Here is a 144,179-nt window from a genome sequence, read left to right on the forward strand (position 1 = left end):
ACAGACTCAGTATTCTTTATTACAGACTCAGTATTGTTTAGTCTTTACTACAGACTCAGTATTGTTTAGTCTTTACTACAGACTCAGTATTGTTTAGTTTTTACTACAGACTCAGTATTCTTTACTACAGACTCAGTATTCTTTATTACAGACTCAGTATTGTTTAGTCTTTACTACAGACTCAGTATTGTTTAGTCTTTACTACAGACTCAGTATTGTTTAGTCTTTACTACAGACTCAGTATTCTTTACTACAGACTCAGTATTGTTTAGTCTTTACTACAGACTCAGTATTGTTTAGTTTTTACAACAGACTCAGTATTCTTTACTACAGACTCAGTATTCTTTATTACAGACTCAGTATTGTTTAGTCTTTACTACAGACTCAGTATTGTTTAGTCTTTACTACAGACTCAGTATTGTTTAGTTTTTACTACAGACTCAGTATTCTTTACTACAGACTCAGTATTCTTTATTACAGACTCAGTATTGTTTAGTCTTTACTACAGACTCAGTATTGTTTAGTCTTTACTACAGACTCAGTATTGTTTAGTCTTTACTACAGACTCAGTATTGTTTAGCTTGAGATGAGCCAGTTCTGATCAGAGTCGATCGGCGGCGATCAACGCGCAATGCATGCTGGGTAGATTTGTGTCATGCACACGTGGTCAACGATAATCCCACGAGATCAAGGCGGCTGTCGATTTCAGAGTCAGGCGCCGCAGTAGCTCTCCACCGACTGCGTGGTCCAATGCATGATGGGAAACGCGAGTGAGAGCTGATTGGCTCTTAGATCTGACAGCAAACACCACGTGTTTTAAAATCCTTGTTTTATGTGTAGTTTAATACCAGTAGTCATGTATTTCACAGGCAGACATTAAAGAACAAATGATGCAGCTACACACATTCATATGAATATATATTTATATACTCATGAATAAATCAGAACGTGATCTGCAAACTACAAGTAGACAAAAGTTCGATACTAAGAGGAAGTCACTTTTTCTGTGACTTCCTGTGTTTACTTTGAAGTCAGCTGACACCTGACGATGATGATGATGATGACTCCAGGAGAGAAGCTCTATTGAACGAGCCTATTGTTTCATTAAAAAAGAAAGGAAAGAAAAGGAAAGGAAAGATGTATTTGTTACCGGAGGTCGTTTCCGGTCAGGCTGACGTCATCAGAGCGCGTCAGCTGATCCGCAGGCAGCATGACGCGGTGGATCCGGACCGGAGCGACCTTGTTGTTCGGAGCGGGAATCGGTGCTTCAGTGAGCCGCCTGCCGAGCGTCAGAGGCGGGGCAGAGGAGGAGGAGAGACCCGGTCCTCTGCTGGGTCTGCTGGGCTCAGTCCCGCTGGTCCCGGTCCCGAGGGTCCAGGCCTCCGAGCTGACGGTGCGTGCGTGTGAGCGGCTGTAATCTATTAAAGAGCAGCAGTGTGTTCAGTTCAGCTCTAATGAATACAACAAGGCAAAGTACTGCCTGTAAAGACTTCATATACATGAAGAGAATACTTTACTAGTTTAGCAGCTCTTACAGTAAAGACAACCATAGAAACATTCACATCACAAGTAGACGGATACATAAGTGGAGCATCATGAAGTGCACGTGCCATTGAATATTGTTCAGCAGCTAGTGCTAGTGTCCTCACTAGTGTCCTCAGCTTTGGGGTCTATACATTTGACAGCCTGTGGGTAAAAGCCGTTTTGTAGTCTGTGTGTGTTAATTGTCCTTTATCTCCTTCCACATGGAAGGGGAGCAAACAGTGCATGTCCAGGGTGGGTGGGTTCTTTCTTACAGAGCCGGCCAGCGTATAGGTCACTGAGGGGGTTGTGTGGTGCCATCCTCACCATCCGCTGCAGATCCCTCCTGTCCCACCGTGCAGCTAGCAGACCACACCGTGCAGCTAGCAGACCACACCGTGCAGCTAGCAGACCACACAGTGCAGCTAGCAGACCACACCCTGCAGCTAGCAGACCACACCCTGCAGCTAGCAGACACACAGTGCAGCTAGCAGACCACACCGTGCAGCTAGCAGACCACACCGTGCAGCTAGCAGACCACACCGTGCAGCTAGCAGACCACACCGTGCAGCTAGCAGACCACACAGTGCAGCTAGCAGACCACACCGTGCAGCTAGCAGACCACACCCTGCAGCTAGCAGACACACAGTGCAGCAACAGGTCAGGAGGCTCTCAATGGAAGTTTATCAGCAGGTGTTGAGGAAGGTGAGCCTGCTTCAGCTTCCTGAGGAAGTAGAGCCTCTGCTGGGCCTTCCCCACCTGATGGGAGATGTTTATTGTATATACAATATAATATATAATCGTCTGCTTGAATGAAACTTTATTCAGTGGGAACAAACTGAGCAGTGTCGCTTTGTCAAGTTTAATTCATTGAATGTGAATGATTAGATTGTCCGTTTTTAACAAAGAACTTTCTTTCTCCGTCTTCACCTGGTGTCCAGGTGAGTCCAGGTGGGTCAGGAACTCTGATGAAGTACGGCTTCCCCTCATTGGCCAACATCAAAACCAGAGAGTCCTATGTCACCTCGTACGACCCCCGCACACGCACTGCATCCTGGGTAATAGAGAGGCTGAACCCCGCCTCCCTGAATGGCCCATCAGACAGGAAATACTGCAACTTCAAGGAGGACGACAGGTGAGACAGGAAGTAGAGTCAGACAGGAAGTAGAGTCAGACAGGAGGCGGAGTCCTCTCGTCAGACAGGAAGTAGAGTCAGACAGGAGGCGGAGTCCTCTCGTCAGACAGGAAGTAGAGTCAGACAGGAGGCGGGGTCCTCTCGACAGACAGGAAGTAGAGTCAGACAGAAGGCAGGGGTCCTCTCGACAGACAGGAAGTAGAGTCAGACAGGAGGCGGAGTCCTCTCGTCAGACAGGAAGTAGAGTCAGGCAGGGGTCCTCTCGACAGACAGGAAGTAGAGTCAGACAGGAGGCGGAGTCCTCTCGTCAGACAGGAAGTAGAGTCAGGCAGGGGTCCTCTCGACAGACAGGAAGTAGAGTCAGACAGGAGGCGGAGTCCTCTCGTCAGACAGGAAGTAGAGTCAGACAGAAGGCAGGGGTCCGCTCGACAGACAGGAAGTAGAGTCAGACAGGAGGCGGAGTCCTCTCGTCAGACAGGAAGTAATGCCCCCTCTCCCCCCCCAGCGTGCATGTCTTCCACAGGTCAACCAATGCAGACTTCAGGGGGAGTGGCTTCGACAGAGGTCACCTGGCAGCTGCAGCCAATCACAAGTGGAGTCAGAAAGCTATGGAAGACACCTTCTACCTGAGCAACGTAGCCCCACAGGTGAACACACACACACACACACACACAGTATATGTAACGAGTGCAACACTGCCTGAGAGGCTCTGATGATGTCATTGCTGTCCAGAACCCTCACCTGAACCAGAAGACCTGGAACAATCTGGAGCAGCTTTGTCGCTCTCTCACCAAACATTACCTCAACGTCTACGTCTGCACCGGCCCGCTCTACCTGCCCAGGTAACCGCTTCTTCTTCTGTGGTGTGGGAGGAGCTACAGGATGACATCACCAGGTGTGTGTGTGTCTTTCAGGCAGGAAGCTGATGGGAAACTCTACGTTAGATATCAGGTTCTAGGACGGAACCACGTCGCCGTGCCGACACACTTCTTCAAGGTGAGTCCATCTTTCTGAGGAGGAGGAGGAGGAGGAGGAGGAGGAGGAGGATGATGATGATGATGATGATGATGATGAAGACCAGCTGATGGGTCCTCCTGTCCTGTCCCTCCTCAGGTGCTGATCCTGGAGCAGGCAGACGGCAGGGGGGTGGAGCTTCGGTCGTACGTTTTACCCAACGAGCCAATCGATGAGAAGGTGCCTCTGGATCGCTTCCTGGTTCCCATAGAAACCATCGAGAGAGCGTCAGGACTCCATTTTGTCCCAAACATCATGAAGAGGACCAGCAGCCTACAGGCCATCACTGCCAGATGAACTACCCACAATGCACTTATGTACTCTTCATATGGACTTCCTGCTGGACGACTCTGGAAACTCACCATGTGATCATGTGACATCTGTTGTTTGTATGGATCTGAATGTTTGTAGAGAAATATTTTATGATTATAGATTCTAAATATGTGTTAGTGTCGATGAAAACATATTAATTATTTAATATATCTAAACCTGATCCTCAATGTCTTTAAATAAATACATGAAAACACGATTTACTTATCTTTACATCCTAATTTAACAACTTTAATCTGGACTAAAGGTCTTGAGAGAGATTTAAGCCCACTTCTCCTGTCTTTACATGTGGGATTCCACAGGGTTCAGTGTTAGGCCCACTTCTCCTGTCTTTACATGTGGGACTCCACAGGCTTCAGTGTTAGGCCCACTTCTCTTGTCTTTACACGTTGGACTCCACAGGGTTCAGTTTTACCTGCTGCAGTACTCCTGCCTCAGACTGGCCTGGATAATCCTCTGGATAACTGGACTGTTGGACCACCGTAGAACAGCTACGGGAACAATTTAGGGTTAAGTGTCTTGCTCAAGGACACATTGACATGGGCTAGCGGAGCCGGGGATCGAACCGCCGGTGCTCTGATTGAAGGACGACCCTGCTCACCACTGAGCCACAGTCGCCCATGGACTGTGCAGCAGAGTATATATCCTGCAGTTGGAAGATGGATCAACAGCGTCTCGTTTCATAGAGCCCTTACTATGTTTAATAGGTTTGTTGAACTTGTTTTTTCATTATCATGGGTCACGTTCTGATTTTTCCTCATTGTAATACTTATAATATTATTGGGTGAATAAAATCCCTATTTCCTCCAGCTTTACCCGCCCTCCCAGTTCTATGGGACCCAGGCCCTTCACATGTGGTGGCATCAGCAGTAAGAGGTGCAGGGAAAGATGCTTGTTTCTCTCTCTTCCCTTTGTGAACATGGAAAGGGCCCAAGGGGGGAAAGCACTGACACTTGAGAGCAGGATGCGTTGAAGGAACAGTCTGCTGCTGAAGAGGAAGGAGCGGGAGGCGGAGCCAGGTCCTTGGAAAATGGAGGAGCCCCGGGAGTCCACCATTGTCTATCTAAAGCGTTGCAGCATCAGTTCAATCCGCTTCAGGAAGAGGTGTAGAGGATAAGCCCCTGTCCAGTAACCCAGATAATAAGGCCATGTCCCGTAACCCAGAGGATAAGGCCATGTCCCCTAACCCAGAGGATAAGGCCATGTCCCCTAACCCAGAGGATAAGGCTATGTCCTGTAACCCAGAGGATAAGGCCATGTCCCCTAACCCAGAGGATAAGGCCATGTCCCCTCACCCAGAGGATAAGGCCATGTCCCCTCACCCAGAGGATAAGGCCATGTCCTGTAACCCAGAGGATAAGGCCATGTCCTGTAACCCAGAGGATAAGGCCATGTCCTGTAACCCAGAGGATAAGGCCATGTCCTGTAACCCAGAGGATAAGGCCATGTCCTGTAACCCAGAGGATAAGGCCATGTCCCCTAACCCAGAGGATAAGGCCATGTCCTGTAACCCAGAGGATAAGGCCATGTCCCCTAACCCAGAGGATAAGGCCATGTCCCCTAACCCAGAGGATAAGGCAATGTCCTGTAACCCAGAGGATAAGGCCATGTCCCCTAACCCAGAGGATAAGGCCATGTCCTGTAACCCAGAGGATAAGGCCATGTCCCCTCACCCAGATGATAAGGCCATGTCCTGTAACCCAGAGGATAAGGCCATGTCCTGTAACCCAGAGGATAAGGCCATGTCCCCTAACCCAGAGGATAAGGCCATGTCCCCTAACCCAGAGGATAAGGCCATGTCCCCTAACCCAGAGGATAAGGCTATGTCCCCTCACCCAGAGGATAAGGCCATGTCCCCTCACCCAGAGGATAAGGCCATGTCCTGTAACCCAGAGGATAAGGCCATGTCCCCTAACCCAGAGGATAAGGCCATGTCCCCTAACCCAGAGGATAAGGCCATGTCCCCTAACCCAGAGGATAAGGCCATGTCCTGTAACCCAGAGGATAAGGCCATGTCCCCTCACCCAAAGGATAAGGCCATGTCCCCTCACCCAGAGGATAAGGCCATGTCCCCTCACCCAGAGGATAAGGCCATGTCCTGTAACCCAGAGGATAAGGCCATGTCCCCTCACCCAGAGGATAAGGCCATGTCCTGTAACCCAGAGGATAAGGCCATGTCCTGTAACCCAGAGGATAAGGCCATGTCCCCTAACCCAGAGGATAAGGTACTGTCCCCTAACCTACTGCTCAGACAAGTCTCCCATAATAGTTCCACAGCATTACATTGAACTACTCATATTGGGCTTTTAGACTCATGGAGTGGATAATGATGATGCTCTCGAATATGATGAATATAATATACATGATAATATCATGAAGTCAAAGGGTCTAGTTCTCAAAAATAGGACTTAAATCTACAAAGAGGTTTGGCAGCCTTGAGGTGAGACGAGAACCCAAAAGAAGTACATGTTGAGTGGGAAGTGGGTTGAGACCTCCCCTGAGCTGAGGTTTCTCTTTTATCTCTTTCCATGCTCATTTATCAATGTTTGTGTGTTGGATTATATTTGTTTTTTTAAGTTCTATATACATGAAATAAAGTTAAACCACAATATGTCAAAAAAATATTTCATTACAACATTAAAGACATAAAATATCAGAAACATCAGAAAATCAAACATTAGGATCTTCAAAATAAAATCCGCAGTATTTATCCACCGGAGGCAGCAATGCACTTTCTGTCTCCTGGAGATGAAAAGAAGAAATGAAAAGATGTCGTCCGTCCTGCTCAGCTTTAATGTGACGAGCTTCAATAACACACTGGGCTGCCAATCAATATTCTTTCTTTGAATATATATATTTGACAATAAAAATGTATATTTGATTGTGAGCCGGGCCGCCGTCAGGATTTAACCCGGCTTAGTCCCACTGACAGGAAGTCCGTCCACTGAGGGGACAGCCAATCACACTCCTTTGTTTGTCTCTATCTGCGTCCCATTGGCCGGCGGTCAGCTGACTGTTGTCCAGCTCCATGAAGTCGTCGTCTTCGTCGCGTGAGGAGACGACGTCCGACAGCAGGAAGCGTCTCTCCTCCTGCGCCTCCTCCCGGATCGTCTCCACCTTCAGCCTCCTCAGCTTCCTCTCCAGGACCGGAGCCAGGTTCAGCTGCAGGAAGTCGATGATCTCTGAGGAACAGGAAGTGACATCACAGTTTACGTCAGCGTGGGCACGTCAACAGGTGCAGTGTTTGTCTTCTGCGAATCAATAATACTGCATAAGTACTGCAGTACTGACTGGTGAAGTACTGCAGAACTAATGAAGTATTGCAGTACTAGTGAAGTAGTGAAGTACTGCAGTACTGACCTCCGTAGGGCAAGCTGGTCCAGTTAGGAACTCCGGAGACTTTCATTCTGTGGAAACTCTTCTGAACGCACACAGAAGTCACTTTCCTGAAAGAAGAACACACTTAGTATTAATGCCACGTACACACCAGTATTACTGCTACTACTGTCACACTGTAGTACTACTTCTCAGAGCTGTGTACAATACTCAATACTGAAATATATCAATAATACTTTCATCAGCCCCATCATTGGCTGGTGATGTTCACCCGTCCATGTCCTATAAACTATTACAGGTGAACATGTTGGATGGAATAATAATTTGTGTGCGATTTGTTATTATTGTGAAAATATAATTAATAATTGTTCCTGCATAACAATAACACCCATTTACTTCTATATTTTCTTTATTTTATCTATTGATTGGTGACAGTTTGACCTCACCCGATAGTCTGAGCAACCTCCTCCCAGTCGATTTCTGCCATGTCATCCACACGCATGTTGTACAGCCTGAAACACAGATACTGTTGTTGTTTTCATTGTTGTTGAAATTATAACATTTTCTGAGTCAAGGCAATTTCTGTTTTCGTTAGCTTAGCATGAAGGCCTGTATTGGCCTTTCAAAAGAAAGGTTGACTTTTATTTTGAAAGGACGTGTCATGTGATCTTACGTTTGGATGAGCCGGATTTTAGTGTCAAGTCCTTCAGGTCCTCTATTGAAGGTGGAGACACCTGCAGCCAGTTTAACCCCAACGATGGAGAACCTGAAACACACCAGAGACCTGAAGACCTGGAGACCTAAAGACCTGGAGACCTAAAGACCTAGACACCTGGAGACTTAAAGACCTGAAGACCTAGAGACCTAGAGACCTAAAGACCTGGAGACCTAAAGACCTAGACACCTGGAGACTTAAAGACCTGAAGACCTAGAGACCTAGAGACCTAGAGACCTGGAGACCTGGAGACCTGGAGACCTAAAGACCTGGAGACCTAAAGACCTGGAGACCTAGAGACCTGGAGACCTAGAGACCTGGAGACCTGGAGACCTGAAGACCTGGAGACCTGGAGACCTGTAGACCTGGAGACCTAAAGACCTGGAGACCTGTAGACCTGGAGACCTGGAGACATGAAGACATGAAGACCTGTAGACCTGTAGACCTGGAGACCTGGAGACATGGAGACCTAAAGACCTGGAGACCTAAAGACCTGGAGACCTGGAGACCTGAAGACCTAGAGACCTGAAGACCTAGAGACCTGAAGACCTAGAGACCTGAAGACCTGGAGACATGAAGACATGGAGACCTAGAGACCTGGAGACCTAGAGACCTGGAGACATAGAGACCTACAGAGCTAAAGACCTGGAGACCTGGAGACCTAGAGACCTAGAGACCTAAAGACCTGGAGACCTAGAGACCTAGAGACCTAGAGACCTAGAGACCTAAAGACCTGGAGACCTAAAGACCTGGAGACATAAAGACCTAAAGACCTAGAGACCTAAAGACCTGGAGACCTAAAGACCTGGAGACCTAAAGACCTGGAGACCTAGAGACCTGGAGACCTAGAGACCTGGAGACCTGAAGACCTGGAGACCTGGAGACCTGTAGACCTGGAGACCTAAAGACCTGGAGACCTGTAGACCTGGAGACCTGGAGACATGAAGACATGAAGACCTGTAGACCTGTAGACCTGTAGACCTGGAGACATGAAGACATGGAGACCTAAAGACCTGGAGACCTAAAGACCTGGAGACCTGGAGACCTGAAGACCTAGAGACCTGAAGACCTAGAGACCTGAAGACCTGGAGACATGAAGACATGGAGACCTAGAGACCTGGAGACCTAGAGACCTGGAGACATAGAGACCTACAGAGCTAAAGACCTGGAGACCTGGAGACCTAGAGACCTAGAGACCTAGAGACCTAAAGACCTGGAGACCTAGAGACCTAGAGACCTAGAGACCTAGAGACCTAGAGACCTAAAGACCTGGAGACCTAAAGACCTGGAGACCTAGAGACCTGGAGACCTACAGACCTGGAGACCTAGAGACCTAGAGACCTAGAGACCTGGAGACATGAAGACATGAAGACATGAAGACCTGAAGACCTGGAGATCTGAAGACCTGGAGACCTAAAGACCTGGAGACCTAAAGACCTGAAGACCTGGAGCAGACGCTGTGCAGACGCTTTTCTGCTTGCTCTCGCCCCTGTTTGCATTTTTCTGCTAATACCTTCCGATATTCTTGTTTTTTCTTCTGTGAGAATCTTTGAGCAGCAGCTCCCGGACACTTGAAAACCACTGGGACTCTACTTTTCTATAGATTTGGCTGGCTATTGCCCTAATTCTGCTGGTTTAAAGATAAATTGCTATAGGCTACTTAGCAGCTAAGCTAAAGGCTACTTAGCAGCTAAGCTAAAGCTATGGAGCAGCAAGATGCCATCCCTCTCCATGGACAACTACTACAAACTCCTGCAGAAGATTGCAGTTTTGGAAACAAAAATCCACCGAATAGAAGTGAACGTGGAGGTAAATGGACTGTGTCAGAATGATACCACTTTACCATGGACTCAAAATCCTGTACAAATGCAAGCTAAGACACAGCTAACTAGCACCACCAGGCCTAATAAGAAACAGGAGGGCTGTGTAGCTGTTAACGAAACCTCAAATGGTAGTCCTCCCTGGAACTCTGTCGGTGCAAAGCCGAAGAGGCATTCACACCCTCGGGATGTGGGAGGACGACTACCAGGACGACTAACAGGCAGAGCCCAGCACCCTGAGATCTCAGATGCGACTGGCTGGCCTGCACTACCACGCAGGCAAAATTCCTCCTCAACCCCGATACGCAGCTGGACACAGCAGAAAACAGCTGGGAAAAGTAAAACCAGCAAAGAAACTCCACAACAACCAAGCCTACAACTTAAAAACAGATTCGCTCCACTGTCGCAGGATCCTAAATCTGATGATCTGGATAAGCAGCTATCTTCACAAAGCAGGGTAAGAACCGAACATAAAAGGCCGAAGGAAAAGACTGGGCCTGAGACTCTGATCGTTGGAGACTATGCTGTAAAAGATGTCCGAACGATGTGCAGCAAGAATACCTAAATACTCTGCTTTCCGACAGATATGGTGTCTAACATGAGAGATAAAATCCTGGACATCATGGCTGACCATCCCACGGTGAAAAACCTCACTGTGCATACGGGAAGCTGTGATATTGTGAAACAAGAGTCTGAAGTTCTGAAGCGAGACTTTATTGACTTGTTAAACACAGTCAGCTCTGTCAATGCTGAGGTGTTTATCAGTGGCCCTCTTCCACCAGCCAGGAGAGGAGAGGAAAGATTCAGCAGGCTGTTGGAACTGAACAGATGGCTGTCAACTGCATGCACTGACCATACAGTACATTTTATCAACTGCATGTACTGACCATACAGTACATTTTATCAACGGCATGTACTGACCATACAGTACATTTTATCAACGGCATGCACTGACCATACAGTACATTTTATCAACGGCATGTACTGACCATACAGTACATTTTATCAACGGCATGTACTGACCATACAGTACATTTTATCAACGGCATGCACTGACCATACAGTACATTTTATCAACGGCATGCACTGACCATACAGTACATTTTATCAACGGCATGCACTGACCATACAGTACATTTTATCGACAATTTTTACATTTTCTGGGAGCGTATACATCTTTTTAAGGCAGATGGAGTTTGCCTGAACAAGTCAGGGGTAAAACTCTTCACCTCTAACTTATTTTTCTTCCTGCGTCACTCGTCTGTTCCCACTGCCAAGGACAGGAGACAAGAGGAATCTAAACAAGAGAAAACCACACAGCATCGCCGTGGAGACCTCATGGGAAGGAAGCCAAAGGAGAGCCAAGAGGAGGAGTCTCCACCCTCATCATCAAGGATTGATTTCCCTCTCGGAGAGGACGGGTCTTTACTTCCCTCACCAGCACCTACTTCCAGCCCACACTTCATCCAGGTCCCTCTCCTCTCTACTCTCTCCATCCTCCCCCCTCATGGAGTTCACTGACCGCATGAACGAGATGGTCATTGCTGGAACCAAATTCACTCCCCTCCGCATAACCACTTCCCGTATTAAAACCCCTCCAGCTAGACCTCCGTCACTGGTTCTAAATGCTTTGACGCAAACACCGAAGTCAAAGCGTCGTGCCCCTCCCCCGCCTCCACAACATCTCCACAACCATCCTCTATCTCCACGACCTGATATAGACATTGGTTGATATCTTTTGGGTCCGGACTACAAGGTTAATGACACCACTGATTATCTACAGGAACAGTCGGGTCCTGTATGAAGTTAACCTTCTTAATTCCTGTCCTGACTTATCGAAAAGGAAAGGTGAGGCTGCGAAGAAACATTAGTAAATCTGCAAATTTATCCAATTTAACATTCATTCCTCGTCAGCCTGTCCAAAGAAATAGGGCAAATATAGTTTTAAACAAATTAAACTTAGCTTTATTAAGGTCTCTGTCAGGAAAAACATTTTTAATCAATGATTTCATTATTAGGCACAAACTTGATTTTTTGTTTTTAACCGAAACTTGGTTAGACCAAGATAACAGTGCAGCTGTTCTTATTGAAGCAACACCTCCCAACTTCAGTTTCATGAGTGAAACAAGAGCGCATAAGAAAGGAGGTGGAGTTGCTATTTTAAATAATGAGTCTCTTCAATGCAAGCAGATGTCTTTTGGTCATTTTACTTCCTTTGAATATGTGGCTCTCAATTCCACGCAAGTTTTATTCCTCAACATTTACAGACCACCTAAATACTGTGCAACCTTCTCTGACGAGTTTACTGAACTGCTGTCTATAATCTGTATTGATTTTGATTGTGTTGTCATTGTTAGTGATTTTAATATGCATGTTGATAATCCCCAGGACAGAGGGTCTATAGAGCTCTGTGGTGTCCTTGATAACTATGACCTGACTCAGCATGTAACAGGTCCCACCCACAACCAGGGGAACACTCTAGACCTAATCATCACCAAAGGTCTGGACATTTCCCAGGTTGCTGTGACTGATGTTGCACTCTCTGATCATTCCTGTGTTTTCTTTGAGAGTGTAATCTCCCTGCACACAAATGTCCAAACCAAGGTTGTGACAAAGCGTTACATCACTGAAAACACCAGTGAACTATTTATTCAGAGGTTCTGCTCCACACCAGCCCTCTCTTGCATCTCAGTCAATGAGCTTGTGGATGGCTTCAATTCTAAAGTTAAAAATGTTATTGACGCCATTGCCCACTAAGGTGAAGGTTGTCTCGGGTAAGAAAAGATCCCCTTGGAGAAATGCCACGCTGGTCAGAATAGAGAAAAGAGAGGGTCGGAAAGCTGAACGCAGGTGGCGAAAAACTAATCTCCAGGTTCACTGTGGTATCTATAAAGAGAGACTTCACAATTATAATTTGGAACTTAGAAATGCAAGACAGGCCTTCTTCTCTGACATCATAACCAAAAACAAAAACAAAACACGCGCCTTATTTGCTACCGTGGACAGGCTAACAAACCCTCCGGTGTCGGTAACGGCTACGCTCCAATCCACCTGGGCATGCAATCAATTTGCCTCCTATTTTGCTGATAAAATTCAGAGAATTAGACAAGCAGTCGGTGGCTCCACATCAACCACAGGATATGTGTTGTCCCCATCTTTAAATAGCATCCATTCAAATATCATGACACAATTTCACTCAATTAACCAAAGAAGCCTGGAAGACATTATACAACATCTGAACACATCCTCCTGCTGCTTGGATATTCTACCAACACACTTTTTCAAAAATATTTCACACTGCATGACCACTGATCTTTTACAAACTGTAAACACATCCCTTCTCTCAGGTGTCTTCCCACAAGCCCTAAAAACTGCAGTTATTAAACCACTTCTAAAGAAGGCTAGTTTAGACCCCGAAATAATGAAAAACTATAGACCAATATCAAACCTCCCATTCTTAAGTAAAATAATGGAAAAAGCGGTTTTTCAACAGCTGAACAACTTCTTGGCTGAAAATAACTGTTTCGATGTCTTCCAGTCCGGCTTTCGTCAGCACCACAGTACTGAAACTGCTCTTGTTAAGGTTTTCAACCACATCACTTAAACACAGACAGTGGCAGAATCTCAGTCTTAGTATTACTGGATCTAAGTGCTGCATTCGACACGGTTGATCATGACATACTACTCGACAGACTGAAAGTCTGGGTAGGACTCTCTGGCGCAGCACTTAACTGGTTTGAATCCTACTTGAAGGACCGACAATACTTTGTGTCGGTAGTTAATTACACATCAGAGCTGACTAGGATGACATGTGGTGTTCCCCAAGGTTCAATACTGGGGCCTCTTCTGTTCAACATCTACATGCTTCACTGGCTCAGATTATGAAAAACAACAAAGTGTGTTATCATAATTATGCAGATGACACACAACTCTACATAACTATATCACCAGGGGACTATAGACCCATACAAGGGCTGGCTAAATGCATTGAAGAAATCAATAACTGGATGTGCCAGAATTTTCTTCAATTAAATCAAGATAAAACAGAAGTAATTGTTTTTGGTCCCAAGGACGAACGATTGAAAGTCAGCGCTCAGCTTCAATCACTGATGTTTAAAACCTCAAACCAAGCCAGAAATCTAGGTGTAGTTATGGATTCAGACCTCAACCTGAACAGCCATATCAAGACAATTACAAAATCAGCCTACTACCACCTGAAGAATATATCAAGGGTTAGAGGACTTATGTCTCAACAGGATCTGGAGAAACTTGTCCATGACTTTATCTTCAGTAGACTGGACTACTGTAACGGTGTGTTCACAAGTCATTTATCTTCAGGAGACTTGACTACTGTAACGGTGTGTTCACAGGTCATTTATCTCCAGTAGACTTGACTACTGTAACGGTGTGTTCACAGGTCATTTATCTTCAGTAGACTTGACTACTGTAACGGTGTGTTCACAGGTCATTTATCTTCAGTAGACTTGACTACTGTAACGGTGTGTTCACAGGTCATTTATCTTCAGTAGACTTGACTACTGTAACGGTGTGTTCACAGGCCATTTATCTTCAGTAGACTTGACTACTGTAACGGTGTGTTCACAGGTCATTTATCTTCAGTAGACTTGACTACTGTAACGGTGTGTTCACAGGCCGCTGTAAAAAGTCAATCAGAAAGCTGCAGCTGATTCAGAACGCTGCAGCTGGAGTCCTCACTAAGACCAGGAAAGTGGATCACATCACTCCAGTTCTGAGGTCTTTGCACTGGCTCCCGTCAAACAAAGAATTGACTTTAAAATCCTGCTGCTGGTTCATAAAGCACTGAATGGTTTAGGGCCTAAGTATGTTTGAGATCTGCTGCTACCTTATGAACCATCCTGACCCTCAGGTCGTCTGGGACGGGTCTACTTTCTGTTCCAAGAGTCAGAACTAAACATGGAGAAGCAGCGTTCAGCTTTTCTGCTCCACACATCTGGAACAAGATCCTGAAAGCTGCAGGTCTGCTGAGACCCTCAGCTCCTTTAAGTCCACATTGAAGACTTTTCTGTTTGCTGTTGTCTTTAATTGAACCAGATTCAATTACTGCATCTCACTACTGCATTTTATTTCTTAAACTGCACTGCAACTTTTATTCAACTTTTATTTTTTATGTTTCTTTTTCTACTTTTATTTTGCTTTTTGACTGTTTTAATGTTTTCTTAACTGTTTTTAAATCTGCATTATGTTTTGATGCTTTTAATGGTTTTATGTGAAGCACTTTGAATCGCCTTGTTGTTGAAATGTGCTATACAAATAAACTTGCCTTGCCTTGCCTTGCCTTGGAGACCTGGAGACATGAAGACCTGGAGACAAAAATACCTACAGACCTACAGACCTAAAGACCTAGAGGCATAAAGACCTGGAGACCTGGAGACATAAATACCTGGAGACATAAAGACCTAGAGACCTGGAGACCTAAAGACCTGGAGACCTAGAGACCTAGAGACCTAGAGACCTGGAGACCTGGAGACCTGGAGACCTGGAGACATACAGCCTGGAGAACTAAAGACCTGGAGACTTGGAAACCTAAAGACCTGGAGACCTGGAGACCCGGAGACATAAAGACCTGGAGAGCTAAAGACCTAGAGGCCTGGAGACCTGGAGACCTGGAGACCTAAAGACCTGGAGACCTACAGACCTAAAGGCCTGGAGACCTAAAGACCTGGAGACCTGGAGACCTACATACCTGGAGACTTGGAGACCTAAAGACCTGGAGACCTAAATACCTGGAGACCTAAAGACCTAAAGACCTGGAGACCTACAGACCTAAAGACCTGGAAACCTACAGACCTAAAGACCTGGAGACCTACATACCTGGAGACCTAGAGACCTAGAGACCTAAAGGCCTGGAGACCTAAAGACCTGGAAAACTGGAGACCTAAAGACCTACAGACCTAAAGACCTGGAGATCTAAAGACCTGGATACATAGAGACCTAAAGACCTGGAGACCTAAAGACCTAAAGACCTGGAGACCTACAGACCTAAAGACCTGGAGATCTAAAGACCTGGAGACATAAAGACCTAAAGACCTAGAGACCTAAAGACCTGGAGACCTAAAGACCTGGAGACCTAAAGACCTGGAGACCTGGAGACCTGGAGACCTAAAGACCTGGAGACCTAAAGACCTAAAGACCTGGAGACCTACATACCTGGAGACCTACAGACCTGGAGACCTAAATACCTGGAGACCTAAAGACCTGGAGACCTAAAGACCTGGAGACCTGGAGACATGGAGACCTAAAGACCTGGAGACCTAAAGACCTGGAGACCTAAAGACCTGGAGACCTAAAGACCTGGAGACCTGGAGACATGGAGACCTAAAGACCTGGAGACCTAAATACCTGGACACCTGGAGACTTAAAGACCTGGAGACTTAAAGACCTGGAGATCTAAAGCGATTCTGCTTTCCCAGCTCAGCGTCACGCAGAATTGCGGCGAATTTTCCGTGCGGCGTCATTCTGTGCGTTGGCTTTGCACGTAATCTAAAGAAATGTGCAACACTCTAGGTGTGAACGCAGCATTAGACTTGGACCTGGACCTGAAACTCAGCTGTCATATCAGCACGGCTGACAGCATCACATATATATATATTATTATTGTATCTGCATGTTTAGGTGTTGCACTTGAATCTCCTCATGGGTCTGTACCAGTCCAGAGCACCAGTCCAGTATCAGACCCAGCAGGTGTACTGACCACTTGAGCCGACACTGGGTCCAGGATCTGGTCTCGACCGCCTCACTGATCTTCTTCCAGGGCAGGTTGTTACACAGCTGGTCCCTGCTCAGACCAGGATCCGCAGAGTTCTGATGGACCAGAACCTTAAGGTGACCCTCTAGAGCCTGCTTCAATCTGGACACCTCATCTGAGCTCCATGCACCACGGCCTGTAGCTGGATGGACACACACACACACACACACACACACACATAATGAATGTGTCTGAAGGGTTCTAACAGAACCTCAGAACCAGGACCAGGTGTTTACCGGTGTGGGCGAAGCGCTTCTGTAAGGCCAACATGCTGCGGTTCATCTTCTCAGAAATCGCCTTCCAGTCGTTACCATGGAGGTTCTGTAACTTCTTCAGAGAACGCACCTCCTCCTTTGAGAACCTGAGAGAGGACACCCACACGTAGAACATGAACACACAGAACCCCCACGTGTAGATACAGAGGGTTCTAGTCTGAGAACAGAAACCGCTTCAGTTTGACCTCTGACCTTCCATTGTAGTTCCTGTCGTCAAACATCTTCACGGCTCTCATGTAGACCTGTTGACACGTACGAGGAAGTCCCTCAGCTGGAGAGACAGACAGGCAGAGAGACAGACAGGCAGAGAGACAGGCAGAGAGAGACAGATGGGTAACAGGAGTAAAGTTACAGAGTTTATATTAAAACCTGTGTGGTTTGTATCATAATGTTTTATATTAACTGAATGTCTTTACAGACTATAAAGACTACAATAACACACAGACTACAGTACTACACAGACTACAGTACCACACAGACTACAGTACCACACAGACTACAGACTACAGAACCACACAGACTACAGTACCACACAGACTACAGACTACAGTACCACACAGACTACAGTACCACAAACTCAGACTACAGTACCACAGACTCAGACTACAGTACCACACAGACTACAGTACCACACAGACTACAGTATCACACAGACTCAGACTACAGTACCACACAGACTACAGTATCACACAGACTCAGACTACAGTACCACACAGACTACAGTACCACTCAGACTATAGTACCACTCAGACTACAGCACCACACAGACTACAGTACCACACACAGACTACAGTACCACACAGACTACAGTATCACACAGACTACAGTACCACACAGATTACAGTACCACACAGACTCAGACTACAGTACCACACAGACTACAGTAGCACACAGACTCAGACTACAGCACCACACAGACTACAGTACCACACACAGACTACAGTACCACACAGACTACAGTACCACACAGACTACAGTATCACACAGACTACAATACCACACAGACTACAATACCACAGACTACAGTACTACAGTACCACACAGACTACAGTACTACACAGACTACAGTACCACACACAGACTACAGTACCACACAGACTACAGTACCACACAGACTACAGTATCACACAGACTACAGTACCACACAGACTACAGTATCACACAGACTACAATACCACACAGACTACAGTACCACAGACTACAGTACTACAGTACCACACAGACTACAGTACTACACAGACTACAGTACCACACACAGACTACAGTATCACACAGACTACAGTATCACACAGACTCAGACTACAGTACCACACAGACTACAGTACCACACACAGACTACAGTACCACACACAGACTACAGTACCACACAGGCTACAGTACCACACAGACTCAGACTACAGTACCACACAGACTACAGTACCACAGACTCAGACTACAGTACCACACAGACTACAGTACCACACACAGACTACAGTACCACACACAGACTACAGTACCACACAGACTACAGTATCACACAGACTCAGACTACAGTACCACACAGACTACAGTACCACACAGACTCAGACTACAGCACCACACAGACTACAGTACCACACACAGACTACAGTACCACACAGACTACAGTACCACACAGACTACAATACCACACAGACTACAATACCACAGACTACAGTACTACAGTACCACACAGACTACAGTACTACACAGACTACAGTACCACACACAGACTACAGTACCACACAGACTACAGTACCACACAGACTACAATACCACACAGACTACAGTACCACAGACTACAGTACTACAGTACCACACAGACTACAGTACTACACAGACTACAGTACCACACACAGACTACAGTATCACACAGACTACAGTATCACACAGACTCAGACTACAGTACCACACAGACTACAGTACACCACACAGACTACAGTACCACACAGACTACAGTACCACACAGACTACAGTACCACACAGGCTACAGTACCACACAGACTACAGTACTACACAGACTACAGTACCACACAGACTACAGTACTACACACAGACTACAGTACCACACAGACTACAGTACCACAGACTACAGTACCACACAGATTACATTACTACACAGACTACAGTATCACACAGACTCAGACTACAGTACCACACACAGACTACAGTACCACACACAGACTACAGTATCACACAGACTACAGTACCACACAGACTACAGTCCCACACAGACTACAGTACCACACAGACGACAGTACCACACAGACTACAGTATCACACAAACTACAGTACTACAGCACTACAATAGTGCATCATCAGGAGGACCATCCTGATGAAGATGTTTGTTTACGTACCAATCCTCTCCAGGAAGTGATGTTGTGCTTTAAGTCTCTTGATCTCCACCTCCTGCTCTTTGTACCTCATTGGGAACAGCAGCTGATTGGCCGAGCTGATGCCCGTCAGAGCCAGGAAGTCTGCCACATTCTGCCGAATCTGCTGATTCTCCTGCTTGGAGTAGCGGCCCCACCGCAGACGCACACCTGAGGGCGTGGAACAGGGGAACTTATTAAGTGAAGTATTAGTACCTTGATGCTGGAGGTTTTCGCCGTATTAGAAACTTGTTGCTTCTGTATTTGACCATTATTTTTTGGAGCATTAGTATCTTGTTATTTAAAGTATTTGAAGCGCTGCAGGTCATGTCTAAGCAGTTTAAAGTATTTGCTGTGATAGTATACCATTTGAAGTATGTGCAGTATATGCCTCTTGTTGTTTAGACTATCTGAAGCTCTGTAGATGGCATCTCCTTGATTTAAGGGCTTGCTGTATTAGTACCTTGTTGTTAACAGTATTTAGTATCTTGTTGTTACCAGTACCTCCACCATATTAGTACCTTGTTGTTACCAGTATTTAGTACCTTCTTGTTACCAGTACCTCCACCATATTAGTACCTTGTTGTTACCAGTATTTAGTACCTTCTTGTTACCAGTACCTCCACCATATTAGTACCTTGCTTTTTGAAGTTCTTTAAGCGATGCAGGTCGTATTTCAGCAGTTTGGTGATCTGAGCGACTGATTTCTTCTTGACGTCTGGAATAAACTCCTGCAGCTCAGTCAACAATGCACGGTACTCCCTAAAACACAGGAAGTACACGTTTATCCCTAAAACACAGGAAGTACACGTTTATCCAGACTCTGATTGGACCAGAACCACACTGCAGTCTTGTTTCTATTGTTAAACACATGACATCACACGTCTTGTTTCTATTGTTAAACACCACAAAGAGGAAGATAACTCACGGATCTTCTTCTGCAGGTGTTCTTCTTGTATTCTTCTCTCCTTCCTGTATCAGCTCTTCCACCACACTCCCATCCTTCTTCTTCTTCAGCTCAGTGTGGTTATGGTCCGTTGATACCGTGGATACGCCATTCTCAATCAGCCCGCTCTTCTCCTCCTTCTTCTCCTCCTTCTTCTTCTTCTTCTTCTCCTTCTTCTTCCTCTCCTTCTTCCTCTCCTCTGTCTCACTGGTTTCTACGGTGACCGGCGTCTCCTCGACCACTTCCTGCTTCCTCTCCTTCTTCCTTTTCTTCTTCTTCTTCTTCTTCTTCTCTCCTCTCTCAGGTGTATCCACGTCCACAGGTAGAGGACACTCCTCCACTTCTGACCTTCTCTTCTTCTTCTGGGAGGGAGGAGTCATGATGGAGGAGCAGAAAGAGAAAGTTTGAAGCTGTAAAACAAGAAACACAATGGTGAGTTGAAATTTTCCAACTCTGGTGAAAAATTGAGTTGCGCCAGCCAATCAGTGTCAGCCAATCAGCGTTGAGAAGCTCCGCCCCTCATCACCCGTCCTGAATCTAACTGCTGCTGGGGGAGTGCTTCATTCAGACGCTGTTGTGGGACTACGGATAATATATATATATATATATATATATATATATATATATATATATATATATATATATATATATATATATATATACACACACACATATATATATATATATATATATATACACACACATATATATATATATATATACACACATATATATATATATATACACACACATATATATATATATATACACACATATATATATATATATATATATATATATATATATATGTATTATGAACCCAGACAGCATGGAAATAACCACTAGTTCTGCTTTATACTTGTATGTGGAGTTTACACAACCAGCATAAAGTAGAACTAGTGGTCATTTCCATGCTGGATGAAGGCAACGGTAAAGTTTTTAGGGAGATAAGCCACGCCCCCTTTCAGGCGCGAGTAACATTCACGACGCGTTTGGTGCGAACGCAGCTTTAAAAATAATAATGTTATTTATAAAGCACATTTCACAGACAAAAGAGGTCACAAAGCGCTGTGCAGTTTAAAAAACACAGTAAAACAAATAGTGACAATAAATAAATAAAACAGACAAAAAGCTGGTCATTTCAGGTATTTAAAACAAACGCCAGCGTAAACAGGTGAGTCTTGAGTTGTTGTTTTTAATAGACAGCACTGAATCAGCAAACCGGATTGGAGCAGGCAGTGCGATCCAGAGCTGCTGCTCAAAGGATCGTCACCTTTAGACGAGCGAGTGGGACGGACAGGATGTTCAGCTGGTTGGACCTGAGGTTGGACCTGAGGTTGGACCTGAGGTTGGACCTGAGGTTGGACCTGAGGTTGGACCTGAGGTTGGACCTGAGGTTGGACCTGAGAATGGGGTGATGTGAGACTTTTATAGCTTTTTAGAGGTTTATAGCAGATTCACTGAGGAGGAAAGTGCGTTGCTGTAATCAATACATGAAGAGATGAAGGCATGAATGATCATCTCTAATTCAGCCGTAGATACAACAGATCTCAGTGGAATGTTTCGTAGAAGAAGAAACAGGATCTGGAAGCTGCTTCACATGGGGGTCAAAAGGATTTCTCAAATATTACCCTGAGATTACGCAGCTCTGGTGGACAGCAGAGGAGAGTGGACCAATGCTCTGCGTGATCATAGGACAGCTTCACCAGGGGCAACAGCTAGACCTCCGTCTTAGTTTCATGTTGTAAGCAGTTTACTGTCCAGTCTTCAATAGCATCTACACAGTCTATCAGGCTGGTAACCTGAAGGCCTCACTGGGTTTAAGAGACATGGAGTTGGATATCATCTGTATATAGATGATAAGCAACATTATAGGTTTTAATGATCTGTCCCAGAGGTAATAAATATAAAGAAAACAACAGAGGCCCCAGGATCGAGCCCTGCGGTGCCTCACAAGGCAGTGAGAGTCCCACTCACATTCTCCACCAGACGGTAAAGCTTCTGTTAGAGAGGTGAGAGGAGAACCACTCCATACACATATAGATATGTTATTATAGCTATAATATCATATAGATATGTTATTATAGCTATAATATAGCTATGTTATTATAGCTATAATAACATATCGATATGATATTATAGCTATAATAACATATCTATATGTTTGAGGTGAGGAGCTACAGTTGAGTGAGCACAACCAGACCTAACCCTCATCAATGAAGTAGGTCAGCTACGTGTTACACTCATCAGTAGAAGAGGTACTAGAGCGACTTAGACCGGGTCTCACATCGAGAACCGGGTCACACTTAGAACAGGTCCAGACTTAGACCGGGTCTCACGTACTCACCGTCTCAAACTCCTCTGCGGCTCCACGCGGAAAGCTTCTTGTTTACTTCCGGTTTATTATCAGCGCATGCGCAGGTCGTCTTTAAAGAGCAGCAGGGAGGAGGTCTCACTCTGACGGAGTTTCGGAGCCCTTTGTCAGTGGTGACAAAAGTACTGCACTTTGGTAGTTTTACTATTGTACTTTAAAGAGTATTTGTACATGAACATCTGGTTATATTGTACTTGAAAGAGTATTTGTACATGAACATCTGGTTCTATTGTACTTTAAAGAGTATTTGTACATGAACATGAACATCTGGTTTGTATGTTTGTCACTGAGTTTGTTCAGAGGAAGATATTAAAGAGACAGTATAGGTTCGTTGGAGATGAGCCAGATCAGCGTTCAAGGGGCCCTGTGAGGTCCTTCAGGTGGGTCCAACAGGGGCCCTGTGAGGTCCTTCAGATGGGTCCAACAGGGGCCCTGTGAGGTCCTTCAGGTGGGTCCAACAGGGGCCCTGTGAGGTCCTTCAGGTGGGTCCAACAGGGGCCCTGTGAGGTCCTTCAGGTGGGTCCAACAGGGGCCCTGTGAGGTCCTTCAGGTGGGTCCAACAGGGGCCCTGTGAGGTCCTTCAGGTGGGTCCAACAGGGGCCCTGTGAGGTCCTTTAGATGGGTCAACACCAGTCTCTCAAAGGATTTCATGACCGGACGTCATGGCGACGGGTCTGTAGTCATGTAGTCCTGTGATGAGGATTTCTTGGGGACCGGGATGATCATGCAGCGCTTGAAGCAGGAAGGACTTTACACAGCTCCAGTGACCGGTTGAAGATCTGCGTGAAGATAGACAGCACAGACTTTCAGGCAGGAGGGACACCGTCTGGGCCCGGAGCCTTCCTGTTCTTCTGTCTGTGAAAGTTTACCGGGACCGTAGTGTTACCTGGACCATAGTGTTATCTGGACCATAGTGTTACCTGGACCATAGTGTTACCTGGACCATAGTGTTATCTGGACCATAGTGTTATCTGGACCGTAGTGTTACCTGGACCATAGTGTTACCTGGACCGTAGTGTTACATGGACCATAGTGTTACCTGGACCGTAGTGTTATCTGGACCGTAGTGTTACATGGACCGTAGTGTTACCTGGACCGTAGTGTTACATGGACCGTAGTGTTACCTGGACCATAGTGTTACCTGGACCGTAGTGTTACATGGACCATAGTGTTACCTGGACCATAGTGTTACCTGGACCGTAGTGTTACCTGGACCGTAGTGTTACCTGGACCATAGTGTTACCTGGACCATAGTGTAACATGGACCATAGTGTTACCTGGACCGTAGGGTTATCTGGACCGTAGTGTTACCTGGACCGTAGTGTTACCTGGACCATAGTGTTATCTGGACCGTAGTGTTACCTGGACCATAGTGTTACCTGGACCATAGTGTTATCTGGACCGTAGTGTTACCTGGACCATAGTGTTACCTGGACCATAGTGTTATCTGGACCGTAGTGTTACCTGGACCATAGTGTTACCTGGACCGTAGTGTTACCTGGACCATAGTGTTACCTGGACCATAGTGTTATCTGGACCGTAGTGTTACCTGGACCATAGTGTTACCTGGACCATAGTGTTACCTGGACCGTAGTGTTACCTGGACCATAGTGTTACCTGGACCATAGTGTTATCTGGACCGTAGTGTTACCTGGACCATAGTGTTACCTGGACTGTAGTGTTACCTGGACCATAGTGTTATCTGGACCGTAGTGTTACCTGGACCATAGTGTTATCTGGACCGTAGTTTTACCTGGACCATAGTGTTACCTGGACAATAGTTTTACCTGAACCACGAATCCACGAACTTTCTCCTCCGCAGGTCAAAAAAGGTACATTTTCTTATGATGAGTACTTTTATGTAATTTAGCTGCGAGTACTTCTGTACTTTCATTCAAGTAAAGTTCCTCTTTCATTTTGGACCTGGTGTGTGTGTGTGTGTGTGTGTGTGTGTGTGTGTTCTTTAATCATACACAACAATGTTGTCACACAATGATCTTTATTCAAAGTCCAGTTTATTTTCACTACAAATTAATCTCCTAGGTATCTAAGTTGTTACAGCCGTGTTTACTCCTCATCTGGTCATCGGTTGGTCAAAATTAAATAAAAACGGAATCTGATGTGTGTTAAATAAATATATTTAGAAAGTCAGTAGCATGTTACAAGACGATGTAGATTGATTTACACTACATGACAGAAGGGTTAGGGTTAGAGAACAGGGAACCAGGACTGGTCTTGGTTCAGGTCCAGGTTAGGGTTAGAGAACAGGGAACCCAATAAGAGAAAATTGGTGAATGAAACTAATTCTTTAAACTTCTACGTGCCACGTAAGAAGGAATCTGTTCAAGTATTATTATCTCATCGTGTGTGTCATTGAACCAACAAGTTTAACATTAGTACAGATGATTAAAATATCTCAAATGATGAGCCTTGTTACGTACATGTTTGTCAGATAACAGTCTTCTTCTCCACTGCTGAGGATAACGTGAAATGATGTAAAGCGTCAGAAAAACATTCATCCATAGCGTTAACAACAAGCTCTAAATGCAACCAGTAACCAAAAAGAGTCCCATAGGAGACCAACGGCTGGTCTCAGGTCAGCCTTCAAGGTGCGTTGACTGCAATCAGTTTTGAGTCAGCATGGTTTTCACAGCAAGACGCTCTGGATTCTGATTTCATTCTGAAACCTGCAGCCAGACGGATTCCCAAAGACATCCAAAGCGTCCTGAAGACAAGACCCCTCTTCGGCCGCACAGTCTGACGGTCAGGAACAGGACGTGCAGTCTTCCCAGGCCACTAGGAGCTCAGTGGGGCTCCGATGAACTCTTTCAGACTCGGCTTCTTATCTCTGATGAGGATGAGGATGAGGATGGGGATGTTGATGTTGACGGGCGTCCTCAGGGTTTGTCGACAGCAGCGAGGCTCTCTGCTCGTCCATTCTCCTGGACTGAACCCTCTGAATCAAACTGAAGAACTCCTGCTGACCTTCAGGAACTGAAACCACCACGTCATCCAGATCAGGAAGGGGGTACCTCTGGTCCTCCATCCTGTGAGACTGGAGACAAACCCCGTGAGACGGGACGACGGGGAGGAAGACTGGAATTACCCCACTGCCCTCCAGACTCCTGCCTTATATACATATTCTTATATATATATATATATATATATATATATATATATATATATATATATATATATATATATATATATATATTTGGATATAATTATATTTATATATATATATGTATATGTATATATATATATATATATATATATATATATATATATATATATATATATATATACTCACCTAAAGGATTATTAGGAACACCATACTAATACTGTGTTTGACCCCCTTTCGCCTTCAGAACTGCCTTAATTCTACGTGGCATTGATTCAACAAGGTGCTGAAAGCATTCTTAAGAAATGTTGGCCCATATTGATAGGATAGCATCTTGCAGTTGCAGAGATTTGTGGGATGGACATCCAGGGCACGAAGCTCCCGTTCCACCACATCCCAAAGATGCTCTATTGGGTTGAGATCTGGTGACTGTGGGGGCCATTTTAGTACAGTGAACTCATTGTCATGTTCAAGAAACCAATTAGAAATGATTGGAGCTTTGTGACATGGTGCATTATCCTGCTGGAAGTAGCCATCAGAGGATGGGTACATGGTGGCCATAAAGGGATGTACATGGTCAGAAACAATGCTCAGGTAGGCCGTGGCATTTAAACCATGCCCAATTGGCACTAAGGGGCCTAAAGTGTGCCAAGAAAACATCCCCCACAACATTACACCACCACCAGCCTGCACAGTGGTAACAAGGCATGATGGATCCATGTTCTCATTCTGTTTACGCCAAATTCTGACTACCATCTGAATGTCTCAACAGAAATTGAGACTCATCAGACCAGGCAACATTTTTCCAGTCTTCAACTGTCCAATTTTGGTGAGCTCTTGCAAATTGTAGCCTCTTGTTCCTATTTGTAGGGAGATGAGTGGAACCCGGTGTGGTCTTCTGCTGTTGGAGCCCATCCACCTCAAGGTTGTGCGTGTTGTGGCTTCACAAATGCTTTGCTGCATACCTCGGTTGTAACGAGTGGTTATTTCAGTCAAAGTTGCTCTTCTATCAGCTTGAATCAGTCGGCCCATTCTCCTCTGACCTCTAGCATCAACAAGGCATTTTCGCCCACAGGACTGCTGCATACTGGATGTTTTTCCCTTTTCACACCATTCTTTGTAAACCCTAGAAATGGTTGTGCGTGAAAATCTCAGTAACTCAGCAGATTGTGAAATACTCAGACCGGCCCGTCTGACACCAACAACCATGCCACGCTCAAAATTGCTTAAATCACCTTTCTTTCCCATTCTGACATTCAGTTTGGAGTTCAGGAGATTGTCTTGACCAGGACCACACCCCTAAATGCATTGAAGCAACTGCCATGTGATTGGTTGATTAGATAATTGCATTAATGAGAAATTAAACAGGTGTTCCTAATAATCCTTTAGGTGAGTGTATATATATATATATATATATATATATATATATATATATATATATATATATATATATATGTATATATATATATATATATATATATATATATATATATATATATGTATATATATATATATGTGTGTATATATATATGTGTGTATATATGTATATATATTCTTATATATATATTTATATATATGTGTATATATACATATACATATATAGGGTTAGGGTTATATATAGGGATATATATATATATATATATATATATATATATATATATATATATATATATATATATATATATATTAGGGCTGGGCAACATTTTTCTGAGATTATCGCATTATGCGCCAAATTCAATAATGAAGTAAAAACTATAACTATACTATATAACAGAATATGAATCTAAAATATATGCTAGGAAAGAAAAAAAATATGTATTCTTTTTTTTATAATATTAAAATTCTATATGACTAGTCATTCAATTAAATATTGTATTTCTTTTCAGATGGTAGAGACTATTTTATTCTAATGCAAAACAGCTTAATATCATGCTGAAGAAGAAACATTTGTCTTTTATCAGGAACAACATAAACAGTCTGTTCAGTAGTAAGGGTCCCTGTGAGGGACAAGCCCCTCCTTCTTTTGTCATGTTCAGTAGTAAGGGTCCCTGTGGGGGACAAGCCCCTCCTTCTTTTGTCATGTTCAGTAGTAAGGGTCCCTGTGGGGGACAAGCCACTCCTTCTTTTGTCATGTTCAGTAGTAAGGGTCCCTGTGAGGGACAAGCCCCTCCTTCTTTTGTCATGTTCAGTAGTAAGGGTCCCTGTGGGGGACAAGCCACTCCTTCTTTTGTCATGTTCAGTAGTAAGGGTCCCTGTGAGGGACAAGCCCCTCCTTCTTTTGTCATGTTCAGTAGTAAGGGTCCCTGTGAGGGACAAGCCCCTCCTTCTTTTGTCATGTTCAGTAGTAAGGGTCCCTGTGGGGGACAAGCCCCTCCTTCTTTTGTCATGTTCAGTAGTAAGGGTCCCTGTGGGGGACAAGCCCCTCCTTCTTTTGTCATGTTCAGTAGTAAGGGTCCCTGTGGGGGACAAGCCACTCCTTCTTTTGTCATGTTCAGTAGTAAGGGTCCCTGTGGGGGACAAGCCCCTCCTTCTTTTGTCATGTTCAGTAGTAAGGGTCCCTGTGGGGGACAAGCCACTCCTTCTTTTGTCATGTTCAGTAGTAAGGGTCCCTGTGGGGGACAAGCCACTCCTTCTTTTGTCATGTTCAGTAGTAAGGGTCCCTGTGAGGGACAAGCCCCTCGTTCTTTTGTCATGTTCAGTAGTAAGGGTCCCTGTGAGGGACAAGCCCCTCCTTCTTTTGTCATGTTCAGTAGTAAGGGTCCCTGTGGGGGACAAGCCCCTCCTTCTTTTGTCATGTTCAGTAGTAAGGGTCCCTGTGGGGGACAAGCCACTCCTTCTTTTGTCATGTTCAGTAGTAAGGGTCCCTGTGAGGGACAAGCCCCTCGTTCTTTTGTCATGTTCAGTAGTAAGGGTCCCTGTGAGGGACAAGCCCCTCCTTCTTTTGTCATGTACAGTAGTAAGGGTCCCTGTGAGGGACAAGCCCCTCCTCCTTTTGTCATGTTCAGTAGTAAGGGTCCCTGTGGGGGACAAGCCCCTCCTTCTTTTGTCATGTTCAGTAGTAAGGGTCCCTGTGGGGGACAAGCCCCTCCTTCTTTTGTCATGTTCAGTAGTAAGGGTCCCTGTGGGGGACAAGCCACTCCTTCTTTTGTCATGTTCAGTAGTAAGGGTCCCTGTGGGGGACAAGCCCCTCCTTCTTTTGTCATGTTCAGTAGTAAGGGTCCCTGTGGGGGACAAGCCCCTCCTTCTTTTGTCATGTTCAGTAGTAAGGGACCTCACGCGGGCCGGACTGGAAGAGCCGTAAAATGTCCAGGTCTGACACACTCCTTTACCTGTTCCCTGTCTCACACACTCCTCTACCTGTTCCCTGTCTCACACACTCCTCTACCTGTTCCCTGTCTCACACACTCCTTTACCTGTTCCCTGTCTCACACACTCCTCTACCTGTTCCCTGTCTCACACACTCCTTTACCTGTACCCTGTCTCACACACTCCTCTACCTGTACCCTGTCTCACACACTCCTCTACCTGTTCCCTGTCTCACACACTCCTCTACCTGTTCCCTGTCTCACACACTCCTTTACCTTTACCCTGTCTCACACACTCCTCTACCTGTTCCCTGTCTCACACACTCCTCTACCTGTTCCCTGTCTCACACACTCTTCTACCTGTTCCCTGTCTCACACACTCCTTTACCTGTACCCTGTCTCACACACTCCTCTACCTGTTCCCTGTCTCACACACTCCTCTACCTGTTCCCTGTCTCACACACTCCTTTACCTGTACCCTGTCTCACACACTCCTCTACCTTTACCCTGTCTCACACACTCCTCTACCTGTTCCCTGTCTCACACACTCCTCTACCTGTTCCCTGTCTCACACACTCCTCTACCTGTTCCCTGTCTCACACACTCCTCTACCTGTTCCCTGTCTCACACACTCCTCTACCTGTTCCCTGTCTCACACACTCCTCTACCTGTTCCCTGTCTCACACACTCCTTTACCTGTTCCCTGTCTCACACACTCCTCTACAGACATGAGTGTTGTGTCATGACCCTTCCTTGCCAAACCATACTCGGCTCACAGAGTATTTCCTCACGCCATGCCGGTACCTGGTAGTGGATGAGCGTGTAGTAAAAGTCCAGACTGGGCCAGCTGGGCTGCTCGGGTCTGCAGGCTGCACAGAGAACAGCTGGTCCTGGGTCAGGCAGAAGGCTCAGGCTGGCTCTCTGGTCCTCCAGTCTCTGACCCTGACACTCCAGGATAAGGTCCAACAAGGCATCCGGCTCCTCCGGCCGGCTGCTCCTACGCTACACAACGACACAGGGACCAGCCTGAGTTATGAATCCATGCTCTCATAGACAATGAGAACATGAATCAACATGATCTCACATCCATTCTTTACATGTTTACAATATATTCATATTTGATCATAAGTGTCAAAACCGTAACTTTACAATGTTGGTCTATTTTGCAAATCTTTACGGCTCTTTCTGAGCTTTTTTCAAATTTCTTGCTAAAAACTCTGAGTCGAGGGTCTGAGATGTGAAAGCCCGTTGAAGGACGTTTGTGAGATAGCGCTATGTAAATAGGCTTCAGTGTAAACCAGAACACTTTGATTCCGGATCAATCTGGGAAGCGTTTGATGGGTTTATGGCAGCAGACCATTACCTTGCTTCTGGAAGTCATGGCTCTGGTCCTGGAGCCCAGGCTCTGACCTCGGGGCCTGGAGGAGCTGGGGCTGCCTTCAGGACCAGGACTTGGACCAGGAGTCATTAGACCCCGGAGGGTCCTGAGGGGTGAGGTGGAGGCTGAGGTTCTGCTGCTGAGCGCAGAAGGAAGCACAGGAACAGTGCTGGGGTGTCCTGGTCTGGTCTCCAGCCTGCCATTGTGGTGGGGGGCCGGAGAGCATCTAGGGGTCTTTCCCCTGATCCTCCCATTCTGATGAGACGGTGAAGACAGGAAAGGAGGAGGCAAAGCGGCCATGATGGTGTGGACGGGACTAAAACCACTGCTGTCATCAGTGGGAGGGGCTACATCTGGTCAGAAAGAGAGAAGAGCAGGAAGTGAGCCACAGATCAAACACCTGAGTCGTACCTTTCGTCACCACTTCTCCTGACGTCCATCGAGGGCGAAGAGAGATTTAGGCCACATGGAGAGATTGTCTATTAACCACAATGTCGGTGGTTCAAACCCTGTCATACGTGACCACGATAATCAGATCAATCACACGGTTCAATATCAGGTTTCAGAATGTGTATTCAACCGTTTACAGCCTGTGGAAAATAAAATTACCTTCAGGTCTTTAAATTTGTTGGTACAAAACGACGTGACTCGGTCGTCACTGTGCCCTGTGAGCCACGCCCACCCGGCTCAGACTTCCATTCCACGAAGAGATATTTGTTTATAATGCGTTGGAAAAAGCCAATCATGTTGACAAACCCAGCATTTTGTAGCGTAAACTCCTCCCAGTTTACGTCATTATCAAAAGCATGTTAGCTTGTTGTCATGTGGGATTGGGTTTCCTCTTTGTGAACTTTGACCTGTTTCAACGTGGTGATGAAACCCTGAGGTCCATTAAAGTAGGTCACCGCGTCTCATCACGACACAAAGGACTCACACATGAAGCGGCTCCGCTCCGGCCTGCCGCCCCTAGTGGCCGCCAGAGGAAGCACAGCCCTCTACACCACATACAAGAACCAGCTGTTCCTTTAAGTCTCAACGTTAACGAGTGGGAAAGTCTGAGTTACTGCACCTCATCATCAACACGTTTTCCTTTTCTTCTTCTTCTTCTTCTTCTTCTTCTTCTTCTTCTTCTTCTTCTTCTTCTTCTTCTTCTTCTTCTTCTTCGTCTTCTCCTTCTTCTTCGTCTTCTTCTTCTTTGTCTTCTTCTTTCTATTTGTTTCCTTTCAAACTCTTTTCTCTTTTCTGTTGTTTTACTTCTTCACTGTCGTCTCGTTTCTACACGACTGAAGTTTCATCGGCTGGGTGACGCTTTATCACACACACACACACACACACACACACACACACACAATGGAAGAGAAAGAGAGAGGACAAACACCCTCTCTGGGCTTACACCATGGTTGCCATCGCGACCAAAGAGAGGCTTCCAAATCTAGCCTCCCCCCACCCAAACACATACACACACACACACACACACACACACACACACACACACACACACACACACACACACACACCCACACACACACACACACACACACACACGCACACACACACACACTGTAAAATCCGATTAGTTACCCTTACTTAAAAAAAGTAAAGGAACTTGTTACAGGCAAGTAAAGTTGACTATGTATTGTATGTTGTAATAACACATGTTTAATTAGTGTAGTATACTTACACGTGAGTTTAAGTAACTAAAATAATGAGTAAGGAGTACTTAAAATGTTACTCAAGATGTACTTTTGACAAGTATAGCCTATTTCAAATTACTATTTCAAACAACTAAATTATTTCAAGTGAGATATACTGTGTGTGTATTCTTAGGGTTGTGCAATGTACCGGTTCAACCCCGTCACATACGGTGTGAATGTTTCATATATCGTCATACCGGTGATGCTGAGCCGTAACGACTGTTGACTTTAGCAGGTACCAAAATGTAATGTTCACAGCTGAGGGCGCAGCGGTCTGAGCTACTTACGTGTCATGGTTCTAACTTTAGTCATGATATAACTTTAATTCAATTCAATTCAGTTTATTTTATATAGCCCAACATCACAAATACAAGTTTGCCTCGGAGGGCTTTACAATCTGTACACATAACATCCTGTCCCAGGACCTCACATCTGATCAGGAACAACTCCCCCAATAAAGATAGTAAAAACCCTTTCACAGGGAAAAAAGGGGAAGAAACCTTCAGGAGAGCAACAGAGGAGGATCCCTCTCCCCGGATGGACAGAAGCAATAGATGTCATGTGACCAGAATGAACAACGTAACATGATTTGTAAGTTACAGCACATTCAATGATTATGACAAAAATTATTCATATAATGAGTAGTAGGCATGGTCCATGATCCAGATAACCACGATCCATGAAGCAGAAGGAGGTAGAGAGGAGGGGCATCAGCAGGGCCATGGCAGCAGGCAGGACCGGTTCCACTCAGCCACGATCCATGGAAAAAGAAAGTAGTGCTAGTAATGTGCATTGAAGAGACAATAATTTATCCAGAAGGAGAGAAAGAAGAGGAGAAGAGGAGAGGAGGAGTGAAAGAGGAAGAGAAGAAGAGAGGAGGTGCTCAGTGTATCCTAAGATGTCCCCCAGCAGTCTAGGCCTATAGCAGCATATCTAGGGGCTGACCAGGCAAACCTGAGCCAGCCCTAACTATAAGGCTGAAACAGCCCTAACTATAAGCGCTACCAAAGAGGAAAGTCTTAAGTCTACTCTTAAATGAGGTGACTGTCTGCCCTCCGGACTGAAAGTGGAAGCTGATGCCACAGAAGAGGAGCCCGATAACTGAAAGCTCTAGCCCCCAACCTACTTTTTAAGACTCTGGGAACCACAAGTAACCCTGCATTCAGTGAGCGTAATGCTCTCGTGGGGTAATATGGCACTATAAGGTCCTTAAGATATGATGGTGCATCACCAGTTAAGGCTTTGTAGGTAAGGAGAAAGATTTTAAATATGATTATTGATCTTACAGGAAGCCAGTGGAGAGCAGCTAGTACAGGAGTAATGTGATCTCTCTTCCGCGTCCTCGTTAGTACACGAGCTGCAGCATTCTGGATCAATTGGAGAGATCCAAGAGATTTACCGGAGCAGCCTGATAATACGGAGTTACAGTAATCCAGTCTTGAGGTAACAAATGCGTGGATCAACATTTCTGCATCGCTTTGAGACAGGATGTGCCGGATCTTTGAGATGTTCCGTAGGTGAAAAAAGGCGGTCCTTGAGATCCGGCGGTACTCCGAGATTCCTTACGGTGGTGGTTGATGCCAGAGCGATGCCATCCAGAGAAACCATATCATCAGATACTTGATTTCTGAGGTGCTCTGGGCCGAGTAAAATAACTTTAGTCTTGTCTGAGTTCAGAAGCAGGAAGTTGCAGGTCATCCAGGTTTTGATGTCTTTAAGACACGCTTGAAGTTTAGTGACCTGGTGGGTTTCATCTGGCTTAATCGACAGATATAGTTGAGTATCATCGGCATAACGGTGAAAGTTTATGGAGTGTTTTCTGATAATATTGCCTAAAGGAAGCATATATAAGGTGAATAAAATTGGTCCAAGCACAGAACTTTGTGGAACTCCATGACGAACGGCGGTGGTCATCGAGGCCTCATCGTTTACAAATACAAACTGAGATCATCTGATGAATACGACTTAAGCCAGCTTAGTGCTGTACCTTTAATAGCAATCGACTGGTCTAGTCTCTGTAATAAGATGTCATGGTCAATGGTGTCAAACGCTGCACTAAGGTCTAACAAGACAAGTACAGAGACAAGTCCTTTATCAGCACTAAGGTCTAACAAGACCAGAGACAAGTCCCCTATCGAATGCAACTAGAAGGTCATTAGTAATTGTCACTAGTGCAATAGTGGTGTTAACCTTTATGAGGTTATTTTCTATAACTCCTCTTTTGGTTACTTTTAATTTAATTAATTGAAGTAGCCGTGGGACAGACACAGTCTCTATAGAGTTAAAGGTGGGCAGCCGCCCTAAAGGAAATGCAGGGAATGCAGAGAAGGGTGTAAGACTACAACTCTGCTTCTGCTTCCTGGTCTGTCATGTACGAGGTCGACCAATAAACTTGGTCATATTTGCAGAAAGGAGATCCGCTCCATCCAAAGTGGGATGGATGCCGTCACCCCTAATCAGACCTGGGTTTCCCCGGAAAGACCTCCAGTTATCTACGAAGCCCACATTGTTTGCTGGACACCACGTGACAACCAGCGGTGGAAAGCTGACATGCGGCTATACATCTCATCAGTCACCGTGTTTGGGAGCGGGCCAGAGAAAACTACGGAGTCCGCCATTGTTTTGGCGTAAGCACACACCGACTCCACGTTGATTTTAGTGACCTCAAAGTGGCGAAGTCGGGAGTCATTACCGCCGACGTGTATTACAATCTTACTGTATTCACGTTTGTCTTTAGCCAACAGTTTTAAATAGGACTCAACGTCGCCCGCTCTGGCCCCAGAAATACATTTGACTGTGGTCCCTGGTTTCGCGATCTTCACGTTTCTAACAATTGAGCTCCAGACAACCAAAGTGTGTTTCTCAGTGCCGCTGAGTGGCGAGAGGTTAGAAACGGGAAGAGGCTGGCGGTGTCCAGAGGACTGCTTAAATCCTGGCTTCTGCTGCCCTCGCACAGTCACCCAGTTCCTCGACTGCTCGGGGGCTGCCGGGGAACAGTTAACGTTATCAGAAGCTAAAGCTAGTTGGTCCGCACCGACTACGGGAGTTGGGCTGGCTAACGAAGCTAACGTCTGAGCTTCAATGGTGCGGAGCCGTGCATCTAACCCACTGAGACCTGCCTCCAGCCTAGCAAATAAACTACACTTATTACATGTACCGTTATCATTAAAGAAGGCAGGGGAATAGCTAAACATGTGACACGCTGAGCAGGAGAGAGCAGGAGAGGAAGAGGAATAAGACATCGCTAGCTGCTAGGCTAAGTAAGGTAGCTAACGATTAGCAGAACAAACAAAGTGAAAACAGGACAGTTAGATTTAAGCGTTGAGACGCTAAAAGAAGAAGAGAGTCGAGTGTTTAGATGTGAAAGATGTACAGCAGGTGATCAGGCGCTTGTACTGGAGAATATCACACAATTAGCTCGGTTTAGCTGGAGCTGAGACAAGTACGTTATCGGCTAACACACTTTTTGATTTTGATTTATTTTCTTTTATTTATGTTTATTTTTCTTTGATTCACGGGACAAATGGCCACTACAAATGTGATTCAGTGTTGTAATATTTATATTATTCATTTTGTGATGAAGTGTTAAAATATTGATATTCATTAATATATTGATAGATGTTGTAATATTTAGAATGATCTTTATGTATTATATATATATATATACACCTTTATACCCATAATATATACTTGTGTTCTCTAAAATCTAAATATAATACTAGTATTTCTAAAAGAAACAGTTTGAGTTTAATCATATTTGTATTCGAAATTAAAGTAAAACCCTCTACAGGTTCTCTGTCATCACTGTTATTTAAAGACTGAAGGACACGCACAGCATTGTGGGTAATCCCCGTCCTTATCACAGCAGGGAATGTTAAGAGTTACAGTTAGTTTCCATATATGATGACACCACAGGAGAGAGACAGAGACAGAGAGAGACATAGAGAGACAGACAGACAGGCAGGCAGACAGGCAGCATGTTTGAGAGTTCTTAAACTCCTTATAATCACTAAAGAATATTGTCCCTGTTGGTTTGTGCAGTCTGACTCAGGACCTGGTTCAGCCTGGTTCAGGTCCTCATCTTCTGTCAGTTATCTTCTCTTTGAGTGGTCTGACTCCAGACCTGGTTCAGGTCCTTATCTTCTGTCTGTTATCTTCTCTTTGAGTGGTCTGACTCCAGACCTGGTTCAGGTCCTTATCTTCTGTCTGTTATCTTCTCTTTGAGCGTTTCTATTCCCATTTGCTTCCATCTTTGGCCGGCTGCTCTCTCTCCGGCCTCGATCGCCCCGTTATTTAAACCCCTGCAGCTCCGCCCATCTGCTCTGCAGAATGGCACCCAAGAAAGTGGAACCCAAGAAGCCGGAGGTGAAGAAGACGGAGGCGAAGAAGGAAGAGCCTCCTCCGCCAGCTAAGCCCGCAGAGCCGGAGTACAAACCCCCCGAGGTGGACCTGAAGAGCATCGTGGTGGAGTTCACCCCGGACCAGATGGAGGAGTTCAGAGACGCCTTCACGCTGTTCGATGAGACGCCCACGGGCGAGATGAAGATCACCTTCGCTCAGTGCGGAGACGTGATGCGAGCGCTCGGCCACAACCCAACCAACGACGAGGTGCTGAAGCTGCTGGGCCGGCCAAAGGCCGAGGAGCTGAGCCTCAAGCTGCTGGACTTCGACAGCTTCCTGCCCATGCTGCAGCACGTGGCCCGGTCCAAGGAGCAGGGCAGCTTGGAGGACTTCGTGGAAGGCCTGAGGGTGTTCGACAAGGAGGGCAATGGCACGGTGATGGGGGCAGAGCTCCGCCACGTCCTGTCCACACTGGGCGAGAAGATGACAGAGAACGAGGTGGACCGGCTGATGGTGGGCCAAGAGGACGCCAACGGACTCATCAACTACACGGAGTTCGTCAAACACATCCTGGCCGGGTAGAACCTACTGCCGGGTTCTTTTGATGGTCTGAGGTTCTGCTTGTCCCTTATGGACTGAGGTTCTGTCTCTCTCTAATGAGGTTCTGTCTCTCTCTGATGGACTGAGGCTCTGTCTCTCCCTGGTGGACCGGGGTTCTGTTGGTCCCTGATGGACTGGGGTCTGTTGGTCCCTGATGTCTCTGTACGTTTCCTCTCTGTCTCTAATAAAACATTGTCAGTCCCTCTCACTGTCTCAGTTATTGTTGTAAAGGTTGTAAAGTATGAACTCATCTCTTCTTCTTTATTTTGAAGTCTTTAGAACCAGGAGATGTTGTTATGTACTGAGGCGCATATGAAAAGAAACATGAATCAAATACAGGATTTTTATGACTGAAAATTGATTGAGGCAAAAGGTTTTTGTTGATGAAAGATGATGAAGCAGACGCTACAGAGCGGTGCCGGTTCCACCGCAAGACAGAACCAGTTAGTTGGACCAGAAAACTGTGTTTTTCTTTGTGTGTTCTTATTGGAGCTGGACTTTTAGAAATGTAACATTTTAAGTTCTTGTAGTAAATCTTTTTCATGTAATCTCTATATTTATCTAATGTCAGTCATTTGGTTTTTGCAGGTTAAAGTTTAGAAATATTGAAAGAAAGTGTGGCCTATAAGGTTGAAACTATGTGCTGATAATAAGATGTGTTTCTATATTTTGACATGTAAGAGGTAAAACAAGGAATCTTGCTCCACCTGCTGGCCATCACTGCAAATACAACTAAAGAAGTAAAAAGTCCAACTTCATCATTTATTGTCAAACCATTTTCATGAGACTCCATCAAAATTGTCTCTTTATGCAACAGGTGAGTACACAAACTGATTTTTCAATAAACTTCTGTTACAGTAACAACCATTGCACAAACGTGCCCAACTTCAGTTATGAGTTACTCTAAAAACTTAAAAAGAAAAAAGTTAGTCGAACAGACAAACAATAAACAAAGAAATTTAATTTAAAAGACATCAGATCTATAGGTCGTCTGTTGATTGTGTGTGAATGCTAACATGCTAGCATTAGAAACATCTCACGGAACAATAAACAGACTGAGAGGGAACTAGCTTAATGCTAACATGCTAACATTTGAAACATACAGACTGAGAGAATGCTAACTTAATGCTCACATGCTAACATTTGAAACGTAGTACAGACTGAGAGGCGGCTAGCTTAATGCTAACATGCTAACATTTGCTCATTAGCACTAGACTCTCTAAGACACTGAGAATGATGAGAATATCAGAATGTTAGTTGTGCAGCTATTTGCTTTAAAACAAAGGTTTGGACACATTGTTTCATGTTCTGATTCCTGTTCTTCAAGTTAAAATATGACTAAAATATGACAGTTTTGAAGAGATTAGAGAGTAAAACACAAGCAAACATCTGCTGGGATCAGCTAACATCCAAAACACTGGATCCTACATTACCCATAATGCAACTGAAGTTTCTTTACATTGGCCAGCTCTTGTCTGAATAAATCACTGGAGCTGATGACCAATCAGATGAAGGTCAGCCGTTGTGTCCTCCTGACTCATGATTGGCCAACAGATAGAGACCCAGCTCTGCTCTGATTTGCCGACTCTATGTGGTTCCATCTTCCCTGATTGGCCAGTTGGGCATAGAGCCGAGACCTGAGGAATCGTGGGTAACAGTCGGTCTCCATCAGGCCCAAGATCTGACCCTGAGCCAGCTGGAAGGACACAGAGTTAACGCCAACACGTAGGCCCTGATTGGTCGATTCTCTGACAGATGAGTCCACGTTGACCTGAAGACAGAGAGCAGAGGGATCACATGACCAATCACTAGACCAATCAGAGGACAAACAGACAGACAGGCAGACAGACAGACTGGTACCTGTCTCGATGCATTGGTAGAAATGAACTCATCGTAGATTTTCGCAGCTGTGGCGGCCATCTTGTTGAGGGGGCGTGTCCTCTTGAATCTCTCTACAGCCAACCAGAAGTCCAGGTTCTCCTCGCTGAACTCTGACTTCAGGAAGTAACGGAACACTGCTAGACCATCTGACCAATGGGAAGAGAGCAAGAAAACGGTTGATTGGTCACAACAAAGACCAGGGTGTATCTGGACCAAGACAGAGACTGAGACCTTCAGGAACAGGTCTACAACATTACTTCAACAGACCCAACATGGACGCCCAACAGGAAGTGATCTGTCTTACACTGATTGCTCAGCAGAGCATCCAGACTCGCCGCCCACCTGAGCACCTCCCCTGTAGACGGTCTGTAAAACACAACAAAGGTACCTCAGAGACACTGAAACCAGAATGACCCAAACATGACCTATAAGACCTAGCTGGAACCAGAATGACCCCAACATGACCTATAAGACCGAGCAGGAACCAGAATGACCCAAACATGACCTATAACACCTAGCTGGAACCAGAATGACCCAAACACGACCTATAAGACCTAGCTGGAACCAGAATGACCCAAACATGACCTATAAGACCCACTAGAACCAGTGGACCCAGCTGGACCCAGTTGAGCATACCAGGATCCTCATCAGCATAACAGAGTTCCTACCTGTGGTTTCTTAGAGCTTTCTCCAAACTGTTTCCATGAGTGCCGTTTTTCCGTCCTCGTCGAAACAGCAGGCGGCTCCGAACATCAGCGGCCCTGAGGAGGCGACAACGACGAGTCAGTGACAAGAAGTGAGAAGGCAACAACGACGAGTCAGTGACAAGAAGTGAGAAGGCAACAACGACGAGTCAGTGACAGGAAGTGAGAAGGCGACAACGACGAGTCAGTGACAGGAAGTGAGAAGGCGACAACGACGAGTCAGTGACAGGAAGTGAGAAGGCGACAATGACGAGTCAGTGACAGGAAGTGAGAAGGCGACAATGACGAGTCAGTGACAGGAAGTGAGAAGGCGACAACAACGAGTCAGTGACAGAAAGTCACACAAGTGAGTGAGGACATACAGACTCATGGTCTTCTTCCTCAGTTGAAGGTTTCTGAACTCGGTATCCTGAACAAAAAAACAACAACTGACTGTTAGATTCTACTACTGGTCTCTGCTGGTCTATACCAGTATTTACTGGTCTCTGCTGGTCTATACATTACTTCTTTTATATTACATTTCAAGATGTAGTCGAAGAAGATGTGTTTTTAGTTTCCGACGGAAGATGTAGAGACTTCCTGCTGTCCTGATGTCAATGGGGAGCTCATTCCACCATTGAGGAGCCAGGACAGCAAACAGTCGTGACTTTGTTAAGTGTTTAGCTCGCAGTGACGAAGCTACAAGCCGATTGACAGAAGCCAAGCGGAGCGAACAAGCTGGGGTGTACGGTTTTAACATGTCCTGGATGTAGATTGGACCCGATCTGTTCGTAGCACGGTACGCAAGTACCAATGTTTTGAAGTGGATGCGGGTGACCACCGGTAACCAGTGAAGGAAGCGGTGGAGTGGAGTAGTGTGGGTGAATTTTGGGAGGTTAAAGACCAGTCGAGCTGATGTATTCTGGATGAGCTGCAGAGGTCGTATGGCACTAGCAGGTAGACTTGCTAGGAGGGAGTTACAGTAGTCAAGGCGCAAGATGATCAGAGTCTGTACGAGAACCTGTGCCGCCTTCTGGGTGAGAAGGGGACGTGTTCTCCTGATGTTGTGCAGCATGGACCTACAGGATGTTGTGTAGCATGTACCCACAGGATGTTGTGTAGCATGGACCTACAGGATGTTGTGTAGGATGAACCTACAGGATGTTGTGTAGCATGAACCAACAGGATGTTGTGTAGCATGGACCTACAGGATGTTGTGTAGCATGAACCTACAGGATGTTGTGTAGCATGAACCTACAGGATGTTGTGTAGCATGGACCTACAGGATGTTGTGTAGCATGGACCTACAGGATGTTGTGTAGCATGGACCTACAGGAACGTGTTGTAGCGGTGATGTTGGCAGTCAGGGAGAGTTGACTGTCGAGTGTCACACCGAGGTTCCTGGCAGTCGGGGTCGGGGCCAACACTGAGTTGTTGAAGGTAATAGTGAGGTCGTGGGTGGGAGAGCATTTTCGTGGAAGGAAAAGTAGTTCAGTCATGTCAGGGTTTTTTTTTTTCAGGTGGTGTGTGGACATCCACTGAGAGATGTCAGTCAGACAGCAGAGATTTATGGTGCTACCTGTGTTTCTGATTGGCGAAACGAGAGGATCATTTGGGTGTCATCGGCATAGATATGGTAGGAAAAGCCATGCGAGTGAATGACAGAGCAGAGAGAGTTGGTGTACAGAGAGAAGAGGAGAGGACCCAGGATGGAGCTTTGAGGGACCCCAGTAGTGAGAGGACAAGGTTCAGACACAGGTCCTCTCCAAGTTACCCGGTAGGTGGTCGTTGAGGTAGGATGAGAAGAGGGAGAGAGCAGAGCCTGAGATACCAAGGTCCTGGAGGGAGGAGATGAGGATCTGGTGGTTCACTGTGTCAAAGGCAGCAGAAAGGTCCAGAAGGATAAGGACAGAGGAGAGAGAGGCTGCTCTAGCAGTGTGAAGCTGCTCAGAGACAGCAAGGAGGGCAGTCTCTGTTGAGGCCTTGAATCCAGACTGGTGAGTGTCCAGAAGGTTGTTCTGGTCTCTGTTGAGGCCTTGAATCCAGACTGGTGAGTGTCCAGAAGGTTGTTCTGGTCTCTGTTGAGGCCTTGAATCCAGACTGGTGAGGGTCCAGAAGGTTGTTCTGGTCTCTGTTGAGGCCTTGAGTCCAGACTGGTGAGGGTCCAGAAGGTTGTTTTGGTGGAGAAAGGAGGAGACTTGGTTAAAGATGGCTCGCTCCAGAGTTTTGTAAAGAAAGGGAAGGAGAGAGACGGGTCTGTAGTTGTTGAATTCAGACGGGTTGAGAGTGGGTTTATTCAGGGGAGGGTTGACTCTTCCTCCTTAGAGAGTCAGCAAAACAGCCAGTTGAGAGTGAGGTGTTGATGAGATGGGTGAGCAAGGGAAGAAGGTCAGGAGCAATAGACTGGAGAATGTGAGTTGGGGCCAAGGAGGTTGGAGAAGATAGAGAAAAGTTTTTGGGGTTAGAAAAATTGGATTCAACTCTGGATTGGTAGCACAGGCTTTTGGCTGCAGAGCTAGAGGCAGAGAAGGAGGAGAGAAGATAGTGATAGGCGAGCAGGTCATCGGCATGTTTGGATTTTCACCATTTCCTTTCCGATGATCGCATAGTGGCTCTCTCGGCACGCACCGAGTCATGTGTAAACGAGTCCGAGGCCTAAAGTATCTACGAGTAGATATGCACACAGGTATGGAAGGAAAACACATTTTTACAGGGCAATGTTTATACTCAGCCGGACACGAAAGACTCCTGTGTCTTTATCCTCCGAGTCTTCACTAACGATAAAGCTGACACTTCAAACCCCCACCTGGTTTTACACCAGAGTTGGTGATAATTAGCTACAGCTGTGTCCACTCCGCCCCCAGCTCATTAGTGGAATGGCCACCAATCAAAACTACTCTTGCTGAGGACATTAGCAGGGAATCCCTTTAACAAAGGTCTGTTTACCTCAAAGGTAGAAAGTAAAATAGAGCTTAGTCCCTAGTATAATTGGATTACAGAACAAATACTTTACCCCTAGCTGGTTTCGTTGCGTTTTCACTTGAGTGAAAGCAAGGTCCGACTCAAACAGTTCAGATAAGAAAGACAGTAAAGACTAACAATCTAGTAGACCAAATACAGCAGATACAATAATAATATTGCAGATAAAACTCTTTAAAGAATGTACTCAGGCAGGTCTATACTAGTGTGTACTGGTCTCTGCTGCTCTATACCAGTGTTTACTGGTCTCTGCTGGTCTGTACCAGTGCTTGCTGGTCTCTGCTGGTCTGTACTAGTGCTTGTTGGTCTATACTAGTGCTTGGTCTCTGCTGGTTTATACTAGTGCTTGCTGTTCTCTGCTGGTTTATACCAGTGTTTACTGGTTTCTGCTGGTCTATGCTAGTGCTTGCTGGTCTCTGCTGGTCTGTACCAGTGATTGCTGGTCTATACTATTGCTTGCTGGTCTCTGCTGGTCTATACCAGTGCTTGCTGGTCTCTGCTGGTCTATACCAGTGCTTGCTGGTCTCTCCTGATCTGTCCTGGTCTGTACCTTGGTGTCATTGAGCATCACCAGCATGTGGTGCAGGGACCCCCCTTCTTTGGTCAGTTGTTTCCTCAGAGCATGGACAGACGGGTGGCGGGGGCCTGTGCCGGGGTCCAGGTCCAGGCGGGTGAGGCGGTGGATGGTGCTGTCGGACAGGAAGCGGGGCGGTCGAGGTTCCTGCAGCAGAGAACCCTCAGAGAGCGAGCGGCGTAAAACTGAGCACAAGGAACAGGTGTTCAGCTGGACCCCGTTCAGGACCCCGTTCAGGGTCCTCAGACCTTCAGGAGCCAGACTCACCTGCAGGGCTAGGGGGGCAGGTCGAGTCCTCAGGATCCTCCTCCTCGTCATCACTCTCCTCCTCCTCTTCCTCCTTCATGTTGAAGTAATAGCCCCGACCCCTGACTCCTCCCACATTCTCCTGCCCCTCCCCCTGCTGCCGCACCTCCTCCTCCTCACGCCTCCTCTCCTCTTCTGCTCCTCCGCTCTCTTTCCAGACTGGACTCCTCTGGGAGGAAGAGGGGGAGGAGGAGGATAGAGAGGATACGGCTAGAGGAGGAGAGGAAGAGCAGGATAAGGGGAGAGGAGGAGAGGAAGAGGAGGAGGCAGAAATGGGAGAGTAAGGAGAGGGAGGTGGGAGGGAGGAGGAAGGGTGGAGGAGAGGAGGTAAAGAAGAAGGACAAGGGATGGAAGCCCGAGTGAGGAGGTCAGACTGACCGACAGAGAGGAGGCCAAACTCTAAAGGGAGGTCAGAGAGCTGAGGAGGAGGAGAAGGAGGAGGAGGAAGTTAGAGTAGGTGATGTACTTCCTGTCTGTCTTGACTTACAAGTGATGTACTTCCTGTCTGTCTTGACTTACAAGTGATGTACTTCCTGTCTGTCTTGACTTACAAGTGATGTACTTCCTGTCTGTCTTGACTTACAAGTGATGTACTTCCTGTCTGTCTTGACTTACAAGTGATGTACTTCCTGTCTGTCTTGACTTACAGGTGATGTACTTCCTGTCTGTCTTGACTTACAAGTGATGTACTTCCTGTCTGTCTTGACTTACAGGTGATGTACTTCCTGTCTGTCTTACCTGGTGGTTTTGTCCAAAGGTGTGAGCGACCAGCTGGAGTTGGGTATTGTCATGGAGACACAGACTGACTTTGAGTCTCTGCTCGACGCTGAACGCCTCGAGACTGAAGAGACGAGACGGAGACAGGAAGTAGAGGAGGAGCGGCTCGGAGGGCACTGAACACACACACACACACACACACACACACAATAAACTGTATTATTATTATTATTATTATTGATCGTGTGTGTGTGTGTGTGTGTGTGTGTGTGTGTACCCTCTCTGAGCTGCAGTGTGTTCAAGTACAGCGGACTCTGTAGGACGTTACAGCGTCCGGCTTTGTCCTCTCTTGTGAACAGCAGCAGGTCACTGTAGATCAACACTGTCACCTGAAACACACACACACACACACACACACACACACACACACACACACACACACAGACACAAACACACACACACAGACACAGAGACAGACAGAGACACAAACACACACACAGACAGACAGACAGACAGACACACACACACAGAAAGACAGAGACACAAACACACACACACACACACACACACACACAGACAGACAGAGACACAAACACACACACAGACACACACACACACACACACACACACACACACACACACACACACACACAGACAGAGACACAAACACACACACACATACACAGACAGACAGAGACACAAACACACACACACACACACACACACACACACACACACACACACAGACAGACAGAGACACAAACACACACACACACAGACAGACAGAGACACACACACAAACACACACAGACAGACAGAGACACACACACACACAGACACAGACACACACAAAAAGTATATTTGATGTTTAAACATTCACAGTTTCAGTGACCTTTGCTAATGAGCTGTGTGAGTGTACTTTACTTCTGGTCACATGACCTCTATTGTCCTTCTGGTTACATGACAAAATAAATGTAATAGTTTCAGCTCTGATTTGCAGTTTATTACATTTCATTTAGCTGATGCTTTTATCCAAAGCGACTTATAAGTGCATTCAACCATGAATACAAACTCAGAACAACAAGAATCAAGAAAGTACAATTTATTCAATAAAGTTAAACTACTAAGTGCTATCAGTAAGTGATATTTAAGTGCTACTTTCTTTGTTCAAGATATAGTCAGAAAAGATTTAGTTCACAGAGGAAGATTTAGAAACTTTCTGCTGTCCTGATGTTAATGGGGAGCTCATGCAGTACATGCGTACTTGTAGTTGTTTGGCAGTAGTACTGGTAGTACTGGAATACTTGCATTGCACCTACCTTTGCAGGCAGGAGGTCAGCCTGGTGTAGAACCATTTCCTCCGACATCAGCAGGGTTCTGTCTGGGCTGCAGAGGTCCAGAGGCTAAAAACAAAAAGAACATGTCAAGAACACAACAAAAACACAACATCACAACAAAAGAAAAGCTCAGAATCAGCAGTTTAACACAGAACCGTATATAAAAAGGGTCTCATGGAAACTTATCTCCTTACTCTATCTCTAAGATCCCTACAGAGGAAACTCATCTCCTTACTCTATCTCTAAGATCCCTACATAGGAAACTCATCTCCTTACCCTATCTCTAAGGCTGAGTCCTACAGAGGAAACTCATCTCCTTACTCTATCTCTAAGGCTGAGCCCTACGGAGGAAACACATTTCAGCTTGTAGACCCAGAGTTCGTGACCATAGGTGAGGGTTGGAACATAGACCACTCGGTAAATTAAGAGCTTCGCCTTCCGTCTCAGCTCCCTCTTCACTAAGACGTTCTGGTGCAGTAAAGAGCTGGCCCCTTGTTATATTAATGTGTTTAATATTATACAGTCAGGGTAATGGTTCAGTGTATACTCGGAACTTGGATTGGTCCTGAGTTCTGTTTAGGGTCTAGGTTTTAACTATGGAAGAAGATGGGGCTTTTGAGTCTGAACATGATGGAGTTTGTTCTTGGCACTAAGTTATGTTTCATGTTTTAGGTTCTGACCTGGACAAAGATGGGGAAGATGAGGGTTTTGGGTGCCAAGGTAATGTAGGTTCCATAGGCAGAGCAGGGCAGATGTGATTGGACGATGGTGCAGTTCTGGTAGTTTCCGTAGTCACCGGGCGGGGCTGAAGAGGAGGTCGAGAGGGGCGGGGGCAGGGTGGAGGTGTAGCCGCTGAGAAGTCGCCCTGATGACTCGGGTCGAGGGTCGTGGAGGAGGTTCTGACCTCTGCTGGGGTGAGTCTGGTACAGACGCCCTTGGGATCAACAACACAGGAATATCAGTATTAATACATGTATTGATCAATGCTCAGCATGAATAAGGAATTGTCAGGGTGGTGTTACCGATCGCTCCGTTATTGTCGTGATAAACTGGCTGCAGCAGCTGGAACACAGAGACAGAATACTATTATGATTACTGTAAAATAACTGTGTTGGACAGAACTAACAACATCGTGATCACGTTCTATCTGACTAACAGCGTCTGCTGAGAAAGTTCTACATAGGCTTCAGGGTTCCTGGAGGGGGAAGAAACCATCAGTAATGTTTTAGGGTTTGTTCTAGGTCAGCTGAAAGGTTCTGCATCATCTTTGAAGGTGAAAGATTGGATGTTGGGCTCGAGAGAAAAAACATCAGTAATGTTTTAGGGTTTGTTCTACGTCAGCTGAAAGGTTCTGCATCATCTTTGAAGGTGAAGATAGAGAAACATCATCAGTAATGTTATAGTTCTGGAGAAATATTCAAAGTGTTGTTTTGGGTCAGATGAAAGGTTCCGGTGAGATACCAAGTCAGGCTCAGATGGAGCCGAAGGTGGTTCCGTCTGTGATGAGGAGACACACTTTGACTCGCCTGTCCTCCTGGATTTACAGATGACAGGATGATGTAATTGTCTCCATGTGATGATGTCACGCGGGTGCCCTTAAGCGTGGTGGTGCGAGATGAGTACTCCGTCACCTCCTGGTCTTCCTCTCGCTCCTCCTGCTTCCTGTCCCTCCACAGAGAACCCAGAGCCCCCAAACTAGACCGGACCTCTGACCCCTGACCCCAACTGCGGCCATGCTTGCCCTGGGTGGGGTGAGGCAGCAACTTCCTGCCTGTTGTCTAGGAGACAATGGGGAGACAGTCACTTCCTGTTGTGACCAGCAGGTGTCGGACTGTTTGTTCAGAGACTCACCCTGTTGTGTGTTGGTGGGCGGAGCCAAGCTTCACATCCTGACCTGAGCTCTGGTAAACCTCTCCAGACCACCACCACGATCTGAGAGGAGCAGCTCCTGAGACAAACAAAGCATTAATGTTGATATGAAAAATAGCAAAGCAGCGCCGCTGTGCCTATTTTCGGACAAAAATGTTTTTATTTTGTTTGAACGTTTCCTTAATTATCTCCGGAACCACATCGTTCCACAACCCTTGTGAGAAGATACATATGGTGTAAAACATAATTAAAGTAACCGTTAAGTTTAAGTATTTATGTAAACTCTGCCGACTATACTGCTGCTCCGTCAGCTTGCCGCGGCGGCCGCAAGGTTTCACTAAATCCATGATAAATACCCTTTACAAAGTCAGATTTCCCTAACAAACACATCTCAGTAACCGTACAGGCTTGTGGGAGTCTAACAACGCAATCAAAATCCTTACAAACTCCATATTAGTACCTGTAAAATCACAAATCGGCCGGAGGTTTCTTTTTTTTCTTCTCTGTCTCACAAATCCCCTTCTTGTGACTTACGTGTACCCCCCACATTTCTAGAAACACATCGCACAGCAAGCGGGAAGGCTTTTGCAAATTGTAATACCCAGCAGCCTCTGGTGAGACGATGTATTGTCATAAAACAAGTAACCTTTCTATTTTTGAACCGAACGACACGTTTTATTGACAAACACCTTCCCAATATGTCAAAACTTGGTTTTGCAGTGATTTTTGTAGATTTTTGTAGATTCTGATTATTAAGGTCCAAACCTTTCCAAAAAGGTGTACTATTAGTATGTGGGATGTTGGTAAGGGCCTGAACCTGGTGACTTTTTGGGGGGAAATCTAGCTTAGATCATGCTGGACATTAATAGTTATGATCAAAATATGTTAAAAAAGTGTTTGTTTTTTTAAATCTATGTTTTTTTCACAAATAAATTCTGAAAAAAATGATATAAAATAATACAAGTAATATAACTCATTTGGGGTTCATGCGACACTGAGTTATATAAGTTTGAACACACTCAAGTATAAGGTTTTTATTTCCGCCTGAACATTCCTTTTCAAATAGATGCCAGCAGGTAGTACGTCAAGCTCTGATGGGGCGGCGTTACCTGATGGCGTTGGCGAGGTCCACACACTTCCAGGTCTCCACAGGAAGTCCGTTCAGCTGCAGGACCGAGTCTCCCTGACGGAGACCAGACCGGTGAGCCGGACCTCCTGCAAACAGAGACCTGTTGAACTGAAGGTCGGGTTTCTCCTCACACCGACATGGAAAATATATATCTACAGTTTGGAACAATGACAGCCCAGCAAGTGAGGCCTCGTCCAATCAGTTGACGGAAAAGTTCATGTCAGCATTCAAATACTTGTCTAGGACTCAAGGAGGGGAGCTGTCCGTAAGGATGTATTATTGTTTGACTGACTCATAATGTATAGAGTGTTCACATAGTGTTCATAGTGTTCATATAGTGTTCATATTGTTCACATAGTGTTCATAGTGTTCATATAGTGTTCATATTGTTCATATAGTGTTCATAGTGTTCACATAGTGTTCATAGTGTTCATATAGTGTTCATATTGTTCATATAGTGTTCATATGGTGTTCATAGTGTTCATATAGTGTTCATATTGTTCATATAGTGTTCATATGGTGTTCATAGTGTTCATATAGTGTTCATATTGTTCATAGTGTTCATATAGTGTTCATATTGTTCATATAGTGTTCATATAGTGTTCATATAGTGTTCATATGGTGTTCATATAGTGTTCATATAGTGTTCATATTGTTCATAGTGTTCATATAGTGTTCATATGGTGTTCATATAGTGTTCATATAGTGTTCATATTGTTCATAGTGTTCATATAGTGTTCATATTGTTCATACAGTGTTCATATAGTGTTCATATTGTGTTCATATGGTGTTCATATAGTGTTCATATAGTGTTCATATTGTTCATATAGTGTTCATATTGTACATATGGTGTTCATATAGTGTTCATATGGTGTTCATATAGTGTTCATATTGTGTTCATATGGTGTTCATGTAGTGTTCATAGTGTGTTCATAGTGTTCATATTGTGTTCATATGGTGTTCATATAGTGTTCATATTGTTCATGTAGTGTTCATATTGTGTTCATAGTGTTCATATGGTATTCATGGTGTTCATAGTGTTCATGTGGCGTTCATAGTGTTCATATGGTGTTCATAGTGTTGACATGGTATTCATAGTGTTCATATGGTGTTCATAGTGTTCATATGGTATTCATAGTGTTCATATGGTATTCATAGTGTTCATATGGTGTTCATAGTGTTCACATGGTATTCATAGTGTTCATATGGTGTTCATATGGTATTCATAGTGTCCATAGTGTTCATATGGTGTTCATAGTGTTCATCTGGTGTTCGTATGGTTTCTGATTCTGATTCTGATATGGTGCCCATAGTATTCATATGGTGTGCAGTGCTCATATAACGTTCATATATTGTTCTTAATGTGTATGTATAACATAGTGTTCATGGTGTTCATATGGCGTTCATAGTGTTCATATGGCGTTCATAGTGTTCATATGGTGTTCATATTGTTCATATGGTGTTCATATAGTGTTCATATTGTGTTCATATGTTGTTCATATAGTGTTCATATTGTTCACATAGTGTTCATATAGTGTTCATAGTGTTCATATTGTGTTCATATAGTGTTCATAGTGTTCATATTGTGTTCATATGGTGTTCATATAGTGTTCATATTGTTCACATAGTGTTCATATAGTGTTCATAGTGTTCATATAGTGTTCATACAGTGTTCAATTGGTGTTCATATAGTGTTCATATTGTTCATATAGTTTTCATATAGTGTTCATATAGTGTTCATATTGTGTTCATATGGTGTTCATATAGTGTTCATATTGTTCATATAGTTTTCATATAGTGTTCATATAGTGTTCATATAGTGTTCATATTGTGTTCATATGGTGTTCATATAGTGTTCATATAGTGTTCATATTGTGTTCATATGGTGTTCATAGTGTTCATATAGTGTTCATATAGTGTTCATAGTGTTCATAGAGTGTTCATACAGTGTTCAATTGGTGTTCATATAGTGTTCACATAGTGTTCATATTGTTCATATAGTTTTCATATAGTGTTCATATTGTGTTCATATTGTGTTCATATAGTGTTCATATAGTGTTCATATTGTTCACATAGTGTTCATATTGTGTTCATATTGTGTTCATATTGTGTTCATATAGTGTTCATAGTGTTCATATTGTGTTCATATGGTGTTCATATAGTGTTCATATTGTTCATATATTGTTCATATAGTGTTCATATAGTGTTCATATTGTTCATATGGTGTTCATATTGTTCATATAGTGTTTATATAGAGTTCATATGGTGTTCATATAGTGTTCAAATAGTGTTCATATTGTTCATATAGTGTTCATATAGTGTTCATACAGTGTTCATTTGGTGTTCATGTAGTGTTCACATGGTATTCATAGTGTTCATATGGTGTTCATATGGTATTCATAGTGTTCATAGTGTTCATATGGTGTTCATAGTGTTCATCTGGTGTTCGTATGGTTTCTGATTCTGATTCTGATATGGTGCCCATAGTGTTCATATGGTGTGCAGTGCTCATATAACGTTCATATATTGTTCTTAATGTGTATGTATAACATAGTGTTCATGGTGTTCATATGGCGTTCATAGTGTTCATATGGCGTTCATAGTGTTCATATGGTGTTCATATTGTTCATATGGTGTTCATATAGTGTTCATATTGTGTTCATATGGTGTTCATATTGTGTTCATATGTTGTTCATATAGTGTTCATATTGTGTTCATATAGTGTTCATATAGTGTTCATATTGTTCACATAGTGTTCATATTGTGTTCATATAGTGTTCATAGTGTTCATATTGTGTTCATATGGTGTTCATATAGTGTTCATATTGTTCACATAGTGTTCATATAGTGTTCATAGTGTTCATATAGTGTTCATACAGTGTTCAATTGGTGTTCATATAGTGTTCATATTGTTCATATAGTGTTCATAGTGTTCATACAGTGTTCATTTGGTGTTCATATAGTGTTCACATAGTGTTCATAGTGTTCATACAGTGTTCATACAGTGTTCATTTGGTGTTCATATGGTGTTCACATGGTATTCATAGTGTTCATATGGTGTTCATATGGTATTCATAGTGTTCATAGTGTTCATATGGTGTTCATAGTGTTCATCTGGTGTTCGTATGGTTTCTGATTCTGATATGGTGCCCATAGTGTTCATATGGTGTGCAGTGCTCATATAACGTTCATATATTGTTCTTAATGTGTATGTATAACATAGTGTTCATGGTGTTCATATGGCGTTCATAGTGTTCATATGGCGTCCATAGTGTTCATATAGTGTTCATATTGTGTTCATATGGTGTTCATATAGTGTTCATATTGTGTTCATATGTTGTTCATATAGTGTTCATATTGTGTTCATATAGTGTTCATATAGTGTTCATATTGTTCACATAGTGTTCATATTGTGTTCATATAGTGTTCATAGTGTTCATATTGTGTTCATATGTTGTTCATATAGTGTTCATATTGTGTTCATATAGTGTTCATATAGTGTTCATATTGTTCACATAGTGTTCATATTGTGTTCATATGGTGTTCATAGTGTTCATATGGCGTTCATAGTGTTCATATGGTGTTCATATTGTTCATATGGTGTTCATATAGTGTTCATATTGTGTTCATATGGTGTTCATATTGTGTTCATGTGTTGTTCATATAGTGTTCATATTGTGTTCATATAGTGTTCATATAGTGTTCATATTGTTCACATAGTGTTCATATTGTGTTCATATGGTGTTCATAGTGTTCATATTGTGTTCATATGGTGTTCATATTGTGTTCATATGTTGTTCATATAGTGTTCATATTGTGTTCATATAGTGTTCATATAGTGTTCATATTGTTCACATAGTGTTCATATTGTGTTCATATAGTGTTCATAGTGTTCATATTGTGTTCATATGGTGTTCATATAGTGTTCATATTGTTCACATAGTGTTCATATAGTGTTCATAGTGTTCATATAGTGTTCATACAGTGTTCAATTGGTGTTCATATAGTGTTCATATTGTTCATATAGTGTTCATAGTGTTCATACAGTGTTCATTTGGTGTTCATATAGTGTTCACATAGTGTTCATAGTGTTCATATAGTGTTCATACAGTGTTCATTTGGTGTTCATATGGTGTTCACATGGTATTCATAGTGTTCATATGGTGTTCATATGGTATTCATAGTGTTCATAGTGTTCATATGGTGTTTATAGTGTTCATCTGGTGTTCGTATGGTTTCTGATTCTGATTCTGATATGGTGCCCATAGTGTTCATATGGTGTGCAGTGCTCATATAACGTTCATATATTGTTCTTAATGTGTATGTATAACATAGTGTTCATGGTGTTCATATGGCGTTCATAGTGTTCATATAGTGTTCATATTGTGTTCATATGGTGTTCATATAGTGTTCATATTGTGTTCATATGTTGTTCATATAGTGTTCATATTGTGTTCATATAGTGTTCATATAGTGTTCATATTGTTCACATAGTGTTCATATTGTGTTCATATAGTGTTCATAGTGTTCATATTGTGTTCATATGGTGTTCATATAGTGTTCATATTGTTCACATAGTGTTCATATAGTGTTCATAGTGTTCATATAGTGTTCATACAGTGTTCAATTGGTGTTCATATAGTGTTCATATTGTTCATATAGTTTTCATATAGTGTTCATATAGTGTTCATATTGTGTCCATATGGTGTTCATATAGTGTTCATATAGTGTTCATGTTGTTCATATAGTTTTCATATAGTGTTCATATAGTGTTCATATAGTGTTCATATTGTGTTCATATGGTGTTCATACAGTGTTCATATAGTGTTCATAGTGTTCATATTGTGTTCATATGGTGTTCATAGTGTTCATATAGTGTTTATATAGAGTTCATATGGTGTTCATATAGTGTTCAAATAGTCTTCATATTGTTCATATAGTGTTCATATAGTGTTCATATTGTGTTCATATGGTGTTCATATAGTGTTCATATAGTGTTCATATTGTTCACATAGTGTTCATATTGTGTTCATATAGTGTTCATAGTGTTCATATTGTGTTCATATTGTGTTCATATGGTGTTCATATAGTGTTCATATTGTTCATATATTGTTCATATAGTGTTCATATAGTGTTCATATTGTTCACATAGTGTTCATATTGTGTTCATATAGTGTTCATAGTGTTCATATTGTGTTCATATGGTGTTCATATAGTGTTCATATTGTTCACATAGTGTTCATATAGTGTTCATAGTGTTCATATAGTGTTCATACAGTGTTCAATTGGTGTTCATATAGTGTTCATATTGTTCATATAGTTTTCATACAGTGTTCATATAGTGTTCATATTGTGTCCATATGGTGTTCATATAGTGTTCATATAGTGTTCATGTTGTTCATATAGTTTTCATATAGTGTTCATATGGTGTTCATATAGTGTTCATATTGTTCACATAGTGTTCATATAGTGTTCATAGTGTTCATATAGTGTTCATACAGTGTTCAATTGGTGTTCATATAGTGTTCATATTGTTCATATAGTTTTCATATAGTGTTCATATAGTGTTCATATTGTGTCCATATGGTGTTCATATAGTGTTCATATAGTGTTCATATAGTGTTCATGTTGTTCATATAGTTTTCATATAGTGTTCATATAGTGTTCATATAGTGTTCATATTGTGTTCATATGGTGTTCATAATGTTCATATAGTGTTTATATAGAGTTCATATGGTGTTCATATAGTGTTCAAATAGTGTTCATATTGTTCATATAGTGTTCATATAGTGTTCATATTGTGTTCATATGGTGTTAATATAGTGTTCACATAGTGTTCATATTGTTCACATAGTGTTCATATTGTGTTCATATAGTGTTCATAGTGTTCATATTGTGTTCATATTGTGTTCATATGGTGTTCATATAGTGTTCATATTGTTCATATATTGTTCATATAGTGTTCATATAGTGTAAATAATGTTCATATGGTGTTCATATTGTTCATATAGTGTTTTTATAGAGTTCATATGGTGTTCATATAGTGTTCAAATAGTGTTCATATTGTTCATATAGTGTTCATATAGTGTTCATATTGTTCATATAGTGTTCATATAGTGTTCATACAGTGTTCATTTGGTGTTCATATAGTGTTCACTTAGTGTTCATATTGTTCACATAGTGTTCATATTGTGTTCATATGGTGTTCATAGTGTTCATATTGTGTTCATATGGTGTTCATATTGTGTTCATATGTTGTTCATATAGTGTTCATATTGTGTTCATATAGTGTTCATATAGTGTTCATATTGTTCACATAGTGTTCATATTGTGTTCATATAGTGTTCATAGTGTTCATATTGTGTTCATATGGTGTTCATATAGTGTTCATATTGTTCACATAGTGTTCATATAGTGTTCATAGTGTTCATATAGTGTTCATACAGTGTTCAATTGGTGTTCATATAGTGTTCATATTGTTCATATAGTGTTCATAGTGTTCATACAGTGTTCATTTGGTGTTCATATAGTGTTCACATAGTGTTCATAGTGTTCATATAGTGTTCATACAGTGTTCATTTGGTGTTCATATGGTGTTCACATGGTATTCATAGTGTTCATATGGTGTTCATATGGTATTCATAGTGTTCATAGTGTTCATATGGTGTTTATAGTGTTCATCTGGTGTTCGTATGGTTTCTGATTCTGATTCTGATATGGTGCCCATAGTGTTCATATGGTGTGCAGTGCTCATATAACGTTCATATATTGTTCTTAATGTGTATGTATAACATAGTGTTCATGGTGTTCATATGGCGTTCATAGTGTTCATATAGTGTTCATATTGTGTTCATATGGTGTTCATATAGTGTTCATATTGTGTTCATATGTTGTTCATATAGTGTTCATATTGTGTTCATATAGTGTTCATATAGTGTTCATATTGTTCACATAGTGTTCATATTGTGTTCATATAGTGTTCATAGTGTTCATATTGTGTTCATATGGTGTTCATATAGTGTTCATATTGTTCACATAGTGTTCATATAGTGTTCATAGTGTTCATATAGTGTTCATACAGTGTTCAATTGGTGTTCATATAGTGTTCATATTGTTCATATAGTTTTCATATAGTGTTCATATAGTGTTCATATTGTGTCCATATGGTGTTCATATAGTGTTCATATAGTGTTCATGTTGTTCATATAGTTTTCATATAGTGTTCATATAGTGTTCATATAGTGTTCATATTGTGTTCATATGGTGTTCATACAGTGTTCATATAGTGTTCATAGTGTTCATATTGTGTTCATATGGTGTTCATAGTGTTCATATAGTGTTTATATAGAGTTCATATGGTGTTCATATAGTGTTCAAATAGTCTTCATATTGTTCATATAGTGTTCATATAGTGTTCATATTGTGTTCATATGGTGTTCATATAGTGTTCATATAGTGTTCATATTGTTCACATAGTGTTCATATTGTGTTCATATAGTGTTCATAGTGTTCATATTGTGTTCATATTGTGTTCATATGGTGTTCATATAGTGTTCATATTGTTCATATATTGTTCATATAGTGTTCATATAGTGTTCATATTGTTCACATAGTGTTCATATTGTGTTCATATAGTGTTCATAGTGTTCATATTGTGTTCATATGGTGTTCATATAGTGTTCATATTGTTCACATAGTGTTCATATAGTGTTCATAGTGTTCATATAGTGTTCATACAGTGTTCAATTGGTGTTCATATAGTGTTCATATTGTTCATATAGTTTTCATACAGTGTTCATATAGTGTTCATATTGTGTCCATATGGTGTTCATATAGTGTTCATATAGTGTTCATGTTGTTCATATAGTTTTCATATAGTGTTCATATGGTGTTCATATAGTGTTCATATTGTTCACATAGTGTTCATATAGTGTTCATAGTGTTCATATAGTGTTCATACAGTGTTCAATTGGTGTTCATATAGTGTTCATATTGTTCATATAGTTTTCATATAGTGTTCATATAGTGTTCATATTGTGTCCATATGGTGTTCATATAGTGTTCATATAGTGTTCATGTTGTTCATATAGTTTTCATATAGTGTTCATATAGTGTTCATATAGTGTTCATATTGTGTTCTTATGGTGTTCATAATGTTCATATAGTGTTTATATAGAGTTCATATGGTGTTCATATAGTGTTCAAATAGTGTTCATATTGTTCATATAGTGTTCATATAGTGTTCATATTGTGTTCATATGGTGTTAATATAGTGTTCACATAGTGTTCATATTGTTCACATAGTGTTCATATTGTGTTCATATAGTGTTCATAGTGTTCATATTGTGTTCATATTGTGTTCATATGGTGTTCATATAGTGTTCATATTGTTCATATATTGTTCATATAGTGTTCATATAGTGTAAATAATGTTCATATGGTGTTCATATTGTTCATATAGTGTTTATATAGAGTTCATATGGTGTTCATATAGTGTTCAAATAGTGTTCATATTGTTCATATAGTGTTCATATAGTGTTCATATTGTTCATATAGTGTTCATATAGTGTTCATACAGTGTTCATTTGGTGTTCATATAGTGTTCACTTAGTGTTCATATTGTTCATATAGTTTTCATATAGTGTTCATATAGTGTTCATATTGTGTTTATATGGTGTTCATACAGTGTTCATATAGTGTTCATATTGTTCACATAGTGTTCATATGGTGTTCATACAGTGTTCATGTTGTTCATATAGTGTTCATAGTGTTCATAGTGTTCATATCGTGTTCATATAGTGTTCATATTGTGTTCATAGTGTTCATATAGTGTTCATATTGTTCATATAGTGTTCATATTGTTCATATAGTGTTCATATAGTGTTCATATTGTGTTCATATGGTGTTCATATTGTTCATATAGTGTTCATATAGTGTTCATATAGTGTTCATAGTGTTCATATAGTGTTCATATAGTGTTCATATTGTGTTCATAGTGTTCATATAGTGTTCATATTGTTCACATAGTGTTCATAGTGTTCATATTGTGGTCATATGGTGTTCATGTTGTTCATATAGTGTTCATACAGTGTTCATATTGTGTTCATATTGTTCATATTGTGTTCATATAGTGTTCATATAGTGTTCATATTGTTCATATAGTGTTCATAGTGTTCATATAGTGTTCATATAGTGTTCATATTGTGTTCATATGGTGTTCATATAGTGTTCATATAGTGTTCATATTGTTCATATAGTTTTCATATAGTGTTCATATAGTGTTCATATTGTGTTCATATTGTGTTCATATGGTGTTCATATTGTTCATATAGTGTTCATATAGTGTTCATATTGTTCATATAGTGTTCATATAGTGTTCATATTGTGTTCATATGGTGTTCATATAGTGTTCATATAGTGTTCATATAGTGTTCATATTGTGTTCATATGTTGTTCATGTAGTGTTCATATAGTGTTCATATTATTCATATAGTTTTCATATAGTGTTCATATAGTGTTCATATTGTGTTCATTTTGTGTTCATATGGTGTTCATATTGTTCATATAGTGTTCATATAGAGTTCATATGGTGTTCATATAGTGTTCACATAGTGTTCATATTGTTCATATTGTGTTCATATAGTGTTCATATTGTTCATATAGTGTTCACATCGTGTTCATATTGTTCATATAGTTTTCATATAGTGTTCATATAGTGTTCATATAGTGTTCATATTGTTCACATAGTGTTCATATTGTGTTCATAGAGTGTTCATAGTGTTCATATTGTGTTCATATGGTGTTCATATAGTGTTCATATTGTTCATATAGTGTTCTTATGGTGTTCATATATTGTTCATATAGTGTTCATATAGTGTTCATATTGTTCATATGGTGTTCATATTGTTCATATAGTGTTCATATAGTGTTCATATAGTGTTCATATTGTTCATATAGTGTTCATATAGTGTTCATATTGTTCATATGGTGTTCATATGGTTCATATAGTCTTCATAATGTGTTCATATTGTTCATATTGTGTTCATATAGTGTTCATATTGTTCATATATTGTTCATATAGTGTTCATTTTGTTCATATTGTGTTCATATTGTTCATATAGTGTTCATTTAGTGTTCATATTGTTCATATAGTGTCCATAGTGTTCATATGGTGTTCATATAGTGTTCAAATTGTTCATATGGTGTTCATATTGTTCATATAGTGTTAATTTAGTGTTCAAATTGTTCATATAGTGTTCATATTGTTCATATGGTGTTCATATAGTGTTCAAATTGTTCATATGGTGTTCATGTCGTTCATATAGTGTACATATTGTTCATATAGTGTTCATATGGTTCATATAGTGTTCATATTGTTCATATAGTGTTCATAGTGTTCATATTGTGGTCATATGGTGTTCATGTTGTTCATATAGTGTTCATAGTGTTCATATTGTGTTCATATTGTGTTCATATTGTGTTCATATGGTGTTCATATAGTGTTCATATTGTTCATATAGTGTTCATAGTGTTCATATAGTGTTCATATAGTGTTCATATGGTGTTCATGTAGTGTTCATTTTAGTGTTCATATAGTGTTCATAATGTGTTCATTTAGTGTTCATCGTGTTCATATAGTGTTCATATTGTTCATATGGTGTTCATATGGTGTTCATATAGTGTTCATATAGTGTTCATATTGTTCATATGGTGTTCATATGGTGTTCATATAGTGTTCATATAGTGTTCATATTGTTCATATAGTGTTCATATAGTGTTCATTGTGTTCATAAAGTGTTCATATTGTGTTCATATTGTGTTCATATTGTTCATATTGTGTTCATATGGTGTTCATATAGTGTTCATATTGTTCATATGGTATTCATAGTGTTCATATAGTGTTCATATAGTGTTCATATGGTGTTCATATAGTGTTCATTTTAGTGTTCATAGTGTTCATATAGTGTTCATAATGTGTTCATAGTGTTCATATTGTGTTCATATTGTGTTCATATAATGTTCATATTGTGTTCATAGTGTTCATAATGTGTTCATATTGTTCATATAGTGTTCCTATAGTGTTCATGTTGTGTTCATAGTGTTCATATAGTGTTCATATTGTTAATATAGTGTTCATATTGTTCATATAGGGTTCGTATGGTGTTCATATAGTGTTCATATTGTTCATATAGTGTTCATATGGTGTTCATATAGTGTTCATATTGTTCATATAGTGTTCATATTGTGTTCATAGTGTTCATATGGTATTCATGGTGTTCATAGTGTTCATGTAGTGTTCATGGTGTTCATAGTGTTCTTATGGTGTTCATATGGCGTTCATAGTGTTCATATGGTGTTCATAGTGTTCATATGGTATTCATAGTGTTCATATGGTGTTCATAGTGTTCATCTGGTGTTCATATGGTTTCTGATTCTGATATGGTGCCCATAGTGTTCATATGGTGTGCAGTGCTCATATAACGTGCATACATTGTTCTTAATGTGTATAATGTGTAGAGTATTTATAATGTTTAAATTGGCAGTGCGAGTTTCTCACCCGGGTCGACAGCTTGGACTTTAACTGGAGCGTCTGAGAAGATCGTGAATCCAAAACCATCTTTTCCTCGAACAACACTCACCTGGAGAAAACAGTGAGTACAGACTGTAAGCTAGATCTATAGGCTACCTGTATATTTACAAGACTGTGCACTTGTACTTGTACATACATTTACATGTACATATGCATACAGCCATTAGTCCTGTCTCCGCTGATACATAGTGAACACGATAAACCAGAACTATGGCGTAAACTCTTTACTGAAGGAGTTAACTTTTGTTTTTATTACTGTTTACATCATCAGCGAAGTTCATGATGTTCCTGCTCTCCAGAGGATGAATGACATTCCTGCTCTCCAGAGGATGAGTGGTGTTCCTGCTCTCCAGAGGATGAGTGGTGTTCCTGCTCTCCAGAGGACGAGTGGTGTTCCAGCTCTCCAGAGGATGAATGGTGTTCCTGCTCTCCAGAGGATGAATGGTGTTCCTGCTCTCCAGACGGTGAATGATGTTCCTACTCTCCAGAGGATGAACACTGTAGACCCAGTCTCTGTTACCATGACTAGCAGGAAAGGTTGCGTCCTCCTGAGAGTTTTCTCTCCACAAAGAAAGTGAAATGTCCTTGAGCTCAGACTGAAAGGCTGATATTAAATCCAGCAGGGAGGAGGTCTAAAGAGCACTGAGCCCCTCAGTGATGTCTACAGGTTCAGTCGGTTCACATGTCCTCAGAGACGGCTGACATTTAAACTCAGTGATGGATGTGAAACACACCTTCCACAAAGTGACCTCGCTGTGACATCATCACTGTCCTGGTTCTGGTTCAGAGTCCTGGTCCTGGTCCTGGTTCTGGTCCTGGTCCTGGTCCTGGTTCTGGTTCAGATTCCTGGTCCTGGTTCTGGTCCTGGTCCTGGTTCTGGTCCTGGTCCTGGTCCTGGTCCTGGTTCTGGTTCAGATTCCTGGTCCTGGTCCTGGTCCTGGTTCTGGTCCTGGTCCTTAGTTTCTACAGTTTTCTGCTTTGAGTCTTTGATTTACAGGAACGTTGAAAAGGAACAGCTCTGATGTTGTTCCTCTCCTTCAGTCAACAACGTGGGCATAAGAACACCTGCTGAGGAGGATCGGTGTAATGATGTCATGAGGCCCAAAACATCATAGATAATGATTATATTATTATTATTCTTTTTATTATTGTTTATTATATATATATATATATATATATATATATATATATATATATTGAGGCGACATCATCAACTTCTATAGTTTATGGCTGTAGCCTGAGAAGAGACCTGAAGGCAGAACTCAGGGAAAACAAACATACAGTTCAATTTTGTCTTTGAATAGCAGAGTGTTTGTGCAACCTGTTAAACACACACACACACACACACACACACACACACACACACACACACACACACTCACACACACTCTGATTCACACTCTCTCACACACACACACACACAGACACGCACACACATACATGCACATACTGTAACAGTTATCTACTGAGACTACTGACATCCTGTAACACAGTTATCTACTGAGACTACTGACATCCTGTAACAGCTATCTACTGAGACTACTGACATCCTGTAACAGTTATCTACTGAGACTACTGACATCCTGTAACATAGTTATCTACTGAGACTACTGACATCCTGTAACACCTATCTACTGAGACTACTGACATCCTGTAACAGCTATCTACTGAGACTACTGACATCCTGTAACACAGTCATCTACTGAGACTACTGACATCCTGTAACAGTTATCTACTGAGACTACTGACATCCTGTAACAGTTATCTACTGAGACTACTGACATCCTGTAACATAGTTATCTACTGAGACTACTGACATCCTGTAACACCTATCTACTGAGACTACTGACATCCTGTAACAGCTATCTACTGAGACTACTGACATCCTGTATCAGTTATCTACTGAGACTATTGATATCCTGTAACAGCTATCTACTGAGACTACTGACATCCTGTATCAGTTATCTACTGAGACTATTGATATCCTGTAACAGCTATCTACTGAGACTACTGACATCCTGTATCAGTTATCTACTGAGACTATTGATATCCTGTAACAGCTATCTACTGAGACTACTGACATCCTGTATCAGTTATCTACTGAGACTATTGATATCCTGTAACAGTCATCTACTGAGACTACTGACATCCTGTAACAGTTATCTACTGAGACTACTGACATCCTGTAACACAGTTATCTACTGAGACTATTGACATCCTGTAACACAGTTATCTACTGAGACTACTGACATCCTGTAACACAGCTATCTACTGAGACTACTGACATCCTGTAACACAGTCATCTACTGAGACTACTGACATCCTGTAACAGTTATCTACTGAGCCTACTGACATCTTGTAACAGTCATCTACTGAGACTACTGACATCCTGTAACACAGTTATCTACTGAGACTACTGACATCCTGTAACAGTTATCTACTGAGACTACTGACATCCTGTAACGCAGTCATCTACTGAGACTACTGACATCCTATAACAGTTATCTACTGAGACTACTGACATCCTGTAACACAGTCATCTACTGAGACTACTGACATCCTGTAACACAGTTATCTACTGAGACTACTGACATCCTGTAACACAGTCATCTACTGAGACTACTGACATCCTGTAACAGTTATCTACTGAGACTACTGACATACTGTAACAGTTATCTACTGAGACTACTGACATCCTGTAACACAGTCATCTACTGAGACTACTGACATCCTATAACAGTTATCTACTGAGACTACTGACATCCTGTAACACAGTCATCTACTGAGACTACTGACATCCTGTAACACAGTTATCTACTGAGACTACTGACATCCTGTAACAGTTATCTACTGAGACTACTGACATCCTGTAACACAGTTATCTACTGAGACTACTGACATCCTGTAACAATTATCTACTGAGACTACTGACATCCTGTAACACAGTCATCTACTGAGACTACTGACATCCTGTAACAGTTATCTACTGAGACTACTGACATCCTGTAACAGTTATCTCCTGAGACTACTGACATCCTGTAACACAGTCATCTACTGAGACTACTGACATCCTGTTACAGTTATCTACTGAGACTACTGACATCCTGTAACACAGTCATCTACTGAGACTACTGACATGCTGTAACACAGTTATCTACTGAGACTACTGACATCCTGTAACACAGTTATCTACTGAGACTACTGACATCCTGTAACACAGTTATCTACTGAGACTACTGACATCCTATAACACAGTTATCTACTGAGACTACTGACATCCTGTAACACAGTCATCTACTGAGACGACTGACATCCTGTAACAGTTATCTACTGAGACTACTGACATCCTGTAACACAGTTATCTACTGAGACTACTGACATCCTGTAACAGTTATCTACTGAGACTACTGACATCATGTAACACAGTTATCTACTGAGACTACTGACATCCTGTAACACAGTTATCTACTGAGACTACTGACATCCTGTAACAGCTATCTACTGAGACTACTGACATCCTATAACAGTTATCTACTGAGACTACTGACATCCTGTAACACAGTTATCTACTGAGACTACTGACATCATGTAACAGTTATCTACTGAGACTACTGACATCCTGTACCAGTTATCTACTGAGACTACTGACATCCTGTAACAGTTATCTACTGAGACTACTGACATCCTGTAACACAGTTATCTACTGAGACTACTGACATCCTGTAACACAGTTATCTACTGAGACTACTGACATGCTTTAACACAGTTATCTACTGAGACTACTGACATCCTGTAACACAGTTATCTACTGAGACTACTGACATCCTGTAACAGTTATCTACTGAGACTACTGACATCCTGTACCAGTTATCTACTGAGACTACTGACATCCTGTAACAGTTATCTACTGAGACTACTGACATCCTGTAACACAGTTATCTACTGAGACTACTGACATCCTGTAACACAGTTATCTACTGAGACTACTGACATCCTGTAACACAGTTATCTACTGAGACTACTGACATGCTGTAACACAGTTATCTACTGAGACTATTGACATCCTGTAACACAGCTATCTACTGAGACTACTGACATCCTGTAACACAGCTATCTACTGAGACTACTGACATCCTGTAACACAGATATCTACTGAGACTATTGATATCCTGTAACAGTTATCTACTGAGACTACTGACATCCTGTAACAGCTATCTACTGAGACTACTGACATCCTGTAACAGCTATCTACTGAGACTACTGACATCCTGTAACAGCTATCTACTGAGACTATTGATATCCTGTAACAGTTATCTACTGAGACTACTGACATCCTGTAACAGCTATCTACTGAGACTACTGACATCCTGTAACACAGTTATCTACTGAGACTACTGACATCCTGTAACAGTTATCTACTGAGACTACTGACATCCTGTAACAGCTATCTACTGAGACTACTGACATCCTGTAACACAGCTATCTACTGAGACTACTGACATCCTGTAACACAGTCATCTACTGAGACTACTGACATCCTGTAACAGCTATCTACTGAGACTACTGACATCCTGTAACACAGCTATCTACTGAGACTACTGACATCCTGTTACAGTTATCTACTGAGACTACTGACATCCTGTAACACAGTCATCTACTGAGACTACTGACATGCTGTAACACAGTTATCTACTGAGACTACTGACATCCTGTAACACAGTTATCTACTGAGACTACTGACATCCTGTAACACAGTTATCTACTGAGACTACTGACATCCTATAACACAGTTATCTACTGAGACTACTGACATCCTGTAACACAGTCATCTACTGAGACGACTGACATCCTGTAACAGTTATCTACTGAGACTACTGACATCCTGTAACACAGTTATCTACTGAGACTACTGACATCCTGTAACAGTTATCTACTGAGACTACTGACATCATGTAACACAGTTATCTACTGAGACTACTGACATCCTGTAACACAGTTATCTACTGAGACTACTGACATCCTGTAACAGCTATCTACTGAGACTACTGACATCCTATAACAGTTATCTACTGAGACTACTGACATCCTGTAACACAGTTATCTACTGAGACTACTGACATCATGTAACAGTTATCTACTGAGACTACTGACATCCTGTACCAGTTATCTACTGAGACTACTGACATCCTGTAACAGTTATCTACTGAGACTACTGACATCCTGTAACACAGTTATCTACTGAGACTACTGACATCCTGTAACACAGTTATCTACTGAGACTACTGACATGCTGTAACACAGTTATCTACTGAGACTATTGACATCCTGTAACACAGCTATCTACTGAGACTACTGACATCCTGTAACACAGCTATCTACTGAGACTACTGACATCCTGTAACACAGTTATCTACTGAGACTATTGATATCCTGTAACAGTTATCTACTGAGACTACTGACATCCTGTAACAGCTATCTACTGAGACTACTGACATCCTGTAACACAGTTATCTACTGAGACTACTGACATCCTGTAACAGTTATCTACTGAGACTACTGACATCCTGTACCAGTTATCTACTGAGACTATTGATATCCTGTAACACAGATATCTACTGAGACTATTGACATCCTGTAACACAGTTATCTACTGAGACTATTGATATCCTGTAACAGTTATCTACTGAGACTACTGACATCCTGTAACAGCTATCTACTGAGACTACTGACATCCTGTAACACAGCTATCTACTGAGACTACTGACATCCTGTAACACAGCTATCTACTGAGACTACTGACATCCTGTAACACAGCTATCTACTGAGACTACTGACATCCTGTAACACAGCTATCTACTGAGACTACTGACATGCTGTAACACAGTCATCTACTGAGACTACTGACATCCTGTAACACAGCTATCTACTGAGACTACTGACATCCTGTAACACAGCTATCTACTGAGACTACTGACATCCTGTAACACAGTTATCTACTGAGACTACTGACATCCTGTAACAGTTATCTACTGAGACTACTGACATCCTGTAACAGCTATCTACTGAGACTACTGACATCCTATAACAGTTATCTACTGAGACTACTGACATCCTGTAACAGTTATTTACTGAGACTACTGACATCCTGTACCAGTTATCTACTGAGACTACTGACATCCTGTAACACAGCTATCTACTGAGACTACTGACATCCTGTAACACAGTTATCTACTGAGACTACTGACATCCTGTATCACAGTTATCTACTGAGACTACTGACATCCTGTAACAGTTATCTACTGAGACTACTGACATCCTGTACCAGTTATCTACTGAGACTACTGACATCCTGTAACAGTTATCTACTGAGACTACTGACATCCTGTAACACAGTTATCTACTGAGACTACTGACATCCTGTAACACAGTTATCTACTGAGACTACTGACATCCTGTAACACAGTTATCTACTGAGACTACTGACATGCTGTAACACAGTTATCTACTGAGACTATTGACATCCTGTAACACAGCTATCTACTGAGACTACTGACATCCTGTAACACAGCTATCTACTGAGACTACTGACATCCTGTAACACAGTTATCTACTGAGACTATTGATATCCTGTAACAGTTATCTACTGAGACTACTGACATCCTGTAACAGCTATCTACTGAGACTACTGACATCCTGTAACACAGTTATCTACTGAGACTACTGACATCCTGTAACAGTTATCTACTGAGACTACTGACATCCTGTACCAGTTATCTACTGAGACTATTGATATCCTGTAACACAGATATCTACTGAGACTATTGACATCCTGTAACACAGTTATCTACTGAGACTATTGATATCCTGTAACAGTTATCTACTGAGACTACTGACATCCTGTAACAGCTATCTACTGAGACTACTGACATCCTGTAACACAGCTATCTACTGAGACTACTGACATCCTGTAACACAGCTATCTACTGAGACTACTGACATCCTGTAACACAGCTATCTACTGAGACTACTGACATCCTGTAACACAGCTATCTACTGAGACTACTGACATCCTGTAACACAGTCATCTACTGAGACTACTGACATCCTGTAACACAGCTATCTACTGAGACTACTGACATCCTGTAACACAGCTATCTACTGAGACTACTGACATCCTGTAACACAGTTATCTACTGAGACTACTGACATCCTGTAACAGTTATCTACTGAGACTACTGACATCCTGTAACAGCTATCTACTGAGACTACTGACATCCTATAACAGTTATCTACTGAGACTACTGACATCCTGTAACAGTTATTTACTGAGACTACTGACATCCTGTACCAGTTATCTACTGAGACTACTGACATCCTGTAACACAGCTATCTACTGAGACTACTGACATCCTGTAACACAGTTATCTACTGAGACTACTGACATCCTGTATCACAGTTATCTACTGAGACTACTGACATCCTATAACAGTTATCTACTGAGACTACTGACATCCTGTAACAGTTATTTACTGAGACTACTGACATCCTGTACCAGTTATCTACTGAGACTACTGACATCCTGTAACACAGCTATCTACTGAGACTACTGACATCCTGTAACATAGTCATCTACTGAGACTACTGACATCCTGTAACACAGTTATCTACTGAGACTACTGACATCCTGTAACATAGTCATCTACTGAGACTACTGACATCCTGTAACATAGTCATCTACTGAGACTACTGACATCCTGTAACAGTTATCTACTGAGACTACTGACATATTATTTTGATGAACTGGTGCTGCTTCACTTGCTTTGACTGTCATGAAAACAGAAGACATGCAGAATATTTGATTCATGTTGCAGCAGTGGAACGTTTCCAATAGAGTCAGCACACTGAGCACGGAGAGGAAATATGAAGCTGCTGAGAGACTTCTGCTGTTGGAAGGAGGGGCTTGTTCCTCACAGGGACCCTTACTACTGAACATGACAAAAGAAGGAGTGGCTTGTCCCTCACAGGGACCCTTACTACTGAACATGACAAAAGAAGGAGTGGCTTGTCCCTCACAGGGACCCTTACTACTAAACATGACAAAAGAAGGAGGGGCTTGTCCCTCACAGGGACCCTTACTACTGAACATGACAAAAGAAGGAGTGGCTTGTCCCTCACAGGGACCCTTACCACTGAACATGACAAAAGAAGGAGGGGCTTGTCCCTCACAGGGACCCTTACTACTGAACATGACAAAAGAAGGAGTGGCTTGTCCCTCACAGGGACCCTTACTACTGAACATGACAAAAGAAGGAGGGGCTTGTCCCTCACAGGGACCCTTACTACTGAACATGACAAAAGAAGGAGTGGCTTGTCCCTCACAGGGACCCTTACTACTGTTCAGAATGTTTCTTCTGGTACTGTTCAGAAAAAGAAACATTACTTTAAAATAAAAGCGTGCAATACACTAGTTTTTACTTAATTTTTTAATTTTGCGCATAATGCGATTAATCTGGGTTTATCGCAGAAAAATCATGAAATATAAAATATAAAAAATATATATTTTTAAATATATATATATATTTTTAAATATATATATAAAACACGTTTTCAAAGTTAAAGCGATATTTATATGAAACACGACGGGTTCAGGACTCGTTGTGGTCCAGGACTCAGACCTGAGGCAGATTCTGTCCGATGCAGACTCGACACAGTCGGTGGATCGTGTGCATGACAGCAGACCGGGTTGATGGTTCAAATCTTGCACGTCCACCCGTCCATCTCCAGAGCCTGATCCAGATCCAGGGTTCGATCCGGTCCGATACAAATCCAGAATAGTATAGACAGATCCAGGTCTAATCCAGGTCCAGATTTACAGAAAGTTTTCAACAAAACCAGCTCAGAGTTATCAATCCTGGTCCTACCCAAACTGGAGCAGTCAGGTCTGAACCAGGGGCTGATCTACAGAACGAGCACAGAACCAGGTCTGACCCAGGTCCAGATCTACAGGACCAGAACTAGATGTAACCCTGGTTGTATTCCAGGTTTAGAGTTCAGAGAATAAGAATCCGGACTCATCCAAATCCAGTTTTACAAAACGAGTCCAATCGAGCTTTGCAGGTCTGACCCGGGTCCAGCTGGTCCAGGTGAACCAGAATGTGAGCGTCTCAACAGTCTGCTGGATGTTGAGAGCAGAGTGTTCAGGAAGTGTCTTATCGCACGGATACACCCAGTGTTGTTTCCTGCTATTCTTCTGACTGATGGTTCTCACACACACACACACACACACACACACACACACACACACACACACACACACACACACACACACACACACTCTCCCCCTCTCCGTGTGAACAGTCAGGACCGACAGTTTTCTGCTCTGGACCCTCATGGTCTGCAGCTAGTTCCTCGCAGACCTGTAGACCGGGGCGGTCCCCCTGAGCTGTAGCTCGACCACTCATCCCCCTGAGCTACAGCTCAGGGGGATGAGTGGTCGTCCCGCAACCACAAGGTAGCCGGCTTGATCCCCAGTCCCCCCATAGCTCACATGTCAAAGTGTCCCTGAGCAAGACACCCAACCCCCAACTGCTCCCCAGGCGCCGCTCAGGGCTGCCCACTGCTCCCTATCCAGGGATGGGTCAAATGCAGAGAAGAATTTCCCCAAGGGGATTAATAAAGGATACTTTCTTCTTCTTCTTCTTTCTAGACCGGGTCCAGGTTCTGACCCTGTAAAGACCGGGTCCAGTTCCTCCCAGCTGCAGGCCAGCTGCAGGCCACTCCCAGCTGCAGGCTCCAAGTCCAGACTGAACATTAATATCTGACTGATCCACCATGGCAGAGCACTTTAATCAGAATCAGAATCAGAAACTGTTTATTTGCCAGGAATGTTTACACAAACAAGGAATTTTTCTAGGCGGGATTTAAGTCAGGATCACTTCTGGATCTTTACTCTTCTCTCAAAGAGGAGAACATTCCTCACACGAGGAGGCTCAGAAGATGTTGGTTCTCTTTGGATCTACCTACATGAGAACAAGCATTCTAGTGATGAAGTTCAACAGATCAGATCCTCTCAGCTGTCACATCTCCACCTCATTCAACCAGACTTCATGCTCTTGTTCAAACCAACACAGACTGGACTTTCCTCTGAGTAAGAACAACTGAACTGGAAAACATCAAAAGCACTTATTGCTTGTGTATAAAGTTAATCAATTGCTGGTCTTTAACATACATATTTAAGGTAAGGTTTAAATGTATCTTAAAAGCATATTTTCATAGCCTTATTGTAACATGTATTCTTTTCAGTGGCAGCTCAAAACCATGTAATTTATTTTTTGAATAAAGTAATAAGATTAATATTGAGTTAATTGAATTAAGTTCAGCCTATTGGTTCGGTCCTCCAGATCGGTCCCAATGTCTCATGTGGCCCCTTGGGAACATGAATTGCCCACCCCTGTACTAACCGTCCTCCTGAGAGACCAATCTGAGCTCTAGACTAGGACACTGAGGACATCAAGTCTCGGTCCTTGCTGGTTGAGGGTTCAGGACCAGGTCTGGGTTCAGTTCAGGACCAGTTGTTCAGGTTTTCTGGGTTATGGTTATTACGCAGTAAACATGCAGAAGAAGCTTCCCTCTATAATTCATCACATGTGAATCTTTGATGAGTCTTTAAAGAAAAACACAGTGTTCTGTTTCTGATCACAACATCTCTGTTGTCAACATCTGAGCTCCAAAATGCACAACAACTGGTTCACACAGAATAATGTTGCTCTCTAGCGCCACATAGCGGACACAGGAAGTGGTACAAAATCCAAAAGAATCTTAGCGTCTTCATTAATAAATACTTTCTCCTCAGCAGCTAATATCCACAAAATAAAGATGTAAGAATGAGATACACCTGCTTGGGTTCAAAGATACACCTGGATGGATTCAGAGATACTACTGGATGGATTCAGAGATACTACTGGATGGATTCAGAGATACTACTGCATAGATTCAGAGATACTACTGGATGGATTCAGAGATACTACTGCATGGATTCAGAGATACTACTGGATGGATTCAAAGATACTACAGCATGGATTCAGAGACACACCTGCATCTCTTAACGTTCTGCCGTCCCGCGGGCGTCCTTTATGTACATTCTATTGTTCACTGTGCCTCTGTTTATAGTTCGGTACGAGTTCGGTACGAGTTTCTGGAAACCGACGATTCTTGTGATTCCAGCTGTGCAATATGTTTCAAGATCAGACCACCACAGCAGCTACAAACAACTCTTTTGTCAGACAACAAGAAACAAACAAACGACAGCAAAAGCGAGGCAACTCACCAATGACGCCTCATATTGATCCATAAATCCATAACATTCCAACAACAACGGCGTTGTGACGTCGTAAAGGTCCAATAAAAAAAGATCCCATAAAAGATTTAGTCCAAAACACGTGATTACATCCATAAATATCCACGAACTGGCGTTGCATCATTTCATATCAGCTGGAAGATATGAAAAACTAACTTTTTGTTTTTAGGAGCAAAGCAAGTTTGCATGAGAGCACAGTGGAAAACGGCACATCAAACTAACCACTGAAATCCAACCTTTATAATGAAATGTCACTTGAACAATAGGAGCTTCATGTCCTGACTGACAGGCTACATTACCCAACCAGAAGCTACGTTGAAAAACAGAGTCAACCCCTGTCTCCTTACGTGGATCAAGCCTGTCACGTCGTACAGCTCAGATGACAGGCCAATGAAATTGCCTAAACAACGGGTCCAATCAAGAGGGGGTGGGGATGATCCCAACAGCCTTCAGTTTGATGAGAAGAGACTTCTGCTGACTGAGACTCAGTTTGGCATTAAATGCATTTATACTTCATTTTCTCTGTGTCAGCAATACTGGTAGTAAATATGAATAGTACCTCTATAAGTTTGCAAGACTATAAGCCTTTTTAATAGGTATACAGTTTATATATCATGAATATTTTTTCAAATATTTTTTCAAAATGGAAAAACACCTAGACATTTCATTAGAAAAACATGTGTTTGTGATATTGTTATCTGCTTTTTACTTAGACTAGATATATATATATATATATATATATATATATATATATATATATATATATATATATATATATATATATATATATATATATGGGTATACCTGGATAGGCGTTTTTCAGCAAATTTTACAGGAACGCTAAGAGGTTAAGAAGCTAAGTTAAGTACTGAAAGTAAATGTAAAATCAAAGGTCGATCAGTGACGCTAGCATTAGTAAACCCACCTATTTTTAGACCCTTTCCTAGAAAATGTCATACCCAAACAAAAGAGAATGTATCTCTGCAACCACTAGGGCTATTTGAATAATGTTGGTGCTATAATAAAAGGTACACATGTGAGATGTTATTCAGGTGTGTAAATATCAGCCTATATGTTACTGGTTAAGAGTAAATGAAGATGACACACAGAAAAAAATGAAAAGGTTTCAGGTCCGCCTATAAAAAAATCACTTTCAGGATGATTATTTCTTTGAATTGATGCAGCGGTAAGGTCCAACTCTTACCCAAATCATAGCACAATATGTGAACATTATCTAACCCAAATCATAGCACAATATGTGAACATTCTCTAACCCAAATCATAGCTCAATATGTGAACATTCTTTAACCCAAATCATAACACAATATGTGAACATTCTCTAACCCAAATCATAGCTCAATATGTGAACATTCTCTAACCCAAATCATAACACAATATGTGAACATTCTCTAACCCAAATCATAGCTCAATATGTGAACATTCTCTAACCCAAATCATAACAATATGTGAACATTCTCTAACCCAAATCATAACACAATATGTGAACATTCTCTAACCCAAATCATAGCACAATATGTGAACATTCTCTAACCCAAATCATAACACAATATGTGAACATTCTCTCTTCAAAGGTTGAGTTTCATAAAGTGAAGCAGAACAAAGTTAGAGAGCGTTTAGTACAGAGAAGATTCAGGCGAGGACTCCAACATTTGCATTTGCTCACATTTGTGACATTTTAATGTTTTCATGTACCAAACCATATATTTCACTTGTATATTACTTATGGTGTTCAATACATCCAAATACAGCAGTTTGGGGCATTTTTTCCAAAAATAAGCTATGATTTACAGTTTTATATAACAATCGCTCACTCTGAAGGTACCTGTGAAGGGGTATGTGAAGGTACCTGTGAAGGGGTATGTGAAGGTACCTGTGAAGGGGTATATGAAGGTACCTGTGAAGGGGTATGTGAAGGTACCTGTGAAGGGGTATGTGAAGGTACCTGTGAAGGGTTATGTGAAGGTACCTGTGAAGGGATATGTGAAGGTACCTGTGAAGGGGTATGTGTGGCAGTGGTAGACTCACCGGTAGTTGCTGGATGCTGCTGCTTCTTCGGGTTGCCTGACACCGGTTGGTGTCGACACACAGTGTGGAGACGTAGCGGCTGCAGGTGGGGTTGGTGGGGTCCAGGCCGTGGTTTGTCAGCACTTTGAGTCCAGCGGTGGTGGGGATGCGGTTCAGGTTCGTATCTGAGGTGGAGTTCGAAGTCCTCCTGAGGTCTGCTGCGAGCAAATAACCAGCATCATCATTATCTGCTGTGTCGTCCCACGACCAGGCAGTGGTCTTCCAGAACATCCTGCCTGTTCTCAGACCAGGACAGGACAGACCAGGAGAGAACAGACCAGGTCAGACCAGGACAGACCAGATCAAGAGAGACCAGTACAGACCAGACCAGGACAGACCAGACCAAGAGAGATCGGGAATGACCAGTACAGACCAGACCAGGACAGACCAGGAGAGATCAGACCAAGAGAGATCAAGACAGACCAGGAGAGACCAGAACAGACCAGACCAGTAGAGACCAGGACAGACCAGACCAGTAGAGACCAGGACAGACCAGGACAGACCAGACCAGTAGAGACCAGGACAGACCAGGACAGACCAGACCAGTAGAGACCAGGACAGACCAGGACAGACCAGACCAGTAGAGACCAGGACAGACCAGGACAGACCAGACCAGTTCAGACCAGACCAGGACAGACCAGACCAGTAGAGATCAGGACAGACCAGGACAGACCAGACCAGTACAGACCAGACCAAGAGAGATCGGGACAGACCAGGAGAGACTAGACCAGGACAGGTAGTCTTGTGTCACAGTTCAACCTGCAGCTGGTGACTACAAGCTGAGATAAAAGCTGAATCTGAACCAACAACGAGCAGATCTTTAAACAGAACGTGCTTTTCTTTCAAAAAGCCTGTTTCATCTCAACTGCTGGCTAAAAACAGTCAAACTGAAAGAGTTAGACAAAAAATATCAAAGTCAGACTCCATGACACGCCGTGTGAAGTTCAATAAAGAAATGCTGCATCTCCTGATGATACTACTGAGAGTACTACTGATACTACTGAGAGTACTACTGACTAATGATACTATGAGTGCTGCTCTGTCTCTCCTCCGGTGGAACGAGAGTCACATCTCAGTGAGAGAGGGGAGGGGTTTCCACTTAGATAGGAGGAGGGTGGGGTGAGGGGGGTCACATCGTTACCGGGCAGCTTCTCATCACCATGGTAATCACGTGGACCCCCGGGGAGAGGGAGAGAGAGCAGGAGTCAGATTTAATGTATTTATGTGTGTGTGTGTGTGTGTGTGTGTGTGTGTGTGTGGGTGTGTGTGTGTGTGTGTGTGTGTCATGTAGATACACACACACACACATACATATAGGCTGACCTTCCTTCAGTCTTTTTGGATGGTGAGAATTCTCTTGACAAGTCGTTTGATATCGCTCAAAAGTTTAATGAATTCTTTGTAAACATTGGTCAGGATTTAGCGAACAATATTCCAGCTTGTCATAGGAATCCACTGGATTTTATTCCAACAAATGTCCTTATTATCTCTCATTTTATGCGTCCAGATATGCAAGAAATAAGTGATATAATTGATGATCTCAGAACATCTTCGGCTGGCCATGACAACGTTTGAGCATTTCTTGTCCAACAGGTGAAACAGTCAATACTGCAGCCGCTTGTTCACCTTCACCTGGTCTCTGAACACAGGGTTGTGCTAGAAGATTTAAAAATTGCAAAAAATTTTCCTTTGTTTAAAGCGGAAAACCCATGTTGTTTCAACAACTATAGACCCATATCTATATTGCCTTGTTTTTCAAAAATACTAGAAAAGAATTCTTTACAAACACCAGTGATTTCCATAAAAATCATTCAACATGTATGGCTTTACTTTATCTTATTGATTAAGTTATCTCTGCACTTGATAATAATGAATTTATTTGTAGTATTTTCATAGACCTTTCCAAAGCCTTCGACACAGTAAACCATAACATTCTATTGGAAAAGCTGCATAAATATGGATTTCATGACATTGCATACAAATGGTTCAAAGTGACGTCGCCAACAGAAGACAGTTTGTTTGTGTTGAAGGTTGTTACTCAAACAAAGCTGGACTAGTGTGTGGGGTTCCACAGGGGTCCATTCTTGGTCAATTATTATTCATACTTTATATTAATGATTTGTCCAATGGGCCAAAAAGTCTTTTTCCGATAATGTTTGCAGACGACACGACGCTAGTTCTCTCATTCACATTTAAATTCTCTGATTATGAAGCTAATGCTGGTTTAGCCGCCTATGCTACATGGTTTAAATTAAATAAGATATCTTTGAATATCAAACAATCTAATTTTATTATTTTCAGTGGTAAAAAATCTTACTCGACGGATTTAATTAAAATTAGAATTGAATCTCTTGAGATGCCTCAAGTGTCATCTACAACATTTTTGGGAATTATCATTGAAAGTTTAAGTTGGAGTAAACATATTGACTGTTGGTAGAAACATAAACAAATCCATTGTAATCACAAGGAGGGTTAGACATCCTGTCTCCTTATTCTTTATTACATGTAATTATCCTTATCTCTCATATCGCAATATAGTTTGGGTACTTTGTACTTTTCCTACTTCTCTGAAAACATGTTGGTTCTCCAGAATCGCTTTGTTAGGATTCAACACGATGACATCACACATCTCAGTGCTCCTTTATTTCACAAACTGCAGATTCTTACTATTTATAACATTCATATTTCTTTAACTTGCATTTTAGGTGAAGGAAATATTCCTGATCATTTTAAGACCTTCAAAGTCTCTTCAGATTCATTCTCACTCAACTCGTCTTCTCATCTTCATCCTAAACTACTGACTAGAGGTCAACTCTCTTTTAAATTTAGGGGAACCAAGTTATGGAACACACACACACACACACACACACACACACACACACACACACACACACACACAAACACGCACACACACACAAACACAGACTTGACATAATTACATTATTTTTCTTTCTCTTCTTTCTTTCTTTTGTTGTCTATCTTATGCATATTTCAATATATGTTTGTAATCTTGTAACATTTTAAATATTATATAGGTGGAGGCTTCATAAACCCAGTTGGCTTTTTGTCTCTTCCTGCACTGTGATATTATTTTTCTGTTATGTCCAGTCCTCCTCAGCAGACCAGTCCTCCTCATCCTCTCAGCAGACCAGTCCTCCTCATCCTCTCAGCAGACCAGTCCTCCTCATCCTCTCAGCAGACCAGTCCTCCTCATCCTCCTCAGCAGACCAGTCCTCCTCATCCTCTCAGCAGACCAGTCCTCCTCATCCTCTCAGCAGACCAGTCCTCCTCATCCTCTCAGCAGACCAGTCCTCCTCATCCTCTCAGCAGCACACAGGCAGCATCAGTCCACGGCAGGCCCAAACCGTACAGCAGTCTTTGAGCCATCTGCAGTCTGAAGGCTTTGGTGCGTGAAGCGATGAGACCAGGTCCTGCCCTCCTGGACCGGCAGGTGCAGCACCGCAGCTCTCAGCCAGTGAAGCCCGGACCAGAAGGAGTCTATTCTGCTTCATGATAACTGCAATGACCACTTTCCTCTCCTGGTCACTCCCACCATTCATATTTAAAGAACTGACCCTCACCTTGTGCATTGGAAAATTGAAAAGAGCAGTGACAGAGATAACCAACAGCAACAGACAAACTAAGTGCAGCACATCCATGACAATGTTAGTTAAATATTCTTAACCTTTTGGAACCTGTATTCCTCGTCATTAGCTTCCTGCAAGTCGTCAGGTGTTTTCTTGGACGGAAACGTTTCTTCACATCACTTCTCCTACTCTTCATCTCTTCCTCTTCTGGGCACTGCCTCCTACAGCTCCACCACAGGGCCAATCAGAGGACAGCTCCACCACAGGGCCTATCAGAGGACAGGGCCAATCAGAGGACAGCTCCACCACAGGGCCTATCAGAGGACAGGGCCTATCAGAGGGCCTATCAGAGGACAGGGCCTATCAGAGGACAGCTCCACCACAGGGCCTATCAGAGGACAGCAGGTGTTAAGAAACAGGAAGTTAAGCTGCAGCTCGTCAGACTGATTGAAGCTAACGAGGAGGATTAACAGATTAACACACACTCTCTGACACAGACAAACTCTCACACACACACACACACACACACACACACACTTACACAACCCCCCCGCCCCCTACACACACACACAGACAGACAGACAGACAGACAGACAGACAGACAAACTCACACAGTCTTCTAACTAACCAGCAGTCTGATTAGCAGTACAAAGGTCTAACTCTCTCTCCAGTACCTGATCAGAACCTTCCTGCTACTCAGTAGATACTGACGGAGAAGTACAAGTACAACGTTTATAACATGAAGTACAACGTTTATAACATGAAGTACAACATTTATAACATGAAGTACAACGTTTATAACATGAAGTACAACATTTATAACATGAAGTACAAGTACAACGTTTATAACATGAAGTACAACGTTTATAACATGAAGTACAACATTTATAACATGAAGTACAACGTTTATAACATGAAGTACAAGTACAACGTGTATAACATCAAGTACAAGTACAACGTTTATAACATGAAGTACAAGTACAACGTGTATAACATGAAGTACAAGTACAACGTTTATAGCATGAAGTACAACATTTATAACATGAAGTACAACGTTTATAACATGAAGTACAATTACAACGTGTATAACATGAAGTACAAGTACAACGTTTATAACATGAAGTACAACATTTATAACATGAAGTACAACGTTTATAACATGAAGTACAACGTTTATAACATGAAGTACAACATTTATAACATGAAGTACAACGTTTATAACATGAAGTACAACATGTATAACATGAAGTACAACATTTATAACATGAAGTACAACGTTTATAACATGAAGTACAAGTACAACGTTTATAACATGAAGTACAACGTTTATAACATGAAGTACAACGTTTATAACATGAAGTACAACATTTATAACATGAAGTACAACGTTTATAACATGAAGTACAACATTTATAACATGAAGTACAAGTACAACGTTTATAACATGAAGTACAACGTTTATAACATGAAGTACAACGTTTATAACATGTTGAGTTCAGGAGCCAAGCTGCTGTAAACTGATCAGATTTCTCTCTCTCGCTCTGTTTCTGGTGCATGCTGGGAGTGAGCCTGTGTGAGTGAGTCACTGAGTGAATGGTTATTTTGATTTATTTATTTTTCCCCTTAGATATACATATTCATTTAATGTGGTTTATTGGGTGGTTTTCGCCTTAGTTTCGTTGTGTTTTTGGGTAGTTTGGGCTTTTCTTTGGGTGTTCCTGTTCTCCTGCCGGCGTCTCGCCAGTCGGCGTCTCCAGACGCCATGGTGAATGGAGACACTTTGTCCCACCTCACGAGGAAGCACGGCATTAAGATCGCCGTGGACCACGCGTGCAGCGTGGAGGACATCGGGCTGGCGGTGGGGGAGAAGGTCGGGACACAGCAGCATTAAGTCGAGCTCAACCTCCGCTTCCACGTTAAGGTAGATGATTACGAATACGTGATTTTTGCAACATCGTCGGCGATGAAATGTTTTGGTTGCGGTGAGGAGGGACACACCGTGAGAGCCTGTCCGAGGCGCGGGGACCCGGCTCCGCCTGGCAAGGGTGGGGCGGGCGGCGTTGCGGCCGGTGGGTCTCCTGCTGGGGACGCTGGCGCGGCGTCTGGGGGGGCCGTCGCCGCAGCTGCGTCTGTGGCTGGTGACGCTGTGTCTGTGCGGCCTGTTCCGGCGCCGCGGCTCTGTCCGGGATGCTCTATGCGCTCTCCCTGGAGCCCCTCCTCATCAAGATACGCTCTAGCCTGCAAAGGCTGTTTTTACCTGGTTTTAGTAGGAACATGATTTTATCGGCCTATGCTGACAATATTGTTGTTTTTATTAAGGACCAGCGGGATGCAGACCTTTTAATTAACATTGTGGCGAGTTTTAGCAGGACATCGGCAGCGAGGGTGAACTGGAAGAAAAGTGAAGCCCTCGCTGTCGGTGAATGGCGTGACGGCCTCCCAGTTCTTCCCCAGAACTAGTGTGGCGAAAAGATGGGTTCAAGTACCTGGGGATACATCTCGGACAGGAGAGCGTAGTCCAGAAGAACTGGGAGGGCGTCACAGAGAAGATTGAGGGAAAGCTTTCCAAGTGGAAGTGGCTGCTCCCTCAGATGTCTTTTAAAGGTAGAGTACTGGTTTTAAACAATTTTATAGCATCCCAGCTGTGGCACCGCTTAACCTGCCTAGACCCTCCCTCAGGCTTTCTAGCCCACATACAAAGGAAGATGGTGGATTTCTTTTGGGAGGGTCTACACTGGGTGCCACAAGGGGTGCTGTTTTTAGCCAGAGAGGAGGGGGGACAGGGCCTTGTCCACCTGGCCAGCCGGACGGCCACTTTTAGACTCCAGTTTATACAGAAGTATCTCACAAGTCCGGAAGGTTTAGTGTGGAGAGATGTGGCTAGCTGCATTCTCAGGCGTACAAATAGCCTGGGACTGGATACTGCTCTGTTTTTGATCGATTCTAGTGTTTAAAAGTTAAGTGGGCTGCCTCCGTTTTATCAGGGTGTTTTTAAGTGTTGGGCCCTTTTTACTCATAAAAGGTGCCCACAGTCTAACTCTCTGTACTGGTTGCTGAGAGAGCCATTGATCTACAGAGCCAAACTGGACATTAGTTGCAGTACCACCCCTGGCTGACGGGAGCGCTGCTGAAGTCACGAGCCTTGTGCCTGCAGCAGCTGGTGGACGCAGTGGGGCCGACGCTGAGCGATGCCCCGGCCCTGGGCTCTCTGCTGGGTCTGCACTCTGTCCGGGTGGCGAGGAGGCTCCTGGAGCTGTGGAGACAGAGGCTGACCTGGAAGGAGAGGAGCCTCCTCAGAAACTACAGCCAAGGAGAAGTCGAGCCGGACCCTGCAGACCCTTTCCCTGAGATCTCCCTGAGCCCGGGGCTAGGGGAGCTCACCGGCCCCCTGCTTGCTACGACACGCCCAGAAGATTTGACTCTGCACAGAGCAAGAAGACTCTGTATTTTAACTGTGTGAAAGGATTAAACAGGTCTGGGCTGTGCAACCGGCGCCCCACTGTGTGGTCAGACAGACTGGGACAAAATGGACCTGGCCCACAGTGGAAGATTTTATACAAACCTCCCCTGAAGAAACGGACTGCCGACCTCCAGTGGAGGATTTTACACGGTGCTGTCGCTTCAAATGCTTTTATCTCTGTTATTAACCCTTCTGTTTTGAGCCAGTGCCCCTTCTGCGACCTCCGGGAGACTATCTACCATGTTTTTACTTAGTGCAAGAGACTTGCGAGTTTCTTCACTCTTTTAACATTGGTTTTTAGTCTTTTTAATGTGGTTTTTACTGAAAAGGTTTTTATCATGGGAGCTGCCTACAAGAAGATAGAAAAAGAAAAGTGGCAGCTCCTGAATTATCTTTCAGGAGAAGCAAAAATGTCTATTTATTTAAGCAGAAAAGCCAGAGTGGAAAGCAGAGAGGGGCAGGAGGCCAGGGCAATCTGGATGTGTAACATCAGGGCCAGACTCGGGCTGGAGTTCCGGTTTTATAGACACATTGGAGACTTGGACACTTTTAAACAACGTTGGTGTTTTAATGATATTGTTTGCTCTGTTGTTGACAAGGAATTGGTGGTTGCACAAGTTTTTACCGGGTAAATTATGTGTGTGGGTTTTAACAAAACAACCTGTGATTTTAAAACATTAGCACTTTATTTGTAAAAGTTGAAAAAAGGATGAATATGTAAAATAAAGTGTTTTGAAAAATCTAAAAAAATCTCTCTCTCCCTCCCTCCCTCTCTCTCTCTCTCTCTCTCTCTCTCTCTCTCTCCCTCCCTCCCTCCCTCTCTCTCTCTCTCTCTCTCTCTCTCTCTCTCTCTCTCCCTCCCTCCCTCCCTCTCTCTCTCTCTCTCTGTCTCTCTCTCTCCCTCCCCCTCCTCTCTCTCTCTCTTCTCTCTCTCTCCCTCCCTCCCTCCCTCTCTCTCTCTCTCTGTCTCTCTCTCTCCCTCCCCCCCTCTCTCTCTCATCTCCTTCTCATCTCTCTCTCGCCAGCAGCAGATGGTTGATCTCTAGAGAACATAAAGTCTCTCGGTTTTCTTCTTCTGGACCTGGAGTCAGTGAGGTAACTTTATTGATTATTTCTGTTAGTGATCAATAACTCATCTGTTGAATGTATTTGTGTGTTTTTATGAATGAACTTCATTCATAAAAACACAATGTCTTTAAAGATGACGGCTCACTAAAGCAATGGTGTTGTTGTTTACTTTACAGTGTTTTATGAATATGATCATGTGTTACATGTAAAAAAATATATATATATTGTGTGTTTATATATATATATAACACACATATATATAATATATTATATAATTTTTTATATATATATATATAATATTTATATATATATATATATATATATATATATATATATATATAAAGACAACTGTTTAGGTGACAGTGAGGCGTTTAAAGTCACTTTGAGTAATCAGTCAAGATTAATTGAATTTGACAGAAACCGAAGCTGCTGAGCATCACAGCTGACGTTAAAGAGTCTTTACTGACACTTTATATAACAGGACTTTACTGACGTGTTTTAGAACGAGTCTTTACTGACATATTCTATAACGAGTCTTTACTGACATATTTTGTAACGAGTCTTTACTGACGTGTTTTATAACAAGTCTTTACTGACGTGTTTTATAACAAGTCTTTACTGACATATTCTATAACGAGTCTTTACTGACATATTTTGTAGCGAGTCTTTACTGACGTGTTTTATAACAAGTCTTTACTGACGTGTTTCATAACGAGTCTTTACTGACATATTCTATAATGAGTCTTTACAGACACATTCTATAACGAGTCTTTACTGACATATTTTGTAACGAGGCTTTACTGACTTGTTTTATAACAAGTCTTTACTGACACATTCTATAACGAGTCTTTACTGATATATTTTGTAACGAGGCTTTACTTGACTTGTTTTATAAAATAACGAGTCTTTACTGACGTGTTCTATAACGAGTCTTTACTGACACGTTCTATAACGAGTCTTTACTGGCGTGTTTTATAACGAGTCTTTACTGACATGCTTCATAATGAGTCTTTACTGACATGATATATAACGAGTCTTTACTGTCATGTTTCATAATGAGTCTTTACTGACATGTTTCATAACGAGTCTTTACTGACGTGTTTTATAGCAAGTCTTTACTGACATGTTTTATAACAAGTCTTTACTGACATGTTCTAAAACGAGTCTTTACTGACTTGCTTTATAACAAGTCTTTACTGGCATGTTTTATAATGAGTCTTTACTGACACGTTCTACAACAAGTCTTTACTGACGTGCTTTATAACGAGTCTTTACTGACATATTTTATAACGAGTCTTTACTGACTTGTTTTATAACAAGTCTTTACTGACGTGTTCTATAACGAGTCTTTACTGACACGTTTTATAACGAGTCTTTAATGACATATTCTATAACAAGTCTTTACTGATGTGTTTTATAACGAGTCTTTACTGACTTGTTTTATAATGAGTCTTTACTGACATGTTTCATAATGAGTCTTTACTGACATGTTTCATAACGAGTCTTTACTGTCATGTTTCATAATGAGTCTTTACTGACATGTTTCATAGCGAGTCTTTACTGACATGCTTTATAACGAGTCTTTACTGACACGTTCTATAACGAGTCTTTACTGGCTTGCTTTATAACGAGTCTTTACTGGCATGTTTTATAATGAGTCTTTACTGACACGTTCTATAACGAGTCTTTACTGACGTGTTTTATAACGAGTCTTTACTGACTTGTTTTATAACGAGTCTTTACAGACGTGTTTTATAACGAGTCTTTACTGACACATTCTATAACGAGTCTTTACTGACTTGTTTTATAATGAGTCTTTACTGATACTGATGTTTTATAGATAGGTATATCTAGAGGTGTGTTACTAAACTCACAGATAGGGTTATACAGGTGTGTTACTAAACTCACAGATAGGGTTCTACAGGTGTGTTACTAAACTCACAGATAGGGTTCTACAGGTGTGTTACTAAACTCACAGATAGGGTTCTACAGGTGTGTTACTAATCTCACAGATAGGGTTCTACAGGTGTGTTGCTAAACTCACAGATAGGGTTCTAGAGGTGTGTTACTAAACTCACAGATAGGGTTCTACAGGTGTGTTACTAAACTCACAGATAGGGTTCTACAGGTGTGTTACTAAACTCACAGATAGGGTTCTACAGGTGTGTTACTGAACTCACAGATAGGGTTCTAGAGGTGTGTTACTGAACTCACAGATAGGGTTCTACAGGTGTGTTAATAAACTCACAGATAGGGTTCTAGAGGTGTGTTACTAAACTCACAGATAGGGTTCTAGAGGTGTGTTACTGAACTCACAGATAGGGTTCTACAGGTGTGTTAATAAACTCACAGATAGGGTTCTAGAGGTGTGTTAATAAACTCACAGATAGGGTTCTAGAGGTGTGTTACTAAACTCACAGATAGGGTTCTACAGGTGTGTTACTAAACTCACAGATAGGGTTCTACAGGTGTGTTACTAAACTCACAGATAGGGTTCTAGAGATCTCCTGGAGGAGATTTTGTGTGAAACCATGAAGTGATGGCATGAATGATGAGACAACAGAGATAAACACTACAGTCCCCATGAGCCTTTGCAGCAGATCACCTGGCTCAGGTGTGCTTGTGTTTCAGGATGATGAACGACAGGTGGACCATCATGAACAACAGCAACTCAGAACTCGGCAGCAAACAACCAAACAAACACAAGGTACCAGAACCAGCTGTTAGACCACGCCCACTATGGCGTAACAGTCAAGACAGACAGACAGACAGACACACAGACAGACAGTAACAGATCTACAGTGAGTTAAATCTGTTAATCTGCAGCAGCTGTTGCTAAGATCTTCAGATTAAACACAGAGACGTGATGTACTGCAGGTCAAGTTACACCACAACAACACAACACCACCACAACACCACCACAACACAACAACACAACAACAACACACAGCTGGGAAGTAACTGAGTCTGAAGCTAACCTCAGCAGGAAGTTCATGCGTGTGCGTGTGCGTGTGCATGTGCGTGTGCGTGTTCAGAGATGCTGCAGCTTCCTGTTCTGGTCCTTCATCACACTGCTTGTCATCGCAGTGGTTGTCACAGCAACAGTCATCATCCTGGACCTGAACCAGTACCCTCTGCCCTTCATCAGCAGGTACCTGTCTGTCTGTTTGTCTGTCTGTATCTCTGTTTACCTGTCTGTCTGACCTACCTGTCTTTCACTCTTGTCATGGTACCAGGGGCCGAGTCTCCTCCTCTTCCTCCTCCTCCTCCTCCTCCTCCTCACCTGTGGTATCGACCAATCCCAGAGAGTCTGGCGCCCTGGTGTCGGTCTCCCGGGTAACAGATGGAGAGCCAATCAGCATCTTCCTGGACCCGAACTGTCCGGACTACAGCGAGAGCTTCCTGCGCTGGGAGGCGCTGCAGAGCTCGCTGCTGCGGGTGCTGGCCAATCATAAGGCCGAGGACTGGCAGGACGCGGGATTGGACCGCAGGCTGGGGGAGGAGCTGAAGGTGTTGTCGGGCCACACCCACAACCTGAGGCTGGAGGCTGATTTGCTGAAAAGAGGTCAAGGTGTTCTGGACCAGCGACTGGACGGGCTGCAGAGCGAGCAGAGCCGGATCACACAGGTGGTTATGAACACAGAGAAATAACGTCCACATTTAGTGCTTTATTTTGATTATTCCCCTAAATTAACAAAAAAGTTAGTGTTAGATAAAGCCTCATTTTCAGATTCAAACATTTACTTTAAACTGGGGAAGCTTCATGGTGATTTATATGTAATATCATATTTCTTATTCCCCTGCAATGTATTTAAAGTCAGAAAGTTTAAGAAAAGAAATGACAACAGACTACAACAACACTAGAAAACAAAACAAAATCTAAAGACAATAAACACAATTTATAGAATTTTATATTTAAATAAAAGTCCCACAAAATAATTGCACAAATATTTTAAAAACATTTAAATGAAATCAAAGTAACCCAAAATAAATTCCTTTAGAAGAAAAACACCATGATATGTCTCTTCCTCCCTCTTTCACCTGTCCAGGTGTTGTCTGACGGTCACTCAGGTGTGTTGAAGCTGGTTGCAGGTTTCAGTGATTCTCTAACGAGCCTGCAGAGGGAGACAGAGAGTCTGAAGAGACTCAACAGTGACCTGCAGAAGGACTCAAACCACAGAGGTAATACAAGTTAGTACACATTATTACACATTACTACATATAATACACAGTGTTACACATTTGTCTGGCAGTGGGGCAGGTAAAATATATATAAATAAACTGAATTGAATTAATGGTTCCTCTTGTTCGGTGGTGGACTGTGGTCTGGCATTGGGGCAGGTAGTGGTTCCTCTTGTTCGGTGTAGACTGTGGTCTGGCATTGGGGCAGGTAGTGGTTCCTCTTGTTCATTGGAGGACTGTGGTCTGGCATTGGGGCAGGTAGTGGTTCCTCTTGTTCGTTGGAGGACTGTGGTCTGGCATTGGGGCAGGTAGTGGTTCCTCTTGTTCGTTGGAGGACTGTGGTCTGGCATTGGGGCAGCTAGTGGTTCCTCTTGTTCGGTGGTAGACTGTGGTCTGGCATTGGGGCAGGTAGTGGTTCCTCTTGTTCGGTGGTAGACTGTGGTCTGGCATTGGGGCAGCTAGTGGTTCCTCTTGTTCATTGCAGGTCTGTGGTCTGGCATTGGGGCAGGTGGTGGTTCCTCTTGTTCATTGGAGGACTGTGGTCTGGCATTGGGGCAGGTAGTGGTTCCTCTTGTTCGGTGTAGACTGTGGTCTGGCATTGGAGGACTGTGGTCTGGCATTGGGGCAGGTAGTGGTTCCTCTTGTTCATTGGAGGACTGTGGTCTGGCATTGGGGCAGGTAGTGGTTCCTCTTGTTCGGTGTAGACTGTGGTCTGGCATTGGAGGACTGTGGTCTGGCATTGGGGCAGGTAGTGGTTCCTCTTGTTCATTGGAGGACTGTGGTCTGGCATTGGGGCAGGTAGTGGTTCCTCTTGTTCGTTGGAGGACTGTGGTCTGGCATTGGGGCAGGTAGTGGTTCCTCTTGTTCGTTGGAGGACTGTGGTCTGGCATTGGGGCAGGTAGTGGTTCCTCTTGTTCGTTGGAGGACTGTGGTCTGGCATTGGGGCAGCTAGTGGTTCCTCTTGTTCGGTGGTAGACTGTGGTCTGGCATTGGGGCAGGTAGTGGTTCCTCTTGTTCGGTGGTAGACTGTGGTCTGGCATTGGGGCAGCTAGTGGTTCCTCTTGTTCATTGCAGGTCTGTGGTCTGGCATTGGGGCAGGTGGTGGTTCCTCTTGTTCATTGGAGGACTGTGGTCTGGCATTGGGGCAGGTAGTGGTTCCTCTTGTTCGTTGGAGGACTGTGGTCTGGCAGGTGGTGCTGAGTCACAGAAGCACAACCAGTGGGGGCGTGTGGCCTCCTCCTTTCAGAGACCTGGTCCAGAGTCTGTGGCGGTGGCACAGGTGGTGGATGGCAGGCTGCTGATGGTGAAGTTCCAGCATATTCATGTCATGTTTCTGAATGTTTATGCTCCGGTTTCAGGACCTGAACGAGTGGGATTTTAAGGGTTTTAAGCAGCGCTCTATTATTTTAGGGGTCCACTACGGGAAGGTGAACGCCTCCAAGTGGCAGCTCCTGAACCTGTTGCAGGGAGAGACCAAGCTGAGACCTACAGCAGCAGGAAGTGGAGGGCAGGACGGGACAGGAAGCACTTCCTGTCTTCAGGTCTCTGGTCAAGGCTAGAGTCTGGGTTCACTGTAGTTTTTTTAAAGCATGAACAGAATGGAGGGCTTTGTTCAGAAATGGTGCTATGATGATGCAATATGTGGTGCGTCTGGGGACTAGTTAATGTTCCTCTTGTGTAAGACATGAAGTGACTGTGTTGATGTGTTGTTGTTGTTTCGTAAGAACAGTGCATTACCCTGAGATGCTGATTGTTAAATAAAGATTTTTCAAAAATAAAAAAAATCTAATTTCTCTCTCTCTCTCTCTCTCTTTCTCTCTCTCTCTCTCTCTTTCTCAGCTGTTAGACCCAGAGACTGCTCTGATGTCCTGGCGTCCGGTGCTTCTCAGGATGGAGTTTATTCTGTGTTTCCAACCCACGATCCCACCGGTTTCATGGTTTACTGCGACATGAGCACTGATGGAGGAGGCTGGACGGTGTGTAACACACATACACACACACACACAGACACACAAACACACACACACACACACACAGCAGCCCTGGCGGAGGTCAACACCCACCAGGAAAGTGTCTTACTTAAAGCCGATAATACGAACACAGCTCTTGCAGGCGTACAGAGACCGGCACCAGTTTAGAGGATCTGGTTCAGTTCAACCAGATCCCCCAAATATACTTCCATAGACTGAACACATGATAAACAACAGGAAGTAGAAAGTGTTGTTTTTTAAGATAAGATAAGATCATCTTTTATTAGTCCCGCAGTGGGGAAATTGCAGGATTACTGCAGCCTTGCACACAATAGAGACACATAGTAAAAACAATCAAGTAGTATAAATAAGATAACAATAAACAGTAGTAAAAAAACAGTAGTAAAAACAATAAGAGAAGAGTACAGTAGCAATTTTAAATTAAATATGCAGACGGAATGAGAGTATATAAAGACCAAAGAAATCAATAATCTTAATTTGATTGTGTGCAGGTGATTCAGAGGAGGGAGGACGGCTCAGTGAACTTTTTCAGAGACTGGCAGGCGTACAGAGACGGGTTTGGAAGATCTACAGGGGAGCACTGGCTAGGTAGGACATGATGATGGTGGTGGTGGTGGTGGTGGTGATGGAGGTGATAGTGAATAGACCTTTGTCCTGAATCAGTTTAGTCAAATTTAAGTTGGGCAAGAATAGGTGATTCTTGTCCAATTTAAACTTCACTGATTAAAGGGAAGACCTGCTTTTGTCCTGAGCGTAGTAGTTTTTGGTGCTATTCCACTAACGTGCTGGGGCGGAGTCAACACAGCTGTAGCTAGCCATCTCAACTTGGGTTGAAAGCCTCCAAGGATCTACACAACCATTATTATTACAAACATTGAAAAGGATTTGGACATTTTGGTGGGAGAAACTCTTCTAGAGGATGAGCGGTCCAGGCTAGGGTCCATTACACAATTTAGATCCCCTCCAAGCACCAGTTGATGTGTATTTAGGCTTGAAAAGGAGGCCAAAAGTCTGTTAGCAAAGTCAACGTTGTATGCATTAACCAACAGAACAGGTATATTGAATAGAGAGCCTGTCACTATCACGTATCGGCCGCAGAAGTCCGAAACAACATTTGTTGGAGTGAATTATATTTTTTTGCTGACTAATATTGCAACGCTACGTGCTTTGGTATCAAAATCTGAGTGGAACTCATGGCTAAACCAAGCGTTATGCAGTCTGAGCTGGTCAGATTTAAACAATGTGTTTCCTGGAGGAAAACTACATCAGCTTTTAGATGTTTTAGGTGTGTAAGCACCCTGGCACGTTTTATCAGTCCATACACCTTTTACATTCCATGAGATAAATCTTAGTTAACTCTTGGAGAGTTATCGCCAACCCTCAGAGTATCAGAGGGATTGCTAGTGTTAGCCATTAACGGGGATATAAAGGTGAGTTAGAGAAAAGGTTGTTAAGATAATGGTTGGAAAAGTGAGAAAGAGGATCACATCTGGTTCTGTCCTTCAGTTCCGTCTTTGTGATAACTGTATTCATTGTTTGTTTGCATTACAGTGTAAATTGTAGGCCAAACCCATATTACCCCCCAAAACAAACCCCAAAAAATAAAACAATCCTCGGTCTACTTCTGAAAACGAAGAAAACCGCAGGAAAAAAATAAAGATTAGATTAGATGGATTAGATTCAACTTTATTGTCATTACACATGTACAAGTACAGAGCAACGAAATGCATTTTAGCATCCAACCAGAAGTGCAATAGTAGTAAGCACCAATATACAGATAATAAGTAAGTATTTTATAGATAATAAGTTAACGCTCCAAGTGGAACTGTAGTATATAAATACGGAATATACAGATTGATTGATTGAGGTAATATGAACATATTATACAGGTTGATTGTGCATTAAATGAAAGTAGACTATGAACAGGAACTATAAACATAATTTACAAAAGGCAAGCATGGGGCAGAGTTCAATAAGGACACAGCTCTGGGGAAGAAACTGTTCCTCAGTCTGCTGGTCCTTGTCCGGAAGCACCTGAAGTGTCTGCCTGAGGGCAGGAGGGCGAACAGTCTGTGTGCAGGGTGGGAGGCGTCCTTGAGAATGCTGCGAGCTTGATGCAGACAGCGTTTTCTCTGGATTTCCTCAATGGCTGGAAGTGGAGTTCCTGTAATGCGTTGGGCAGTTTTCACCACCCGCTGCAGTCCCTTGCGAGCCGCAACAGAAACTTAGACTTCCAGAATCTAATCGATGAACTTGAATCCAATGCCCGGTCCAAAGTCGGCAGAGTGGGGAATAAGTCGCTTCCCAAAGTCTCGGCAAAAAAGCCTGACATACATTTGACCGGATCAGTTCCTTCTATTTTCGCCTCGATCTGTTTTCAAGATCATCCACTGTGTCAGCAAGAATGGAGTTTGTGTTTTTGAGCGAGGCGCAATTCTGTCACTGTAGCTCGACAGGTCTTCTTCGATACCGGTAACGCGTCGGCCGTGATCCTCCGTGGTTTCATGTAGTTTGTTGATCGAGTCCGCAAGTGGGGCCAAGGGCTCCTGAAGACTCTGAGGATACAGACACAGGAGTCTTTCGTTGGAGACTCGGAGGATAAAGACATAGATGTCTTTCGTTGGAGTGAAGACTCTGAGGATAAAGACATAGGAGTCTTTCGTTGGAGACTCGGAGGATAAAGACATAGGAGTCTTTCATTGGAGTGAAGACTCGGAGGATAAAGACATAGGAGTATTTCGTTGGAGTGAAGACTCGGAGGATAAAGACATAGGAGTCTTTTTGTTGGAGACTTAGAGGATAAAGACATAGGAGTCTTTCGTTGGAGACTCGAAGGATAAAGACAGAGGAGTCTTTCGTTGGAGTGAAGACTCGGAGGATAAAGACATAGGAGTATTTCGTTGGAGTGAAGACTCGGAGGATAAAGACATAGGAGTATTTCGTTGGAGACTCGGAGGATAAAGACACAGGAGTATTTCGTTGGAGTGAAGACTCGGAGGATAAAGACATAGGAGTATTTCGTTGGAGACTCGGAGGATAAAGACATAGGAGTATTTCGTTGGAGACTCGGAGGATAAAGACACAGGAGTATTTCCTTGGAGACTCGGAGGATAAAGACATAGGAGTATTTCGTTGGAGACTCGGAGGATAAAGACATAGGAGTATTTCCTTGGAGACTCGGAGGATAAAGACATAGGAGTATTTCGTTGGAGACTCGGAGGATAAAGACATAGGAGTATTTCCTTGGAGACTCGGAGGATAATGACATAGGAGTATTTCGTTGGAGACTCGGAGGATAAAGACATAGGAGTATTTCGTTGGAGACTCGGAGGATAAAGACATAGGAGTATTTCGTTGTAGACTCGGAGGATAAAGACATAGGAGTATTTCCTTGGAAACTCGGAGGATAATGACATAGGAGTATTTCGTTGGAGACTCGGAGGATAAAGACATAGGAGTCAAGACTCGGAGGATAAAGACATAGGAGTCTTTCCTTGGAGTCACAAAACCGGCAACCACCTCGACTATATTTTCACCAGAAACTGCTCTACATCTGACCTCACTGTAACTCCACTTCCTGTCTCTGACCACTTCTTTATCTCTGACTCTCTCCGACTCTCTGAAACTGACAACCCTCCCACATCAACAGACCAACAGACTCTGCACCTGTCCGTCGCAACATGCACTCCCTCTCTGCTCTCTCTCCTCTCCCTCTCTTCTTCTCTCTCCCTCCTCTCTCTCCCTCACTCCCTCTCTCCCTCCTCTCTGGCCTCCTCTGTTCTCTCAGCCCTTCCTTCAACTGACTCTTTCTCACTCATGCGTCCTAACTCTGCCACAGACATTCTCCTCTCTACTCTGTCCTCTCACAAGTCCTCTCACAAGTCCTCTCACAACTCCTCTCACAAGTCCTCTCACAACTCCTCTCCAGCTCTGTGGTTGTCTGACTCGGTGCATGCAGAGATCGGAAAGGAAATGGTGAAAATCCAAACATGCCGATGACCTGCTCGCCTATCACTCCCTTCTTTCCTCCTTCTCTGCCTCTATCTCTGCAGCCAAAAGCCTGTTCTACCAATCCATAATTTAATCCTCTTTTTCTGAACCCAAAAAACTCTTCTCCATCTTCTCCAACCTCCTCCCTCCACCCTTCTACCAAGCCACTTTGTTGACTACTTTCCAAACAAGATAGATGACATGCGCTCCTCATTTACTAATCCATCTTCTATAACTACACCTCCATTAACTTCATATTCTTCCCCTTTGCTTTCCTCTTTCACCCCCTGTCTCCCAATCAAGATTTTACCTTGGTAACCTTGGTAACCTCTGCCCACCCAACCACCTGCCCCCTTGACACCATCCCATCTCACATCCTCCAGTCTATTGCTCCTGACCTTCTTCTCACCAGTCTGGATTCAAGGCCTCAACAGAGACCAGAACAACATTCTGGACCCTCACCAGTCTGGATTCAAGGCCTCAACAGAGACCAGAACAACCTTCTGGACCCTCACCAGTCTGGATTCAAGGCCTCAACAGAGACTGCCCTCCTTGCTGTCTCTGGGCAGCTTCACACTGCTAGAGCAGCCTCTCTCTCTCCTCTGTCCTTATCCTTCTAGACCTTTCTGCTGCCTTTGACACAGTGAACCACCAGATCCTTTTCTCCTCCCTCCAGGACCTTGGTATCTCAGGCTATGCTCTTCCTCTTCTCATCCTACCTCAACGACCACCTACCGGGTAACTTGGAGAGGATCTGTGTCTGAACCTTGTCCTCTCACTACTGGAGTCCCTCAGGGCTTCGTCCTGGGTCCTCTCCTCTTCTCTCTGTACACCAACTCTCTCTGCTCTGTCATTCACTCGCATGTCTTTTCCTACCATATCTATGCCGATGACACCCAACTGATCCTCTCGTTTCGCCAATCAGAAACACAGGTAGCAGCATAAATCTCTGCTGTCTGACTGACATCTCTCAGTGGATGTCCACACACTACCTGCAAATTAACCTGGACAAGGCTGAACTACTTTCCCTTCCAGGAAAATGCTCTCCCACCCACGACCTCACTATTACCTTCAACTACTCACTGTTGGCCCCGACCCCGACTGCCAGGAACTTGGTGTGGCAATCGACAGTCAACTCTCCCTCACTGCCAACATTACCGCAACAACACGTTCCTGTAGGTCCATGCTACACAACATCTTGTAGGTCTATGCTACACAACATCCTGTAGGTCCATGCTACACAACATCCTGTAGGTCCATGCTACACAACATCCTGTATGTCCATGCTACACTACATCCTGTATGTCCATGCTACACTACATCCTGTAGGTCCATGCTACACAACATCCTGTAGGTCCATGCTACACAACATCCTGTAGGTCCATGCTACACAACATCCTGTAGGTCCATGCTACACTACATCCTGTAGGTCCATGCTACACAACATCCTGTAGATCCATGCTACACAACATCCTGTAGGTCCATGCTACACAACATCCTGTAGGTCCATGCTACACAACATCCTGTAGGTCCATGCTACACAACAGGCTCTGGTCATCAGTAGTTTCGCCTTCTTGAAGAAATTGTACGTTCTTGATTCTTCTTGTTCTGAGTTTGTACTCATGGTTGAATGCACTTATTGTAAGTCACTTTTGGTAGAATTGTCAGCTAAATTAAATGTTGATGTTGATGATGGTGGTGTAATCACTTTGGTCACTCCTCGCCATCGAATCTGACATTATATATGACCATTCCTCTGTCTGTCTCTCTGCCTGTCTCTCTGCCTGTCTCCCTATCTGTCTCCCTATCTGTCTCCCTGCCTGTCTCCCTGCATGTCTGCCTGACTCTCTGTCTGTGTCTCTGCCTGTCTCTCTGTCTGTCTCTCTCCTGTCTCCCTGTCTGTCTCCCTGTCTGTCTCTCAGGTCTCCAGAGGATGTACTCTCTCACCAGATCCGGTGGGTATGAGTTACGGGTCGACATGGCTGACTTTGACAACGCCACAGCGTTTGCTCTGTACGGTGATTTCTCCGTTGGTCGAGACTCTGTGAACCCGGAGGAGGACGGGTACCCGCTGGACGTGGACCAGTACTCAGGGACCGCTGGTAGGAATACTGGTGCTGTTCTATGCAGGTATCCACAGCGCTCAAGGTACTACCAGGTGTTCCTCTGTCCTCCAGGTGACTCCCTCTTGAAGCACTCTGGGATGCAGTTCACCACCAAAGACCGGGACCAGGACCAGTCAGAGAACAACTGTGCGGCGTACTACCAGGGCGCTTGGTGGTACCGTAACTGCCACACCTCTAACCTCAACGGGCAGTACCTGAGCGGAGGCCACGCCTCCTATGCTGACGGGGTGGAGTGGTCCAGCTGGACGGGCTGGCAGTACTCGCTCCGGTTCACCGAGATGAAGATCCGCCCTCGTACTGAACCGGAATCCTGATCATTTGATCCTAAATATGACCTCTGACCCTTGACCTTTAAAAACAATCCTCTGATTTAGGTGTCCACTTGAACATTGCATTATTTCTGCAACCACAAGGGCTGTTTGAATAATGTTGTGTTGTAAGAAAGGGAACACTGGTGAGATGTGTCTAGATGTATAGATATCAGTGTATTTGTTACTTAAGAGTTAATGAAGATGTGTAGATATCGGTCTATTTGTTACTTAAGAGTTAATGAAGATGTGTAGATATCGGTCTATTTGTTACTTAAGAGTTAATGAAGATGTGTAGATATCGGTCTATTTGTTACTTAAGAGTTAATGAAGATGGCACACACCTAAAGAAAAAGCACTTTCAGGAAGATGATCTCTTTGGAAGGATGCAGCGTCAGGTTTAAACCTCCAGATCACAGCACATGATGTGAACAGTCTCTCTGCACAGGTCAACTCTGACCAAGTGAAGCAGAGACCCTTAAACCAGACCGCTGACTTCTGACCCTTAAACCAGAACTCTGACTTCTGACCCTTAAACTACACCTATGACTTCTGACCCTTAAACCTGATCCCTGACTTCTGACCCTTAAACCAGAACCCTGACTTCTGACCCTTAAACCAGACCCCTGACTTCTGACCCTTAAACCAGAACTCTGACTTCTGACCCTTAAACCAGACCCCTGACTTCTGACCCTTAAACCAGAACCCTGACTTCTGACCCTTAAACCAGACCCCTGACTTCTGACCCTTAAACCAGAACCCTGACTTCTGACCCTTAAACCAGACCCCTGACTTCTGACCCTTAAACCAGAACCCTGACTTCTGACCCTTAAACCAGACCCCTGACTTCTGACCCTTAAACCAGAACTCTGACTTCTGACCCTTAAACTACACCTATGACTTCTGACCCTTAAACCTGATCCCTGACTTCTGACCCTTAAACCAGAACCCTGACTTCTGACCCTTAAACCAGACCCCTGACTTCTGACCCTTAAACCAGAACTCTGACTTCTGACCCTTAAACTAGACCTATGACTTCTGACCCTTAAACCTGACCCCTGACCCTTAAACCTGACTCCTGATTCTCTGACCTTAAACTTTTCGGCAGCAGCTTGAGAACAGAAACCCCATCCGTCCGTTTGTGTGTTTTATAAAATGTGACGATTTGTTCTTATATCTGAAAGAAATCAGTTATCGCTCTTCTGTTTCCTGCTGGTTGTGTGTTCTGATCAATAACTTTTTATATGAATAGATGTGAATGTAAAGCATATGCTTCATTCAAGAGTTCCTGACTGAACCTGACTGTTCAGATCAATAATCCCTGATTGGATGAGGTCTGGCCTCATGTTCATCAAACTCTGAAAGATCAGAGAATAAATCCTCCCCATAGTTTAAGAACGCTGTAACTTATGATACAATGGATCAATAAAGGTTATTGACTTGTATTAGCACTCATATTTATGATGCAATGGATCAATAAAGGTTATTGACTTGTATTAGCACTCATATTTATGATGCAATGGATCAATAAAGGTTATTGACTTGTATTAACAGCCCTACTATATATTTATAATAAATGTACATATTTATATCTTATTGGGACAACGTTTTTTTCAAAATAAAAGATCAAAATTTAACCAAAAACGTTGATGGCGGTACTTCCTGGTGCTGACGTGATGACGCTAGTGGAGACGTGATGACGACCCTGATGACGCAGTTGATGACGCAGATGACGCCGGTATGTAAATGAGGTAAAACCTCCTCCTGTGATTCGCGGGAAAAAGGAAAAATGGCGACGGTCGAAGTTTGAAGTTTAGCGCCACGAAAACGGAGAGAGAGAGAAAGAGTGAGAGTGAGTGAGACAGAGTGAGACACGGAGACAGACTCGAGGACAACCTGTCTGTCGGTGGCTCGGAGGACAATCTGTCTGTCGGTGGCTCGGAGGACAACCTGTCTGTCGGTGGCTCGGAGGACAACCTGTCTGTCGGTGGCTCGGAGGACAACCTGTCTGTCGGTGGCTCGGAGGACAACCTGTCTGTCGGTGGCTCGGAGGACAACCTGTCTGTCGGTGGCTCGGAGGACACAAACCGGACCAGAGGACGTAAGACAGCTTCATATTCTAACTCTGCTCACTTTGGCTCGAGTTATTACTGCGTCTTATTATCACCGTATTATACACGTATGTATATACTGTGTATTATATACTTATAGACATGTATATACTGTGTATTATATACTTATAGACATGTATATACTGTGTATTATATACTTATAGACATGTATATACTGTGTATTATATACTTATAGACATGTATATACTGTGTATTGTACACAGTATATACATGTCTATACTGTGTGTGTGTGTGAGAGAGAGAGAGAGAGAGAGAGAGAGAGAGAGAGAGAGAGAGAGAGAGAGTGTGTGTGCGTGTGTGTGTGCGTGTGAGTGTGTGTGTGAGAGAGAGAGAGAGAGAGAGAGAGAGAGAGAGAGAGAGAGAGAGAGAGAGAGTGTGTGTGAGAGGGTTAGTTGTTAAACGGTTCTGATGAGTTCAGGAATGAATCACAGCCACAACCTGTCTAACTGACAATGTTTCAGGGAGAGGTCTGTCTCACCTGTCTCTCTGCATGTCTCTCTGCATGTCTCTCTGTCTCTCTCTCTGTCTGTCTCTCTCTCTATCTTTTAAGTTCAGGAACCTTTGACCAAAACAACTTATTTGCAATAAAAGTCTGTCTCTCTCTCTCTCTCTCTCTGCCTGTCTGTCTCTCTCTCTCTCTCTCTCTCTCTCTCTCTCTGCCTGTCTGTCTCTCTCTCTCTCTCTCTCTCTCTCTCTCTCTCTCTGTGTCTGTCTGTCTGTCTCTCTCTCCCTCTCTCTCTCTGCCTGTCTGTCTCTCTCTCTGTCTGTCTGCCTGTCTGTCTCTCTCTCTGTCTGTCTGTCTGTCTCTCTCTCTCTCTGTCTGCCTGTCTGTCTGTCTCTCTCTCTCTGCCTGTCTGTCTCTCTCTCTGTCTGTCTGTCTGTCTCTCTCTGTCTGTCTGTCTGTCTGTCTCTCTCTCTCTCTCTACCTGTCTGTCTGTCTCTCTCTCTCTGCCTGTCTGTCTCTCTCTCTCTCTCTCTGTCTGTCTGTCTCTCTCTCTGCCTGTCTGTCTCTCTGTCTGTCTGTCTCTCTCTCTCTCTCTCTGCCTGTCTGTCTCTCTCTCTCTGCCTGTCTGTCTCTCTCTCTCTCTCTGTCTGTCTGTCTGTCTCTCTCTCTCTGTCTGTCTGTCTGTCTCTCTCTCTCTCTCTCTCTGCCTGTCTCTCTCTCTTTCTTTCTGTCCAGGATGTTTGAGGACCTGATTGAAGCCTTCTGTGGTATTGAGCCTCAGGTAACTCAAGGGGGCGGAGCATGTCAAAGAGGGCGGAGCCCGGGAGAGGGGGCGGAGTCCAGTCTGAGCGTTGGACAGTTCGTCCTCTGTCATTGGTCAGATGGACTCTACTACTTGGGCAAGATTCAGAGGGTGAGACACATACAAGCACACACTTTCCTCATTGGTTGCTGTTGGCCTCTGATTGGTTGGTCAACATCTCTGCACTCTCATTGGTGGACAGGTGAGTCCGCCCCGGCAGAGCTGCTTCGTCACGTTTGAGGACAACTCCAAGTTCTGGGTCCTCTGTAAGGACATCCAGCATGGTGAGAGACAGACAGGTAGAGAGAGACATCAGCATGTGAGAGACAGACAGGTAGAGAGAGACATCAGCATGTGAGAGACAGACAGGTAGAGAGAGACATCAGCATGTGAGAGACAGACAGGTAGAGAGAGACATCAGCATGTGAGAGACAGACAGGTAGAGAGAGACATCAGCATGTGAGAGACAGACAGGTAGAGAGAGACATCAGCATGTGAGAGACAGACAGGTAGAGAGAGACATCAGCATGTGAGAGACAGACAGGTAGAGAGAGACATCAGCATGTGAGAGACAGACAGGTAGAGAGAGACATCAGCATGTGAGAGACAGACAGGTAGAGAGAGACATCAGCATGTGAGAGACAGACAGGTAGAGACAGACAGGTAGAGAGAGACATCAGCATGTGAGAGACAGACAGGTAGAGACAGACATCAGCATGTGAGAGACAGACAGGTAGAGAGAGACATCAGCATGTGAGAGACAGACAGGTAGAGAGAGACATCAACATGTGAGAGACAGACAGGTAGAGAGAGACATCAACATGTGAGAGACAGACAGGTAGAGAGAGACATCAACATGTGAGAGACAGACAGGTAGAGAGAGACATCAACATGTGAGAGACAGACAGGTAGAGAGAGACATCAGCATGTGAGAGACAGACAGGTAGAGAGAGACATCAACATGTGAGAGACAGACAGGTAGAGAGAGACATCAACATGTGAGAGACAGGCAGGTAGAGAGAGACATCAACATGTGAGAGACAGGCAGGTAGAGAGAGACAGACAGGTTTCTGTGTTTCTGATGTCTCTCTTCATTATGACTCAATCACAATCCTGTCCAATCACGTTGTAGCTGGAGTGCCGGGGGAAGAGCCTCGCTGCTCTGTGTGTCAGGAGGCGGAGCCAAACTCTGACCAATCAAACCCCAACAACCAGATCCTCATCTGTGGGAAGTGTGGCATCGGTAAGTGAGACAGACAGACGGGTTAACCTAGTCCAGTGAGACAGACAGGTTAGTATAGTCCAGTGAAACATACAGGTGAATCTAGTCCAGTGAGACAGACAGGTGAATCTAGTCCAGTGAGACAGACAGGTGAATCTAGTCCAGTGAGACATACATACAGGTGAATCTAGTCCAGTGAGACATACAGGTTAATCTAGTCCAGTGAGACAGACAGGTTAATCTAGTCCAGTGAGACAGACAGGTGAATCTAGTCCAGTGAGACATACAGGTGAATCTAGTCCAGTGAGACATACATACAGGTGAATCTAGTCCAGTGAGACATACATACAGGTTAACCTAGTCCAGTGAGACAGACAGGTGAATCTAGTCCAGTGAGACATACATACAGGTTAACCTAGTCCAGTGAGACATACATACAGGTGAATCTAGTCTAATGAGACAGACAGGTGAATCTAGTCCAGTGAGACAGACAGGTTAACCTAGTCCAGTGAGACAGACAGGTTAACCTAGTCCAGTGAGACAGACAGGTTAACCTAGTCCAGTGAGACAGACAGGTTAACCTAGTCCAGTGAGACAGACAGGTGAATCTAGTCCAGTGAGACATGCATACAGGTTAACCTAGTCCAGTGAGACAGACAGGTTAATCTAGTCCAGTGAGACAGACAGGTTAACCTAGTCCAGTGAGACAGACATTAGAGACAGTAGATACATTAGAGACAGTAGAGACTGTAGACATTAGAGACAGTAGAGACATTAGCCTGTTGAGACAGTAGAGACAGTATACATTACATTAGAGACAGTAGACATTAGAGACAGTAGACAGTAGACACATTAGAGACTGTAGAGACATTAGAGACAGTAGACAGTAGATACAGGAGAGACATTAGAGACAAGAGACAGTAGAGACATTAGAGATCAGAGACAGTAGACACATTACAGACAAGAGACAGTAGAGACAGTAGAGACATTAGAGACAAGAGACACAGTAGACAGTATAGACAGTAGAAACAGTAGACAGGAGAGAAGTTAGAGACTGTAGAGACAATAGACAATAGAGACAGTAGACACAGTATAGGCAGTAGACAGTAGAGACAGTATCGACAGTAGACATTAGAGACAGGAGACAGTAGAGACAGGAGACAGAATAGACAGTATGCAATAGAGACAATAGATAGTAGAGACAGTAGAGACAGTATAGGCAGTAGACAGTAGAGACAGTATCGACAGGAGACAGAATAGACAGTATGCAGTAGAGACAGTAGATACAGTAGAGACAGTAGAGACAGTATACAGTAGAGACAGTATACACAGTAGAGACAGTAGACATTAGATACATTAGAGACAGTAGAGACAGTTGAGACAGTAGGCAGTAGAGACACTAGAGACAGTAGACACTAGAGACAGTAGACACTAGAGACAGTAGACACTAGAGACAGTATAGACAGTAGAGACATCAGACAGTAGAGACATCAGACAGTAGAGACATCAGACAGTAGAGACATTAGACACAATAGAGACAGTAGACACAGTATAGATAGTAGACACAGTAGACACATTAGATACAGTAGACACAGTAGAGATAGTAGACATTAGAGACAGTGGACAGTAGAGACAGTAGACACAGTATAGGCAGTAGAGACAGTATAGACAGTAGAGATAGTATACATTAGAGACAGTGGACACAGTAGAGACAGTAGAGACAGTAGACAATAGAGACAGTAGACACAGTATAGGCAGTAGACAGTATCGACAGTAGACATTAGAGACAGGAGACAGTAGAGACAGGAGACAGAATAGACAGTATGCAATAGAGACAATAGACAGTAGAGACAGTAGAGACAGTATAGGCAGTAGACAGTAGAGACAGTATAGGCAGTAGACAGTAGAGACAGTATCGACAGGAGACAGAATAGACAGTAGACAGAATAGACAGTATGCAGTAGAGACAGGAGACAGGAGATACAGTAGAGACAGTAGAGACAGTATACAGTAGAGACAGTAGACATTAGATACATTAGAGACAGTAGAGACAGTAGAGACAGTTGAGACAGTAGGCAGTAGAGACAGTATAGACAGTAGAGACAGTATAGACACTAGAGACAGTAGACACTAGAGACAGTAGACACTAGAGACGGTAGACACTAGAGACAGTAGACACTAGAGACAGCAGGCAGTAGAGACAGTAGACAGTAGAGACATCAGACAGTAGAGACATTAGAGACAGTAGACAGAATAGAGACAGTAGACACAGTATAGATAGTAGACACAGTAGACACAATAGAGACAGTAGACACAGTAGACAATAGAGACAGTAGACATTAGATACAGTAGACACAGTGGACACAGTAGCCAGTAGACACAGTATAGACAGTAGAGACAGTAGACAGTAGAGACAGTAGGCAGTAGAGACAGTAGAGGCAGTAGAGACAGTAGGCAGTAGAGACAGTAGGCAGTAGAGACAGTAGGCAGTAGAGGCAGTAGACAGTAGAGGCAGTAGAGGCAGTAGGCAGTAGAGGCAGTAGAGACAGTAGGCAGTAGAGGCAGTAGAGACAGTAGGCGCAGTAGAGACAGTAGGCGCAGTAGAGACAGTAGGCAGTAGAGACAGTAGAGACAGTAGGCAGTAGAGACAGTAGGCAGTAGAGGCAGTAGAGGCAGTAGGCAGTAGAGACAGTAGAGGCAGTAGAGACAGTAGAGGCAGTAGAGACAGTAGAGACAGTAGACAGTAGGCAGTAGAGGCAGTAGAGACAGTAGAGGCAGTAGAGACAGTAGAGGCAGTAGAGACAGTAGAGGCAGTAGACACAGTAGAGGCAGTAGACACAGTAGACAGTAGAGACAGTAGAGACAGTAGAGAGAGTAGAGACAGTAGAGACAGTAGGCAGTAGAGACAGTAGACACAGTAGAGACAGTAGACAGTAGAGACAGTAGACAGTAGAGGCAGTAGAGACAGTAGGCAGTAGAGACAGTAGGCAGTAGAGACAGTAGGCAGTAGAGACAGTAGAGTCAGTAGACAGTAGAGGCAGTAGAGACAGGAGACAGTAGACAGTAGGCAGTAGAGGCAGTAGAGACAGTAGAGACAGTAGGCAGTAGAGACAGTAGAGGCAGTAGAGACAGTAGGCAGTAGAGACAGTAGAGACAGTAGACAGTAGAGACAGTAGACAGTAGGCAGTAGAGACAGTAGACAGTAGAGACAGTAGACAGTAGGCAGTAGAGACAGTAGACCCTAACGTCTCTCTCCTCAGGGTTCCACCAGCAGTGCCATGTTCCTCCAGTAGAGGGCAGCAGCAGCATCATTAGCAGCAGCAGCAGCATCAGTCCCTGGTTCTGTAGACGCTGTGTCTTTGCTCTGGCTGTCCGGGTAGGAACCAGTCCAGTAACACATCTACCTGTCTGTCTGACTGCCTGTCTGTCTGAATACCTGTCTGTCTGACTGCCTGTCTGTCTCCTCCCTCAGAAAGGGGGCGCTCTGAAGAAGGGGCCGGTGGCCCGAGCCCTGGCGGCCATGAAGCAGGTGCTGCTGTACGACCTGGACTCTCTGGACTGGGACTCCCAGCGCAGGACCAATCAGCAACAGTGTTACTGCTACTGCGGCGGCCCCGGAGAGTAAGACCGGCCAATCGCAGACCTCGCTCACTGTGACATCATCGTGTCCCAGACTCACCTGTGTTGTGTTGCAGGTGGTACCTGAAGATGCTGCAGTGCTTCAGGTGTCAGCAGTGGTTCCATGAAGCCTGCACCCAGTGTCTGCAGGAGGCCATGCTGTTTGGAGACAGGTGAGCCGCTCCCCCTCCTCCTTCTCCTCGTCCTCCTCGTCCTCCTCGTCCTCGTCCTCCTCGTCCTCGTCCTCCTCGTCCTCGTCCTCCTCGTCCTCGTCCTCGTCCTCCTCGTCCTCCTCCTCGTCCTCGTCCTCCTCGTCCTCGTCCTCCTCGTCCTCCTCCTCCTCGTCCTCCTCGTCCTCGTCCTCGTCCTTGTCCTCCTCGTCCTCCTCGTCCTCGTCCTCCTCCTCCTCCTCCTCCTCCTCCTCGTCCTCCTCCTCCTCGTCCTCGTCCTCCTCCTCGTCCTCGTCCTTGTCCTCCTCCTCCTCCTCTTCCTCCTCCTCGTCCTCCTCCTCCTCCTCGTCCTCCTCCTCCTCGTCCTCGTCCTCGTCCTCCTCCTCCTCGTCCTCGTCCTCGTCCTCCTCCTCCTCGTCCTCGTCCTCGTCCTCCTCCTCGTCCTCGTCCTCCTCCTCGTCCTCCTCCTCGTCCTCGTCCTCGTCCTCCTCCTCGTCCTCGTCCTCGTCCTCCTCCTCGTCCTCCTCCTCCTCGTCCTCGTCCTCGTCCTCCTCCTCCTCGTCCTCCTCCTCGTCCTCCTCCTCGTCCTCCTCCTCCTCCTCCTCGTCCTCCTCCTCGTCCTCGTCCTCGTCCTCGTCCTCCTCGTCCTCCTCGTCCTCGTCCTCCTCCTCGTCCTTCTCGTTCTCCTCCTCGTCCTCGTCCTCCTTCTCCTCCTCGTCCTCCTTCTCCTCCTCGTCCTCCTCCTCGTTTTCCTCGTCCGCCTCCTCCTCCTTCTTCTTTTCCTCCCCTCCTCCTTCTCCTCCTCATCCTCGTCCTCCTCTTCTCTTCCTCTCCTTTTCCTCCTCTTCTTCTCCACCTCCTTCTCCTCCTCTTCTCCTTGTCCTCCTTCTCCTCCTCCTCTCCTCTGTATGCAGTGAGCGGTGTCTGACCCCCTCCTCCTCCTCCTCCTCCTCTTCCTTCTCCTCCTCCTCCTCCTCCTCTTCCTTCTCCTCCTCCTCCTCTCCTCTGTATGCAGTGAGCGGTGTCTGACCTCCTCCTCCTCCTTCTCCTTGTCCTCGTCCTCCTCCTTCTCCTCCTCCTCCTCCTCCTCTTCCTTCTCCTCCTCCTCCTCTCCTCTGTATGCAGTGAGCGGTGTCTGACCCCCTCCTTCTCCTCCTCCTTGTCCTCGTCCTCCTCCTTCTCCTCCTCGGCCTCCTCATCCTCCTCCTCCTCTCCTTTTCCTCCCCCTCCTTCTCTTCCTCTTCTCCTCGTCCTTCTCCTCCTCCTCCTCTTCTTCCTTCTCCTCCTCCTCCTCCTCCCCTCTGTATGCAGTGAGTGGTGTCTGACCCTCTCCTCTTCTCCTCAGGTTCTACCTGTTCCTGTGCTCGGTGTGTAACAAGGGCTCAGAGTACGTGAGGCGCTTGTCCCTGCGCTGGGTGGACCTGGTGCACCTGGTGCTCTACAACCTGTCCGTCAGCAGCAAGAAGAAGTACTTTGAGCTGGACGAGATCCTGGCCTTAGTCTCTGCCAGCTGGGACCACCTACAGCTCGGGAAGGTACTGACTAGACCAGGACCAGGCTAAGCTAAGCTAAGCTAGACCAGAACCAGGGCCAGACTAAGCTAAGCTAGACCAGGGCCAGACTAAGATAAGATAGACCAGGACCAGACTAAGATAAGCTATACAAGGGCCAGACTAAGATAAGATAGACCAGACTAAACTAAACCTGGACCAGACTAAGCTAAGCTAGACCAGGGCCAGACTAAGCTAAGCTAAGCTAAACCTGGATCAGACTAAGCTAAACTAAACCTGACTAGAGACTGACCAAGGCTATCCTAGCCTGGGTTTAACACGCCTGTCTGTTGTTTAGCTGTCCAACACTCCTCCGGCAGACAGGGGGCAGCACCTGCTGGACGCTCTGAACAAGTACAAGAGCAAGTAAGACCCACAGGCACGACTCCTTTACCACGGTTACCAACGCTGTAGATCGTGTGTGTTAATGCTGTGCTTGTGTTGAGGTTTCTGTGTGGAAAGGAGATCAAGAAGAGGAAGTGCATCTTTCGTCTGAGGACCAGAGTCCCTCCTAACCCGCCCTCCAAGCTGTTTCCTGAGCGCACTCAGACTGACGGAGGGCAAGGCGTGGTCAGGAACAGGTAGAGCTTTTCCCCTCTAACTGGCCCTAGGTTTTACATTTATAGTCATGGACCTGGAACACTTTGAGTTCAGAACGTTCAACTGGGAAAATTCTGACCTCCAAGAATCAGAATCAGAAACCGTTTATTAGCCAGGAAAGTTTACACAAACGAGGAGTTGTTCTAGGCTGAAGGTGCATACATTAGACGTTAGACGGGACAAACAACAATCAACAATCAACGACAACAACAGCGCAATGATATTAAATCAAGTATAAGATAAAGTGCTCAGACAAACAGATAATGTTAATGTAAATGTATGTTAAAGTGACACAAGTGTTTAAATATGAAGTGTGCAGAGTGACCGGTAAGAAGAAAGAAAAGAATGACAAAATAGTCCTGGTGGTGACAGAGTCAGTCAGTGGGGGACCCGGCTCTGTTGATGAGCCCGACTGCCGACGGGAAGAAACTGTTCGTGTGGCGTGAGGTCTTGGTCCTGATGGAGCGTGAGTTAAAACCAGGAGGTAGTCTAGTGGGTGGTCTTAAAACCAGGAGGTAGTCTAGTGTGTGGTCTTAAAACCAGGAGGAAGTCTAGTGTATGTGGTCTTAAAACCAGGAGGTAGTCTAGTGTGTGGTCTTAAAACCAGGAGGTAGTCTTGTGTGGGTGGTCTTAAAACCAGGAGGTAGTCTAGTGTATGTGGTCTTAAAACCAGGAGGTAGTCTAGTGTGTGGTCTTAAAACCAGGAGGCAGTGTAGTGGGTGGTCTTAAAACCAGGAGGTAGTGTAGTGGGTGGTCTTAAAACCAGGAGGTAGTGTAGTGGGTGGTCTTAAAACCAGGAGGTAGTGTAGTGGGTGGTCTTAAAACCAGGAGGAAGTCTAGTGTGTGTGGTCTTAAAACCAGGAGGAAGTCTAGTATGTGTGGTCTTAAAACCAGGAGGTAGTCTAGTGGGTGGTCTTAAAACCAGGAGGTAGTCTAGTGTGTGTGGTCTTAAAACCAGGAGGTAGTCTAGTGTGTGGTCTTAAAACCAGGAGGTAGTCTAGTGGGTGGTCTTAAAACCAGGAGGTAGTCTAGTGTGTGGTCTTAAAACCAGGAGGAAGTCTAGTGTGTGGTCTTAAAACCAGGAGGTAGTCTAGTGTGTGGTCTTAAAACCAGGAGGTAGTCTAGTGGGTGGTCTTAAAACCAGGAGGTAGTCTAGTGTGTGGTCTTAAAACCAGGAGGAAGTCTAGTGTGTGGTCTTAAAACCAGGAGGAAGTCTAGTGTGTGGTCTTAAAACCAGGAGGAAGTCTAGTGTGTGTGGTCTTAAAACCAGGAGGAAGTCTAGTGTGTGGTCTTAAAACCAGGAGGTAGTCTAGTGTGTGTGGTCTTAAAACCAGGAGCTAGTCTAGTGGGTGGTCTTAAAACCAGGAGGCAGTCTAGTGTGTGGTCTTAAAACCAGGAGGTAGTGTAGTGGGTGGTCTTAAAACCAGGAGGTAGTGTAGTGGGTGGTCTTAAAACGAGGAGGTAGTCTAGTGTGTGGTCTTAAAACCAGGAGGTAGTCTAGTGTGTGGTCTTAAAACCAGGAGGAAGTCTAGTGTGTGGTCTTAAAACCAGGAGGAAGTCTAGTGTGTGGTCTTAAAACCAGGAGGAAGTCTAGTGTGTGTGGTCTTAAAACCAGGAGGAAGTCTAGTGTGTGTGGTCTTAAAACCAGGAGGTAGTCTAGTGTGTGGTCTTAAAACCAGGAGGAAGTCTAGTGTGTGGTCTTAAAACCAGGAGGTAGTCTAGTGTGTGGTCTTAAAACCAGGAGGAAGTCTAGTGCGTGGTCTTAAAACCAGGAGGAAGTCTAGTGCGTGGTCTTAAAACCAGGAGGAAGTCTAGTGTGTGGTCTTAAAACCAGGAGGTAGTCTAGTGCGTGGTCTTAAAACCAGGAGGAAGTCTAGTGCGTGGTCTTAAAACCAGGAGGAAGTCTAGTGCGTGGTCTTAAAACCAGGAGGAAGTCTAGTGGGTGGTCTTAAAACCAGGAGGTAGTCTAGTGCGTGGTCTTAAAACCAGGAGGTAGTCTAGTGCGTGGTCTTAAAACCAGGAGGTAGTCTAGTGTGTGGTCTTAAAACCAGGAGGAAGTCTAGTGTGTGGTCTTAAAACCAGGAGGAAGTCTAGTGTGTGGTCTTAAAACCAGGAGGAAGTCTAGTGTGTGGTCTTAAAACCAGGAGGAAGTCTAGTGTGTGGTCTTAAAACCAGGAGGAAGTCTAGTGTGTGGTCTTAAAACCAGGAGGAAGTCTAGTGTGTGGTCTTAAAACCAGGAGGTAGTCTAATGTGTGGTCTTAAAACCAGGAGGTAGTCTAGTGCGTGGTCTTATAACCAGGAGGAAGTCTAGTGCGTGGTCTTAAAACCAGGAGGAAGTCTAGTGTGTGGTCTTAAAACCAGGAGGTTGTCTAGTGCGTGGTCTTAAAACCAGGAGGTAGTCTAGTGTGTAGTCTTAAAACCAGGAGGTAGTCTAGTGCGTGGTCTTAAAACCAGGAGGTTGTCTAGTGCGTGGTCTTAAAACCAGGAGGTAGTCTAGTGCGTGGTCTTAAAACCAGGGTGCATTAGTAAATGGTCAATTGCACATTCTAGTAAAAACTAGACCATCATGATTTCTGAGTATTTACCTAGTGACTGCATTTCATTGTCAGGTCAGTTAGTCCAGTTTGTTGTCTTGAAACCAGAATATAGACACATTTGTTGTCCTTAAACCTAAGGGGTAGTCTTAAGACCAATGGGTAGTCCAGTTTGTAGTCCTAAACCAAAGGGTAGTCCTAAAGTGTGTGTGTGTGTGTGTGTGTGTGTGTGTGTGTGTGTGTGTATGTGTGTGTGTGTGTGTGCGCGTGTGTGCGTGCAGTGCTTCAGCTGAGAGGAGGAAGAGGAAGTCCAAGTGGCTCCTGGAAGAAGCGATCCCTAACGTAAGACTCTCGCTCCGGTTCTGCGTCTCTGTTGGTTGTTTCTTAAACAAGAATAACTGTGTAGAACCAGATGTTCTGCGTCTCTGTTGGTTGTTTCCTAAACAAGAATAACTGTGTAGAACCAGATGTCCTGCAGCTGGACCTCCAACCATCACATGGCCAACATCTTTGACTTCACCCTCGACGAACTACAGAGCCTCAAGAGGTGAGCGATCAATACCAGATCAATATCAGTATTCAATACCAGATCAAATCCAGTAATCAATACCAGTAATTAATACCAGTAATCAATACCAGTAATCAATACCAGTCATCAATATCAGTAATCAATACCAGTAATCAATACCAGTAATCAATATCAGAGCAATAACAGTAATCAATATCAGTAATCAATACCAATCAATACCTGTGTCAGTGTCTCCAGCAGGTCTCTCAGTATTGATCAGGACTCCACTGACGCCTCCACCTCAGGTTCTGCGACCACCAGCAGCTCCTGTTCCTCCAGGTAGAGAACATCCTCTTCCTCATCTTCATCTCCATCCTCTATCTCCATCCTCTATCTCCATCCTCTATCTCCATCCTCTATCTCCATCCTCTATCTCCATCCTCTATCTTCATGTCCATCCTCTATCTTCATCTTCATCCTCTATCTCCATCCTCTATCTTCATGTTCATCCTCTATCTTCATGTTCATCCTCTATCTTCATGTTCATCCTCTATCTCCATCCTCTATCTCCATCCTCTATCTTCATGTTCATCCTCTATCTTCATGTTCATCCTCTATCTTCATGTTCATCCTCTATCTTCATGTTCATCCTCTATCTTCATGTTCATCCTCTATCTTCATGTTCATCCTCTATCTTTATCTCCATCCTCTATCTTCATCTTCATCCTCTATCTTCATCCTCTATCTCCATCCTCTATCTCCATCCTCTATCTCCATCCTCTATCTTCATCTCCATCCTCTATCTCCATCCTCCATCTCCATCCTCTATCTCATCTCCATCCTCTATCTCATCTCCATTTTCTATCTCCATTTTCTATCTCCATTTTCTATCTCCATTTTCTATCTCCATCTCCATCCTCTATCTCCATCCTCTATCTCCATCCTCTATCTCCATCCTCTATCTTCATCTCCATCCTCTATCTCCATCCTCTATCTCCATCCTCCATCTCCATCCTCTATCTCATCTCCATTTTCTATCTCCATTTTCTATCTCCATTTTCTATCTCCATTTTCTATCTCCATCTCCATCCTCTATCTCCATCCTCTATCTCCATCCTCTATCTCGTCCTCTATCTTCATGTTCATCCTCTATCTTCATCTCCGTCCTCTATCTTCATCTCCGTCCTCTATCTTCATCTTCGTCCTCTATCTTCATGTTCGTCCTCTATCTTCATGTTCGTCCTCTATCTTCATGTTCGTCCTCTATCTTCATCTTCATCCTCTATCTTCATCTTCGTCCTCTATCTTCATCTTCGTCCTCTATCTTCATCTCCGTCCTCTATCTTCATCTCCGTCCTCTATCTTCATCTTCGTCCTCTATCTTCATGTTCGTCCTCTATCTTCATCTCCGTCCTCTATCTTCATGTTCGTCCTCTATCTTCATGTTCGTCCTCTATCTTCATGTTCGTCCTCTATCTTCATGTTCATCCTCTATCTTCATCTTCATCCTCTATCTTCATCTTCATCCTCTATCTTCATCTTCATCCTCTATCTTCATGTTCATCCTCTATCTTCATCCTTTAGTTGTGCTCTTGAGGCAGGTAGAGAACATCCTCTTCCTCATCTCCATCCTCTATCTTCATCTCCATCCTCTATCTTCATCTTCATCCTCTATCTCCATCCTCTATCTACATCTTCATCCTCTATCTCCATCCTCTATCTCCATCCTCTATCTTCATCCTCTATCTTCATCTTCATCTTCTATCTTCATCTTCATCCTCTATCTTCATCCTTTAGTTGTGCTCTTGAGGCAGGTAGAGAACATCCTCTTCCTCATCTTCATCCTCTATCTTTATCTCCATCCTCTATCTCCATCCTCTATCTCCATCCTCTATCTCCATCCTCTATCTCCATCCTCTATCTTCATCTCCATCCTCTATCTTCATCTCCATCCTCTATCTTCATCTCCATCCTCTATCTTCATCTCCATCCTCTATCTCCATCCTCTATCTCCATCCTCTATCTTCATCTCCATCCTCTATCTTCATGTTCATCCTCTATCTTCATGTTCATCCTCTATCTTCATGTTCATCCTCTATCTTCATGTCCATCCTCTATCTTCATCTTCATCCTCTATCTCCATCCTCTATCTTCATGTTCATCCTCTATCTTCATGTTCATCCTCTATCTTCATGTCCATCCTCTATCTTCATGTTCATCCTCTATCTCCATCCTCTATCTCCATCCTCTATCTTCATGTTCATCCTCTATCTTCATGTTCATCCTCTATCTTCATGTTCATCCTCTATCTTCATGTTCATCCTCTATCTTCATGTTCGTCCTCTATCTTCATGTTCATCCTCTATCTTCATGTTCATCCTCTATCTTCATGTTCATCCTCTATCTTCATGTTCATCCTCTATCTTCATGTTCATCCTCTATCTTTATCTCCATCCTCTATCTTCATCTTCATCCTCTATCTTCATCCTCTATCTCCATCCTCTATCTCCATCCTCTATCTCCATCCTCTATCTTCATGTTCATCCTCTATCTCCATCCTCTATCTCCATCCTCTATCTCCATCCTCTATCTTCATGTTCATCCTCTATCTTCATGTTCATCCTCTATCTTCATGTGCATCCTCTATCTTCATGTTCATCCTCTATCTTCATGTTCGTCCTCTATCTTCATGTTCATCCTCTATCTTCATGTTCGTCCTCTATCTTCATGTTCATCCTCTATCTTCATGTTCATCCTCTATCTTCATGTTCATCCTCTATCTTCATGTTCATCCTCTATCTTCATGTTCATCCTCTATCTTCATGTTCGTCCTCTATCTTCATGTTCATCCTCTATCTTCATGTTCGTCCTCTATCTTCATGTTCGTCCTCTATCTTCATGTTCGTCCTCTATCTTCATCCTCTATCTCCATCCTCTATCTCCATCCTCTATCTTCATGTTCATCCTCTATCTTCATGTTCATCCTCTATCTTCATGTTCATCCTCTATCTTCATGTTCGTCCTCTATCTTCATGTTCGTCCTCTATCTTCATGTTCGTCCTCTATCTTCATGTTCGTCCTCTATCTTCATGTTCGTCCTCTATCTTCATGTTTGTCCTCTATCTTCATCTTCATCCTCTATCTTCATCTTCATCCTCTATCTTCATCCTTTAGTTGTGCTCTTGAGGCTCCTCCCTAAAAGAGGCGTGTCTGTCTGATTGTCTCTGACCTTTGACCTTTGTGTCCTCAGGAGGCGGGTTGGCAGCAGGAAGAGGAAGTTGCCTAGCAACAGCTACAGTCAGTGGGCCAGTCGCTGCGAGGAAGGGGAGGAGCCTCTTGGGTTGCTGGGAGACCACCTGACCACAGACTCCTCCCACTTCCTGTCTGACTCTGCTCAGATCCCCTCTGACTCCTCCCACCTCCACTCCTCCATCTCCTCCTACTTTGGAGTGGCGGGCCGGCTGACCAATGGGGAGAGGTATCAGGTGCTGGCTCGCCGTGTCACCGCTCAGGGGGCGGTCCAGTACCTGCTGGAGTGGGAGGGGACAACCCCTTATTAGGGCGTGAGCTTTGATTCCTCTTCCTCCTTCTGGCTGTTGATTGGTGCAGAGCCACCTGACCAGGTCTCCATTTCAATCTATTTAACTCCAGAACCAATGAACCAGATCTGAGCAGACATAATGACCCAGACATCCTCATCCTCATCTGTGAGATGTCTGGAGGAAGAAGAATCAAAGCTGATCAGGAGGCTGAACCAGTTCAGATAGCGCCAAAGACACACACACACACACACACACACACACACACACACACACACACACACACACACACACACACGTTATCTCCAGTATTGCTTCTCTTTGACATGTTAAACGTTGTCAGAGCCCCTAGATGTCACACTGCTCTTCCTCTCCTCCTCCTCTTCTCCTGTGTTTGACGAGGGAGAGGAAGAGGACCCACCAGGTCGTAGGAACCCTGAGCTCCTCCATGTTCTCCTCCCGTCTCATGAACATGTAAAATATGGAGATAAAACTACAACTCCCAGAATTCCGTGTTTTCTTGCACTATTGTCTCGTTCTGTATCTATGCAAACAGCTGATCGCCTCGTTGATCGTGATCACTTCAATTGTGTTTAAAAAAGAATCGATCAATATCATGACTGACATCAGAGATTAGCTCCAGGCTAACACAGCCCTTTAGTTTGAATGAGGAATGCTAACTGCTAACAGTATCGATCTCAGACGTTAAAATGTCACGCTGTCACTTTAACCCTGCAGCTTGTCCTCGCTGCCACGGTAACCGTGCTCCCCTCCCATTGGCCCGTTGATCACATGACTGTATGCCGGCTTATCTTCTGTTGAGCTGACCAATCAGCTGCCAGCTTTCTCAATAAAGAACCTGTTGCTTAACCTTTGACCTCCTGGTTCTCTCTCTGTGTGTGTGTGTGTGTGTGTGTGTGTGTGGGTGTGTGTGTGTGTGTGTGTGTGTGTGTGTGTGTGTGTGAGTGGGTGAGTGAGTGAGTGAGACCTGCAGACAGACGGTTAGTTGTCTAACAGCATGAGAAGAGATCGACCCACAGCTCATCTACTGTGAGTCTACCTGTCTGTGAGTGAGTCTACCTGTATGTAAGTCTACCAGTCTGTGAGTCAGGCTACCTGTCTGTCTGTGAGGCTACCTGTCTGTCTGTGAGGCTACCTGTCTGTGAGTGAGTCTACCTGTCTGTGAGTGAGTCTACCTGTATGTGAGTGAGTCTACCTGTCTTAGTCTACCTGTATGTGAGTGAGTCTACCTGTCTTAGTCTACCTGTATGTGAGTGAGTCTACCTGTCTGTGAGTCTACCTGTCTGTGAGTGAGTCTACCTGTATGTAAGTCTACCAGTCTGTGAGTCTACCTGTATGTAAGTCTACCAGTCTGTGAGTGAGTCTACCTGTCTGTGAGTCTACCTGTCTGTGAGTCTACCTGTCTGTGAGTCTACCTGTATGTAAGTCTACCAGTCTGTGAGTGAGTCTACCTGTCTGTGAGGCTACCTGTCTGTCTGTGAGGCTACCTGTCTGTCTGTGAGGCTACCTGTCTGTCTGTGAGTCTACCTGTCTGTGAGTCTACCTGTCTGTGAGTCTACCTGTCTGTGAGGCTACCTGTATGTGAGGCTACCTGTATGTGAGTGAGTCTACCTGTCTGTGAGTCTACCTGTCTGTGAGTCTACCTGTCTGTGAGGCTACCTGTCTGTGAGTCTACCTGTCTGTGAGTCTACCTGTCTGTGAGGCTACCTGTATGTGAGGCTACCTGTATGTGAGTGAGTCTACCTGTCTGTATGTGAGTGAGTCTACCTGTCTGTATGTGAGTCTACCTGTCTGTCTGTGAGTCTACCTGTCTGTCTGTGAGTGAGTCTACCTGTCTGTGAGTCTACCTGTCTGTCTGTGAGGCTACCTGTCTGTGAGGCTACCTGTATGTGAGGCTACCTGTATGTGAGTGAGTCTACCTGTCTGTATGTGAGTGAGTCTACCTGTCTGTATGTGAGTCTACCTGTCTGTCTGTGAGTCTACCTGTCTGTCTGTGAGTGAGTCTACCTGTATGTGAGTCTACCTGTCTGTCTGTGAGTCTACCTGTCTGTCTGTGAGTCTACCTGACTAGTCATGTCGCACATCAAATCCATTCTCCCCCCCCCCTGGACCCTTTCCAGTTTGCATACTGTGCCAAACGGTCCACGGAGGATGCAATCTGCTCCGCTCTGCACCCAGCCCTCACCCACCTGACAAAAAAGACTTGTATGTGAGAATGCTGTTCATTGACTTTAGTTCAGCATTCAACACCATCATCCCACAACAACTCGTCTGCAAACTTGACCAGCTGGGGCTCAATACCTCGCTGTGTAACTGGCTGCTGGACTTCCTCAGTGAGAGGCCACAAGCAGTACGCGTCAGCAACAACACCCTCGAGCAGCATCACTCTGAGTACAGGGGCCCCTCAGGCTGTGTGCTCAGTCCTCTGCTCTTCACCTTGCTGACTCACGACTGCAGAACCAGCTACAGCACCAACCACATGGTCAAATTCGCAGACGACACAACACTGATAGGTCTCATCACCAAGGATGACGAGACCCTCTGCAGGAAGGAGGTCAACCTTCTGGCCACGTGGTGCGGAGACAACAACCTCCTGCTAAACAGCAGCAAGACCAAGGAGATTGTTGTTGACTTCCGGAAAGGCCACACTCAACACCCACCACTGACCATCAACGGTGCGGACATTGAGCAGGTCGGCAGCACCAAATTCCTGGGGGTGGCCATCAGCGAGGACCTCTCGTGGACAGCCAACATGACATCGCTGGCAAAGAAAGCACAGAGGCGCCTCTACTTCCTCCGCAAGCTGAGGAAAGGAGGAAGCCCCCCATCCATCATGTGCACCTTTTACCGGGGCACCATCGAGAGCATCCTGACCAACTGCATCACTGTGTGGGACTACAGCAGGGAAGCTCTGAGTCTACCTGTATATCTCTGAGTCTACCTGTCACCTGACAAACCAGGAAGTTGTATTTCCATGATTTTATGTGTATTATTATTATTATTATTATTATTATTATTATTATTATTATTCTACCCGTCTCTATACTCTCTGCCCGTCTGTCTCTCTCTGTTTACCTGTCTACCTTTTGTTCTACCTGTCTCTCTCACTGTTTCACTACAGTCTGCCTCCTGTCTGTCTGTCTGTCTGTATATATTTCAATCCATAGATTACCCAGAATTCTGTTCTCTGTGCCTGAGACATGGAGGAGCTGGTGAAACACCTGTCCAGGTGTCAACACATGGGCTGGATGAATGTGATTGGTGAGTGGATGATTGACAGCTGGATCACAGATGTTGAGACAGATGCCATTTTGTCTACATGTTCTCTACCTCTCCTCTACCTGTTCTCTACCTCTCATCTACCTGTTCTCTACCTCTACCTCTCATCTACCTGTTCTCTACCTCTCCTATACCTGTTCTCTACCTCTCCCTGTTCTTTACCTGTTCTCTACCTCTACCTCTCATCTACCTGTTCTCTACCTCTCCTATACCTGTTCTCTACCTCTACCTCTCATCTACCTGTTCTCTACCTCTCCTATACCTGTTCTCTACCTCTCCTATACCTGTTCTCTACCTCTCCCTGTTCTTTACCTGTTCTCTACCTCTCCCTGTTCTTTACCTGTTCTCTACCTCTCCTCTACCTGTTCTCTACCTCTCCTCTACCTGTTCTCTACCTCTCCTCTACCTCTGCTTTACCTCTTTACCTGTTTTCTACCTGATCTTTACCTCTCCTCTACCTGTTCTCTATGTCTCCACCTGTTCTCTACCTGTTCTCTACCTCTCTAAATGTCATTTACCTCTCTACCTGTTCTCTACCTGATCTTTACCTGTTCTCTACCTCTACCTGTTCTCTACCTCTACCTGTTCTATACCTGTTCTCTACCTGATCTTTACCTGTTCTCTACCTCTACCTGTTCTCTACCTCTACCTGTTCTCTACCTGTTCTCTACCTCTACCTGATCTTTACCTGTTCTCTACCTCTACCTGTTCTCTACCTGTTCTCTACCTCTACCTGTTCTCTACCTCTCTAAATGTCATTTACCTCTTTACCTGTTCTCTACCTGATCTTTACCTCTCCTCTACCTGTTCTCTACCTGATCTTTACCTCTCCTCTACCTGTTCTCTACCTGATCTTTACCTCTCCTCTACCTGTTCTCTACCTGATCTTTACCTCTCCTCTACCTGTTCTCTACCTCATCTTTACCTCTCCTCTACCTGTTCTCTACCTGATCTTTACCTCTCCTCTACCTGTTCCCTGATTCTCTAAATGTTTTCTATCTGTTCTTTGCCTGTTCTACCTCTTCTTTGCCTGTTCTCTACCTGTGCTATACCTGTTCACTTCTCTACCTGTGTTCTACCTGTTCTAGTGTTCTCTACCTGTCTTCTACTTGTTCATCGGTTGTTTACTGGTTCTTTACGTTTAAAACAGGATGTTTTATTACAGCTACTGTACATTTTTCCTCATTATTAATACAGTTGATTATAATAATCAACTGCATCTGTGTGGACTAAAATGTATAATGGAAGTCATAATTCTGAGGGCTTTGTTTGGTACTCCTGCATCAGTTATTAGTACTGCTTTGGAATATGATGATATGATGATGTCACAGAGTTGAAAAGCGCCTCCATCAATTGGCTGTCGTGGGGTCGGACGGCAGAGCCCGACGTCTGGACCAGAATGTTCTGCATCCTGTCCAGTTCTCAGTTACTGATGCTGAGCAACCTGGAGGTAGGAACCAAACACTTATTAACAATGTAACGTTTAATAAAGTAAAGGTGTTTATTAACAATGTAACGTTTAATAAAGTAAAGGTGTTTATTAACAATGTAACGTTTAATAAAGTAAAGGTGTTTATTAACAATGTAACGTTTAATAAAGTAAAGGTGTTTAATAACAATGTAACGTTTAATAAAGTAAAGGTGTTTAATAACAACGTAACGTTTAATAAAGTAAACATGTTTAACAACAATGTAATGTTCAATAAAGTAAACATGTTTAATAACAATGTAATGTTTAATAAAGTAAACATGTTTAACAACAATGTAATGTTCAATAAAGTAAACATGTTTAACAACAATGTAATGTTTAATAAAGTAAACATGTTTAACAACAATGTAATGTTCAATAAAGTAAACATGTTTAACAACAACGTAACGTTTAATAAAGTAAACATTTTTAACAACAATGTAATGTTCAATAAAGTAAACATGTTTAATAACAATGTAACGTTCAATAAAGTAAACATGTTTAATAACAGTGTAACATTTAATAAAGTAAACATGTTTAATAACAATGTAATGTTTAATAAAGTAAACATGTTTAATAACAATGTAACGTTCAATAAAGTAAACATGTTTAATAACAGTGTAACATTTAATAAAGTAAACATGTTTAATAACAATGTAGCGTTCAATAAAGTAAACATGTTTAATAACAATGTAACGTTTAATAAAGTAAACATGTTTAATAACAATGTAATGTTTAATAAAGTAAACATGTTTAATAACAATGTAATGTTTAATAAAGTAAACATGTTTAATAACAATGTAATGTTTAATAAAGTAAACATGTTTAATAACAATGTAATGTTTAATGAAGAAAATAAACTAAACCGCATTGAGTAATGTCATTGAACTTAATAAAAAAATATTTATAAGAGACAAATGTTGTATAATTTCGCTAACATATTTAATAAACAAATCACATCTGGTAAATAAAACAAACTTAATGAACTGTTGATAAACTGATGAATGACACTGGTCATTCACTCGTTCAATATCAATGAATCTGATCAATATCAATGAATCTGATCTATATCAATGAATCTGATCTATATCAATAAATCTGATCTATATCAATGAAACTGATCAATGTCAATAATTAAAGAATGTATGTTATATATTAGCTTCTCAACAGTTTAATAATTGATGAAAGGTCTTTTTATTGATGATTTGTTTGTTCATTGACAGTTTGTCATATTTACTGTTTTGTTATTTTACTTATTTGTGACATGATTGAAGTAAATAAATACATATTTAATGAAATGTTTGTCTATGTTTATTTATATATATATATATATATATATATATATATATATATATATATATATATATATATATATATATATATATATATATATATATATATATATATATTTCTGAGGAAGACTCTCCTCTTCCTCTCAGGTTCATCCTCTTCTTCTGGCTGAGAGGGCGGAGCTCTGCGCTGTCTGGCTGCTGAGATACCATGTGACCTCAGCACCTCCTGGCCCCGCCCACAAAGGTGAGGAGGACGCCATGTAGAGACAGTTAGTTACAGACAGGTAGTTGTAGACAGGCAGTTAGTTACATACAGACAGACAGTTAGTTACAGACATACAGACAGTTGGTGACAGACAGACAGTTAGTTACAGACAGTTGGTGACAGACAGACAGTTAGTTACAGACAGTTAGTGACAGACAGGCAGTTAGTTAGTTACAGACAGTTAGTGACAGACAGGCAGTTAGTTAGTGACAGGCAGTTAGACAGACAGACAGTTAGTTACAGGCAGTTAGTTGTAGACAGAAATACAGTTAGTGACAGACATACAGACAGTTAGTTGTAGACAGACATACAGTTAGTTACAGACAGACAGTTAGTTACAGACATACAGACAGTTAGTTGTAGACAGACAGACATTTAGTTACAGACATACAGTTAGTTACAGACATACAGACAGTTAGTTGTAGACAGACAGACATTTAGTTACAGACATACAGTTAGTTACAGACATACAGTTAGTTGCAGACAGACAGACATACATACAGACAGTTAGTTACAGACAGTTAGTTACAGACAGACAGACATACAGTTGGTTACAGACAGACATACAGACAGTTAGTTGCAGACAGACATGCAGTTAGTTACATACAGACAGTTAGTTGCAGACAGACATGCAGTTAGTTACATACAGACACTTACAGACAGACAGTTAGTTACAGACAAGCAGCTAGTGACAGACAGATAGTTAGTGACAGACAGGCAGTTAGTGACAGACAGGCAGTTAGTGACAGACAGACATACAGGTAGTTACAGACAGACATAGTAAGTTACAGACAGTTAGTTACAGACAGACAGTTAGTGACAGACAGACAGACAGTTAGTTGCATACAGTCAGTTAGTTACAGTGAGTTACAGACAGACATACAGTTAGTTACAGACAGTTAGTTACAGGCAGACAGACATACAGGTAGTTACAGACAGACATAGTAAGTTACAGACAGACAGTTACAGACAGACAGACAGACAGACAGTTAGTTGCAGACAGGCAGTTAGTTACAGACAGTTAGTTACAGACAGAAAGGCAGTTAGTTACAGACAGTTAGTTGCAGACAGACAGACATACATACAGACAGTTAGTTACAGACAGTTAGTTACAGACAGACATACAGTTGGTTACAGACAGACATACAGACAGTTAGTTGCAGACAGACATGCAGTTAGTTACATACAGACACTTACAGACAGACAGTTAGTTACAGACAGACAGTTAGTTACAGACAAGCAGCTAGTGACAGACAGACAGTTAGTGACAGACAGGCAGTTAGTGACAGACAGGCAGTTAGTGACAGACAGACAGTTACAGACAGACATACAGTTACAGACAGACATACATAGTAAGTTACAGACAGACATAGTAAGTTACAGACAGACATAGTAAGTTACAGACAGACAGTTACAGGCAGACAGACATACAGACAGACAGTTAGTTGTAGACAGTTAGTGACAGACAGACAGACAGTTAGTTGCATACAGTCAGTTAGTTACAGTGAGTTACAGACAGATATACAGTTAGTTACAGGCAGACAGACATACAGGTAGTTACAGACAGACATAGTAAGTTACAGACAGACAGTTACAGACAGACAGACAGACAGTTAGTTGTAGACAGACAGACAGTTAGTTGTAGACAGACAGACAGTTAGTTACAGACAGTTAGTTACAGACAGAAAGGCAGTTAGTTACAGACGTACAGTTAGCTACAGACAGTTACAGACAGACAGACAGACAGACAGACAGACCGATAGTTAGTGACAGACAGACCGATAGTTAGTGACAGACAGACCGATAGTTAGTGACAGACAGACCGATAGTTAGTGACAGACAGACCGATAGGCAGACAGACAGTTAGAGGCAGACAGACAGTTAGAGGCAGACAGACAGTTAGAGGCAGACAGACAGTTAGAGGCAGACAGACAGTTAGAGGCAGACAGACAGTTAGTGACAGACAGACAGTTAGTGACAGACAGACAGTTAGTGACAGACAGGCAGTTTGTTACAGACAGGCAGTTTGTGACAGACAGGCAGTTTGTGACAGACAGGCAGTTTGTGACAGACAGGCAGTTAGTGACAGACAGGCAGTTAGTGACAGACAGATAGGCAGACAGACAGTTAGTTACAGACAGGCAGTTAGTGACAGACAGACAGTTAGTGACAGACAGATAGGCAGACAGACAGTTTGAGGCAGACAGACAGTTTGAGGCAGACAGACAGTTAGTGACAGACAGATAGGCAGACAGACAGTTAATTACAGACAGACAGTTAATTACAGACAGACAGTTAATTACAGACAGACAGTTAGTTACAGACAGACAGACAGGCAGTTAGTTACAGGCAGTTAGTGACAGACAGACAGTTAGTGACAGACAGACAGACAGTTAGTGACAGACAGACAGACAGTTAGTGACAGACAGACAGACAGTTAGTGACAGACAGTTAGTGACAGACAGACAGACAGTTAGTGACAGACAGACAGTTAGTGACAGACAGTTAGTGACAGACAGTTAGTGACAGACAGACAGTTAATTACAGACAGACAGGCAGTTAGTTACAGACAGACAGGCAGTTAGTTACAGACAGACAGACAGTTAGTGACAGACAGACAGTTAGTGACAGACAGACAGTTAGTGACAGGCAGTTTGTGACAGGCAGTTAATTACAGACAGGCAGTTTGTGACAGGCAGTTTGTGACAGGCAGTTTGTTACAGACAGACAGTTAGTGACAGACAGACAGACAGTTAGTGACAGACAGACAGACAGACAGACAGTTAGTGACAGACAGACAGACAGTTAGTGACAGACAGACAGACAATTAGTGACAGACAGTTAGTGACAGACAGACAGTTAGTGAGAGACAGTTAGTGACAGACAGACAACCAGACAGTTAGTGACAGACAGTTAGTGACAGACAGTTAATTACAGACAGGCAGTTTGTGACAGTTTGTTACAGACAGACAGTTAGTTACAGACAGGCAGTTAGTGACAGACAGTTAATTACAGACAGGCAGTTTGTGACAGTTAGTTACAGACAGACAGTTAGTTACAGACAGGCAGTTAGTGACAGACAGACAGTTAGTGACAGACAGATAGGCAGACAGACAGTTAATTACAGACAGTTAATTACAGACAGGCAGTTAGTTACAGACAGACAGGCAGTTAGTTACAGACAGACAGGCAGTTAGTTACAGACAGACAGGCAGTTAGTTACAGACAGACAGACAGTTAGTGACAGACAGACAACCAGACAGTTAGTGACAGACAGTTAATTACAGACAGGCAGTTTGTGACAGGCAGTTAGTTACAGACAGACAGTTAGTGACAGACAGATAGGCAGACAGACAGTTAGTGACAGACAGACAGTTAATTACAGACAGTTAGTTACAGACAGGCAGTTAGTTACAGACAGACAGGCAGTTAGTTACAGACAGACAGGCAGTTAGTTACAGACAGACAGGCAGTTAGTTACAGACAGACAGACAGTTAGTTACAGACAGTTAGTGACAGACAGACAGTTAGTGACAGACAGTTAATTACAGACAGGCAGTTTGTTACAGACAGGCAGTTTGTTACAGACAGGCAGTTAGTGACAGACAGACAGATAGTTAGTGACAGACAGACAGATAGTTAGTGACAGACAGACAGTTAGTGACAGACAGTTAATTACAGACAGACAGTTAGTGACAGACAGACAGTTAGTGACAGACAGACAGTTAGTGACAGACAGACAGTTAATTACAGACGTACAGTTAGTTACAGACAGACAGGCAGTTAGTTACAGACAGACAGGCAGTTAGTGACAGACAGACAGTTAGTGACAGACAGACAACCAGACAGTTAGTGACAGACAGTTAATTACAGACAGGCAGTTAGTGACAGACAGACAGACAGACAGTTAGTTACAGACAGACAGACAGTTAGTTACAGACAGACAGACAGTTAGTTACAGACAGACAGACAGTTAGTTACAGACAGACAGACAGACAGTTAGTGACAGACAGACAACCAGACAGTTAGTTACAGATAGACAGACAGTGACAGACAGACAACCAGACAGTTAGTGACAGACAGACAGTTAGTGACAGACAGACAACCAGACAGTTAGTGACAGACAGTTAATTACAGACAGGCAGTTTGTGACAGTTTGTTACAGACAGTTAGTGACAGACAGTTAATTACAGACAGGCAGTTTGTGACAGACAGTTAATTACAGACAGGCAGTTTGTGACAGTTTGTTACAGACAGGCAGTCAGTTACAGACAGGCAGTTAGTGACAGACAGTTAGTGACAGATAGACAGTTAGTGACAGACAGATAGGCAGACAGACAGTTAATTACAGACAGACAGTTAATTACAGACAGACAGACAGTTAGTTACAGACAGACAGGCAGTTAGTTACAGGCAGACAGGCAGTTAGTTACAGACAGACAGGCAGTTAGTGACAGACAGACAACCAGACAGTTAGTGACAGACAGTTAATTACAGACAGGCAGTTTGTGACAGGCAGTTTGTTACAGGCAGTTAGTGACAGACAGATAGTTAGTGACAGACAGACAGTTAGTTACAGACAGACAGACACACAGACAGTTAGTTACAGACATGCAGTTAGTTACATACAGAAAGACAGTTAGTTACAGACAGACATACAGTTAGTTACAGACAGACACTTACAGACAGACACTTACAGACAGACACTTACAGACAGACACTTACAGACTGACAGTTAGTTACAGACTGACAGTTAGTTACAGACTGACAGCTGGTTACAGACAGACAGTTAATTACAGACAGTTAGTGACAGACAGACGACAGTTAGTTACAGACAGTTAGTTACAGACAGTTAGTTACAGACAAGTAGCTAGTGACAGACAGTTAATGACAGACAGACAGTTAGTGACAGACAGACAGTTAGTGACAGACAGACAGACACTTAGTTACAGACAAGCAGTTAGTGACAGGCAGTTAGTTACAGACAAGCAGTTAGTGACAAGCAGTTAGTGACAGGCAGTTAGTTACAGACAGGCAGTTACTTACAGACAGACAGTTAGTGACAGACAGATAGTTACAGACAGACAGCTAGTTACAGACAGACAGTTAAAGACAGACAGACAGACATACAGACAGACAGTTAGTTGCATACAGGCAGTTAGTTACAGTGAGTTACAGACAGACATAAAGTTAGTTACAGGCAGACAGACATACAGACATCCAGGTAGTTACAGACAGACAGACAGTTACAGACATACATAGTAAGTTACAGGCAGACAGACATACAGACAGACAGTTAGTTGTAGACAGACAGTTAGTGACAGACAGACAGACAGTTAGTTGCAGACAGGCAGTTAGTTACAGACAGTTAGTTACAGACAGACAGTTAGTGACAGACAGACAGACAGTTAGTTGCAGACAGGCAGTTAGTTACAGACAGACAGGCAGTTAGTTACAGACAGTTAGTTACAGGCAGACAGACAGTTAGTTACAGACAGACAGTTAGTTACAGACAGACAGTTAGTTACAGACAGACAGTTAGTGACAGACAGACAGACAGTTAGTTGCAGACAGGCAGTTAGTTACAGACAGTTAGTTACAGACAGACAGTTAGTTACAGGCAGACAGACAGTTAGTTACAGACATACAGTTAGTTGCAGAAAGTTAGTTACAGACAGACAGTTACAGACAGACAGACCGATAGTTAGTGACAGACAGATAGTTAGTGACAGACAGACCGATAGTTAGTGACAGACAGACAGATAGTTAGTGACAGACAGACAGATAGTTAGTGACAGACAGATAGGCAGACAGACAGTTAGTGACAGACAGACAGACAGGCAGTTACAGACAGACAGGCAGTTCCAGACAGACAGGCAGTTACAGACAGACATACAGTTAGTTACAGACATACAGTTAGTTACAGACAGACAGTTATTTACAGGCAGACAGACAGACAGTTAGTGACAGACAGTTAATTACAGACAGGAAGTTTGTGACAGACAGTTTGTTACAGACAGACAGTGACAGACAGACAGTTAGCTACAGACAAGCAGTTAGTGACAGACAGACAGTTAGTTACAGACAGGCAGTTAGTTACAGACAGGCAGTTAGTTACAGGCAGACAGACAGTTAGTGACAGACAGACAGTTAGTGACAGATAGTTAGTGACAGACAGACAGATAGTTAGTGACAGACAGACAGTTAGTGACAGACAGTTAGTGACAGACAAACAGACAGTTAGTGACAGACAGGCAGTTAGTGACAGACAGGCAGTTAGTGACAGACAGACTGACACACAGACAGTTAGTTACATACAGAAAGACAGTTAGTTACAGACAGACACTTACAGACAGACAGTTAGTTACAGACAGTTAGTTACAGACAGCTGGTTACAGACAGGCAGCTGGTTCCAGACAGACAGTTAGTTACAGACAGACAGACAGTTAGTTACAGACAGACAGTTAGTTACAGACAGAAAGACAGTTAGTTACAGACAGACATGCAGTTAGTTACAAACAGACAGACACTTACAGACAGACACTTAGTTACAGACAGACCGTTACAGACAGACAGTTAGTTACAGACAGACAGCTGGTTACAGACAGACAGTTAGTTACAGACAGACAGTTAGTGACAGACAGACGACAGTTATTTACAGACAAGCAGCTAGTGACAGACAGACAGTTAGTGACAGACAGGCAGTTAGTGACAGACAGGCAGTTACAGACAGACAGCTGGTTACAGACAGACAGCTGGTTACAGACAGACAGACAGACAGACAGACAGTTAGTTGCATACAGGCAGTTAGTTACAGTGAGTTACAGACAGACATACAGTTAGTTACAGACAGACATACAGTTAGTTACAGGCAGACATACAGTTAGTTACAGGCAGACAGACATACAGGTAGTTACAGGCAGACAGTTAGTTACAGACAGACATAGTAAGTTACAGACAGACAGTTACAGGCAGACAGACATACAGACAGACAGTTAGTTGTAGACAGACAGTTAGTGACAGACAGGCAGTTAGTTACAGACAGTTAGTGACAGACAGACAGGCAGTTAGTTACAGACAGTTAGTTACAGACAGACAGACAGTTAGTTACAGACAGACAGCTGGTTACAGACAGACAGCTGGTTACAGACAGACAGACAGACAGACAGACAGACAGACAGTTAGTTGCATACAGGCAGTTAGTTACAGTGAGTTACAGACAGACATACAGTTAGTTACAGACAGACATACAGTTAGTTACAGGCAGACATACAGTTAGTTACAGGCAGACAGACATACAGGTAGTTACAGACAGACAGTTAGTTACAGACAGACATAGTAAGTTACAGACAGACAGTTACAGGCAGACAGACATACAGACAGACAGTTAGTTGTAGACAGACAGTTAGTGACAGACAGGCAGTTAGTTACAGACAGTTAGTGACAGACAGACAGGCAGTTAGTTACAGACAGTTAGTGACAGACAGACAGACAGACAGACAGTTAGTTACAGACATACAGTTAGTTGCAGACAGTTAGTTACAGACAGACAGACAGACCGATAGTTAGTGACAGACAGACCGATAGTTAGTGACAGACAGACAGATAGTTAGTGACAGACAGTTAGTTACAGACAGACAGTTAATTACAGACATACAGTTAGTTACAGACAGTTAATTACAGACAGACAGGCAGGCAGTTAGTTACAGACAGACAGACAGTTAGTGACAGACAGACAGTTAGTGACAGACAGTTAATTACATACAGGAAGTTTGTGACAGACAGTTAGTTACAGACAGACAGTTAGTTACAGACAGTTAGTTACAGACAGGCAGTTACAGACAGGCAGTTACAGACAGACATAGTTAGTTACAGACAGTTAGTTACAGGCAGACAGACAGTTAGTTACAGACAGACAGACAGTTAGTTACAGACAGACAGACAGTTAGTGACAGACAGACAGTTAGTTACAGACAGGCAGTTAGTTGCAGACAGAGAATTAATTACAGATAGACAGACAGTTAGTGACAGACATACAGTTAGTGACAGACAGACAGTTAGTTACAGACAGGCAGACATTTAGTGACAGACAGACATTTAGTGACAGACAGACAGTTAGTTACAGACAGATAGGCAGACAGTTAGTGACAGACAGACAGTTAGTTACAGACAGATAGGCAGACAGTTAGTGACAGGCAGACAGTTAGTTACAGACAGGCAGACAGTTAGTTGCAGACAGACAGACAGTTAGTGACAGACAGACAGACAGTTAGTGACAGACAGACAGACAGTTAGTGACAGACAGACAGTTAGTGACAGACAGACAGTTGGTGACAGACAGACAGTTGGTGACAGACAGTTGGTGACAGACAGTTAGTGACAGACAGACAGTTAGTGACAGACAGACAGACAATTAATTACAGACAGGCAGTTAGTTACAGACAGTTAGTTACAGACAGACAGTTAGTTACAGACAGACAGTTAGTGACAGACAAGCAGTTTGTGACAGACAGACAGGCAGTTAGTTACAGATAGTTAGTTACAGACAGTTAGTTACAGACAGTTGCAGACGGACAGTTAGTTACAGACGGACAGTTAGTTACAGACAGACAGTTAGTTACAGACGGACAGTTAGTTACAGACGGACAGTTAGTTACGGACAGTTAGTTACAGACGGACAGTTAGTTACAGACGGACAGTTAGTTACAGACAGACAGTTAGTTACAGACGGACAGTTAGTTACAGACGGACAGTTAGTTACAGACGGACAGTTAGTTACAGACGGACAGTTAGTTACAGACGGACAGTTAGTTACAGACGGACAGTTAGTTACAGACGGACAGTTAGTTACAGACGGACAGTTAGTTACAGACGGACAGTTAGTTACGGACAGTTAGTTACAGACGGACAGTTAGTTACAGACGGACAGTTAGTTACAGACAGACAGTTAGTTACAGACAGACAGTTAGTTACAGACGGACAGTTAGTTACAGACGGACAGTTAGTTACAGACGGATAGTTAGTTACAGACAGTTAGTTACAGACGGACAGTTAGTTACAGACGGACAGTTAGTTACGGACAGTTAGTTACAGACGGACAGTTAGTTACAGACGGACAGTTAGTTACAGACAGACAGTTAGTTACAGACGGACAGTTAGTTACAGACGGACAGTTAGTTACAGACGGACAGTTAGTTACGGACAGTTAGTTACAGACGGACAGTTAGTTACAGACGGACAGTTAGTTACGGACAGTTAGTTACAGACGGACAGTTAGTTACGGACAGTTAGTTACAGACGGACAGTTAGTTACAGACAAGCAGTTAGTTACAGACAAGCAGTTAGTTACAGACAGCCAGTTAGTTACAGACAGTTACAGACGGACAGTTAGTTACAGACGGACAGTTAGTTACAGACGGACATACAGAAAGTTAGTGACAGACAGGCAGTTAGTGACAGACAGACATACAGAGAGTTAGTGACAGACAGGCAGTTAGTGACAGACAGACAGTTAGTTACAGACAGACAGACATCTCGACCTATTATAACCTCATAATCTGATGTTGTCATGGTAACACCTCACCTGTGGACAGACTCAGGCAGGTACCTTGGTGTCTTGTGATTGGTAGAGCTGATGGTCAAAGGTCACAGCCTTCAGAAGAGGTCAACATGACTTCTGATTGGATAACAGCTTTGATTATTTAAAGCTTGTAGTTTTATAATGATGATGATGATTATTATTATTAGGGTTAGGATTATAATTCAGCAAATGAATCACATTTACATCCCAAAACTCCCCAAAGTGAATATGCTGGCTCCATAGCGCCCCTAGAGGTGTTTTGTGAGACATGTCCGGGTCCGTCAGAGCATTAAGCTCCGCCTACTTAGACTTTACACCTTTTTTTTATTTTGTGAAAAACACCATTCTGCAAACTCCTCCTCCTCTGATTGATACAGAATTGTCTGGCGATCCTTATTGGATCAATGTCATCAAAAGTATGTTGTTCATTTTTAGAAGGACCAATGAACCTCTGAGGGGCGTGGCTTAATACATCCATACACATAACTATCATCACCACATTGGTAGCATATGTCCATAGCGCATCCTTTAAGTTACCTTCTCATTTCCTATTCAAACACTAGGGGGCGCTGCAGTGAATCTCACAATTTCAGCGTTTTTAGACATTTTTCATTGTTTTCAGGCGTCAAATGAACTCCTACAAACTGCTGGCGATCAACTTCTAATTTGGTCAGACTGTTCTGACCTTTATGAAGAAAGTTATCAAAACGGGGCGTGTTCATGCAACAGCCTGGACGTGGCATGGCGGCCATTTGGTGCCGATCGTTGTTGTAACTCCCGGTTACATTATCCAATCTGCCCCAAATTAATTTTGCATGGAAATGGCACGTTTTATACGTTGATGTATTACTCATATCCAGTTGACCAGATCAGTCTAAAATGTTGTAAGTAAAGCCATTACACATTGATGATACTTCATGACGAATATTGTAAGTTCTCATTGCACTCTGTTGCCGTGCAAACGCATCATTCGCCGTGAAAAAAGAAGCAGATTTATTTGTGGCTTGGGATGTTCACAACCTCATGGACCTTTCCACACTTATATGAAAGTTAGGCAAGAGTAACACATGATGATTTAAAAAAAGGCTCTCGGAACCATGCTCTTAACCGTACCAGAAGTCGGACATTTTGATTTGTGTGTGATTTTCCCATTCATTCTGGTCTATTTCTAGGCTCCTAGCTGCCCGGGGAATTGGTCTGATCTCCTTCAAATGTCGTGACGAAAAGTTACCAAAAGCTTTACGTTTGACGGAACAGCGGCCATTTTACTCGATTAGCTATTTAACAACAAGCTCATGGACTCGCTCCAATCGGCCCCAAACCTGCCACGCTTAATGAAAGTCACAGCCTGAGTATGTCCAGCCTATTTCCACTCAGTCACAGTGCCACCTACTGGCGATCCGATCAGCATGACATTTATATGATGTTGTCTACAGTTGATATAGAGCAACATAACTCATGTTGGAGCATGTTGTCTAGCGCCACACAGTGTTTACAAGGGATTGTTTGCAAAGCCTCATTTCCAGCAGACCTCCATGCAGGAATAAAATGTCTAACTCGTGTCCGATGTTTGCAGACATTCTCCCGCCAGAACCCAGTGCAGCTTTAATTATTATTGTTATTACTACTGTTGTTATATTTATTTATTTGTATTATGTGTGTCAATATATAAAAGCTATAGCTGACGATGACTCCTTCAGATGAACATATATATACACATGAATGATGAACACATGATGAACATATATATATATATATATGTATATATATACATGTGTGTGTGTATATATATATATATATATATATATATATATATATACACATGTATATATATATATATACATGTATATATATATATACACATGTATATGTATATATATACATGTATATATATATATATATATATATATGTATATTACTGTTATCAAATAAAGACATGTTATTATTAATGTTATTATTACTGTTTGCTGTGATCAAATAAAGACATGTTATTAATATTTACTGTTATCAAATAAAGACATGTCATTATTAATGTTTACTGTGATCAAATAAAGACATGTCATTATTAATGTTTACTGTGATCAAATAAAGACATGTTATTATTAATGTTTACTGTGATCAAATAGACATGTTATTATTAATGTTTACTGTTATCAAATAAAGACATGTCATTATTAATGTTTACTGTGATCAAATAAAGACATGTCATTATTAATGTTTACTGTGATCAAATAAAGACATGTTATTATTAATCAAATAATCCCCCATGATGCTCTCTGTCTGTTCCAGATGCTCCTGAGAGACGATTCCGCCGACTGAGCATGCCCAGTAGCTCTGCTGTGGACACGCCCACCTCCAGAGTCACGGTGAAAACGCACACACACCCTCCCAACTGTGATCCGCCTGACGTTTCCATGGTAACAGGAGCTGTAGATCGTCCACTGATGACATCATCCCAAAGTCTGCACTCCACAACCCATAATAATATATAATCAAAACAGTGATAATAATCTATATTAATGAAATAAAATAAAACTAAATAGTAATAATAGTATATCTTATTAATAATAATATGAGATATAAATCAAAATTGTGATAATATTATATGTTGTAAATAATATGTCATAATCAAAATACAATGACAATATAATATCCATCCATCATCAGCCGCTTATCCGGCTTCCCTCTCACCGCAACATGTCCAGGTCATTCTGGTCCAGAGGCGACCAGAGATCTAGTCCTCCAGGGAGTCCTGGTCTTCACCAGGGCCTGAACCAGTCCTGGTCTTCACCAGGGCCTGAACCAGTCCTGGTCTTCACCAGGGCCTGAACCACCTCAGCTGACTCCTTTCAACAAGGAGGAGGAGTGGCTCGACTCCAAGCTCCTCCTGATGTCTGGACTCCTTACTCTATCTCTAAGGCTGAGCCCTACAGAGGAAACTCATTTCAGCTTGTAGACCCAGAGTTGGTGACCATAGGTGAGGGTCAGAACATAGACCGCTCGGTAAATTCACTAAGACGTTCTGGTGCAGCCTGTTCTACTGCTCACTCCTGAACAAGACCCTGAGATACTTGAACTCCTTCTCTTGGGGTAGCACTCTGTCCTACCTGAAGGGAGCAATCCACCGGATTCCGGCAGAGCACCATGGCCTCAGATGTGGAGGTTCTGACTCTCATCCCCGCCTCAGTGAATGCTGGGGCACCGTCCGGTCTACATAGCACCCGACCCCGGTGCTTCTCCCTGCGGGTGGTGGGTCCACAGGGTGGCTGGTCGAGATGAGTTTCCTATGTGGGACTCTTAGAGATAGAGTAAGGAGATGAGCTTCCTCTGTAGGACTCAGTCTATCTCTTCATCATGTCCTCGTCATCATGTCTCCTCCTCTTCATCATGACCTCCTCTTCCTCAGGGCTTCCTCTCCAGGAGGCTGAAGCAGTCTCTCCGGCGGTCTCGCTCGCAGCCCAAACTGAGCCGCTCCAGCAGCGTGAGGACGGACCTGAACACCGGCGACACCAGGTGGGACCCGCCCACAGGGTGATCAATCAATGTGTCTCAGAACCGTGGTGTTTCCGAGGTCACGACCAACAGGTCCAGGTGTGATGTCACACCTGAACCTGTTGGTCACGGAGAACACGCCCACTCCTCCTGAGGAGAGGAGAAGAGGAGAGAAGAGGAGGAGGAGGAAGAAAGGAAGTGGGGCATCTCGCTGAGGGGAGGGGCTACTGGTGACAGAGAGAGAGCCGCGTAGCATCGGTAGCAGCAAGCTAACAGAGAGAGAGAGAGAGACAGGTCCTTCGACCAAAAGGCGTCAGGATCAGCAGCTTCTCCATCTTTCTTCCTCCTCCTGCTGAAGGAGAACATGGGTCCATAACCCCCTCTCCTCCTCCTCTTCCTCCTCTTGCTCCCCCTCTCTTCCTCCTCCTTCACACAGGATGATCGGTGAGTATTTGCAGCGATCCTCTGCACGCATTAAACAGCCTTTGTCCTCTGAATAGATCAATGTGCAGCAGAGTGTGTGTGTGTGTGTGTGTGTTGGGGGGGTTGGCGTCTTCCACCTGATTTGCATGACTATACATGCTGTGTGTGTGTGACTGGCTTCAGTCTGCACACAGTTAGCATGTGGCTAGGCTAGACACATGCTGTTAGCCAACATGTTTCGCTAAACAAGGTTTAGGAGCAACACACACACACCAGAAGAGTTAGCCCTGTAAGCTTCTAACATTAGCAGCTCTTTGAAATAATGAAGAGCTAACGGAGGAGCTGTGTGTGCATGTGTGTGTGGGGGTCAGAGGTCACAGTATTTAACATCATCTCACATTCCGGTTAATTTGATAAATACATTTATGTAATAACTGTAATATAGTTATTATAACATTATATAATAACTGAATCATCATTAGTTCATATTTGGGTGTGAAAGATGTCAATAACAAGTGGGCGGAACTTCCCGCCCCTTCAGAGTGAGATCAGCATGTCCCTCCGTCAGACTCATGGTGGCAATTTTGGGCGGGTGATTGGACGAACCACCTGTCAATCAGACTCCTTCTGGAGAAGAAGAACGTTTCCTGTCAGAATCAGAACATTAGAGAATCACTGTTACGATGTGTGGTGGAGGACCCAAACGCAGACCAGAGTGTTGAAGGAGGAAATGGTTTATTGCCAGGGAAACCGCTATGGAGGAACAGTCAGGGGATGACAGGGAAATCCAGGCGGGGGATGGCAGACAGACTGGGGAACCGGAGGACGGACGGCTGAACAAAAAGACAGGGTCAGAGGCAACAACAGTTAGGTTCAATCTCAGAAGTATTTTGCCAACGGAGCAGGCAGGAGCAGTCACTACAGGGCTAGTTGGTCTGGCGACGAGTGGATGAGGAACCGGGGTAGATATACTGCAGGGTGATTAGTGGATCGAAGGCAGCTTGGTTGCTTGAGCAGGTGAGGTGAGTGTAATCAGGATGCCACGCCCCTACCACACACAGTGCAGGCAGGAGGCACGGCCGTAACAGTACCTCCCCTCAACGAGAGCCTCCAGGCGATTCAACAGGCTTGTTCCAGTGGAAATCCCGAATGAGGGAAGGGTCCAGGATTCCAGCTCCACTCCTCGGGACCATATCCCTCCCAGTTCACGAGGTATTGGTGTCCCCGGCGGCACATGTCCCTCTAGGAGGCAGGTAGTTTGAGTTTAATGGCAGAAAGGTTAATGATAGCGTCTATCACGAAAGGCTCAATGTAACGGGGAGTATGTTTCTTGGAGGTAGTCTGTAACAGAATATCTTTAGTAGACAAAACACTGACCTGGGAGGTATTCTGGTGCCGGTAGTGTTCGGCAGATCACACAGACACACCGAAGTGCTGCTCCGAGGTAGTGGTTGGCTCGCTCCGCTTGTCCCTTAGTCTGTGGATAATATCCTGACGAGAGACTGACAGACGCCCCAATAGCTCGACAGAAGGCCTTCCATACCTGTGACGTAAACTGTGGTCCACGGACGGTGACGATGTCGGATGGGATTCCATGGAGCCGGACCAAGTTGTTAACCCCGAGAAGGAGGAAGGCCAGTAACGAAGTCTAGACCAATGTGGCTCCAAGGATGCCACGGAACCAGAAGGGGATGGCATAGGCCCGTGGAAGGCTGGTGAGAGGACTTACTGCGAGCAGACACCATGTAAGCCAGGACAAAGGCGCGTGTGTCCGTGTCCATGGTCGGCCACCAGAATCACCTCTTCAGGAGAGATAATGTTCGACTGATGCCAGGATGGCAGGCGAAACATGAGGCATGAACCCACTGGAGAACCTGTAAACGGACTGGTTCAGGTACAAAAAGGCAGTTTTTAGGGCCCCCTCCCAGATCTTGGGAGGCTCCCTGGGCCTCCTAAACCAGGGATTCAATCTCAACTCACTGCTGCCACAACACATAATGAAGGGAATATGGTCTCAGGACCTGCAGGGTGGTGGTCGGCCATGAATCTGCCTGAAAGAGCATCAGGCTTGAGGTCTCTGGAACCGGGTCGGTAGGTGAGCGTAAAGTTGAAACGACTGAAGAACAAGGCCCACCGGGCCTGACGGGAGTTGAGGCGTTTGGCGATCAGGATGTAGGACAGGTTCTTGTAATCCGTCCAAACGATGAAAGGTTGTGCCGTGCCTTCCAGCCAGTGCCTCCACTCCCCCAGAGCCAGTTTCACTGCCAACAGTTCTCGGTTGCCAACGTCGTAATTACGCTCAGCGGGGATAAACAGCGGAAGAAGAAGGCACAAGGATGGAGCCTTTGTTCCGTGGCTGAGCGCTGGGACAGAATGGCCTCCACACCGGTGTCAGAAGTGTCCACCTCTACGGTGAACTGACCCATGGGATCCGGATGTACGAGCATAGGCGCGCCGTTGTAAACCGCCTCTTAAGCTCGACAAAAGCGGCTTCTGTCGCTGTGGTCCAGGAGAAGGGGTTGGTGGGAGAAGTGAGTTGGGTGAGAGGTGCTGCCACTCTGCTGTAGTCCCGGATAAACTTCCTGTAAAAGTTTGTGAACCCCAGAAACCGTTGGAGTTGCTTCAGAGAAGTGGATGTCTGCCACCGCCTTCTTCGGGTCCGTCCTCACCTGCCCGCTCTCAATGATGTACCCCAGGAACTCCACGTGGAACTTGCACTTCTCCGCTTTAATGTAGACTTGTTCTCCAGTAGCCGCTGGAGAACCTGCCTCAAATGTCCGACGTGTTCCGGGAGAAGATCAAGATGTCATCCAAATAAAGAAAAACAGATCAGTTCAAGAAATCACAAAGAACATAATTGAACAGAGTCTGGACCCTACGCATCTCATCAGAAAAGTTCTGGTATGAGGAGTTAGCTAATGACTGAGTCTCCCATAAACTTTTAACCCAAGCTAGCGCTCTTCCAGTAAGCAACCCCGTAACAAAGGCAACCTTGGCCCTCTGTGTGACATATCTAGAAGGTTGCAGATCAAATACTGGGGAGCACTGCATTAAAAAAGACTTGCAAGTTCCCAGGTCTCCAGCGTAGCGCTCCGGCGCAGGAACTCGTGGCTCCCGGGGGCTGACGGCGGGCTAGGCAGGGTGCTGAGGAGCTGGGGGCGCCGCAGCAGCCTCCTGAGCAGGAGGAGAGGAAAGCCGTGTGGAAACCTGGTTGAGCTGCTGTCCCATCCGGCCTACGTCAGTTTCAAGGGAGCTAAGCGACCCCATGAGGTCATTGAGGAGTCGGTCGTGCTGACCAACGAGAGCACCTTGTGAGGAGTGAGCCTGACAGAGGGAATCCGGGTCTGCTGGGTCCATTCTGGCCAGATCGTTCTGTTACGATGTGTGGTGGAGGACCCAAACGCATAACAGAGGGTCGAAGGGGATGACAGGGAAATCCAGGCGGGGGATGGCAGGCAGACTGGGGAACCGGAGGACGGACGGCTGAACAAAAAGACAGGGTCAGAGGCAACAACAGTTAGGTTCAATCTCAGAAGTATTTTGCCAACGGAGCAGGCAGGAGCAGTCACTACCGGGCTAGTTGGACAACGATCTGGCGACGAGTGGATGAGGAACCGGGGTAGATATACTGCAGGGTGATTAGTGGATCGAAGGCAGCTTGGTTGCTTGAGCAGGTGAGGTGAGTGTAATCAGGAGGCCACGCCCCTACCACACACAGTGCAGGCAAGAGGCCACGCCCCTACCACACACAGTGCAGGCAGGAGGCCACGCCCCTACCACACACAGTGCAGGCAGGAGGCCACGCCCCTACCACACACAGTGCAGGCAGGAGGCCACGCCCCTACCACACAGTGCAGGTATGTGTCTGTCTGTCTGTCTCTTTGAGGACATTGATCAGTCTCTGGAGGACATTGATCAGTCTCTTTGAGGACATTGATCAGTCTCGTGAGGACATTGATCAGTCTCTTGAGGACATTGATCACTCTCTGGAGAACATTGATCAGTCTCTTGAGGACATTGATCAGTCTCTTTGAGAACATTGATCAGTCTCTGGAGAACATTGATCAGTCTCTGGAGGACACTGATCAGTCTCTTTGAGGACACTGATCAGTCTCTTTGAGGACATTGATCTGTCTCTGGAGAACATTGATCAGTCTCTTGAGGACATTGATCAGTCTCTGGAGAACATTGATCAGTCTCTTGAGGACATTAATCAGTCTCTGGAAGACATGTCTCGTCTCTTTCAGGTGTGTGATGCGGCGGCTTCACTGTGGGAGTCAGGAGTCGTTGCTGAGCGCTGGCTGTGTGTCCTCTCTGGAGCTCAGGATGGACCAATCAGTGATCATCAAACCGGTCCACTCGTCCCTGCTGGGACAGGACTACTGCTTCGAGGTGATGCACCCAACACCCAATCACGCCTGAGCCTCCCTGCGTAACCTTGCCCTCTGACCCCGCCCTCTGACCTCTGACCCCGTCTCCTAGGTCACGACCTCGACGGGAACAAAGTGCTTCTCGTGTCGTTCGGCGGCAGAGAGAGATAAATGGATGGAGAACCTCAGGAGAGCCGTGCACCCCAACAAAGACAACAGCCGCAGGCTGGAGAACGTCCTGACGGTGTGGGTGATCGAGGCCAAGGACCTGCCGGCCAAGAAACGGTACCGCACGGCTACTTCACTGTACATCATTCTAACATGTAGAGATACAGGGCGCCACACCGAGCGGCTGCTTCACTGTTAACATGTGTCTGGATTAGGGTTGGGTACCGAGAACCGGTGCCAATTTCGGTGCTTTCTTCCGGTGCCTGAGCCGATTGAAATACTTTTTTTTTTTTACACTACAACCCCAAGTTGATATTAATGATGATGTGTAGTCCAGTGAAGCAGTTCTGTTGCACACGCTCCCATTCAGGCCACCTGATGCTTGTGTCTGTTCTTTTTTTAAATATATATTGTTTATAGTTTGAAGTTAAAAGGTTTGAAGCTGCAGTTTGAAGACAAGTGTGTTGTATGTATTTATTTATTTATATGTAAAGTATACTTTAAACAGTTAATATATTGTTCAATTTTAAGAAAAGGAATTGCCTTGGCAATAAAAAAGTATCGGTTCAGGCACCGTTTAGGCACCAGTTTCGTTTTAAAGGTATCGGTTTAGCACCGGTATCGGAAAAAACCCAAACGATACCCATCCCTAGTCTGGATGTGTAGTAACAGTGTAGTATTTGTGTACTACAGGTACTTCTGTGAGCTGTGTCTGGATAACAGTGTAGTATGTGTGTACTACAGGTACTTATGTGGACTGTGTCTGGATGACAGTGTAGTATTTGTGTACTACAGGTACTTCTGTGAGCTGTGTCTGGATGACAGTAACAGTAGTATTTGTGTACTACAGGTACTTATGTGGACTGTGTCTGGATGACAGTGTAGTATTTGTGTACTACAGGTACTTCTGTGAGCTGTGTCTGGATGACAGTAACAGTAGTATTTGTGTACTACAGGTACTTATGTGGACTGTGTCTGGATGACAGTGTAGTATTTGTGTACTACAGGTACTTCTGTGAGCTGTGTCTGGATGACAGTCTCTATGCTCGGACGTCCTGTAAACTGAAGACGGACAACATCTTCTGGGGAGAGCGCTTTGACTTCAGCAGCCTGCCGGCCGTGGCCTCCATCACTCTGCACCTCTACAAGGACACGGACCGGAAGAGGAAGAAGGACAAGAGCAGCTACGTGGGGCTGGTCAACATCCCGGTCGCCATGGTGAGCGGCAGGCAGCTGCTGGAGAAATGGTACTCCGTCAGCACGCCCAGCACCAGCCGAGGTAGGTGGCCTCCATGCTGCGTCACACCAAACGCCTCCATGCTGCGTCACACCAAACGCCTCCATGCTGCGTCACACCAAACGCCTCCATGCTGCGTCACACCAAACGCCTCCATGCTGCGTCACACCAAACGCCTCCATGCTGCGTCACACCAAACGCCTCCATGCTGCGTCACACCAAACGCCTCCATGCTGCGTCACACCAAACGCCTCCATGCTGCATCACACCAAACGCCTCCATGCTGCGTCACACCAAACACATCCATGCTGCGTCACACCAAACGCCTCCATGCTGCGTCACACCAAACACATCCATGCTGCGTCACACCAAACGCCTCCATGCTGCGTCACACCAAACACATCCATGCTGCGTCACACCAAACGCCTCCATGCTGCGTCACACCAAACACATCCATGCTGCGTCACACCAAACGCCTCCATGCTGCGTCACACCAAACGCCTCCATGCTGCGTCACACCAAACGCCTCCATGCTGCGTCACACCAAACACATCCATGCTGCGTCACACCAAACGCCTCCATGCTGCATCACACCAAACGCCTCCATGCTGCGTCACACCAAACGCCTCCATGCTGCATCACACCAAACGCCTCCATGCTGCGTCACACCAAACGCCTCCATGCTGCATCACACCAAACGCTGTTTTTAGGGTGATAAGCCACGCCCCTTTCAGGAGTAACACCCTGCCTCTCTGTTGGGAGAGCCGGTTCCCTGAGTCGCTCTGGACGGGTGAACTCGTCCCGGGTGTTGAGGCTCACTGACTTCCTGTTTCAGGGAAGTCGTCCGTGCCGACGGTGCGGGTGAAGGCGCGCTTCCAGAGCGTGCTCATCCTGCCCATGGAGCAGTACAAAGAGTTTGCAGAGTACATCAGCGCCAACTACCTGCTGCTGTGCAACACGCTGGAGGCCTCCATCAGCCTGAGGGCCAAGGAGGAGCTGGCTGCCGCGCTGGTGCACATCCTGCACAGCACGGGGAAGGCCAAGGTAACCCCGCCCACTATGTGTGGCCCCTCCGACTGTGCATGACCCCTCCCACTGTGCGTGACCCCTCCTACTCTGCGTGACCCGCCCCCACCGTGCCCTCACCCACTGCACCTGAACACACAACCCCATAGGTAACCCCGCCCACTGGGCGTGACTCCTCCCACTGTGCGTGACCCCTCCTACTCGGCATGCCCCCGCCCACCCTGCATGGACCCGCCCACTCTGCATCGCCCCGCCCACCATGCATGGCCCCGCCCCCACCGTGCCCTCGCCCACTGCAGCTGAACACACAGCCGTGACTGAACTGTGTATTTTCAGCTGTCCAGCAGCTGAACGTGGACTGATTCATTTTAAACGTTTGTTTAGTTTAACTCTTTCTAGAGTTTAACTCTTTCTAGAGTTGAACTCTTTCAAGTTTAAAGTCCAGTGGACAAACTGACGTAGTGTAGTGGAAGGCAGTGAGAGGACAGAGACTCCACCACATGATTATGGGATGTTCATGTTTTTCCTGCAGGACTTCTTGACAGACCTGATGATGTCAGAGGTGGACCGTTGCCGTGACAATGACCAGCTGATCTTCAGAGAAAACACGCTGGCAACAAAGAGCATCGAAGAATATCTGAAGCTGATTGGACAGAAGTACCTGCAGGACGCCCTCGGTACACACAACTACACACCACTACACATCACTACACAACTACACACCAAAACACACAACTACACAACACTACACACAACTACACAACACTACACACCACTACACATCACTACACAACTACACACCACTACACACCAATACACACCACTATACACCACTACACAACACTACACACCAAAACAAACCAATACACACCACTACACACCACTACACAACACTACACAGCACTACACATCACTACACACCACTACACACCACTACACACCAAAACAAACCAATACACACCACTACACACCACTACACACCACTACACAACACTACACAACACTACACACCAAAACAAACCAATACACATCACTACACAACTACACAACACTACACAACACTACACACCACTACAGAGGTTTATTATTGTAATAGAGAGGTTTATTATTGTAATAGAGGTTTATTATTGTAATAGAGAGGTTTATTATTGTAATAGAGAGGTTTATTATACCCTCGTAGAATCGTGATTGATGGAGGAGGCGTCTGGTTGGCTACACATCAATCTGTGAATGCATTCTCAAAAAGCACACAGAGAGTTCCACGTTCTCCTCAGAGGTTAAACCTCACATTGTGTACGTCCTCTATGGCCTCAGACCTCTGGATCGAAGGAAGAAATCCCCAAAACAAAGAAACAAACCCCAGGGAGGGCATCAGAGGGACCGCTCTCATTCAGGAGCTTTAACTCCAACTGTGTGTGTGTGTGTGTGTGTGTGTGTGTGTGTGTGTGTGTGTGTGTGTGTGTGTGTGTGTGTGTGTGTGTGTGTGTGTGTGTGTGTGTGTGTGTGTGTGTGTGTCCAGGTGAGTTCATTAAAGCTCTATACGAGTCAGATGAGAACTGTGAGGTCGACCCGTCTCGTTGTGCAACCTCGGACCTCGCAGAGCATCAGGCCAACCTGAGGATGTGCTGTGAACTGGCCTTCTGCAAGATCCTGGACTCGTACAGGTACACAGATATATACAGAGTACACTCTGTACTCACACTGTACACTCTGTACTCACACTGTACTCACTCTGTACACACTGTACTCACACTGTACTCACTCTGTACACACTGTACTCACACTGTACTCACTCTGTACACACTGTACTCACACTGTACTCACACTGCACTCACACTGTACACACTGTACACTCGTACTTGTATACTATTATAACCCCTCTACCTCAGGGTCTTCCCCCGGGAGCTGAAGGAGGTGTTTGCGTCGTGGCGTCAGGAGTGCAGCAGCCGTGGTCGAGCGGACCTTAGCGAGCGGCTCATCAGCGCCTCCTTGTTCTTGCGCTTCCTGTGTCCGGCTGTGATGTCACCGTCGATGTTCGACCTGATGCAGGAGTTCCCCGACGAGCGCTCGGCTAGAACGCTGACCCTCATCGCCAAGGTCATCCAGAACCTCGCCAACTTCAGCAAGTAGGTCTGGGCTCTGATTCTGATGACACTTCACTGGGATGTATGTATAGTATTTGTACCTGTATGTGTTACCTGAGAGTGTTACCTGTGTGTGTGTTACCTGAGTGTGTTACCTATATGTGTTACCTGTATATGTTACCTGAGTGTGTTACCTGTGTGTGTTACCTGTGTGTGTTACCTGTATGTGTTACCTGTGTGTGTTACCTGTATGTGTTACCTGAGCGTGTTACCTGAGCGTGTTACCTGAGCGTGTTACCTGTGTTACCTGAGCGTGTTACCTGTGTGTGTGTTACCTGTATGTGTTACCTGTGTGTGTTACCTGTATGTGTTACCTGTGTGTGTTACCTGAGCGTGTTACCTGAGTGTGTTACCTGTATCTGTTACGTGAGTGTGTTACCTGTATGTGTTACGTGAGTGTGTTACATGAGTGTGTTACCTGTGTGTGTTGCCTGAGCGTGTTACCTGTGTGTGTGTTACCTGAGCGTGTTACCTGTATGTGTTACCTGAGCGTGTTACCTGTATGTGTTACCTGAGCGTGTTACCTGAGTGTGTTATCTGTATGTGTTACGTGAGTGTGTTATCTGTATGTGTTACGTGAGTGTGTTACCTGTATGTGTTACGTGAGTGTGTTACGTGAGTGTGTTACCTGTGTGTGTGTTACCTGAGCGTGTTACCTGTATGTGTTACCTGAGCGTGTTACCTGTATGTGTTACCTGTGTGTGTTACCTGTGTGTGTGTGTTTCCTGAGCGTGTTACCTGTATGTGTTACCTGAGCGTGTTACCTGTATGTGTTACCTGTGTGTGTTACCTAAGCGTGTTACCTGTATGTGTTGCCTGAGTGTGTTACCTGTATGTGTTGCCTGAGTGTGTTACCTGTGTGTGTTGCCTGAGCGTCTTACCTGTGTGTGTTACCTGAGCGTGTTACCTGTGTGTGTTACCTGTATGTGTTACCTGTGTGTGTGTTACCTGTGTATGTTACCTGTGTGTGTTACCTGAGCGTGTTACCTGTGTGTGTGTTACCTGTGTATGCTACCTGTGTGTGTTACCTGTATGTGTTACCAGCGTGTTACCTGTGTATGTTACCTGTGTGTGTTACCTGAGTGTGTTACCTGTGTGTGTTACCTGTGTATGTTACCTGTATGTGTTACCTGAGTGTGTTACCTGTGTGTGTTACCTGTGTGTGTTACCTGTGTGTGTTAGTTGTGTGTGTTACCTGAGTGTGTTACCTGAGCGTGTTATCTGTGTGTTACCTGTGTGTGTTACCTGAGTGTGTTACCTGAATGTGTTACCTGTGGGTGTTAGTTGTGTGTGTTACCTGTGTGTGTTACCTGAGTGTGTGTTACCTGAGTGTGTATTACCTGTATGTGTTACCTGTATGTGTTACCTGTGTGTGTTAGTTGTGTGTGTTACCTGTGTGTGTTACCTGAGTGTGTTACCTGAGCATGTTATCTGTGTGTTACCTGAGTGTGTTACCTGAATGTGTTACCTGTGTGTGTTAGTTGTATGTGTTACCTGAGCGTGTTACCTGAGCGTGTTATCTGTGTGTTACCTGAGTGTGTTACCTGAATGTGTTACCTGTGTGTGTTAGTTGTATGTGTTACCTGAGCGTGTTACCTGAGCGTGTTACCTGTGTTACCTGAGCGTGTTACCTGTGTGTGTGTTACCTGAGCGTGTTACCTGTATGTGTTACCTGTGTGTGTTACCTGTGTGTGTTACCTGTATGTGTTACCTGTGTGTGTTACCTGTATGTGTTACCTGAGCGTGTTACCTGAGTGTGTTACCTGTATGCGTTACGTGAGTGTGTTACCTGTATGTGTTACGTGAGTGTGTTACCTGTGTGTGTTACCTGTGTATGTGTTTCCTGAGCGTGTTACCTGTATGTGTTACCTGAGCGTGTTACCTGTATGTGTTACCTGTGTGTGTTACCTAAGCGTGTTACCTGTATGTGTTGCCTGAGTGTGTTACCTGTATGTGTTGCCTGAGTGTGTTACCTGTGTGTGTTGCCTGAGCGTCTTACCTGTGTGTGTTACCTGAGCGTGTTACCTGTGTGTGTTACCTGTATGTGTTACCTGAGTGTGTTACCTGAGTGTGTTACCTGAGTGTGTTACCTGTGTGTGTTACCTGAGCGTGTTACCTGTGTGTGTTACCTGAGCGTGTTACCTGTGTGTGTTACCTGTATGTGTTACCTGTGTGTGTTACCTGTATGTGTTACCTGTGTGTGTTACCTGAGTGTGTATTACCTGTATGTGTTACCTGAGTGTGTATTACCTGTATGTGTTACCTGAGTGTGTTACCTGAGTGTGTTACCTGAGTGTGTTACCTGTATGTGTTAACTGAGTGTGTTACCTGTATGTGGTTGCAGGTTTGGGACTAAAGAGGAGTACATGTTGTTCATGAACGACTTTGTGGAGCGGCAGTGGAGCAGCATGCAGCGTTTCCTGCAGGAGATCTCCAATCCTGACGGACTGAACCACACCGCCGGTTTTGACGGATACATCGACCTCGGCCGAGAGCTATCCAGCCTGCACACCCTGCTGACTGAGCTGGATCAGGTAAGGTACCTGACCAGGTGACCCAGTCTAATCCTGTGAGCAACAAGAATGCAATTCTTAGACTCCACCAGTGAGACTGTAAAGCTCTGGATTGAACAGTGTAGGAGACTGAGATGTTTTCCTCATAATCCCACGAAGCTCTGTGATCGAATGGAACAACACAGATAATGTCTCTAATTTCTATTCAACATAAGTCAAATAAATTATAAATATCCCATCAGCAATCCTCACTGGCAGTGATGTGAACGATGATCAATTAATGTAAAAGTCCATTCTAGCAGTGTGTCTGCTGGTAGTCAAATAGTCCCAACAGTGAAATAGTCCCAACAGTGAGCTTTAGAGGCGCTAGCATGTGGATGTTGCCACCTTTAAAGTCAGTTAGCTGTTTCCAGTCTTCATGCTAAGCTAAGCTAACCAGTTGCTGGCAATAACTTTATATTTAGAGAGTGGTGACAATCTGACACCCTCCCCTACCTGTCTGTCTGTCTCTAGTCGTGCCTGTCAAAGCTCGGTCCTCTTCCTCGGATCATCAGAGAAGTGTCAGCGGCACTGGCTAACCCTGGAGGCGTGGTCAACCCAGGGGGCGTGGCCATGTCGTCTCCAGAGCCTCAGCATGTGGTGTCCCCGCCTCCTCTGTCCCCGCCCCCTCGGTCCCCGCCCCTCTCCCCTCCTCTGGCGGCTTGTAATCCCTCTATTGGCCTCCAGGGTGGCGTCGGACTAGATGGAGGGTGAGTATCATGGGTTCTGTTAGCTGTGATAACACACTGCAATAACACACTGCGATAACAGACTGCGATAACGCACTGTAATAACACACTGCGATAACGCACTGTAATAAAACACTTTGATAACACACTGTGATAATGCACTGTAATAACACACTGCGATAACGCACTGTAATAACACACTATAATAACGCACTGTAATAACACACTGCGATAACACTGTAATAAAACACTTTGATAACACACTGCGATAATGCACTGTAATAACACACTGCGATAACACTGTAATAAAATACTTTGATAACACACTGCGATAATGCACTGTAATAACACATTGTAATAAAACACTGCAATAACACACTGCGATAACGCACTGTAATAACACACTGCAATAACACACTGCGATAACACTGTAATAAAACACTTTGAAAACACACTGCGATAATGCACTGTAATAACACACTGCGATAACACTGTAATAAAATACTTTGATAACACACTGCGACAATGCACTGTAATAACACACTGTAATAACACACTGCAATAACACACTGCGATAACACTGTAATAACACACTGCGATAACACTGTAATAACACACTGTAATAACACACTGCGATAACACTGTAATAACACACTACAATAACACATTGCAATTAAACATTGTAATAAAGCACTGCAATAAAACATTGTAATAACACTGGGATAGCTCACTAGGACAAGAATACATTGTTTCTTTGAAGTTACCCATCTAATA

General features: G+C 44.0%; 7 protein-coding genes across 7 annotated transcripts in view; 5 read left to right on the top strand and 2 right to left on the bottom strand.

Annotated features, from left to right (window-relative positions):
• The first annotated feature begins 1,171 nt into the window (after nt 1–1,171).
• endog (endonuclease G) lies at nt 1,172–4,199 on the top strand. Its single transcript, XM_079222996.1, has 6 exons — nt 1,172–1,393; nt 2,463–2,656; nt 3,162–3,303; nt 3,389–3,498; nt 3,571–3,652; nt 3,770–4,199. Exons 1-6 carry the CDS (start codon nt 1,211–1,213, stop codon nt 3,965–3,967), a joined length of 909 nt encoding a protein of 302 aa, XP_079079122.1. The 5' UTR covers nt 1,172–1,210; the 3' UTR covers nt 3,968–4,199.
• A 2,505-nt stretch (nt 4,200–6,704) lies between these two features.
• Nucleotides 6,705–22,628, bottom strand: LOC306740453 (transcription termination factor 1-like). The gene is made up of 11 exons (XM_079222609.1): nt 22,596–22,628; nt 20,231–20,658; nt 19,940–20,064; nt 19,288–19,473; nt 17,126–17,204; nt 16,895–17,019; nt 16,605–16,800; nt 8,010–8,102; nt 7,783–7,848; nt 7,361–7,446; nt 6,705–7,182 (listed from the first exon to the last, which is right to left on the bottom strand). The coding sequence occupies exons 2-11, from the start codon at nt 20,626–20,628 to the stop codon at nt 6,917–6,919; spliced, it is 1,620 nt and encodes a 539-aa protein (XP_079078735.1). The 5' UTR covers nt 20,629–20,658; nt 22,596–22,628; the 3' UTR covers nt 6,705–6,916.
• Nucleotides 22,629–36,449: 13,821 nt separating this feature from the next.
• Nucleotides 36,450–37,043, top strand: LOC306740624 (myosin light polypeptide 6-like; the record flags this gene model as incomplete). Its single annotated transcript, XM_079222855.1, has 1 exon — nt 36,450–37,043. The coding sequence occupies one exon, from the start codon at nt 36,450–36,452 to the stop codon at nt 37,041–37,043; it is 594 nt and encodes a 197-aa protein (XP_079078981.1).
• Nucleotides 37,044–37,881: 838 nt separating this feature from the next.
• LOC306740095 (regulator of G-protein signaling 3-like) lies at nt 37,882–68,855 on the bottom strand (the record flags this gene model as incomplete). Its single annotated transcript, XM_079222206.1, has 18 exons — nt 37,882–38,832; nt 38,922–39,088; nt 39,247–39,308; nt 39,611–39,703; nt 40,009–40,055; nt 43,155–43,363; nt 43,446–43,694; nt 43,827–43,902; nt 44,223–44,377; nt 44,479–44,590; nt 45,521–45,604; nt 46,219–46,472; nt 46,561–46,600; nt 47,065–47,316; nt 47,390–47,486; nt 48,517–48,622; nt 60,094–60,175; nt 68,802–68,855. The coding sequence occupies 18 exons, from the start codon at nt 68,853–68,855 to the stop codon at nt 38,599–38,601; spliced, it is 2,373 nt and encodes a 790-aa protein (XP_079078332.1). The 3' UTR covers nt 37,882–38,598.
• A 15,459-nt stretch (nt 68,856–84,314) lies between these two features.
• On the top strand, nt 84,315–94,285 carry LOC306739753 (fibrinogen C domain-containing protein 1-like; the record flags this gene model as incomplete). The annotated part of the gene is made up of 8 exons (XM_079221802.1): nt 84,315–84,389; nt 84,718–84,833; nt 84,919–85,309; nt 85,732–85,864; nt 87,704–87,840; nt 88,347–88,443; nt 93,768–93,947; nt 94,023–94,285. 8 exons carry the CDS (start codon nt 84,315–84,317, stop codon nt 94,283–94,285), a joined length of 1,392 nt encoding a protein of 463 aa, XP_079077928.1.
• Nucleotides 94,286–96,313: 2,028 nt separating this feature from the next.
• Nucleotides 96,314–111,463, top strand: phf19 (PHD finger protein 19). The gene is made up of 14 exons (XM_079221959.1): nt 96,314–96,380; nt 97,592–97,769; nt 97,861–97,942; nt 98,791–98,901; nt 102,141–102,256; nt 102,353–102,501; nt 102,576–102,671; nt 104,014–104,203; nt 104,517–104,584; nt 104,665–104,799; nt 107,634–107,694; nt 107,814–107,899; nt 108,119–108,199; nt 111,111–111,463. The coding sequence occupies exons 2-14, from the start codon at nt 97,593–97,595 to the stop codon at nt 111,418–111,420; spliced, it is 1,662 nt and encodes a 553-aa protein (XP_079078085.1). The 5' UTR covers nt 96,314–96,380; nt 97,592; the 3' UTR covers nt 111,421–111,463.
• A 3,157-nt stretch (nt 111,464–114,620) lies between these two features.
• The window catches only part of dab2ipa (DAB2 interacting protein a), a gene marked incomplete at both ends in the record, with an annotated part of 33,598 nt that continues 4,039 nt past the window's right edge, over nt 114,621–144,179 (top strand). Inside the window, 14 exons of the mRNA XM_079221810.1 lie at nt 114,621–114,681; nt 116,031–116,149; nt 117,607–117,703; nt 129,594–129,721; nt 130,711–130,817; nt 135,416–135,611; nt 135,702–135,874; nt 136,765–137,036; nt 137,830–138,038; nt 138,553–138,697; nt 139,540–139,684; nt 139,910–140,146; nt 142,509–142,698; nt 143,191–143,426. Of these exons, the coding sequence (XP_079077936.1) occupies nt 114,621–114,681; nt 116,031–116,149; nt 117,607–117,703; nt 129,594–129,721; nt 130,711–130,817; nt 135,416–135,611; nt 135,702–135,874; nt 136,765–137,036; nt 137,830–138,038; nt 138,553–138,697; nt 139,540–139,684; nt 139,910–140,146; nt 142,509–142,698; nt 143,191–143,426 (2,315 nt within the window). The remainder of the gene's footprint in view (nt 114,682–116,030; nt 116,150–117,606; nt 117,704–129,593; nt 129,722–130,710; nt 130,818–135,415; nt 135,612–135,701; nt 135,875–136,764; nt 137,037–137,829; nt 138,039–138,552; nt 138,698–139,539; nt 139,685–139,909; nt 140,147–142,508; nt 142,699–143,190; nt 143,427–144,179) is intronic.

This window comes from Taurulus bubalis (assembly GCF_910589615.1).
Source record: "Taurulus bubalis genome assembly, chromosome: 8".
In the NCBI taxonomy this organism is placed as follows: domain Eukaryota; kingdom Metazoa; phylum Chordata; class Actinopteri; order Perciformes; family Cottidae; genus Taurulus; species Taurulus bubalis.

Coding starts and splice junctions, on each gene's coding strand:
- endog (XM_079222996.1), top strand. CDS start 1,211: ATGACGCGGTGGATCCGGACCGGAGCGACCTTGTTGTTCGGAGCGGGA. Junction 1,394..2,462: donor TCCAGGCCTCCGAGCTGACG/GTGCGTGCGTGT, acceptor CCTGGTGTCCAG/GTGAGTCCAGGTGGGTCAGG. Junction 3,304..3,388: donor TGAGCAACGTAGCCCCACAG/GTGAACACACAC, acceptor ATTGCTGTCCAG/AACCCTCACCTGAACCAGAA.
- LOC306740453 (XM_079222609.1), bottom strand. CDS start 20,628: ATGACTCCTCCCTCCCAGAAGAAGAAGAGAAGGTCAGAAGTGGAGGAG. Junction 16,801..16,894: donor GAAGCGCTTCGCCCACACCG/GTAAACACCTGG, acceptor GTGTCCATCCAG/CTACAGGCCGTGGTGCATGG. Junction 8,103..16,604: donor ACCCAGTGTCGGCTCAAGTG/GTCAGTACACCT, acceptor GGTGTGTTTCAG/GTTCTCCATCGTTGGGGTTA.
- phf19 (XM_079221959.1), top strand. CDS start 97,593: ATGTTTGAGGACCTGATTGAAGCCTTCTGTGGTATTGAGCCTCAGGTA. Junction 104,204..104,516: donor ACCACCTACAGCTCGGGAAG/GTACTGACTAGA, acceptor TCTGTTGTTTAG/CTGTCCAACACTCCTCCGGC. Junction 107,695..107,813: donor TGGAAGAAGCGATCCCTAAC/GTAAGACTCTCG, acceptor ATAACTGTGTAG/AACCAGATGTCCTGCAGCTG.